This window comes from Aquila chrysaetos, chromosome 5 (assembly GCF_900496995.4).
Source record: "Aquila chrysaetos chrysaetos chromosome 5, bAquChr1.4, whole genome shotgun sequence".
Classification (NCBI taxonomy): domain Eukaryota; kingdom Metazoa; phylum Chordata; class Aves; order Accipitriformes; family Accipitridae; genus Aquila; species Aquila chrysaetos.
In genome coordinates, this window is record NC_044008.1 from 59535600 (window position 1) to 59677959 (window position 142360).

General features: G+C 47.7%; 1 protein-coding gene and 1 long non-coding RNA gene across 3 annotated transcripts; both read left to right on the forward strand.

Moving 5' to 3' along the window:
• Positions 1-62760: 62760 nt before the first annotated feature.
• On the forward strand, positions 62761-69885 carry LOC121233318. Its single transcript, XR_005932428.1, has 2 exons — positions 62761-62819; positions 62914-69885. It is a non-coding gene; the product is annotated as an uncharacterized LOC121233318 (long non-coding RNA).
• A 1046-nt stretch (positions 69886-70931) lies between these two features.
• Positions 70932-115971, forward strand: SMAD6 (SMAD family member 6). 2 transcript variants are annotated; one of them, XM_030015371.2, is made up of 4 exons: positions 70933-72606; positions 74981-75037; positions 76878-76955; positions 115073-115971. In XM_030015371.2, exons 1-4 carry the CDS (start codon positions 71781-71783, stop codon positions 115612-115614), a joined length of 1503 nt encoding a protein of 500 aa, XP_029871231.1. In that variant the 5' UTR covers positions 70933-71780; the 3' UTR covers positions 115615-115971. The 2 variants fall into 2 exon arrangements, with proteins under 2 accessions (XP_040979552.1, XP_029871231.1); XM_041123618.1 differs by lacking the exon at positions 76878-76955 and having other exon boundaries at positions 70932-72606.
• Positions 115972-142360: the final 26389 nt, after the last annotated feature.

Sequence of the window (142360 nt, forward strand, 5' to 3'; positions counted from 1 at the left end):
GGCACTTTGTGGACATTCAGTGTCCTGAGTTCAGGCACATGGTTCTGGTTTCCAAGCTGGGATTCACGACCGAGTTGGATCCATGACAGATTTACAACACATGAAGAACAGCAGATCCACAAGCAGCACAGGACTGGTAAAATGTACATACAGAAGCAGTTGTCTTCTGTGCAGCTCTGCAAAGAATTTTGATATCTTACTGGTCCATCTAGGGAGATTGTGTGCTCCCCGAGTGAAGTGCAGCAGTTCATGTCTCAGTCCTGGGAGTCGACAGTGGCCTTCAGAGAGGCAGCCCTCCCACTTGGCATAATGCAGTGGCAGCCTTCAAATTGCCACTGTGTTGCAGGACTGTACCAAGGGATGCAACTGAAAGAATCCCTTCTAGTGGGAAAGAGAGGCTCAGTGTTGAGCTCGCTTGATTTTTCTTTGCAGGAGAAGGAGTGATGATGCCAATTCTGAACTCAAGCATGGACTTTGCAGAGGTTAATGTACCCCTGGAGACTGTGGAACAAAGCTGTCTGTCAAACAAAACTGTTTTTTGGGGCAGGGAGGTGGAGTGCATAAAAGTACATTATATTCTGTTGACCATTAATTGTATAAATAAAACACCACTAAGAATGTTTTTATATGCCACTCTGTTTTCTTATAAAATATAGGGATTCCTGAAGCTGTGTAGAAATTCCATAGTAAACACAAAATCTGGCAAATTATATCCATCCTGTGGAACATGGACAGATATTCGCAACTCTCTGTGGAGTAACAGTATTGTGCGAGCACGAGAGGCTGCAGATCTTTCCACAAATGATGGGGACAGAACAACAGAATAGAAAATTCCTGCAACTCTGACCCCACATGCCCTTCCTGGGAAAAGGAGCTGTCATTCCCAGGGGGCTAGGGAATCCCTCCTCCCTTTCTAAGACAGCACGGGTGATACTTTGTGAGGATTAGTGATTTGAACATGATGTTCTGGTCTTAAAACCCTTCCAGAGGGCAGGAGTGGTTGCAGTTGTTCCTGCATATTTAGTATGGAGAAATCAGTGCTTTGTTCACATTCATGGTTTCCAGTATTGCCTGGTGCCCAGCAACTAGGATTCATCAATCTGTTTTTTGGAAAACTTTTAGGGCATGTCTGAGTGATTCTGACAGCTGCTGCCTGCTTGTGGCTAATGAAAGGTTTTCACATTCCTTTCCATATGCTTTGGAATGCCAGAGGAAATGTCCCAGTGACTCAAATTATAGGTGTTACTTAGGAGTAACTGCTGCATTATTGTTGAACACCTGGAATTAGCAGCAGGCAGGCTGCATGCTGGAAAAAGAAGGAATTGGACACTCTTAGCTGCCCCTTCCTACCTCCAACAACAGGTCCTTAGGCAGCCCTGCCCCTGGGCTTTGTTCAGCTGAAATAGGTACAGAGGGGCTGGAAATGGTCATTCAGTTGAACCTTGTCCCCTTGCCACCCTCTGGTCTTGTTCTGTCTCTGAAATCTTCCTGTTTCCTGCTAAAGCACAAGAGAATTTAGTTTCAGCGTCAAAGCATTCATTCCATGCAGTTAAGCCATGGATGGATTTGGATAGGTATCTTCACAGATATTACTGGATGTTCACAGAGGATAAAGCGTATCTGCGTTCCATGGAGAAAGACAGCTGAGGATGTTCTGCAGTCCCACTGATATTTACTTTATTTATTTAACATCTTGACAGTAAAACCGTTGGAACCAGGTTTGCCGAAGATACTTCTTTGTCTTCCAGCTTATCATCTCCTCTCAACCTGTCTAAGAAAAGCATTCTTGGCATGGCAGAGGCAGCCCTTTATCCCACTGCTTTGCCTTTGAAGTTGGGTTCTCCAACACAATTGGTACATGGCCAGGAAAGAAAAAACAAGTCTGGTACTGCCAGTTGGCTGCACATTCATTGCACAAAGGTGGTATTGAAGGAAAAACTTCCATTTCACAGAAGAAGTAGTGGGAGGACAGTATTGTTGTTTCTGTTTACATTACCTGATGCAACACGGAAGCTGCATTCAAGATGAAGGCCCAGGTGTGCTCCGTGCAAACTCATATTGGCAGCCAGCTCCTGCACTGACGGATTTAATACAACAAACAAGTCCATACCACAGTCAGAGTTCTGCATTTCTTACCGCAAGGTGAGATCTACCATGAGCGTACCCTGGCAGTGTTGGCTTCATCACAGAAACTACCTGCATCTTGTTTCCTGCCTTAGTCAACCTGCTGAAAAAAATCCCCTGACAGTGATAACATAGTTTGTACATGTCAACTTGCAAAGTACAGGTAGTTTGGAGCTGTTTGCTAATATTTATATACCTATAATTGCCTTATCTACATTGGTTTACTGTGCGTGAATTAACGTCTGGTAAAAATAGTGATTGAAATGGGACTTCAGAAGTACCAATGTGGTCATTTGGAAGCATAGGAAAGAGAAAGTACTAGTGAGCTGGGATCCAGAACCGCTTACCCTGGCGAGAGCTTTGAAACACCTCTCTGCGGTGCCAGTATTGATCCGTCTCAACCACCAGACATAACGCTGGGTGAAATCCTACCAGAGACACCTGGGGAGAACTGTAGGCAGGAAACAACCAGGGGAATGGCTGAAAAATGGAAATTAAAATAAAGCGGGTCGTTCAAGTATAACCTAAAGAGGCACCAGTGATATAGGCCATCAGAGATATTGGTGGCACCGGCATAGCGTTGTCACTGCAAGGAAATTGTGGAGACTTAACTGGTATTGGTTTGACTGGTGTCCTGCTGCTCAGTGGGCGTGTTGAGGGAGAGGGACTGGGGCATATTCTCTCTTCATTGGGTGGTGCAGGAAGGATCTTTTCTGTGTAAGTGCCTTATGATGAGCAAGGTCACATCTACTGCTTGGAAACCACTCTTTAAGTGATCTAGTTAGGCTGGTACAAATATGTTTTCTAGATAAGGCTAAAAATTCCCAATGTTCAGTTAGTACAATCTTAAACAGCCCCTCTGCATTTGGTCTAAGACAAATTTTGGGAAGGGCCTTTTCAGCCACAGGGCTCAAATACTAGCAAGATCAAATGGCATCTTTTTTGTAATGGTGGCAGCCTTTTTGTTCCTTCTCCTGATTTATGACAAGGATTCCTGTGGGCTTCCACAGTTTGATCCAGAAAAGTCTGAGGTAGTATGTAAGCCAGGATGTAGTTAAGCTTCGCTCAGTTCTTGACTGGAATTATCAGGGATTTACTTAAGCTTTGTTTTCTAAATGTTATCTTTACTAACCGCTGTGACGAAGTGGTTCAGTTGCAATATTAAGAGGCTGTGAATCCTTGGTGTCCTAAAGCTACCACTGAAAATTTGTCTTTTGGGGCTTATGATAAAGTACCTAGAGGTTTCTGGGATTTTTTTGGTCTTAATGGCCTTTTTTGTTTCCTCTCTGGCTTGAGTAGGAGGTTCCGAAGTAATTAACCTAGTAGTACCTTAATTAAGGTACATCTGCCACGTGAGATGTTATAGCTGTTGATATCATGCAAAGACACTATGTGAGTAAGTCACCCGAAGTACTATATCTAAAACACAGGCCTTGAGGTCCTGTGTGCTGTCCTTATTGTTTAGGGAATGCTTTGTCTTAGTGATGACCTGAATGTCAAGCTGGTCCTTCAATTGGTATAGCCAAGTTTGGAGGAACAACTTACTTTTCTGCAAGCAAAAAGGACTGTGCCCATTCACACTAAGCTTGCAATGTATACAAGTCTTTTTCCATGAGTATGAAAGTGAGCACTCAAAATATAGGGAAGAACTTGCCAAAAGTATTTACTTGGGTTTGCTGGCCATGGAAATCTGGAGCTAAGATGGACTCCAGCCTGCCAGAGATAGGAAGCTAGAAGGTGGGATACATTCACCCATTGTGTTTCGGTCTTGGTTGTTGAGCTTGGCTGCTGAACTGCTCCTTCCAGCTATGATTTGTCATCAGGCTCCTGAGAACAGGGAACTCAAACAGTGTTGTCCTCAAACATTTTGCAATCTCCTCGTTGTCCATCTTGCAATCCACCCATCGGGAAGCCGATAACCCCTGCTGCTGAGGTTTATTCTCATATTCTGACATGGAGGTCAGCTCCTATGGTGGTGGAGCCCTGTGAAAGCATCTGCGCTGCTTTCAGGAGGAGGAGGGCTGGCTCTGTATGAGGAGTGTGCTGCCAGCATCTTGAGTTTCAACCTTTTTTGTTGCCTTGTTGCACCATTACAGCTGTACTCTACGGAGCTCTATGGATTTCTTTTGGAAATCAGAGATCCACGCTTGAGAGAAACAGGTCTGCCATGTGTCGTGTTATTTAGTGTGCTGAAGACTGCATGATAAAGGAAGTTCACAGGCACAGCAGTGTTGTGGTGCTTGAAAACCCATCTGGGATAAATGCTGCTTTGGATCTGTTGTGAATTCAGACTTCCAACCCGAAATGAAAAATAAGGCCTTGGGGAGAAGTGTCTGGGTGACATTTTGGATTGTGCTTATGAAGTAGTGGGGGTAGAAAATCTGTTAAAGACCCGAGAGGCTTTAATAGCTTGGATGATGATTTACAGCTGTTTTATTCAGTGATTTATAGACTGCTCCTTATCACGGAGGCAGGATACAAATACTGAATTTAATAAAAGCACACAATTCTTGTTTCTTTCTCAGAAACTTATAGACGGAAAAGACATTCCACAGTAAACAGCAGTCTCTTCCCATCATCTAACCACCCCCTCACACAAAGATTTGAGACTACAGAGCACAGCCAGCACTGCCTGGGCATATCTCTTCCCATATAATTTCCATAATACAGCCCTTTCCTCTGACTGCAATGCAGACTCCCTAAATATACAGCCTGTTACCATAATGCTACATTCCCGCTCCCCCTGTCTGTGATAGGCACCTCAAAATAACATACAAAGACTTAGCTCTCAAGAGTCCCAAAAGAAAGGATCGGCGTTTTTTCTGGCAGTGGGTGCTCCAGATCTTCGTGCACGCTCCAGCTGGCTGGAGCAGACCAAGATGGGGTCATCCTCATGTGAGCTCCAAGAGCACTGAGGAACTGATGTCTAACCAGGGCTGCCTGGGTGTTGTACTGATTCAGAGTCCATATCCCAAACAGTTAGCAATTGCCTCAACAAACTTACAAATGGGTGAGGAAAGTGAGCTCTAGATCAGAGGAAGGACATAGCTGAGGTCACCCTGACCTCATGCTCTGCCTGCTAGGCCATGCTGCTTCCTCACAGCTGACCAAAACCCTCCTTAGAAATGTTCCTCCCTAGCCTGGGAACCATAAGAGAAAATCTGAAGTCTCCCAGTTGTGGTGACTGATGCTACCTCCAAGCACGAGCTTGGTTTCTGTGTGGAGGTCCCTCACCGTATTTCCACTGCTGTTGGTGATTAGCTCAAGCACAAGTCGCACAGGAATCAGCACCATCTGCTAATAGAAAAAAAATTGCATTTCCACGTGGTACCTCTCTGCTGGGAAGCTTAAAACAGTGCGTAAACAGGAATTAAGCTTGGATCATCACAGTGTAATGAGTCATTTTTATTAACCCTGTTTTCAGACTAATATATTTAGCTTCAGAGATGTTAGATGAATTCTCCAAACAAAACCATGAGAGGGTCAGGAAGAGACCCCTAAGATCCCGGTGCTCCCATCCGTGCTAGAAGGTGTCGCTGCCTTGGCCCCTGCTCCTGCTGTGATACAATAGCTGTGCTGGGGTAGCCAAGAGGAGTTGGAGGGGTAATGCTATTCCTTTCCTAAATATCATTGTTGCTAAGTATTTCCCAAGTGCTCTAATCTTTCCAGCTATATTGTGATTCTTTGATTTCTCCTCCTGTCCTTAGTAATTGTTTTTTGCAAGTAGAAATAGCCTGAGGCGGAACTGGAAAGCAAACAAGATCACACTGAATAAATCCATCTTCATAGTTCTTTTTTTGTATACGCCTTTGTATCAATTAGGTTCAAAGAAAGTATCTCCTTACTCTGCCTGGACTGTTTAGCATTTTTTATTAACAAAGTCCTCTTTTAGGCTGTAGCCCATTGAGGTTCATTAATCAACAATTGCCATGAAGTGAAAAATTCTCAAACTTCCAAAAATCTTTTTCTTGGAGTGAGTTAATACTAACAATGAAGTTTTCCTTGGCTAACTGTCCCCTGCTTTGATGTGTCTGGGTGAGAAACTAAAAGCCACAAAGGTGTTATAAACTGGGCACCGATCACAGATTTAGACAGGCTGGTATGTGCTTTTAACCAATAAATATATATAGTATTGCGAGAATTAGTATTTGTTTTGTGTGAGAGAGAATTTTTGGCATTTCAGTGATTTTCTTATCAGTTTTCCATTAGTTGAACTATTTTTTTTTTTTTTAGGAGAACAGCAAGTTCCCCTCAATGTCCTGAAAATGGCTCTGAAACTGGTCACCCAAACCCCATTCCTAGAGTAACATTAGTTTACGTTATTTCTGGCAGGAGCAATAATACAGCTCTTCTTAATTTTGGGAGCAGGCTGTTATTCAAACATATGCCTCTGCAGTTTTGAAAGCTTTTGAGTACCTCTGGAAGCCCTGGCGCGGTGAGCTGTATTGGCAACCAGGAGACGTGACCCTGTTCAAAGGTCCATTCCTGGGGCCAGACCTGGCAGCAGAATCTGCTGCTGCCCTTCAAATGGGTGCAGAGCTGACGTGCAGGGCTTTTTCACTGTTATTACTTAGAGTAGGTAATTTTTTATAAAAACACAGGCAGAGAAAAAGCTTGGGGATTACTTTTGAGAGCGTAAAGTCCCTAAACCTGCTCGAGGTTGCCTCCCCAAATAAAGCCTTGCCCCTGAGGCCAGTAAAATAACTAGGAAGACTCCCATGGCTTTCTATGGGCCAGTGAATGGGGACAAAGGACCGAATAGCTCCTGAGAGCAGTCAAGCTGCTTAAGTGCTGTTTCAGGCTGGCCAGATCCATGCTCTGAAGGTCAGGAGGAGGCAGAGCATTCCACAAAACCAAGATTGCAGAAGTATGAGCACTGCCCCTCCAGTGCCGACAAACCACAGACTCCAGCAGTCCTCTGCTCTCCAACTGAAGAGAGTGAGAAGTTTTGTACTTCACCAACATGTTCCTCAGCTTTGCCTTGACTGCTGGTATTGTTCTGATGGTGAGAAGTTATTGCTTGCGTCATCTTTCCATGGCAATATTGTTATTTTTTAACCTACTATAAAAAGCGAGCAGAAATAAGAGGTGCTGCTCTGTCCTGCATAAATAAGATGTAGTGTTTACCATTGATAATAGTTACCAGGGTGATTCTTCCTCCAGTGAGTCTGAAGTGGATAAAATCATCCATCTTTGTTTCTGGTTTTGTGTGTGTCTATTTTTGTTGCTTGCATTTCAAATTACTGTATTTTTCTAACAGTTAAAGACTGCGTTTTGCACGCATAGCACATTCTATAAAACCCTTGGAAAAAAAATTGGCAGTGTGAATTCTCTCTCCAGTGGGGTTGGAAGGATTTTAAAGTCTCATGAAGGAAAGACCATGCCAGCTTCCTGCATACAAATTCTGAAATAAGTAGTGGTGATCAAATAGCTAATGTGCAAGTTTCATATGCACAGACACAGAGGGAGTACCAGCTGTCAGAGAAAAGCTACACTTATGAACAAGCGCTTGTTTCTTATCTTGCATCAGCTCATATTCAAACAGAGTAAGTATTTCACTGCAGTAACAGAGGTCCAAAACTTGTAGGGTTACATGGGTGAGGTCCATACGTTCAGCATACGGTAGGGAGATGGGTAGGGTGCATTGGTGGGATGCGGGTTCTCCCTCCAGCTCTGCTGATTCTTTATTGCATGGAGGTGGGTGAATCTCCATGGGCCTGGTGGTATCCCCTTGGGCATCTGTAGGAATCTATTGGGGAAGCATAAGTAGCTTGTTCCTTTTAGTGTTATGTGCCTTGTTAGGGCCAGTTCAGGGGAAAACAAGATAAAGTGAATGGGAGTGCCACCGACATGTCCCATCACTTGAAAACTTACTGCTGAGATATAAGTAGCAGTTGGTTAGTGATTTGTACTGATTTAATAATTTCAATTCAGTAATATTTAAAATAGATCTAATAGAAAATAGATGGGAATTCTTCCATAGCTGGCAGGGTTGCTCCACCATTGTCCTTATATTTATATAATTTTAATGAGGCTGTTTTTCCACCCAGTTTCCACTCTGTTAGTTTGCTTTCCCTGAAGAGAGTAAACAATTCTACACAGGAAGGTGATCTGAGTTCCACTGTTAATAATTTGGGGCTTGAATAAGTGAGAAATGCTGTTTACAAAGAAAAAAAATAAATAGATAAATATAAAAATCAGAAGCTCTGTTTGGCTTTGCAAACAAAAGTAGCCCAAAAATAAACAGGCCTACCCAGCAGAAAAGAGACTCTGAGGGGAAGTGGATGCCAACTGAAGAGGCAGATGTAAAGAGCATTTCCTATTTGGTTTAGCAACTGCAGACTTTTGTCTCCAGTCTGCATGCACTTCCTCCAATGATTCATCATAAATGTGCATTTATAAATAAACTCCACCTTGGCCTGGCACATTGATTGCAGGCTGGTTACTTAGGGGGAAAAAAAAAAGGCATACTCCCCATTTTTGAATGATACCTGTGTGGCAATATGTTTTTATAGAACTGTTTCCAGGCTGTTTATTTTATTTATGTTGAGGGATTGTGACTCTGAGAGATGGGACCTGTGGTTTTCTCATTTCATCTGAGTAACGATTCATTAAAGAACTTATTTAAGCCAGCCCCATGTTATGCTGTCCGTGTTGGACATGTCCAGGGACTTGGGTTTGGAAGCTGCTCCCAAGCCTTGGGCTGAGATGACGGGAGGCTGGGAGCGGAGAAGCTGGGTATCTTTGGGGGCTGGAGAAAGGTGTCATTTGGAAGACTGTCTCTTTAGCAGCTTCCCCAGGGACGTGGGGTATGACAGTGGCTGTCAGGAAGGCAGAGTGCAAGAGGCTGAGCAAACCCACAGTGTTTATCCCTATGCATTTTTTATGTTTGTTCAAAACAACAGCCCAGGAAGATTCCCATAGCGGTGTCCAAGAGGGACCCTAGTGCAAGGCAGCTTGTAGCAAAGCCAAGTTGTAAGTTATTTCTCTCCCCTTTGAACTCTGGCCTTGAACCTGGCCTTGCAGCCTTACCCGCATGGGAAGCTGCCACAGAATCACCTAGAAAAGTTGTAACAACCATGCTATGTTTCTGTGGTTCATTAGAACTCTAGAAAGCCAGTGCAGTTGCACTTGGGCTGTGCCCTTGATGGTTAGGGACCAGATTGCTGCCAACCCAGCCCAGCTATCTACACCATAGACCCCTCAGACTTGGCTCCTTACCATCTTCTCCCCCTCAGAGCTCTGCACAGCTCCTGCCCTGGAGGCCCTTCCCGTCTCCACTGCCTTCCCAGCCCCACACCGTGCTGGGAGCCAACCCAGCTTGCCCACACCAGTCCTGGAGGACCACCAGCAACCCCACAGTTTTCTTTCCCTGCCTTGTTGCTATAGTACCTATAGCACTCCTATAGTACTTGTCCTATGGGATGAGTTTTGCAGACTGAGTACTGAGGAGGGTCAATTTGCACATAATAACTGTAGCTGAATTGTCTTTGAGGAGAGGAGCAAGGTTCGATACAGCTGGGAGGAGACCACATCAGGTGGCTTAGGCTGAGGTAAGCCAATCTTATGGCCAAGTCTTCATACTACTTCTTGGAGTAGGTGTAGTTTTTCCCAAGGAATGTGCCATTCTTTTACACCAGGTGCTATACCAAATGCTTCTGCATTGAAGTGTATCGTACCGCCAGATGTGTGAGTGGCATTCAGGAAAGAAGGGAACCCTAAAATTCTTCTGATGGTTATACCAGCATGGGCATCGTTCACAAAAAGCTACAGCTTTGCCATTTTGCTATTTGAATCTCTCTCCGTTGGAATGAAGCTGGAGGAGCAGTTAAATAAATTTAAATGTTTTGTAAGAACAAGAGCTAGTCAATAGTAAATGTTCCTAACTTTTTTTTCACAAGTCTAATCCCGAGCATGTTCAGAGCACTCCTGAACTCTTACTGACTCATGGAGCCACAGCAAAATCTGCAAACCAAAGGGCTGCTTTCTCTGCAGACAGTGTAAAGGTGCAACGCAGAGAAAACAAAGGCAAAGCAGTCTCAGACTCTGCACAGCACATGATTCTCTAATAAAAAATGTTTGGCCTCTTCTCAGGAATAACATGGCCATGCTTGTAGCTCCAAAAGAAGCCCTGAATGATATTAATACATTCATTAGAACAAGTTCAAAGAAAATCATCTTAATTAGCTTGCCTGGCTGAAACTGAGGTTCATTAATCTAAAGTAGATTAACCTGATGGTAATGCCATTAAAGCTGGCTGGGATATTAATGAAATATATGCAGTTGCAGGGAGCCCAAATGTCCTCCTGCCAGTCATGGACTGATAAAACTGCCGGTGTTTTCTGCAGTTCAGGCCATTTTAAGGAAGACCTGCCTATTTTACAGCCACCACCCTTGTTCTGTAACTCAGCCATGGCATTGCTTTTGGGACACGTTAAAAGGGGGAGAGCATCCCACAGAGAAACTTGAGAAAACAACTAACTTTAGCCTTTTGTGTGAAAAACTTGCTAGAGCAGAGCGTGCACGCGCACGTTTGAAACAGGTAGGGATTTGCCCATGCAGGGAGCATGCAGGCTTTTTATAAGGCAAACTGTGGTGCAGGACTTCAAAAATTTGACCTGCTTTTCAGATATATGTTGGTGCACAGTATGCAGTAAGGATCTAAAAGCTTCCAGAAACCCAGTGAAGACCCAGAGGGCTTAAAATGGCCTTCTCCTTCTCCCCAGGCTCCAGTATTCTTAATCTCAACTCTTTTTAGTCTTTGACACATCATTAAAGTGACAGTTCAAGAACAGCTCCGAGATCAAAGGCCTGCAGAGCTTCTATCGTGTTGCAATGCTTTCGGCAACTCTTTCTCCAGGCCTGCTTCTTAACTCCCTCCCTCCAGCCAGGAGGTTGAATCTCTCTTGCTGAAGGCCAGCAGCATCTGGCAGTGCTGCCTACATGCCTGCCCTGCCCCTTGGTCTTCTTGAGGCTCTGCCTCTCTGCTGGGTCACTCTGGGTTTCGCTGGACCAAAGCTCAGCCCAGCCACTAAATATGATGTATTCACTAATTTAGGTATATGTGCACTAGCAAAACAACTTCAGGTTTGGGCATGGCCATATACAAATATACACAAATCCAAAATGCAAATAGGGAGGATTTGCAAAATCAGCTCTGATCTGGAGTGCTAAGAGAAGACACGGGATGGAGTATGAGATGAGGAAGTGGGGATATTGGGGTTCCTCTCCCAACTCTTCCCTTGGCGTGTAGTGCTGCTGCAGGGAAACCTGCAAATCTCCTAGAGTAGCTCCCGGGTTTTCCCATGTGTACCTTCGTGGTGCCTACACAAGTGCATCGGAACAGCTGATTTCATGCTGTAATGTGCCCAGTGTCTAGCACGGGATACCAGTGGTGCTGAGCAAAGGAAGCCCAGGCATTGCTAATTTTATATTTACTACCCCCCCGCCTACCTACATGTTGAATAAGTTTTGCAGCTTCACTGACATATATATATATTTGTAGAAAGCTTTGTGATCCAAAAGTGAAAGGAAATATACATGCACACGGTATTGCTCTTAGGACAAGATCTAAGGACCTTCCTTCCTCTGCAGTGGCTCAAACGTGGATTTTCAGATGCGCAGGACTGAGGTCTGCCAACCTTACTGTATTGCCTCTCCCTAATGCTGAATGTTCGGTGACTAAGTGTCTTTCTCTTGTTTCACCGTAAAATGCTGGGTTGGCTCACAGCTTATTTACAAGGTAACGCGGTGTGATGCATCATAAAGACACTTTTGAAGAATTTCTGTTATTAAAAACTGCCCATGGAAAGAATTAGGTCAGGTGTTTACAAGTCAAAGCTTTGGGGATAATTAGGTAGAAGGCAGCAACTTTAGAAAAGAGGGTTATTTTCCAGCCCTCCAAGAAGCATGTAGTAATGCATATGTTAGCAGTAGCCTCTCATCAGTGAGTTTCCCACCTCCTTACTGCAGGATCTGTTACAGCCATTGCTTTCGGGATGGGGAAGAAAGCGGGGCTTAGAAAAGTCTCCAAAAATACAGAACCCCCTGAGCAAACCTGTTGATGTCCGGGCTTTCTATAAACAGCCATCGAAGTCCTGTTAAGGGGGCTTCTTGTAAATACAAGCTCTAGCTTGCTACTGCTGTGCAATGAGGGTGAATTCTATACTACCTTTGAGGGAAGAAAGTTGGTTTTGTTTTTTTTTTTAAAAAAAAAAAGGCCACTTGTTCCTGGTGGCAGAGCATGTGTGTGGAGAGGAGGGACAGGACAGGGCGCTGGCTGTTTGTGCACTTCAAGCAGAGCGACCTCCTTGAACCCCACAGTGCACAATGATGCTTTCCATGGAAAGTCTGGCTGTATTACCTTTGGCAAGGGCTGAGGGAATATTTTTGGAAGCTTTAAAATCCTCTGTGGAACATGCTTCATTTTTGTTCATATACAGTATCTTTATATTTATTCAATAAAGAAAGGTTTCTGTTTTGCTGCAAATGGCTGCCTGACCCTTCCCCTTCAGCTCTTCTCCAGCAGCGCCCAGGGTGTTGGAAAGGCTGGTCCTCCCGGGACAAGAAAAAGATCAGGCCTAAAACATCAGCCCCTGCCATATTGTACTGGTTAAAACTCAGTTGCCCCCCTCTCCTAAAAGTTTGTTTAAAGTGGTAAGAATATAACCTGTTCAAAGTGAGACCTCCAAGGGCCTGGTTCCCATTTGCATTTAAGCCTTTATGCGGTGCTGGAGCAGGGTAAAGGGGCCCTCTGTCCTAAATGGGAATCAGACTCCACATCTGCGTTTTTCAAAGTGTCCTTCCTTTCTGCAAGCAAAGCCAGGAAATGTCTCTTGAATGGGAAAGGGACAATTACAAAAAAAAAATTGCAAATCAAGGTTTGCAGGGCTGGATGGCGCGTGCAGTGTTACCAGGCAGTGGATAACTGTCTGGGCTGCGTCCCTGGGATCTCACCCTGGACCGCCTTGCAGAGAGGTTGAGGTGTAAAACACAGGAGGGCTTAAACCCAGTGTTAGCTTTGGGGTTGCATTTGGTAGCTGGAAGGAACAGGGTACCATCAGGAATGTGGGAAGGCAACTAAGTATTAGGGCATCCTAAGAGGAGTTTTCATAACTTTTAATTTTACTAGATTTAGGAAATAAATGTGACCTGCTGGCTCTTCCTCCCTTGGGTCAGCTGTGATGTCTAAACCAGAGCAGTGCCAGGAGGGGAAGGTACCCAGATGCCACCAGCCTGAGCATCCTGAAGCAGGATGAGAACGGAGCAGGACCCGCGGGGAGGCCATACGCTGGCCGGGCTACGACCTGGCTCACGCTGCTCTGCACTGGGGATTTTTTTGCAGGTCAGGCAAAGACAGGACTTCTAGCAGCTGCTTTAGAATTAGCTATTCTTTTATGTTTTAGGTATATTTGGCAGTGCTTTAGGAAGCAAGGAAAGCTTTTGTGTCCCTGTGATACAGATAGCAACAGCAGGATGGGATCGCAGAGCCGGCTGAGTCACTGTCGGGGCCAGACGCAGAACCCACTGTTTCTGGCTCCCGGGCTGGCAGGGTGCACGGACCTGCATGCGTCCCTTTTCCCGAAGGGTGGGAATTGAGCAAATCACACCCTGTGTGACAGCCACAAACCCTCTGAGCTCAGAGCGGGGTCAGGAGGAGGCTCCTGCCTGCTGAGCCTGCCACCCGTGTGCTTTCCAGCCACGCTCCTGGCTGAGATGGGCCGGAGCTGAGGCTGCCTGCCTTTCCCCGAGCCGCAGCACGCTTTGCACCGCTCTGCCTGATTCGTCTAGACTGAGTGAGAACTTGGCCTCGTGCAGAGAGTTTACAACCTGGATGACGGGCGAGTCTGGTCTTGACTGTGGCTTGTAGCCATACGAGCGAAGGAGACGGGATGTCTCTTCTGCAGAGGCCTGTAATCTTCAGCGGGCTGGTAATCGCCCTTTGCAGATGATAGCACAAACTGAGCTGTGAGGGGTGATCACTGGCATACGCGTGATGTGGCTCTGCTGCTGTCCTCAGGGCAGGATCACAGGGTATGTGGGCTAAAAGGTACCTTGGAAAATCCTCTCAGCCATCCCCATCACAGGGCAGAATTGATGTCTGGAGGATGTGGGTCTGATATTTTCTTGCAAACATCCCGTGATGGAAATTCTACCTGACCCTTATAATCCTTTTTATAATTGTCCTAATACCTATCCTGAATCTTCCTTGCTGTAGCTTTCTTTGTCCTGCCTATCCTGGACATGGAGGAGGGAGTACCCAAATACGACAAGTATAAGCATCTACTCTGTTGCTATGCCAGTTTTGAGTCTGCAGGTTAAAATCACCAGAGTGATGTCTTCATAAAATTTGGTTATAACAGCAGAAATTTCTTCCTCTTCACCAAGTTTCAGCCCCAAAAGAATGTGTGAGGATGAGTTAAACCCCAGAGAATTGGGATCTCTAGTAAAAACAAACATGAACAGCCTCTTAGCTATTGCAACTCCACTATCAAAACCCCTTTTCAGAAAATGTTTAGTTAAAGATTTAGTTTGGAACAAACATTGTTAAAGCATGACCATCGGGCTGCTTATTGGAGCCAGATGTTCATTATAAAGACATTTGGGTCCATTCAGTGATTTTGCATGCCCTGATAGGCTGGGGTGAGCAGAAGGATTTGGAAAGCTCTGACTCAGATCCTCAACTTGCCCAAAAATGCACAACCCCACTGAAAGTGCCTCACCCTGTGCCATTACAGGGAGATATTCCATAATGGCCAGCATCCTTTTTGTCTGTCTTTCATTGTTTTTAAGATTTTAAAATTTTTTTTTAGGAATGACTGGCCTCTCTTGTGTTGTCTTTCTTGATTTTTTTGTTAATCCTGCATACTTCTTGAACGGTCTTTTAGGAATACGTCTCCCTGAGGGCTGACTTTCTTAACAATTAAAAAATGAGTATCTGTTGACCTAATCCTGCAAGCTGTCTGGGTGTGACCATCCCACGTTAGCGAGTGGAATGGTGCCCTCGGAAGACGTGCAGAAATCTGACCCCTATTTCTAAACCAAAGGCCAGCAGAGCCAAGCGCCCTGCAAGTTGCGTGCAGGTTTGGCCAAATCCACGTGCTGAAAAAAATCAAAACCAACACAAGCTTTGCAAGGCTGATTTTATTACTTGTTTTTAGAGCTGCTTCTTCCATTTTTACTGCTTGAACGTTGATTACTGGCTGCTTTGTGGATGGAAAGCTGAACGGAGACACTCAGTGGGAGAAAAACAAATGTGCGGGTGGGCCAAAAGTGTGCTTCATTTCCTCCAGACCAGTCTCGCCTGTGCTTTTGGGGCCTGTTCCTTGATGGAAATGGGGTTTGGAGCAGGTCAGGGCACTGCGGGCTTGGCTGAGGTGTGGGCTGGGAAGTAGCCACTAGATGGCCATGTGGCTTGTCCCTACCTGTCCCCCCCTGCTGCTGTGCAGGGCAGGGATGTGCCAGCCCTCAGCCCCACGCAAGGCAAGCTCAAGGAGCTGCAAGCAGGCTGAAGACACCCCAGGGCTGTTGGACCTTCCCTGGGAACAGATCTTTGCCGGGGGGAGTGCTTGTGTGGAAGGGAGCAGCAGCCCCCGCAGCTGGGGACATGTGTGACACATGGGAGACCCTGGTGATTTCAAGGCTGAAGGATCTGCATCCCTGGGGAGTCGGCCTGACTCTGGCAGGGCTGAGCTGTCTCGAGCTCCATCGGTGCTCTGCAGGGGAGGAGGTTGGCACCAGCAGGTGGTGGAGGTAGGATCAGGCTTCACTGGAGCTGGGTGACAGGGCTCAGCTGGGATCTATTGCAGGAAGGGTTCTGATCTGCAAAACCATGTATTTTTTTCCATCCTGGACTTCCTTGAGATCAGAAGAGGAGAGGAGAATGGGGGGCGGAAATAGAGAATAGCAGGGCAGATCCTCACAGCCTCCTCTTCTACCCAGGGGATGTAGCATTTGGGAGTTGCACCCGTTCACACTTGGAGCACATCTTCTGCAGCCTGCCCTGAGAGGCAAACGAAACGTGGCAATGGGAAAGAATTGGGCGATTTGCTTCAGAAGTGCACTCTGTAAGTAAAACACCATTGCAGGAGATCCCGGCTCTCTCTCCTATCCTGCCTGAGAGGGCACGGGACAGAGGCCACTGTGTCCCCAGAGCCCATAGGTACATGCTGCAGATAGGTCTTGGGCTTAGTGTTACTGGAGGACACAAAAGCACTTGCGGAAAACATCATGGAATGACCAAGGTGAAAAATTAACTCTGTGATATGAAAAGGGAGTATAAATTGTCAGAAAAACATGAGTTTCCTTCTAGTAGCACATCAGCTATTGAAATGTTGCTTTCACGCGTTTACATGTCCTCTTTGCCTGTGATCAGGAGTGTTTCAGAGAGGTGTGTAGCTCCAGCTTATCCAGTGGATAGTCACTAGCGTCCACCCAATGGTCAAATGACTGATGCTGTTTACTGGAAGGTTTGGTTCCTTAGAGCTAAGTTTGACAACACAGCATGCCTAGACAACACAGCAAACTTTGCTCAGTGGGACAATTGTCCAAGGCTCATAAGACTTTCCACTGCCTTGAGATTCTGTGACGTGACTCAGAGTTGTAAACATTGGCACCAGCTGCTCTTCTCACTGAAACCATAAACCCATTAAGGGAAATTTGTTTTCTAAAAATAATCTGATCAATGAAAGGACTCTCTCAGCGTCCCCAGCCTCTCTTCCCCGCCTCCCTCGTAATGACTTCCTCGTAAATACGTTCAGTTAGAGGAGCATGATGCCTCTTACGAGTCTCCCCATTGACCCAGCTTCAGTCCTCCAAGTGAAGATACTTAAGGGGTAGTGTAGGGCCTTATTAAAAGATGTTTAGCTTTTTGGGGTGTAACAGGGAGAACGGAAAGGAAAGGCGTGACTGCAGCACAGTTCTTGTAGGGAGAGGCGAACATGACGCTGGTGTGTGGGAAAATTTATAATTTCTGTGTCATATTTATAATATTGATGCCTACAGATGGTCAGCGCTGTGCAGCTGGTGAAGCCAGGCTGGAGGTTTGGCAGGTGCTTTTAAATGAATCCTGTGGCATTATGTGCCCTGGATCAACTCTGCTTTTCTTTTACTGTATCACAAAAGGGAGTCTCAAGTCATCCTTCATGGTTTAAAGGAATCAAAGGATCGTCTCCGTATTGTTTCAGATGTCAGCACAATCTGGATGAAGGCACGTTGAGCTGGGAGTCAGGCAGCTCTGTTTTCTAATCCAGGCTCTTCACTTTGTACTCTGGTCCTCTGTCTGCTCTCTAGCTGTCAAGTGAGGATCAGGCTAATGCGAGGCCATCTGGCAGGCAAAGGCAGATTGGTCGGCTAATACTGTGGAATGCCAAATATTACTGTGTGCATGCTAGTAATTTTGGAAAGCCAGCAATAGTCAATCTATAATTTGCTCTTTGCTTAAGTAATAATCCACTCTATTAATGCAATGTTGCAGAGGCTCTGTTCAAATACTGCTGTGATTGGATTGTGCAAGAACCTACTAGAAAAAATTAATGCTGAATTCTGCACCAAGGTGCATGGCACAAACAGCTGCAAAAAAGTTGGATGTGATTCTGAATATCCCTCAGCATGGATGCTGGTCTCAGATGCCTCCACCTTTATGACAGCTGATGGGGTGACGGTCTGGAAGAGGAGAGCTTTTCTGGTCTAGAAAGGCTGTGACTTTGTATGTCTGGTGTGAGCAGACGTGGACTAGAGCCCTCAATGTCCATGAGGACTCTCATGGACCACGCAGACCACCCAGCCTCACAGCCCTTCCCAGGCTTGCAGCTGTGCTCTTCCCAAAAAACAGTATTACCAGTTCAATGACTGACCTTATTCCTGGAGTTCTGGGTCACAAATCTTATCTCTTACCTTTTGAATGCACTGATACAGCTACAGAGTAATACATTTATGGTCCAATCTGCTGTAGACAGAAGCAAAGGGCGAGGTGCATTTGGCATCAGAAGGGCTAGTTATAGCAGCATGTTTTGTGTTCAGTGGGAGCTCACGTAAAAGTGACCTGCACTGCTGACCCAACACCTGCCTCAAGAGGTAACACTAGGAGATCCCACCATCCCCTGGATGTCAGCTGGATATGGTCATGCTACTACTTGTGCAGCCCTGATCTGTCTCAACAGCATCTGAGTGGCCTGTCACAGAGAAAAACTAAGGAAAAAAATTAAAGACAAGCTGGTATAAGCCATCCTTACCTTCCTCCTTGCTCCTCCTAATGCCATTTCCTGTCTCTGAATCTGCCCCTAACTTCTTCTGAAGGATCAATATCCTTTTAAATAAATGGAAAGTGATCACCTTGAGCCAGAATCCATGCAGCCATCTGTTGCTGGCTGCAAAGCAGTGCCATGCCATCATTGTTTTCTCCATCATCGAGTACCATCCCATGAAGGTCACTTGGTGCTTTCATTCAGAAAGTACTGAATTTCATTGCTTTTGCTGCTGACCATGTTATTTGCAAACTGCAAGTGTGAACCTGTTTAATCTGGCTATTAAATGGAGATTTTGAAATAACACAGAACAAAACTGCCGACTGGGAGGAGAGGTGCCAGCAGTATATTTGTGACCACAATAGAAAGAAACCTATCACAGGATTAATTCCTGGTGCCGTGGGCTGATCTTTTCATAGGGAGGGTTGCAAGAGGGCTCTGAGACTTCATTTGGCTTGGCACACACGCCTAGTAACTGGACAGATCTTTTCACCTTTTATCTGATCACGCTGCCCTGTACTTTGCTACTTGAGACACTGGGCGTTTATTATTTTAATAAACCTGCTCTGTTTTGCCTAAGGCTAGCTTTGAAGCAAGCCCTACCCCTGTAATTGGGGTCTGTGGTGGTTTGGGAGTTTTTCATGCTATGCTGTTGTTCGACGAATGCCTGCAGCTCACTCACATTATGCTGAAGACCTCAACTGAACTGAGGCGCAGTTTTGTTCCTCCTGTGCAGGGTCAGGTGAGCCTACCTCCAGGCCAGGAAGATGACCACACTTGGGTTGTCAATGTATGCTCCCGTGGGTCCCATCAGCAACCCATGGGTGCCAGCTCCCAGGCGAGCACCCTGGGGCAGACAGGGAGCTGCCACACGGGTGCTGCCCTCTTCAAAGCATGTCCCAGTGTGACTGGGAGAGGTGGGAGGTTGGTGGGCAAGCAAGGGAGGCTGTCCAGGACGGGACAGGGTGGGGAGGAAGAGAGCGTCTATCATTACAGCATGAAGGCTGTGCTCCCACCGTATCCTGCCCCACAGATAAAAGACTGGTACTTTGGGGAAGGGGAACAGTGTCTGCAGCTAAGCAGGAAGGAAGGAAAGACGGAATATGGAAAGAATAGGGTAGTTTCCAAGAGAGAGGTGGGAAAGGAAGGGATGTCTTCAGCAGGGGAGAGGAGGAGCTGGGAGATGAGTGTTTGGAGCAGGATGGCCTTAGGACAGCAGAGATAACCCAGCCTCGGGCATGAAGGGATGATGGGAGGAGTACAGGACCCCTGAAGTGAGTGAGTGGGTGGGTGAAGAGGCCTCAAAGCAGCATCAATGAGGTGCCCTCAAATCCCTGTTTATCTTCCTGGAAGTTTCCATTGAAAATCCTGGCCTAGTCCCTCCATGCCATCTTTTTGCAGTGGAACAAGCATCGTGTGGGGGTGATGTTTGCTCTCCCCAAATCTGTCTCTTGGGAGAGGCAGGGAGCAGGGTGCATCCTGAAAGCCAGACACCCAAGCAGCCAGGAGTGTCGGTGCAGTCCTGGCACTTAAAGGGATCATTTCCATATGAGTTTTACCACTACTGTGGCACTGTCGCTGTCCTGATCCCAAGTCTCACCAAAGATAATTAGTTTATTTTTAATGAGTGCTGAGATTCTTGCACAATCAAACCAAAGGGACTTTAAGATAAAGTAAAAAAAGTTACTAAATTAAGAAACTAGGGCTTGTGATTGGTGGAGACCTTTGGAAAGCTGACATAAATGCATGCTGGGGATTTAAAAACAGAAGAGAAATAAAAAATAACTCTTTTTTTTTTTTTTTTTTTTTTTTTTGCTGCTGCTGCTGTTAGTAATAGTAGAAATCATAGTACTAGCATTTTAACTCATGCTTTTAACACATCCCATGGTTTGGGAACAGCCTCCCATCCGGGAACTGGCAGTGCTGCCCGTGCCGGGACCAGCCTGGCTCCTGGCGAGGCAGCAGGCAGGGTGCAGCTCCCAGACCGTGCCTCTGCCTCTCGTTTGATGCTACTGCGAGATTTCAGTTGTGCTTTGCCATGAACAGCCGCAGCCCTTTCTTTTCTAAACATGTGTGCTTTGAAAGGGAAAAGGTTGTTGCCAGCATGTCTGACTCCTTCGTCCTGACAACATCCGACCATCCATGTTATCAAGCCTTACTGGGACCTATCAAGAGACATAGTTAAACAAGCTCATGTTTATCTGAGGGAAGCTGTATTAATTGCGCAGTGGGATAAAGAACTGGCCGGCACCAGGCAAATCTCTCGCTGGCATGGGAAAGGGACAGCAGGCCTCCGCTTAACAATGGGCTGCAGCAAAAGAAAGTCGCTTAGTGCTGTAGCCTTTTTTTCTTTGCAGACTGCAGTATTTTTTTTTAATAGCTCTTACTCCTGTGTTTTGTTTGTCCATTTTAAAAATAAGAAAACAGTAACGGCTCTGCTGGTTTTCGGCTGAGTGGCTCCCTTAGAAGCGCCGTTGCAGGAAATGCTGTCGCTCCGGCGCACAGCTGCGGAGCTGGGCTGGGGCTCAGGTGCTACGACCCCTCCATCCTGTTCCCCACGCCTGGCGTCTCTCGTTCGCTGCCTCTGCTGCCGTTGGCGGTGATGGCCACGTCTCCCCGTAATCCACCCTGGGGTCACTTTGGATAGCGAGCCGCTGAGTTTCCAGCCAGGTGTCTGCAGAGGCTGTGGCACAGCTCTACTCGGCGAGTCCCTGAGAGCTGATAGGTGTCTGAGGCTCGCTCTTTGCCGGCGGGGCTCAAGGATGGTGTTGGGTGTTGGTTTTCTCATGGGAGTGCATAATGGGCTGGAGAGCAGTGGTTGCTGCTGGCCGTGGGGAAGGCTTAGTGGTCCAAGGAGATCTTCTCAACAGGGACGCCTTGGAGAAGATGCTGGGTTTCCCAAGGGAACAAGACCTGACAGCACTGTTGTTACCCCCATCTTGGAGCAAGTGTAAAAGGAGGCTTTGCAGCTAAAGCCCATTCAAATAATCAAACAGCGAGGAGTGAATAAGAGCGCTACGTTCAGCGTGGTTTGTGGGCTCATGCTATTCATCAGGTACCTAGAAAACTGGGATGGAAATATTTCCAAATTCCCTTGTTTCACAGGTTTAAACTTGAAAATTGGTACTTAAAATATGTGGTTTGCTGTTTTAAAAAAAAAAACAAACCCGCCGTCAGTTGGAGAAGCGCAGCAGCACCGGGTGAGCTCCTTGGGCAGCACTGCCGCACACCAGCCGTACTGCAAGCTCGGAGCTATTGATTAATACTCCAAACAAACCTCTTGCAAATGGCCAAGAGGCATGGAAATGACCCGCCTCGCCCAGCCAAAGGGAGAATTTCTCACTGATGGCAGAAACTGGTTCAGTTTGGGCATGATTCACTTATCTGATAAAGGGAGCTGCATTAGCCTGCAGAGCCCAGCTGGGCTGCTGGATGGAGAGGGAAGGGAAGCCTTGGCCATGCCATGCCACGGAGGCAGGCGAGTGACCACACTGGCACCAGAAAGCAGCACAAACCCTGGATGGTGTCCTCTTGTGAAGAACCAGGCTATCTATCGTTGATTGCCAGCTTTTGTCTGACGATGCTTCACTCAAAGAAAGATGTAAGAAAGGGGAAACTACCAAATGAATCACATCCCTTTTCTAATCTTATTTTCTCTTGGGGGTGGATTTGGGCATGCTCCAAAGCCACAGCCTAATTTAAATCAGGACAAAGGTGGCTGTGAAGAGCAGAGAAGCAAGAAAGCTGGGGAAAATGGATAGAAATATTTGTCCTTCCATGAATGAATATCTGTCCTGATGGGAAACGGCCACATCTGGTGATAGAAAACAGAGGTTTCTTCTAGACGCTAATCACTTGCTTTTTATCTGGGATTCACGAGCCATTTTAAATACTGTGTTGTGATGTGACTGGAGGCTTAAGGGGAATGGTTCCTGGCTTCCCCATGTCTGCTGCCCTTCCTAGGGGATGCTGACAAATGTCTTGGGGAGATAGCGAGCAGCTTGCAGGAAGGAGCCTCTTCAAAGTCTTCTCTCCCTTATCTCCCCGCTGGAGTTGTTTTGACAGCGGCTAGTTAGAGACAGGAGCCCTTGCTGGGATGAAGTCAAGATTGCAAGAAAAAAAACAAACCCAAGAGACTGCATCGGCAGCACACGCTATAACTCTAATTTGGAGTGGGCAGATGGAGACTGTGTGATTGCTGCTAGGCCAGGGAAGCTCAGCCAGTCTAAATAGTACTAGAGGTAACGCGAAAGGTCACTCCTGTTGTAGTTCAGCAGTTTTGTGCTGCTAGCGCTCAAATTTGTGTTTCAGCTCTGAATAGACTCCTAGGTTCATGATGGTTTTTGTGATAGGGACAATAGCAGTCCCCTGCTTTTACTTGCCCTGCTGGCTTGGTGAATGGCTCAGGGATCACATCTGGTTTCCTTGCTCCGTGCTGTTTGCAGACGTGTGTTAGCCAGCCCCCGTGCATGTCCCTGGCTCGCCTCTCTGCACCACTGAGCTCGCTCAGAGGTCTCACACTGGCTTCTTTCCCCACCTCCTCTGCCAAGTGCAATGTGCCTGACCCTCCCAGCTTGCTACTGAAATCACTGACAGTAAGATCCCACGGATGGAGGCTGTCTCAGGGGCAGAGGGGGTCTGTGCTTTTGACAAGCTGCACGGCACTCACCCACAGCCCATCAGTCCCGGGGACAGATGCTGGGACACGTAGCTGCTCATTCATCCTCGCAGCCCATGGACGTGCCCCCCACTTGGCTGTGCAAAGGGTTTGCAGCCATGTAAACATGCCCCCAAATTCTTACTCTGGCTTTCCAATCAAATTTGCTGACCAAAGCCATGTTTGTGAGCAAAGCCAATGCATCCCAGGCCTAAAGAAATCCAGTTTTGATAAATGGTGGCCAAAAAAAGTTTGCTCTGATGGCTCTGCTGCTGCTCCCACCACCATCTCTGCCAGGTGTTCAACATGCAGGTGAAAGGCAACGTGGCAAAAAGGACCTGTGTCAGGCAGGAATGGGGCTTCATCCAGGTTTGCTGTAAACACCTGGGACCTACCCCGACGCCCATATGTCCAGTCATTTCCATTTATCGGTGCAATGAAAAAAAATAAAATGGTGCCTCTCTTTTTAAAGCTTTTGGCAATATTTTTAGCCCCTCAAGCTATGCAATCATGGCTCCATGACACAGAGAGATAAGCTAAGTATTTAGGAACACAGACGGGATCTGGGATGTGGCCCAGCTAGTCCTGTACCCTCTCTCTGACAGTAGTAGGCAGGAAATGAATCAGAAATTTTTGCAAAAATGGCTGGAAAGGTGACAAGTGTCTCTCCCCAGATGCCGTCTTGTGAACCATTTCGCTGTGCGTCCGAGAGCGGCTCCCACCCCTTACCTCTGTGTAAGACAGTGGTCCTGGCTCCCATGGAGCTCTGACCCTATGCAAGAAGTCTTGCCTTTTTATGTTGACTTCTGGAGGCAGCCAGTTCATCTGCCTTGCCAGATCAGCCAAGCCCAGAAGGTTGGTAGGTGTGCAAGCCCCAGCTGTTTGTACCTTGGAAGCTACCCTGGCTCTCACAATGCTATTGCTCACTAAGCTCCATCCTAAGAGGTTTAAAGTGCAAAACTATTAGTGGAAGTAAACCCATTCTGCAGAGGTGGTTGAAGACACTTTGTAATGGACAAAAACCCTACTGTTCCCAAAATCCCTGTGATTTTTTACTTGGTCCCAAAATGTCAGCTGATGGCGCTGAATTTGTTGTTCCTGCTGGAGTATTTCCTATCTATTCATACTTGCAAAAAACTCTTCTCAGATGCAATTACAGACAGAGCTCTTCCTCATGCCTTCTTTGCCCGATTGACTCGGCCTCAGAAATTCTCCAAATAACATAATTTCTACGTTCTTCAGTAAGAGTTACCCCCCTGCAGAACCTCTGGAGCCCCCCCATTTCAGAGCTCTCATCACCTGCTGCCAGGCGAACACCTTGCCTGCACTCTCCCCTTTGCCATGGGAGCGGTGGGATTGGGCAAAGCTGCTGAGGGGCAGGGGGCTTGGATGGTCTGCTGAAAGCCCACACCTTCGGGTTCAAAGCCTCCAGAGTGACTTTCAGGAATTAGCATGCATCAGAAAACTGAGCGTGCAAACACAAGGTTTGCATTCAAAAGGAAAAGGCTATTCAATTTTTGGCCAGTTTAAAGTAGCATTGGAGCATCCTTGATGTGTCTATAAATAACTAATTATTATTTAAGGGACCCTTTGCATTAGTGGTTACTATGGCAATGAATCATTTGGTCTCTGCTGGTACCAGATTGAACATTATTGTCTAACGTTCATCCAAACAATATTCAGTCATGGTGCAGTTAGTTAAAGACTTAGCAGATGTTCCAAAGTAAATTCTATTCAGGGCTGTGCGCACTGGCAAAGTGCCATTTTCTAATATCTATGCTGAATATGTAAAGACTACTGAATTTCTCTGTTTAAAAAAAAGTTTGTTAATTATCTGTACCAAGCCTGTCTAATTAATTGCACATGGATCCACCCTAATGTGCAGAGAGAAATGTAAGTGAATCCATTCTGCCACTATTTCCAAAAGTATAATAAGTGCATGTAAAAGCTGTAATCATTGGCTGTAATGGCTTCCTAGTTGCAGGCTGTTTCGTAGACTATGAAAATATGCTGTGTGGAAATAAACCATTTGTGCATTGGACTGAATTAAAACCAAATGCTTGAACTTCTAATTAAAATTTTTCTTCAAGTCAGGGAAAGGAAAGGCTTAATTACTACCAAAATGCTCTCCTTTTCTTTCTTTCTTTCTTTTCTTTTTTTTTTCATGTTGTTGTTCATAATTTAGCTGTGTCCAACAGTTTTTGGTACATCTTGCATTGCTGCCCAAGCAGTCCCTGAAAGCCAGGTTAGCTTTCCAGGATACCTGCCCATGTGGTCCTCATTGGCTCTGCTTTCAAAGTTTACTGCAAACACATGGATTGCTGCCTACACATTCCAGATGCTAAGTAAGCTTAGGAAAATGAAAAAAAGAGGGAGAAGTGTGCGTGGGGTGGAGGGGAAATAAACAGACTTAGAGAGAGATGCCATTCCTGGTAGAGACAAAGATGCTAACTTCGATCTTGCATAAATGGCAGCGCTGGAATCAGTCGGTATTGTTATTTCTCCCTATCTTGTATGCTGTATAATAGAGGGCTTTTTTTGAACTTTAACATTTGGGCTTCTTAACAGACTGTTCTTTAGTGTGGTTTGGGAAGGACAAAAGAAGACTTTTGTTGATTTGGCATAAATTATACAGTGGGTATTTTTGGCATAAATGTTGGAGTTTGATGCTTTTTGTTGGTTTGGCAAAATATACCTTGAAATCACAAAAATATGCTTCTAATTACAGAATGTATGTTGCAGTGATGTGGGACAGTGAAGTAAGGAACCTTTCAGTATTTATATTAACGGAATCAAAAAATTAACCTCTTCCTGTTGAATGTTTACAGCTGGAACCCAGTCAAAGAATCTGAGGCTGGAGCTAGTAATGCCTAATACGTTTCTGCCTCAACAGCAAAGATAAGTAATTCATTATTCAGATGCTAAGCATTCAGCAGGCCAGTCCCAGCAATTAGGGTTTAGACTTGCTTGAGAGGAGAACTGGCAGGTACCGTGGGCCCCAAATTTAAGCCGTGTGGTGATGTTTTATGAAACCCTACATGAACAGAAATCTTGCAGGGGAATAAAAGGGCAAAAAGGCAATGAAAACAGGTTCTTGTTTAGACTGAAACCTCCTCCTGCCACATTTGTCACTCAAGCATTTCAGCAGCCTGCTAGAGTTTGACAGGCAGAAAGCGAAGCTGTTTTCACTGCCCAGGTAGAGCAGAAAGCAAACAAACAGCTTTCACAGTTCGAGCAAAGCCTGGTTTGGTCAAAGATCTTCTCAGTGCCCTTGGTCCTTCAGCAATAAAAAGCAGGAAAAACTATTTTACCAACTTGAACAGGACCCGGTTTTCCATCCAGCATTGCCCAGCCCAGCTGGATGTCCCTCTGCAAGCCGTCCTGTGCCGGTCCTCTCCTGCACTCTTCCTCTGAGCAGGGTGGCAGAGTGCTGACTCTGCCTTGCTGTCCTTGATAAGGATCGTTCTGCAGAGGAGTCAATGACCCTAATTAACAGTGTATGTAATGTTTTGCCTGAAGAGCTTCCTGTGAGTGGCTCTCCCAACATGTCTGTCTTGTTCAGAGATGCTCTTTCTGGAATTACCATTAAATTGCAGTGCTGCGTAATTGCTCCAAACGGTTGTAAATCTCGTTTAACCCTTCTCACTGCACAGGTTATGGAATGTGAGCGCCGCAGAGCATTTCCAAGGTATTGGACCTGAGTGCGCTCTTTATATAGCAAGAAAGACTTTTCTGTGGGCTTTTTTTTAAATGTACATATATTTCTCCTGAAGGGCTTTTTATTAAGCCAGGCAGAAAGTACTGAGTAGAAGTGCAAGAACAACTAACTAATTTAGTGCACCCTAGACAACTCTGAAGGAGATTGCAAAGGCTTGCTTGACAAAACAGGCACCAAACATGTCAACATTTGGGAATGTTACAGAGAGACTATTATGGTTTCAGGCCCTTCAAACACCAGCAGTAGGAAACTACCTCGCCCTGGAGCGTATAGGCAGCAAAATGCAAAAACAATGAGTGCGAAACCCACTCTGGCTGTATATGTGCAACCTCGACTTCAGCAAATCATATCAGCTCTCACGTCATAAAATATAGAAAGGAATAAATGCTTTCCCCTTCCCGTTTCTTTAGGAATGGTTATACAATTCCTGTGGTAAAATCTGCTTCGCTGTGCTGGTTGCTAAGATAATATGATCGTGTTTTGAACAGGGGGGAAGCAGTCTTTTTATTACTGTATATAATGGCTTTTCCTGTTTCTTGGTCATTATAGTTATTCTTTTTTTTTTCTTTTTTTTTCCCACGTTTCTCAGTCCTTGTGAGAGACATCAAGGAAAGACTAAGTTTTCTAGGGTACTTGATGGCAGTAAGAACAGGAGTCTGTGGAAAATCATCAGGTAAATTATTGCCACCTTGGAAAATTTGCCCCCTCAAAACACCTGAGAAGTTGGTGGGAGTGGTAATTTTTCTGTTATTGTTGTCCTTTTCTTAAAAAAAAACCAAAAAGGAGCGCCATAAGGAGCTATCATATGTGGGCCAAAAACGTGAGTTTTGCTCATGATGTTCACTGGTGATGGTTCAGTCAGAGAGAGGTTGGGTTCTTCCAAAAACACTGGTTCCCCATTCTCAGGCAGCTTTTTGTATGATGGTGGGCAGGGGATGGCATCTCTCCAGGCCTCTCTTTCCCTACCTACAATATGGAGATAAGGAAATGACAGGATACTGAAAGGTGATCTGGTAAAACACCAGATGAGCTGGTGTTTTAAAGTGCTGTGTATGGGGCAGGGACTATTTATTCCTAATAATCAACCAGCATCTTTTCAAAGTCTCAGTTCATTTTCCCCTTGTGGTTCTTCCTGTATATTCTTCATTTTTTCTCAAGTGAATATGAGGAACAGTGTTGCAGGGAAGGCAAAACAATGAAATGGAGAATGTGGCCAGTCAGAGGACTGGGGAGCAGAGGTTTCTGAGGAGACCTTTGCTCAGCTACCATCAGCCAAGCCTTTGCCACACCAGGAATTGGCTGACCACCACTCCCTGTCCCGGTGCACAATATGGCAGCCTACTTTGCTGGCGTGGGATCTCTCTGGGCACACGACAGCAGCTCTCGTGCATGGGTAATGGGGTTCTTGTGTTTGACAGCTGAAATTTCAGGCTTTGGCTTCATGTAATTGCCATCAGCGATTGATGGTGACTCTCTGAGCCCCTTATAAACAAGAGAGGGACCTCAGCTTTCCACTGATTGCTCCACTTGGGATGATTTCTCACGGAGATCTGAAGAGAAAAAAGTGATACGTTTCCCATTCTTTGAAGAGAGACCTTTAACTTCCGCGGATAAAATAATGTGTAAAACAATGTTTGGGAAAACTTCCAGGGGGCTCATTTGGGCTTTACAAAGGAACCCTCTGCATTTGAATCCTGATGGGAAGATAAGATAATTCTCCAGCACTGTTTAGTTATCGCATGTGGTATAAACAGCCATCCTCTCTTCATCTCCTGAGAATGCAGTGCTATTTGGGAAATAGTGTTAGGAACAATTAGAGTAACTGGAATAAACTCCACATTCCTCAAGAGATCATGGACTCTGTCCTCATCTCTGCTTGATGGCTGTCAGTAGGGCTGTGGATCTGAAGGTTCCTATTCATATCTTCAGGGCGATCTGCTGAGGTCTCTAGATGATTTTAGTCTTTTAAAGTAACGCAAACTTCAATTATATGAGCAGTCATTGCCATTAGATCTTTTCTTGGCTTCTGTCAGTTCCCCAGAAGATTTTAAGTGTCATCACTGTGCTGTGCTGGGAGAAGAGCTGGGAGGTCTGCTTTAACATGCCGGGATAATTCACCGCACGCCGGGATGGGGGAGAAGGAGCACTTAGTGGGCAGGAAGAGCCTTAGGGGAGACGGACCCCACACTTGCTGCGCAGTCCACAACAGCAATATAGCTGTGACAGCCACCTCAGCAAAAGCAGTTTAAGCCTGTGCATGGCTCAACTCTTCCAGAGTGTGCTGTCTCAGAAGCTGCTGGTAGGGCAGCATGGCATGGATAATGGGAGGAGCAGGGACATGGCTGTGGCAGTTTTGCCTTCACGGGATTTGGCTTGTCTGGTCCGTAGAGCAGGGTTGGGAGGGGAGGGAGCACTGCTGGTCTTCTGAGCTGCGGCATTTTGCTTTCCTGTAGCACCGAGTCTGGGAGGAATCAGTCATCTCGTTTGTTTGCATCACATATTGGATGTGATTTTAAAGCGAAAACCTTGCTCTGTGGAAGCAGCTGCAGTCAGCAGAACAGTGATATGCCCTACCCCTTATCTAGAACTTTTTACTAATAAGTTTTAAAGTACTTCACAGAGAGGTCAGAGGTATTATCCTCATTTAACGAGAGGGGAACTATTACTCATTTTGCTCTTGACATTTCTCTCTCATTGCTCTTTTGTTACCAAGCCCCTATAACAGCAAAGAGATCCCTTCCACTCAAATTTATCTGCAGGGAAGGATGCTGGAGCAGTGACAAAATGACAGCGTTGGTTGGAGACCTGTGACTGTAGCAGAGCAGTGGTTAAGTCAGCCAGAGGAATGTTTTGCCAGTTTGTCTCTGTTATTTTTTGTTTGTTTGTGTGTTCAGCAGAGCACTCTGTTATCTTCCGCCCGTCCCGACGCCATGCTTTTCCTGTTTAAAATTCCTACTTCTGATTTTCCCTTTGGGTTTTTTTTTTTTTTTCTATTTTGCTTCCCCAATTGTTCTAGTTTTATGTTCCCAGCACCAATCACCAAATGATATCTAATGAAAGCATTTGAGGACATACGCGTTTGGTGCCTCTGCCTGTTTCTGACATGTATTCATTCCCTGTGCAATTCTTGTTTCACCTCTCTTGCTTGCAAGACCGGCTGAATATTTCTCTGTCTCATTAGCTAAATTTTACCTGGTAATCCCTCTTTGCAAAGGGAGCTCATAATGCAAACACACTGAGAGCAAATTGGTGTCACAAATGATATCTTATACTAGACATAAAGCTGAGGGGAAAAACACAAATTTCTTTCTCTGGTGCCTCATGCAACGGACACTTGTCACACCGTGGGTACCGTGCAATCTGCTGCGTGGTGCTTCAAGCAGTCTTGGCTCAGGGATGGATTGTGCATCAGACCGTGGATTTATGTGGGGATGGACCAATGTGCTTCAAAGTGGTCAGGAGGGTCTTCTGATATAGACTCACTCTAAGTTAGGAGGAAACTTGTTTCTGGTACATCACTGCATGCTGGCACAAGGTGATGTGACCCTCTGCCTAGCCTGACAGAGCAAGTACGAGAGTGCAGTAACACTTGGTGACTGGGTTGAGGTGAAGAATTCGTTACCGGACACTCTTGTTGCTGTTGAGTGCATTGAATGGTTTTGAAGGTGCTTTCAATTGTGCTTTCAAACTCTGCTAGTGAAACACAAGAGGCATTGAGACTTGGTGCTATGCAGGTATTAGTTATACAGTTGGTGCTTTTCAGGGCTAATCTTTGTGCCTGTTGTTGCACAGAAAAGTGGAAACTCTGTAAAAGGCCAAAACATCCAAAAATATCCAACGCTGAAGGCTTTGCAGAATCCTGAGACCATGAGAACATCACGTAGAAGGCACATGAGAGACATGGGCAGGGCGGAGAGCTTCTGGGTTGGTGTCACACGAATCTCCAGAATAACTCACCAAAGCTGGGTACCAGAATACCGAGTCCTCCCTCCGTCAGTGCTCAGAGACTGCAGCCTGCAGAAACTGGGCAAAAAAGAGCCAGTAGCTGAGTTTCTAGCCTGCCCTTCAGCCCGGAAGACACAAAAGTGCTGGAGAACCTGCTGTGATTATGGCGCTGTAGATGTTCACTGCAGCCCAGCACGGGAAGGATGTTACTGCGTATGGTGTCTGCACAGATCGTGCAGAGGGAAAGGATCGCCACTTTCAGTATTTTCTTAGTTGATAAATTTTTAATAATCAGCTTATGACTCATTTCACACATAATTTTTGGTTTATATAGAATAAGGTTTCAAAAAGGAAATATTTAGTAAATGTATTTTCTAGTAGAGAGAGGTTGAATTTAGAGGGTTACTCAGAATCTGCAATACCAAATGTGGATACAAAGTTATAATAGTCAGAGGTTTTGTAGAAATGCCTGGCTGTCAGAGGCAGTAATGGGGCACTTTTTATGTAGTTGTGATGATGCCTGTGACAAATTGGGGCTATTTTGTCAGGAATAGTATGACAGAATTACAAGATAGTGTGAAAGAATCAAAAAATCAACTGTCTGCAAATGAGGCAAAGTAGAAGCAATATTGCTTTATTGAGGACTGAAGTAATCTAGGTTCATCAAAAAGATGACTTACCGTGGTTTGGATCTCTGTGCTATGAATACCAGCAGGAATGCTAAGGAAGCAGTTCTGTGCCTCTCTCTCACACGCACACAAATACACTCAGTATTTTCTAAAGATGTTCTTTTGTCCCTCTCTGCATGGGAAAATGTGCTTTCCACCCAAACATAAATTACTGTGCAAACTGCAGCTTACAATTCAGAAGTCTGCATTTTTAGTGGCACACTGTGCAGATCATTTTGGCAACAGCTCTGAGCAAACACACCAGAAAAAAGCACTTTGGGTGAGTGGCGAAGAAGCAAACAACCTGAATTCACTGTAATGAACTTTTTTGGAAGTCCTGAAGAACATTTTCATGGCAGGGACTATTTTAAAATACATTCTGGGAATACAGAACTTGGAGAAACACCCCCCCCACCCCCAGCAAAAACCAAACCCAACCCCCTAGACAACAGCAGAAATCCAGAAGCTACTCGTGCTTGTTCCCAGACCATGAATTAATGCCAGAGAGTAACAACCCAAAGGAATCATCATCCCCTCACCCAGACAATCCCAGATTTTTCAGCTTCCCTTAAAGTCTCCTGTCCCAGTATAGTCCCTGATTTGTGGCGTTCAGCTTTTTATAGTTTTGCTTATCCTAGCATTTAAGGTATTTTCAAACTTTCATACACTTTAATTTGTTACATTTGGAACGAGATGCTGGGTTTAGCACATAAAAAGGCTATTTTCATTGGAGATGTGATGAACAGTTCAGTGAGGAGGAACTTCTGACCGTGGCGACCTGCCATCCCACAGGTAGAACAAAGCACAGCAATGCACGTGGCGCAGCAGTCCCACGAAAAGGCTCACATGGACGCGGAATGCCTGGGACCATCGACAGAGCTGAGCCCTTTGCTGCCGAAAGGCCCCGATCTGCCCAGTCCCTGGGAGCAAGTGGGCTGGGAAGGGTTTCCAGCCAGGTTCAGGAGAGCTCGCTGCTCAGCTGGATCTCATCCCTTCCTCACTGAGCTGCACAGAATGGAGGAGGAAGCCCAAAGACCTTCTTGCAGGACAAATCTAGCAACAGATCAAGTTCAGAGTGCATTTCCTTAGGTGAATAGCTGACCTCAGCCAACGACAGGTACCGACTGAACCAGCAATGGTTGGTAACAAAGGAGAGTGCGGCTGAAATGGTGCAAAGGAAGGTGGGAATGGTGCTTGGTGTCCTGCACCCGTCACCGGAGGATCTGACACTCATGGGCACTGGACCATGGAGTTTGCAGAAAACTTAAACTTATTTTTAAGCGTTTGCCTTTCCCCTGTTTCTAATTGATTCTGTGGCGGCTCAGACCCTGTGCCAGGGAACTGTGTTTGAATTTCCCTCTCTGTATCATCCCAGTACACCTAATGTTGTCTCTGATGGAAAGAATCAATCTGCTGTTTTGGAACAACAGAACTATGTCAGAGGGATAAATCCCAAGTGAATTTGGGAGGTGTTGTGAAGGAGCACCATTTTACCCAATCTGCCATGGAGTGTCATATGCTTCAGTGCTACTCTTCTGAGAGAATTGCCATAGAAAGTTCAACAGTGAGAAGATCATTCGCTGCAGGGAAAGAGTCCAAACTTGGGCAACAAAATTCATTACACAGTTCTGCACTTCTGTGGATACATCCCACACTTATTTAGGCATTTCATTGTATGGGATGCCTGAAGTAGAAGTGTAGTTGCTCTTGGCTTCCTCTGTAGTGGAGGAATGCAGGTGAACACCTCCAGGGATTAATTAAGATCTTAGGGAGTAATTATGGTCTTAGGCAGTGCCCACTAGAGATGCATACAGCTCTCCACTTACTATGGAGGGAGCCTAAGGTGACCAGACTCATAGGCTTGTGAAATATCTCTGTAAGGTGGGTTGAATCTTGACTTGGGACTCATTCACATACCCTTTCTGAGTTGTGCATCATCATAAAAAAGAAGATGCAAGTTTGTGGTTTGTGTATTTCTTGCACTTTGTAGGTTACTGTATAATTCTCCTTTTCAAGCGGATCACAACAAACAAATATACAAACAAATCACTACATTAGAGAGCAAGACCTTTTAATGCTCTCTCAAGGGTTATTCTACAATGACCAGTTTTTTTCCCCTACACTGAAGAAAACTTCCTGTTAAGGTGTAACAGCCAACTTAGAGGAGGCACTTTGCCTGTGTGTCATCAGCCCTTGCGGTGATGCCACAGGGATTTGACAGCAGCAGAGAAGACAGCCCGGGGCTTCCTGGCAGGCTCCTGGATCTTCTGCAAGGTGACAAGGTGACAGCTTCTGTCTGAACTGGAATTGAAGTTGGGCTGCCTACAGGACAGGATGGATGAGAGCTGCTAGCTGTCAGAGAGGTCCTGAGCTCCACAACACCTCCAGCACCTATACCAAGAAGTCAGCATAAGTGTTTGAATCCTCTGGGGTACGATTCCTGCAAATGATCTAGTGCTTGAAACCAAACAGAAGGCAAGCCACGTGTTCGTGCAGAAGGCTGAAACGGTAATGCTTAGATACGTGTTGTCCAGTTAGCTGGGTTTGCTTGCTTGGAGACTTGAGACTGTACAAGTCAGCAAGATGTGATTTGAATAAACCTCTGCTGTACCACAGAGCTCCTAGTCACCAAGTCAAACATCTGGCAAATAATATGAAAGGTTACGCGTGCAATGTGCAATGATCTAACGGGACCTTCGCTGCCTGGAAGGGGGGCAGCACCACCAGCATCGTGCAGACCTATCGCTCTTATGGATTTTTGATATAGTGCAAATGTGCAGCACACCGTGCACAGCTGTTGCGATATGCTAAAAAGAGATTGCTGGTGTTTCAGTGTTACACTTTTTGTTGGGTGAAGCAGCCTGCAGAGATCCAGAGCCAGTCAGCGGTTTGCTTCTTGCCCCATGACTCTCCAAAATTCAATCAATGTGAGATCTTTTCAGGAGAGATCCTGCCATATCTGCATCAGGACGACTTGCACAGAAAGCCATCACACCTTTCCAGTAAAGCATTCATTATCATGCTTGGTGAACACAATGACAGAGATTGCAAAAATAAACAAACAAGAAAATGAACCTTTAAAGTGGGACAGGGAGTGGTGGCTCTTGAGAAATGATCTTTCATAAGATTAAGAGGTTGCCGCATAAAAATGCAGCCTTCCCTATAATACCATTAAAATGCAATGCACCTCAGGCCAAAAAACCAATCTGTGCAGCTATTTTTAGGAAGCATGTTGGTTTGGGAAAGTCTCGGAGGAATTCTCTTGCTCTCTGTCCCATCTGAAAAAAAAAAAAAAAATTGTGGGTCCCAATTCCAGTTCTGTACAACTGTAGCTTTGGGGATGAGGTAAAAATAAGTAATTTCTCATTTCTTGATTTGCATTTTCCAGCTAGAAAACAAGTAAATAAATACAAATATGAATAAGACAACATATATTCATGAAAATTCCTTCTGAAGATTTTGTGGAAGATCAGCCTGTAGATACACAAGGATTTTGGGTGAGGATTTGGATGAGGATCTTGCTGAATGAGCACAGAGCAAGGGGCCACTTCTACCTCTGGTGGAACTTGTTCACTCTCATTTAAAAGGTTTTGGGGACAGGACTGGTTCTACCTCTGGTGGAACTTGTTCACTCTCATTTAAAAGGTTTTGGGGACAGGACTGGGAACAGTTCAGCCCTGTTCATATTAGTGAAAGCTTTGCCACAGGTTAGATGTAACATTAAATCTTGAAGTTTGGTCTTTAAAAAGAATTTTTACTTGAGGAAGAGCTGGCTCCCAAATAGTACCAGGCACCATATCTTTTATCGAAGCGCTGTAGGACTATCCCATTCTGGAACCCTTCAGCAAGTGTGAAAATATGAAACATTACACACGGGTGAACTACCATGCACTTTGTTCCGTCTATCTGCAAAATGTTAGCTAGTGCTTACGGTATCATTTTGGATGAAAAGTTCTCCTTGACATTGAATTATTATCAGAATTAGTCATTAGTACTGTCGTCATCACAAGGAGTTTTGCCACTGATGTACTAGGACCGGACCTTGGAGCCAGAGTTAGGTCAGCACTTCTTACGTGTTTATAGGAAGGTGGTTGTGTTTGGGATGTAGCATGTGAAAAATATTGTGTGGGGAACAGTTTTAACTGAGGAAATTTATCGATACCCAAATTTCTTTTAAGCTCCTTTCAGAGAATTTGTTGACCTTACAGGAGTGTCTGAGAGCCCATCTTTACTGAAGGACTAGAAATGCTACACCCAGGATCCAGTCTTTATGCTTGCTGAGCTATTAGAATGGGAATTTGTTGCCCAACTTTTGGTTGGGAAACATGAAATCCAGAAAAGCACTCACCTTCAATGGAATGCTGAAAAAAAAGTGTTTTTTCCCGGATCTCCACATTTCCACAAATGCTTACTTGCAAGTGATTTCTCCCTTACGAATTTAAGTGTGTTATCATATTGGTAACACACACAGGAGCATCTTAGCCCATAGCTGTGTTCAGCTGGCTGGTTGTAGCAGCGTCCTGTGCTGATGGGTTTGATGCTGAGCACTGTAGAGCCTCTTTTCTTGCTGCGATAGCTGCTTCGCACAGCAGCCTGGGGACGGCGGCTCCTGCTAAGCTTGTGGAGGACCTCACGCAGGGGCACCGTGCTCTACCCATGCAACCAGCCCTCTTCCACACTGGCTGGACACAGCAACGCCTCCAGCCCTGCCAGCCCTGGGGCTCAGCAGGAGATGATGCCCCATGCCAAGGCAAGCATCCAATGTGTCCCTTTGGGAATCGGGTGCTCCTGGCTCCCCCCTCCCCCGATCTCTTTCCGCTGCCCCAGGCGCTGACTTTCCCCGTCTGAGATACCAGAGATTGGATGAATTATCTAATGGCTGTTTCCAGGCCGCTGTTTGTCTGGAGAAATCATACTGGAGATAAGGTGTTAAAATACAGATAATTAAATTTCCTTGATATGAGTGTAATTCTGAATTGAGATTTAAATAGCCTGCTTTGAATTATGCCTTACATGCCTCTCCATGGTTTTGCTTTGGGTGTCTGCTGAAGGAAACGATGGGGAGAGTCCTGCATTGTTGACATTTGCTCTACAAAAATATTTCCAGCTCTTCTTAGGGCCTTTTTCAGAGAAAGAAACCAGTTCAACCACTTCCCCATGAACATTACGTTCTTTACACAGCCGAAGAGCAGACTGTACTGCTGGGCTGGCTGTGATTCATTCCTTTGCATTTCTCTCATTAACACCTCTTCGTCTCACACTGGGGAAATTTAGGAAGTTTCATCTCGAACAGAGGGCAAATTGAACTTCAAGGAGACCCTCCTTAACAATGTGCAAAGCCCTTACACACAAACGTAAAAGAAAATAGAAAAGCCTTCCAAACCTGAGGGCCCTGTTGTCAATTATGGCAGCCGTGAAAATGTAATAAACTTTTTAAACAGCATTGATTGATGTGGGATTCTGTTTACTCTGTTGCTCCAGCAATAAACGCTCTGTCACGCCAGGCCCCCCATCGCGTGCTCCAGGATAATGCGGAGATGCAGAATTTGCAAGCTGAAGGAGGTGCTGGCAATTCAGGACCTGCTCCTTCCCTGTCCAGAATGCGCCATGTTGTAAGCAGGAGACACAGTTTGCGGGAAATGAATATGCAACTGAAAAGTGAGTTCAAAGCAGCAAAGTTTGGAGCATCAACCAGTAGCAATTATGCCCAATCTGCCGGAAACCAAGCTGTCTCAGACTAATTTGAGCTTTCATAAGATATTAGTCTTCTGGTTTGAATCACATTTCTGAAGCTGGGTAAGAGGTAGCTGAATACTGGGTAACTTTTAAATCCAGGGCAAATTAACACCGCAGCCTCTGACAGTCTCAGCTGAGCAGCTCTGCGTGGTTATGGCCTGACCTTCATTCACAAGAGCCGGAGACCGAGGCAAAGGGCTTGCCATCTTTCTAACCTTGGTGCCCGAGTGCAGTTAGCGTCAGTGCAGAGGTCTGGGGCTGCCTGGAGCCTTTGAACATGCCAGGGCTGATGCTGACGGTCAGCAAATGTCTTCATCTGCTCAGAAGGGCAGTGGGTCAGGGAAATTTTTCATAGGGAAAGACGTCGCCCCATGCTCTGTTTTCCACCTCCGTTTCAGGCTGTCCGGCTGATTATGGAGAGATAACTTGGAGAAGAGGCAGACCAGCACTTATCGACTCTGTTTTACTGTCAGGCAGAAGCTTTCTTTTCATTGTCATTAAAAAGTGAGTGTGTGTGTGTGTGCGCGCACGCAAAATACTGTGTGAGGCTGATGGACTGTGCCGTGTAGCTTTGAAATTCGAGTGGGCTCCTCTAGGCTATGTTTACACTACAGCATAATTTGTGTGTGTGAAAAAGCCTCTACTTCTGTTTCAGCAACATTGCAAGGATGGAAGTAATACCCTGTGACAGCCTCTCCCCTGGCTCTGTGGACACATTTCTGGAGTGTTTGTTCAAGAGAGAGTCCTAGCTAAGGAACACGGCGCAAGCATGTCCTCAGTGGATAGGGAAACCATCCAAAAAAGCAGCTCCTGCCCCAAACTCACATGCAAAACCCTTTTGTGGTCATTGCTCTGCCAGAGCCTTGGGTTGCCAAAGGCTCCAGATCCCTTCCTGCTTATTTCTCTCCCCAAAGTGTCATTGTGTCACTTGGCCACTCAAGCCTTGGTCACACCACACCATCACAGACATCGGGGGATCTCAGGGCAGGAATGTCACAGTGATTCTAGGCACCTGCCTGCTTCCATGACATATCTTAATAGGGGGAAGAGAGTTTACTTGATAAAAATAACCTATTATCTCAAGCAGAGCTTTATAGTGCTATAAAGCAATTTCTACACTTTCAAAACTGACGCGTCAGTTGTGAAATGGAAGTACTGTAATAGTGTAAGAGAGACCTGAAAACACAGGTATAACCATCCTGACGCCACCAACAATTTTGCTAATGGTCAGTTGTGCAAGCTTCTGCAGAGAGAGACAAAATTGTATCTGTCTCCAAACAAGAGCTATCTGAAAATCTCTGCCTCCCCCACCTCCCAGAAAAAGCATGGTTAAATATGTATTTAAATAAATCTAAAATTAATTAATTGGAATTATTTGAACTCAATTGAAAAAATCACCATGTGAGAGCTCCAGATCCCATTGAAATTTTATTCTTAACAGAGAAAAAGAACAGAAATTCTGTGAATGCCATTAAAGGTTTGGGCATTGCAAACTATTTGATATGGGGAAGGGATTTGGGCATCGCAGTGATGGGCAATGGTGTAAAAACCTAAGCTGGATGGGCAGCTCGAAATCCTTTTAAATTTGGGAGCAGACATGGAAGTCGGTTCACATTCAACAGTGACTGCCTTCCCATTCTTCTTACATTTACAGTAATGGATTTGAGAGCTTCCAAGTGTCCTGCGCTATTGATTGGAGATTTTAATGAGCTTTAAATTACTGAAGGGGTTTATGGGTCAGGTGCCTTCGGCAGAGGAATTGTTCATAGGCACTGGAACTGGGGTTCAAAAGCTGCTCCTGAAGCCACACAAGCAGGATGCCTGAGTCTCCGGCTGCCAAGCGCCTGAGTGCCCTTGCCTTGCCCTACTTATCTGAAGAGGCTGTCAGCATGTTCTATAACTAGTGGAAACCACTTTAGAGCTGGAGCCAGACACTGAGGTGCCGGGGTCCACATTTCATTTCTGTGCATGGGAAAGTTCGGAAGTAGATACGGCCAGATCCTTCTCCCAGCAACATTTTTCTGCCTATCTAGTTCTCAGCCCTGAGCTGGCATGTCTGAAGATTGACATAGGCCCTGCTCTTTGTAGATTTTTTTTTTCTAGGAAAGAGAAAAACATGGCCATCAAAAATTGTTGCAAAAGGTTAAGCTGTAGCAGTTTTTAGTGCAGTCTGAGAATTTTAATTGTACATTTGCAGAGAATTTAAGCTCCACTGTGGAAAATGTGTCCCAGTGCACTCTATAACCCAAAGTCTAGCTGAACTTCAGTTGCAGGGTGTTTGAAATTCATCCCATTAACAGACCTATTTGGGTGTAATGACATCCAAGAAGCATATTGGAAAGTTGTTCTAAACTGATTCCTTTTCAACTGTGTAATTAAACAAGTTGTTCATTAAGAAGTGACACTAATGAAGCTTCGTTTCATTGGGATTTGTAGTCTCTGTCCCTTGCATACTTCCCTATAATAATCCTATCTGTGCTGGGTGATTTCCCATGGTCTGCCCATCTCAGTCCTTGCCGCTCCCTTGCACACTCCCATGCAAACAGGCAGCGGGAGGTGCTGGTCACTGCCTGCATGCTCCTGGTCCCCCTTCGGGGAACCGAATCTGCCTCTTTCTTGTCTCACACTGCAGGGCAGCTGCTGTGCAACTTGAGGTCTCCAGGTCTCTGTTCCTCTCAGTTATTGGAAACAGGGCTCAGAAGGTGTGCAAGGAGGGACCAAGAGCCTTGCAAATGGACATGCAGGGTGATGCTTTCTTTAGCAGGCAAGGCAAAAGCTTGCGCATTTTTAAGTATGCCCAGTTACGCTGTGGGCTCTGCGGGAAGAGCTTTCCCTTCTCTCTCTGTGCTAAACTGAGAGTGCATTGCTCCCTGAGAGCCAGGCAAAGCCACCCTCCTCCTGCTGCCCCAGGCAGCGAGCAGACAGGTGAAGGTGCCAGTTTTATGGCAGGGACACGTTCCCAGACTGAGTGCTATGTAATTTCTCACATCCTCTGAGCTCTCTCGTCTCGGTGCCCTGAGGTTCCCATGGAAGCCAAGGGCAGTTTGTCATTGACAACACAACAAACAAACCTTGGTCCGTGGGCTCAACACGGCAGGTTATGCTGTCACTTGAATTAACCAAGATGTATGTTTGAAACGGCTGCCCTGCATTAAAGAATCAGAAATGTAGCAGCCTTAGCATCCTAACCTCTTTTGGGATTCACTCGTAGGATAAACCCATCCCTAGGTCTTACTCCTGGGACACTGATGCTCAGTTTCTTCCTCCATTTCCTTAAAACTTTTCCTTCATCACGACCTTGGGCAAGTCAATTGTTTTTGCTTTGTTTCCCAAGTGTAAGCAAGACCAGCAGCACTTCCCGCTTTGGAAGGGTGCTGCTGAGGTGGGCACAGCAGGGCTTCAGAGGTGCACGGGTGGTGCGGTAATGGGAGCCCACTGCGTATGTCTGGTGAGCAAGTGGTCCTACACACAAGTGATCACGAGGTCTCACCTAAAGGTTGAATAAAAGAGCTTTGAGTCATGAACACTTTGCAAGTGCAGACATTTGGAGTTGCTTTGTCAGGCAAAGCAATATTATTTTAAGGGAAGGAGAATGTTTTCCTGGGGACAGGTTATGCTCCTTAAGAAACACTTCAGATATTATTACTTTACACAGATTTCTGGTTGGGGAAAAACAGAGTTTAAAACCAGCCAGAACTGTTAAAATTTATGGTATCAAAATATATTCTGTCAAAATATTTAGACCATAAACTAGCATCGTTAACTGTCCCCTCATACTGCTCTTGGGAAAGGAGAGAGAGGAATCTGAGATGTCTGATGTGTAAATTCCTTCATTTATCGCTGGTTTATTGCCTGGCATAGCAACAAAAAGTGGCTTTAGAGTTTGAATGAATATAGATCTGAAGGAATTCCTGTTGTTGAACAGTGCTTCTGTGGGCTAAGGGGGTGTTTTCTAAGTGACATATTTCCAAAGGCACCTACACACATACTTACTGTCCCAACCCACATGCCAGCACATGTTATTAGCCTACAATTACTCTCCAGGAGTTGAGCAAGCAGATTCTGCTCCCATCGAATTGTGTGGCCACAGAAAGGGACCTGGGGGTTTTGTGTGTGAAAATATGAGGCTGAAATATGTATGCACTGAGACCCTGATGCTCTCATCTTCATGGCTTTGCCTTGCCTTTGATGTAAAGCTGTGCAAAGTTTGTGTAAAGCCGGATACAAATCCTCGATACCAGCTTCCAGCACACCCCTGTGAAATCTCCTCTTCGCCTTTTTTATCCTACACCATTTAATTAGAAGGTCCCAGGGATATGGCCATTATTTTAGAGGCCCCCACAGTGCGATGCTTGTCTGTCCAATGTGAATGGAGTTGCTCTGATGGAGGGACAGGCACCCAGCACCTTGCACCCTTCCTGTGGCCTGCAACAGGTCTGCAACAGAGTGACCACTGATCTTTAATTCCCACCACCATCTACTCCCCCCCCCGCCCCCAGCATCAGCAATGAACTTTTTGCTACCAGATCACTCTAGGGAAAGCAAACAGTACCGCAGTCTTCCATAAAAATGAATTGTTCTGCTTCCTGGAATTATTACTTTCTGTCTTATCACTTATCTATTAATTACCAGTGCTTTTGGATGGAAGGCAGCAGATAGACAGGAGCTCATTACACACATGGTTTAAGATGCAGGGTTACAGTGTCACCTTCTTTTATTATTTCACAGAAGTTTGGGTCTAACGTAGGGATTGTTAATATTTGCATTCATTTGACTGTGAATGCCTGGAAAAAAAGGCATCTATGAGTTTGTTTATCTTGGCAAAGGCAGTCCGATACATACAATGCATCTTTAGTTTTTGTAACAAGTTGAAAAACAGCCTGGAAATGGTGATTTCTGGAGACCATGATGAAGTACTTCCCAGGGTAAGAACCCCAGTAGGGAGTGGGTGTTGCGCTGGACCCTATTTCCAAAGGAGATGCTGGAGCGAGGTCCTGGGCTGTGTTCCCAAGCCTCTGCCAACCCCAACTCACGAGATTCCCTTAAAAATCCAGCAAATGCATATTCTTTTAAATCTTAACAAGGGAGTTCTTTTTCTCTGCTTTCTACCTTTTGCATTATTGGGGTTCCTGGGTTTTCTCTGTAACTGTAACTGTGAAGGTTAGAAAATGACTTCTGAAAAAAATAAAAGTCGAGATTCTGGTATATTCACAGGTCTCCCAGGACCAAGGCCATACAAAAACCATCAGCTATAAGGATATGTTTGTAAGAGTTGGCAATGGCAAGGTTTTTATGTCCAAGTGTTTGTGCAAGTGAAAGCCCAGATTTTCATTTGTCTGAAAATTATATGGTGTGATAAGGAAACAAAGTGCATGAAAAATATGGCCAAGAAAAAGCAGCCTGCAGTTTCAGAGATGGGCTAAAGGCCCTGTAAAAATGTGTTCCATTAAGTAAGTGAAACGACAGTCTTCCATGTAATGCAGGGGGTGATTCAGCCCTTTCTATTTTCTGGGACATAAGCATGAGGAGACAACTCTTCCAGCATGGGGATGTACAGTGAGGGTGTGCAAGAAGCACCTGTCAAAGTAAAATAAAATTTCGCTAAATATCTCAGATCAGTGCCTGCACAAGTGGGTGATCTGGGCAAGTTTGTCCATGTTATTAAATGAAAGAAGAAAAAAAATAATCTGCTGTTTCTTTAAAGGTCAGATGAAATCCTGCAGATTTTAAGGGATTATTGGGCATTTAGGGCTGCAGTCCCACAGCCACTGGGGGTGTGCGGGGACCGTGCCGACAGAGACACCACGCTGCAGCACTGCTGTGTTCCTGCGGGTCGGAGCAAGCCTGTAGCTCATCAGAGGTGACAGCAATGACTACGTGTCTCACCAGAAAATGCCATCACTGGAGTGGTTAACCTCAGAAATACTTGGAGATGGGCTGTTTGTCAAAGGACAAAGGTAGGTCCAGCAATGGGGAGAGACAACTCATAAATAGAGCTGATGGAAAAACGCCCTGATCACTGCTCTCCGGGATTCAGGCCAAGAGGCGGTGGGCCTGGCTCTCTGCTATCTTGTTTGACCATTTACACCAGTCCTGTGGGGATAAATGAAGCCACTGAGGTTTGATAGCATGCTTCAAACATTTTGTTCTTATTTTGCAACGTGTCAGCCTTTAAAGACACCAGTGTGTGGAGTGCAGGGCAGTGGAAATACATCCTCGCAACACACAGAGTCATGGTTCCCAAATGGCAGCTGCTGGTGACCCTGGAGGCCATGGGAAGGAGCCTGCAGCTCATCTGCAAACTGCCGTCAACCATAAAAGTTACCTCTCCATCCCACTGCTCTCCTTTAGGGGCTGGCCAGGGCATGCAGTAGTCTGTGAGAGGCTCCTGGTGCTCCACAGCGCAGGAGGTTTGAGAGCCATCGGGCAAAGCATTGGGCAGGGGGTTTAGGAACCATTGGGAACGAATTGTTCCCTTGGGGTAGCAGCATCTGTGCCGTGAATAGCCCCCAGTGCAAGGGAGATGTTCGGAGGAGTCTCTTCCAGCTCTGCCTCTTCTTTTTTAGCACACTTACTCACCCTGTGGGCATCTCCTTCGCGGTGTGATGGCCCTCCCTACTCCTTTACGATTAGGATAAGCCTGGGACATGCTAGGGACAAGCCTAGGGATGAGCCTAGGATAAGCCTTTGCTATCACAGCACATGAAGATGGGGGCTCACCAAGCTGCTGCCTGCAGTGCCCGTGCCTGCTTCTGCCTTCACACTGTGCTCCCATCGCTCCATCTCCTCTGATACCAGGAGAGGAAATCCTGATGTTTGCTGAGACAGGAGTCCAAGACAGGCTTCAAAACCCAACTCAGCAGCTCGCACCAAGCCCAGCCCTACACGTTGCCAGGCGAGACAGTCACCCAAATACAACCGTCCGCTGGCAGTCATCGCTGCCAGATCCCGGGGCCCCTTTGCAGAGGTATAAGGGAGCAGGTTTGGCTGGCATGGAGGAAAGGAGAGGTGTGACGGGATTTCGCTGTTACTGATATGCAAGGCCAAGCTCTTTTTTTTTTTTTTTCCCCTCAGAAATGTGTATAATGGTTTACACAGGCAGGGTTTGAATGTCCTCAGGCAGCAGTTGTGTCAGTAGTTAGTGATTGCTTGTTACTTTCTGGCACCGTAACAGGAGCGGTGCCAAAGCTTTGGTTGGGAAATCTAAACCCACGTGAACCAAGTGTCACCGACGTGAGAAAGAGGTCAGGTTCAGGAAACCTGCAGAGCACGGGGGCTTGAACCCAAGGACGTCTCAGCCAGCCCCAAGCCGTTCAAGACCAGGTTTCAACTTGCCCACATTTCCGAACTGTTTCTGCTTTCAGCAATTGATATAAGCCTGGTTTTTTTCAGCTGAGACTACGCCTACGTTTTAAGAGGAACCATAAAAAATGTCAAGCATGTGTAAAACAGGGAATCCCAGAGAAGTTGTCTCAGATAACAGAATCATTCCAGGCAGGAGATAAACTCACCTTGCGGAGCATGGCTAGGGCTGCGCTGGGGGTGCAGCATCGCCGTGCCATGACCACGTGCAGCACCCAACCCTCAGAGGCAACCTGCTAGGACCCTCCCAAAATGTGTGGGCAGGTTCCTTTCAGGGTGGACGCAGGTTGTAAGAAGCTTCTCCTGCAACTAGGATGTTTGTCCCTCTGTGCTTGTGGGATGGTGGTGTTAAGAGGAAAGCGAATCTCCTTGAAAAGCTCTGGTTGTGGGCTGAGCTCCCATTTTTCTTATGAAGAGGCTTAGTGGTACCAAGACAGCCCTTTGCAGGCTGATATATTTTCTGAAAGGATGTTTGAGCATAGATAAGAATGTTTCCAAAGCTATTTGTGTCCCAGCCAAAGAGCCCTGGAATGGGAGCAGACCTGCATTTTATCTCCCAGTGGGAAATGAGTAAAATTAGTTTTCTGGAGGGACAGGGTGAGACTGGATGTTTAATAGCCCAACCCCCTGAGTTACAGATAGAGCTAGCTGGAAGTTGGACTTTACTGGCCAGGCTTTGTGTTCCCCCTCTTCTAAACTGTCCCAAAGATGAATCAATAAAGTTTCAAATACAATTGAGGTAAGCAGAGATCATAGACCAAGGTTTGAACAGCTCAGTGTGGTTCTGGGATGCAGCAGGTGTGAACTAAGCCACTGTGATAAAAAAAATCCTCTGAATATTCACCCAGGGTTTTCACTGGATTAAAATCAGATTTTTGTGGAGGATTCATCTCCTTTTGCTGTTATTATTTTCCTTTTTCAGCACAAGAGGAATTGGGAAACCATGTGGCAGTGCAGGACACTGGCAGGGTTTCTAGCTTGCCTGCAGAAGGAGAGGGGTGCGGGAGGAACAAAAGCCTTTATGTACAAGTAGGATGAACCAAGTGACCTCCAAAGGAAAACTTTTATTTTCAGAAGCACTTAAGGCAATTGTGTGTCCAGATCTCCGGTTGGGGGGATTTGAGTATCTGATTCCAGCTTGGAGGGCTGAGTCATGTGAAGGCTGCAAATCTGATTCTCCATCTGTGACCAGACTTCCAGGCTTCAGTGGCAGGCAGGATTTGGCCTTACACAGGCATCCAAAATACATCTGCTTGTCTCAAGTGAAATCTAATTTGGCACTTTTTTGAGACTTGGCCATCGTTAATTATGCCTGCAATTAATGGCATAATGTAGGTTCCGAGAGCTGATGAACCTGACTCTGCTGCCGGGTCAGGGCTTGGCTTTGAAAAATGTTTTGAGATGCCATTCTTACGGAAGATGCTTTACCAGGCTCTTTATTTAGGACAAGTCCTAATGGGCATTTGGCTCAAGAATGAACTAATAGTGGCACAGGCTATTTAAACACGACCTGAGAGATTATAGGTTGGCAATGTGTGTTAAACAAAACTATATACTTCTGCAAAATTGAAATGAAATTTAATCACACAGCCAAACCAATGCACTGAGAAGCAGTGAAACATCAAGCTAGCAGAAAGCTGGTAGCAGTTGTTTGCTGTCCTGTTATTAACTCTGATTTGTTTAAAAAGCTGCCTCTTACTTGATTTTTCTAGTGTGATCTTACAAAGCATAGCCCTCCTACTCCTCTTGGAAAAGCAGGAAAGCATATTAAGAGCACTGATAAAAGGTAAACAAACCAGGAGACACAAAGTTTCTTGATATGCTCTAATTGAGCTAGTTTCCTTACTTCGGCTTTGAAAAGGAACAGCCATAAGGCATTCTTGAGAGAGCCAAGTGAACTGTTGTTATCTCAAAAAAGGTCTCCTCAATGTCTCGCTCGTGGGGGCTCCAAGTCTGCTCCGGCCATTGCCTGGAAGTCTAAGAAAAGAAGTCTGCTGGCCTCTGTGATAAAGCACCCATTTTTAGGCCTTGGGAAGGATGGGGTTGTTGACAGTTCATTCCTGTGAAAATTCAGTGCGGTCCAGTCTCCTGATTGTAAATGGAAGGAATATATGGCAGCACTAATGCAAAAGGTATGTGATTAGATAGTCCCGTCTGCTATCTGCCCCAGCTTTCTGCTGATAGGCAGCTCTCGCTGGTTCTAAATGGGAGCCATCAGAGTTGCCAGACTGACGCCAGGCCCTTCATCAACTGCCTCGCAGATAAGGGGAGAAGGCTGCAATCTCCACGTAACACAATGTTTCCCCAGTGGGTGAACTTGAATATTCCTGGCTGCATCTTTCACAGACATCTTGCGGAGCCAGTGAGGGGGTAATATATAGTTTCATACTGTAAGGAGTCCAAAAGTTCAGTGTAAGCGATCCTGTTGCAGCCACACACGGCTCATGGTTATCTGCCTGGGCTTTAACCTTCTGTTGAATAAGACTAGATATGATGCCAGCAGAAGAAGACATACCCCCTTGCATGGTGCCGGTGCTCCAGGCTCTGAGCTGCCCTGCATTCCTCGGCTGGCGGGAGCCTGCCTGGCCACAGCACACCCCACACGATAACTCGCCTCGAACCTCGTGCTTGCGGTTGAGGCAAAAATAGAAAAAAATTATCTGCTGTAAAGGACCCACTTAGGCTCCATGGGGTTGCTCCAAGAAAGCATTGACAGGGTCCCTATTGGCAGACTGGTGCCGGCTCTGCCCTTGCAGGTAAGCAGCCTCTAGTCACGAATGGTCTGAGCCCTGAAAGGCCACTGTAGGGCAGAGTAAAGATGGCTTCAGCACATACATGGTGAAGTCTCGAGGTTGCATGTTGATCCAGTTTGTTGTCTGAACTCTGTGTATCAGTATATGGTTGGAGTGGAGCAGTTTCTTGCTTACCAGAAACTTTGTGTAGTGGTGGCAGGATTTGGTCCACAAACCTATTGTGCAGACCCAAAGAGATGCTCTTCCGTGGGCCTCCCACCCACATAATATCCAAGGCTTTGGAGATGTGAGCCAGCAAAATCAGCTATCTCAACCTGTGCAGCCACTTCTGGTTTCTGCTACTGCTTGGGAGCTGGAATAAGGGTCTGCCCTTTACGTGGGGCATGGAGCAAGTGGAGGTAGATGCTCCTGGTACCACAGCTCTCTCTGCAGATTTCCAGGGATCTAGGTAGGCACAGCAAAGTTTCTTCCACCATTAGCTTCACTGCATGCAGACAGCTCCAGTGAATAATCCTTCTAAAGGCTTTTCTGTGTGGCCGTTAGGACTTAGGCAGTACATGAAGACCTTCATAAAACCTGTAAACCCTCCACAATGAAATGTATTGCAATTAGGATCTCAGGTACACTAGTTCCAGTTAGGCAGTCCAGAAAATTATTTGAAGGCACCTCTACGTTATACCATCAAATGCCAGCTGTTTCTAGGAATGTGCTGGAAGCACTAGGTAGACCTGAAAGCTACACAGACAATTGCATTTCTTCCTTAAGCCTTATCTTTTTCCACACCCTAGAAAAATCTTAGAGCTTATTCATTCATTAAAACAGAAAGGAACTTTCCTCTAATCTTTTCCTGGTGACTCATACGCTCTGTCAGAGCTGCCATCAGAGGCGTGACCAGAGCATGTGTACATTGACCCAAGTTTTCTCTGGCCTTTTCAGCTTGGGTACCCCAAACAGTGTTGTCATGGCAGAGTGGATTTCCATGCTGGCTACCTGGCCACATGCATGCCAAGCAGTGGGGTAACGCTTGCTGCCGGTCCTGGGGCTAGAATATGAGTTACTCATGTTTAAAGCAAGCATGTGCATGCCTCCCTTTGGTACAAATCATCTCTTGATTAGAAGGTAGCCATCCCCATGGCCAACCGTGGTGTGACACAGCCAGCCGGGCAGCTCACAAGGTGAGCACAGTGGTGTGCTTGATCAGAGCTATGTGTGGGCTCATGTTAGTCATTGTTCGCAAGTATTTGAGTGATGGCCAGGACTGATGTAAAGGTCTTCAGAGCCTTGAAGATTCATAACTGTCGGCACAGAAGAGTCTCCTACCGAAAATCCTTAACCTTAAATCCTTAAATCCAGGAGTCGGGCCTTTATTGCCAGCTGTTTGCTGCAGGCACCCAGGGCAGGGCTGCGAGCAGTTCCCCGTTGGTCTGCTGGGAGGTCCCGCTGCAGCCCAGCCTCTCGGCTGGAAGTTCAGACAAGCCACATAGTTGTACATTACAAGTAATAGGTGTGAAATTCAGTTTAACTGAACAGGTCTGCAAATGGGAAAAAAAATAGGGGTGACATTTGCAGCAAACATTGCACTCGGTAAGTAACATGCCTCAGCTCATTGCACTGCATTTATTTGGTGCTTGTTTTGTTCTTCTCTTGCTATGTGCTTTTCTTCCTCTTTCTCTTTTTAAAACTGCCTTGTACTTGTTTTTATTGTATTTTCCATAGAGTAACTCTACACCAGTAATTTTGCAGTGAGATAACTGTGAGATTTCACATAAGTTTGTTTCTGATTTCTTTTAGCTTGCCAATTTAACAAGTTATGTGAAGCTGGAGATAAGTTTGAGCGGTTTCTTAAAATGTACAACTCAGGTGCAATGCATTGCTGAATATAAAAAAGAAACTAGCATCATTTTGGGGGACTGATGGATGGCACTATCTCTAACATCCAATGCGTGGCTGTCTGGGTCTCGTGCATCACCTCCTCCAGCCAGAGGAGAAGAGCCAAAAGAGTGCCCAGAAAGGAAAAAATAAAAACACACTTCTTGCATGCCTGCTGGGAGCCTGTATTTCTGCATGTGTTAGGCCAGGTTTTAGAAGCAACTTTAGAATTTCGACTTCCATTTTCACACCTGAAAGAAGCAGGGTGACACATGCTTACCAGAGAAAGCTGTCTCATTGGACATTACAACCACCTATATGTTACGGACATCCTGTCCGATGCTGATGCAGTGGAGTGTGGACCATTCAGTTCTGGGAGCAAATTCGAAAGCCAAGTTTAAACACGCAGACCACTGTTTATTTCAGTGAATCATGCATGCTTAGGATCTGATCCTGCTAGCTCCAGAACATCTCCTGGGAGATCTTGAGAGCTCTCACTGATAATGCAATTATCCCTTTTCAGTTGGAAGACTAAGGCGGCAGCTCTGTTGCTTGGAGAATTGCACGAGAGGGCTCAGTGGTTTGGGTTCTGCTTATGAAAACCCATTAGGGGCTAGTTCACCAAGTAGCATCTTGCAATGTGCATAGATGTGCACAAACAAGTGGTTACATGAACAACAGATGCAGTTAAACACATACATAGGTGCACAGCCATGGGTTGTTTCTGCTTGTTTGCTTGCTGCTTATATCACAGTAAGAGTTTAAGGAGCTGACTTCAAGACCATCACCATTTACAGCAGCAGAACCCATCCACGTGGGAGGTGACCACAGCCACAGTGTTACATTTTCTCCCATCACTTTGTCCGTTTCCAGCCTGGTGGAAAGCTCAGAGCTGCCAGTGGCAGGACTCTCAGGGGTTTCTATGGGTTTTGAATCCAGCCCTGATTTACTGTAAATCATTCATCACCTTTTTCTTTTTATTCAGACAGAGCAGATCTTGGTGCTAACCATTGGGCAAGATCTGATAAACCCAGCACAAGCAGGGTTCCTTGTGAAGCAAATGAAGTGCCTACCTGTATTCAGGACGTTTTATCTGTTTCTTTCACTGTATCTCCTGTTAGTTGCTTGGCAACTAGAATAATATTATTGCACACACACACATGTTATAGTAGGTATTACCTGCAGTTAGAATTTATTTATCATTTTCATTTAGCAGATTCAAACCCTGCCATTTTGAATATGGCACTAGTTGCCGTACGGAGCTGCTGCCAAAAAGGAGGTAGTTCACAGCGTTAAAGGAATGAGTCACATTCTTACACACTCGACAGGATTAGACACTTCACTCCTTAATGCTTAAATGGAAGGTCATTAAAACAACCCTGTGGTTTGGGGAGGATAGCAATTCCACAATATGCTTATTTTGGTGGCAAGTGAAAAGCTTGGTTTGAATCTAAATTGGTTCACACTGTATCATCACAGAGCAGAGCAGCGCTCGCTCTCTTTTGTATCGGAGGGTGCAGTCAGTCTTTGCTGACTGTTCTCGCTTCGTTGTGGCCAGCCGTGTCTCAGCAAAGTGGGGACTTCACTGAGACTATTTATGGTTTATATCGTGGTCCTGGCAGGGTCCTCCTGGAGCTCAGAAGCTGGTGGTGCCACAGACAGGCACACAAAAGCCCCTTCTCCAAGAGCACGCAGTCCAGGGGTCAGATGAAACAAGGGATATAGGAAGCTCTGGGGAGAGATCAAGGCTTGAGGGAGACTGTTATGTTTTATGTAGTATCAGTCATCACCACCTTTTCCAGAGAGAGGTTTTAGAAAGCCATTGGTGTTCCCTCACACCTCTGGAGGTAGAGTCTTTTTTTATTTATTATGATAATAAAAATCATTTGCTCCATGAGCAGCAGAAATAATGAAGCTCTGGTTTCCTCCGTATTTTTGCCTTGTGATTGGATTTCTGTTAACAAAGAAAGTGCAGCCTCCAATTCAAGCTTTTTCTGACATAGTATTTCCATCCTGCCAGTGGATTCTTTGGTGTCGCATCTTTTGAGCTCATAGTTTGGTCTTTCCCCAGCAGCAGTGCTCAGAGGCTGTCCTCCTCCCAGCTGCTGCAATGTTCACAGAGCCCGTTACATGTGGTACAGCTGAGCCCGCCACTCTGCTGCTAAATTAGACAGTGATTGAGCCATGACTTTAAAAGTTCCTGCCATGGTTGTGGGGAACATAGGCACACATCCACTGAGAACAACTACATAAGTTTCTGTTTTCTTAGAAGACCAGGTTAGGTTAAAACATGAGAAGTATACTGGGTAAGGCCATGTAAAGTGTTATCTCCCAGTCTCCCAAACTGAGCCTGGAGAAGGGCTTGGGAGGAGGTGGGAGCAGCAGCGATGGGGCTGGCTGGCCAGGACATGGAAAGCGTGTGCTGAAAGCAGCAGCCACTTAGGGCTGGGTGCTGTTACAGGGTACAAAGCATCTGCAGCAGTTTGAGGAAAAGCACCGTGAAAATAATTTTCACAGCTAAACATCCCCATATATATGAAATATGTCAGTCTGTGTCTCTATCATGGACGCTGACTGTTGCTTCAGTCTGATGGAGCTATGAGCAATTCATAAAACCAAATGCCTTTTGCCTTCTAATGGAGTGGTTGAAGCTGAGGGTTAGATGATGAAATGTGTTTCTCTTTAATCTGCCTGGATTAGGTATGTTTCATTGCTCACTGAGAAGAAACTTCAACAGGATAAGTGATGTTAACAGCAACTAATCTGATGGTGCCAAAGCAAGTTCCTACAGATCAGTCACATGAAGCTGGTGGAAGAGGCAAAGCTTTGCTCTGCGGTGAGCAAGAGGAACGTTTTCCCAGTCTGTCAGCTGAAGTACATGAACAATATATTCTGAAGGCCAAGGGCAAGTAAAAATGATCATGGTGAAGGTACCACCCCTGATCTGTGGGCAAACAATGATTTAATTTAAGAATAGGGAAGAGAATAGAGGTGACCTACCACAGTGTCAGTTGGGGGGGAGGGGTTAATACCAAGGAGAGGCAGTTATTATATCAAAATGAAGCTGCTATGCTTTCTTGATGGTGGAGATACTAGAAGAAAGGGAAACCTGTAGTTATTTGGGGATTTTGAGTGAAAGAACTGTGTTGTTTTAAAAATTACTGATTTTTAGGCTCGGGTCTATTTTGGGAGGTGGGGAGGAGGGCAGGTGCTAGTTTAGGGTTTGTGAATGCTTGGAGTTGAAAATTTGGCCTGCGCCATTTCTTATTCCACCAAGATGTCTATTAATTTTATAAGTTTTAAAAAGGAAAAGGACTAAACCCCTCTGTTCTTTCGGAGATCCGTACCAGAATGGCGCATGTACTTGGTGTTCAACCTTTTCTGTTGGTCTTACAACTGTGTGTCATTTTTGCATGCGTCTTATTCCAAAATTGGTGCTAGATTCTGGTTTTAGCTTCTCTAGCACAGATCCAGAGCAACTCCATTGGCTTCAGGTATCACGTGGAGCAAGATCTGGCACACAGTCTTCTTCCTTTTCTGTTTCCTTGGGAGCTCTGGTCCTGTCTGTAGGTTGGATGTTGTACTTGCCTTCATATAGTCTAGGTATCATCTCACCCACTACCAAAGTAGCTCTTAGCCTCTTCCTGTGAGCCCTATATGTTGCCTGATGCTGGACACCCTTGGTCGTATCAGAAGCAGCTTCAGCCTGAGAGTCTGATCCTGTGCCTGGAATAAGATTTAAAGGTGAACGGGCAGCACAGGGTACAACTGTGCTTTCATCCATGTTGGCTGCTTCAGTTGGACCTTAGATTCCCAAATAACTGAACTGTTTTTCTCTTTCAAACCTAAAGCTTATGTTCTGCAGAACTCGATGGGGCCAGCAGAGAAAATGTTGATACCAAAGGACTGTCTCAACCTCCTGCCGAGACTCCTGACTTCCAGCTCTGTGCCTTAACCACAGGGCCACCCCTTGTCTCCTTTGATATGACCATTTATTTGTAGACCAAAAGCAAGCTGTTGAAAGCCACCAAACAGCATCCAACTTCGAGAAAGCATGTGCTGTGCATACAGACCTCCATTCAACCAAGCGCCAGGACGGGCAGACTGGAGTGTTGTGTTAAACAGCTCCTCTGTGCCACCGCAGAGGTGGTGGCGTTTCAGCGGTGGATAATCACTACATGTGCTTTGGAAGGCTCTCGGGGATGAAAAGGCTCTATGCAATTGTAGATTTTTTTTTTCCCCTCTAAGGCCAGCATTTGGCTTGGACTATCCAAAGCAGTTAAGTTTATTAATAGTCTGTTTCTGGAGCCGAACTGACTCCATAGAGGGGAGTTATTCCGTGCAAAACAAAACAGGAAAAGAAAACAATGTCCAGCTCCTCCATTCTGGAGGGGCACTCAGAAAGCAGCATTGTTCCACCTTCTCACGTGAAGCAGAGGAGACCTAAGACAGAGCAGCCTTTGCGGGAGGAGCGTGATGTGGTCCAGCACAGAGACGCTCTGCGGTGGGAGGGACATAGAGAGAGCATTCAGGAATGAAATGTGACTGCCTCTTTTGAAAATGAGTCTGTTCCTGGCCGAGTCACTGGCTTAAGCATTCAGCAAGAGAATCAAAGGGGGGAACTTCACAGGCAGCAGCACAGTCTGTTATTTGATGGGATCCAAGTGCTCGTACCCTTGGAAGGGAGCAGGATACGTGAATTCCCATCATCATTCGCGAGGTGTATGCCAGACAGTGAGACTTGTTCCATCTACAGAAGTGCAGTGCAGCTTTTAGGTGTCTCTCAAACCTGAGGCTTTGTGTGGCTTCTCTATTTGGGAAGCAGTTCACTCTTTTTTCAGCCCTCTGCCATTGGTTTCCATCCTTAATCGGCACCGCTGGTTTCTCCCATACACACAGCTAGCGGCCAGGTACTTGCAGACACAGGGAGAAAGTGCATCAGGATAGCGGAGGAGCTACAGAAGACCCAGGTGAAGACAACAGTCGAGGAACAGGCAGACAGTCAGCTGTTCTTCCAGAGACTGTGAAGATTACAGGAAGCCTCTCAGCTCAGGAGAGCCTGGGAGGATGATGTTTCTTTTCGCAACTGATGTTGTGTTTTTTTGATTATGACTTTCAAGTCTTCTTCCCATCCTGGCTAGTAAAGCTATGTGGGCTGAAAAGGACAAGGAGAGAGAAAGTAGGTTTGCTCCAGCTCTCCATAGTAAGCAACCTGGCATTGTGAAACACTGGAGACAGTTGTTCATTAGAAAAATAGAGCGTGGAACTTTTCCCATGGCAGGGAGCTCTCCCTAGAAATGTTCTTCATCATGAAAAACCCAACATCATCCGGCTCCTGCCTTTCCACTCCTCTGACTAAATATAAAATATTCTTCACATGCCTCGTTCCACTGGGATTCTGCAGCGGTTTGAGCATTGCTGGCTTTTTTCACTGCCATATTTCAACATATGCCCCTTATGACAGACAGCAATGTGCCTTTCATCAGTCTTAGCTCTTGGGTTAATTTTGCCTACCAAGGAAGAATAAGCTGTAAACATCCCTCGGACAGGGGCACTGAAGCCTGAGACGAGTTTGGGGAATTACAGGATTACAAAATAGCATGAATTTTAGTGACAGTGCAAGGTATCCATTTAATGACAACTTCAAGTTCCAGCAGTTCCAGTAAGGAAGTTTTACAACAACATTAAATCTGGGATAAAAATGGATTATTGGCAGTTGCAAAGTTTTGGGGAAAAGGTTTGTTCTCGTTCTGAATAAAACAAATGGTTTTCAATTTTTCTGGGAAGTGAGGATTTGAACAAAAAATGTTGGTTTGGTTGACTGCATGGTTGGATTTGCTCTCAAAACTTTGTAGCATTTTAAAAATAGAATGAAATGTCATTTAGAAATGGAGATGATTTCAACTCAAAGTGTCAAAAAGCTTCATTTTGAAATGCTTTGAATTTTCTTCTAATAGAAATTCAGCATCCATACTGTAAGGAAGTGACCAACCTTGGGCTGGGGCACGTCTGAGATGGCTAATTTTGAATCTTTAACTTAAAATCGCTCATCTGGGTGGAGGAGTGCATGACCCATGACCAGCGATGTCTGAGGGAGGGCGAGCTGGTCCTGGGCACTAGGTAGGCTGCAAGGCAAATTAACTCATTATACCACAGGCTCGTCAGCTTATTTTGCTGCCTTTGAACACCACAAAATTCCTACTTGTTAGTCACTATTTATACAGTTGCACACAGATTCTTTCTTAAGCATTCACATATTTTATGAAGTTAGAAAAGACTTTTAAGATGCAAAACCCCTGATGTTTTTAATGAGCTTAACAATAAACAGGCAGAGACTAAAGCATGCATAGTCCTCGGGTCAAACCCGCACCAAATTTCCACTGGCCTCAGCACAGAGTAGCTTCAAGCCCAGGCTTTCACTTCCAAATCACGCTGGGCTGGTGAAAACAGAGTTTTTACTGATGCTTCACACATAAACAAAGAATTTTGGAGTACTGAGGGTCGCTCAGAGCTTGCAAACAGCTCATCGGCGTGTGCTGGGCGCTGCTTTGGTTTATTTTATGCAGAGGAACTCTTTTGTTTGATGTGTCCTGCTGGTGACCAGCGCGGCGCGGTGCAGAACTGGCAGCAGAAAACTTTCTTCACATGCCTTTACATTTAACTGAGGCAGCTTAATTGTTACTCAATGAAAGCACAAATCTGCAGCAGAGGCATCACACCCGCTCCAGGGAGAGGAGCTCAGATTAAAGAGCTGGCAGGGAAAAACCCTTATGCAAGGGCAGAAAGATCATTCAGAAATATTCATAAAACACAGGACGAATCTTTAAAAATTTATTAAAAACAAAGTTTGAATGTTAATTCCCCCTCACACATCACCCGTGAAAGAGATTCTACAGATGAGGAAATGAAACCGCAAAGCCAGTAAGTGATTTGCCGGAGGCCTCAGCTGTAAATCAGGCTCTGAACTTGAGATCAGCTCTTCCTGCTCCCTCCATCACCTCCCCTGACTCTGTCGGCTCTCCATGATAAGGCGAAGGGCTGAGCTTGTGCCCGTGTTCCCCCAAGTACCACCCGGGAGCGATGCTCATCGAGGTTTCAGACCTTGGTTCTACAGCGAGAGATAAACCCTGCAGCTACAGGGGGAGCACCAAGGAGCAGCTGTGATCTTGTTACTTCTCCCAAATGTTATCGTGCTGAGATGAAATGACTTGCCTTCTCCAGCTTGTGAGTGTTTTCATGGCCTTATCAATGAAAACACACCTGAATTTAGTTCGGTAGGGTATTCTGTGTAATTAGTGGGAAAAATGATTGGTGTTGGCAGTTTTGTGCTGGAAAAGAGTTTTCAAGTCTCTTTTTAGAGTCTTTCAGATTTTGCCCAACTGTTTTGTGATTTCTAACTTGGGTGGCCCAAGTCCTACATGTGCAAGCATGAGGCCACCAATGGACTGGGAGCCCCAGTCCTCCTCCCAGGGACAAAGCCAACTATCTCAATTCTCTTTTGCAAGTTGGTAGAGCCTTGGCCCCAGCCCTGGTGAGCACCCATGAGCAGCTGGGCTCCCCAAAACCGCCTGGGCGCCGGGGCTGGGTCACCATCCCCGCACAGTGCTGTGCCACACGGCGCAGATGTGCCTGCGCAGCCTCGCACCAGATATGCTTCCTCCCGTGGGACTCTCCAGATAACTAGCTTGTGTATTAAAAGTTGTTTACCCCATGCTTAAAGCAGGATGCTTGCCTTATCTGCAAGCAGAGTAAATTCCCCCCAGTGCCTCCGCGCCATCATTCCTGGCCTGCTCCTGAGTCCTGAGCTTGCTCAGCGCTGGTGGTGGCTCTGCGTTATCTCCTGTCTGCAGCGCAGACAGACCCTGCCTGGAGCAGCCTCCAGGCTCTGCAATACCAAGACCAATGTCTTCAAAGACTGAAAATTACTCTGTAATTTGAATCTTTAACAACACATGGAAAAATCTACAGGAACTGGCCTGTATCATGTCTCCAAATGGCTTCATAAATATAACACTGAGGAATTTGGATACTCTTGTGTCTGTCCGTGATGGATGTCTGTATTCTAAGAAATGCATTTTCTGCTTTTCCCTATCTCTGCAAAGCAGCTCAGATCCACCGTGCAGCTCCTTTTCCTGTCCCTTCCTTACCTTCAACCCCTGTCCCATGTCACCGGTGACTGTGTCTGCACCAGAGGGCAGGGTTTAGCCCCTGTCACTAGTTCCTGAGCCAGCGGGCTCCAGCGGCTCCTCCTGGGCCACCGCTATTGTTGTCAAGCCCCCATTCCCATCTGCCTGAGACGCAGAAGCCACATGCAGAAAGTTCAGATACAAAAAAGCTCAATGGAATGTATTTATCGGAAAACAATAGTGTGTCTGGATGGAAAATCAGTGTTTTACACCAATCATGTGGTTGTTATTAATGTTTTCCAAAACACTCAGAGGTACCTTATGTGTTAAGAAAGAGTGGCCTGTACTATCTTGCTTAAAAAGCAAAATGTGCATCTCTGCACCTAAAAATGCTCTTGTATTTCAGCCCTGTATTGACGCCCAGATGGCTGCCAGAGGAATTTCTCGTTCCCCCAGATCTGCAGTCATGGGGCTTGATTTCAGCCCAAGATGCTGCAGCAAATATTTATGCTTGTGTTTCAACGCTTCTTTTCCATTCCCTTCCTTAAAGCAGGAGAGTGTCCTGGAAGTGCAGCTCGAGCCTGAACTGTGGCCCTTGCAGCCCCGCTCTGCTTTCTGCTGCCCTGCGTGGGCTGAGATGCAATCCCCAGAGCTGGGTGCAAGCGTGCCGAAGGCAGTGCCGCGGCAGTGCCGGGGGTACGCCGGGGGTACGCCGGTGGGGAGGATGCTCGCAGGGCGGTACCGTGGGCTCCAGCCGGGTCTTGCACCGCGTGCTTTAACCAGGCAAAGGAGCAAACCCAGCAGAGAGCTGCCGCGAGGAGGAATTGTTTAGAGAGGCTCCGGCAGCAAAGGCCGAGCTGGAGAGTTCATTTCCTTGGCCGTAGTGCTGCCGCAGCCCCAGAAACCCAAGATCCACTGATAGCCATTGAGCAAGGATTTCCATTTTTGGTGTGAGCTCAGACTTAAAATAGACAGTCTTGAGCGAGGAAGAAACTCTGTTGACAGAACATAGGGAACATTCCTCTAGTGTACTTTTGCAAAGGACTATCTCTGTCTTTAATCTCCGCGCCGTTTCCTGCAGGTCTCCCGGGCCCAGCTTCCCTCTCATTGTTAGTGGCACTTTTGGAAATGACCTCAGGCAGTTTGCAGTGACTGGCGACCCACGGTCAGAATGACTAACCCAGTCTGTCTCCATCCCTTGGACATGTCCCATTGACTAAATAAATGACAGGCACTGACATGTGAATAGAAACAAAAACAGCCTGACAAGTGAAATCTTAACTCTTTGGAGCAAAGAAGCGTCTGGCTGCGTGTGTGTTCAGCCTGCCAGTGGAGCAGAGGGGAATCGCTGCAAACAGTCCTGTCGACGGTAAAAATACAGCAAGCCTCTCCGAGCCACTCAGGACACATGCAGATTGGGTAGACAAACACCTCTAATATTATTTTTAATTGTTTGAAATTGTTTTCTGAAGCTTTTTATCTCAGCACATCTTTAATTAAAAGTGTGGCTCTGTATTTATATGGCCATTTGTGTGTCTGGGTTCAGCATGAATAATTCCACTGAACGTTACAAGCAAGAGTTAGCGACGAGAGTGCCTGTCGCAGGATCGAGGCCCTATATTGTACCCATAACAGTGGCTCTATAACTCACCATAGGTGAGCCTATAGGTGCTTCCCTGTAACTCACCATAGGTGAGCCTATAGGTGCTTCCCGACGTTCCTGGTCAGACAGGTGATCCTGATTCCCCCAAGCCTGTATGGAGCCCGCCAGCATCCACTGAAATCAGCTTTAGGGGGATGTAAGCTGTAAGGGGGATGTATGTATTTATGCCTCTCCTAAAGGCCACCGGCACTGGGTGCTGTCAAACTTCAAGGACTGAATTCCTCATCTGAGTCCCCACTAACACATTTTGCCAAGCTCCCTCCAGTCCCCACCGCAGCTAAGCGACACCAGAGTTTGAGAACATGCCACTCCATCCCAGCATGATATATTTTTTTTAGGGCCCAGACTAGCTGCCTTTGAAATCTAACAATAGTTTTACCAATAAGAATAGAATTAGTGTTAATAAGCTACATTTGTGGATTTTTTTGGTTGGAAAAGTAGGAAAGTATTCTCTTTAATATAATCAAAATATATTTTAAGTGTTGTAATTACAATAATTAATAATACTGCTTAGCAGTTATTAGCACTCGGTGTGTTGTTGGGATGTCTGCATTAGCTAAGGTTTAATAATGAGGTTCATATAAATCCAGAAGAAGAAAATAATGATATGGGGAGTGGTTGTAGTGCTGTGGTCTGATGGCTTCTTGCTTTAATGTACATAACAAATAATTCCCTCTGGCTCTCAGCATTTGTGGATAAGGCCATTAAAAAGGAGAGGAAAAAAAAAAAAAAGGAGGAAACCTCAGCTAATAAAAATGCCACCCTTGCTTTATGACTCTGAGAGAAACGTTTGTTGTTTGGCTAATGACGATATTAATAACTTGTGTTGGGTTGGTTGATGTCATTCTTTCGTCCTGCGCATTTAACATTTGCATCGAGGATATGGGGACCATGGGCCCATGTTTGGCAGCGTGCTGGTCCTCGGTGTGAGGCACTGGCGATCTGGTGGGTCATTGTCACAAACGCTGACCGGTGTCACAGCGAGGGGATGCAGGAGCAGGGGTAGCAGCCCCAGCTGGAGGTGGCTTTGGGAGGTGTTGGCAGGTCTTGCAGCTGAGGTGAAAATGATGTCCTAACCTGCCTTTGGGGGTTATTTTTTTTAATGCAACACAATTTATTGCCTTTCCTCCTAAATGACTCTTGTCTTTAGCTGTTGTTAACCAGCTGCGGTCCCCTACCACAGGGCTGGATGAAGCTCAATGAAGAGAGAGCCGATCCCATGAAAAGTGGGACAAAAATTGCTGGGACTTGGTTCCTGCAGATCCGGTGCCTGAGCTCTTGGCCGAGCTCCTCCACACTCACACGCACTCGTCTCTCCGTCTCTCTCAGTTCACCACATCTGATCACCGCGCATTGATCATTATTCACTCACTAGCCGAATAAAAAGAGGCTGAGAGCTAAAACCCACTCACCTTATATAAAATTTGTTTTCTATCAGACATTGTCACCAGGTATCTGCTCCAGTCAGTGCTCCATCCTCTCGTTCTCATCCCAAATAATGCTGGAATAGCCTGACGGGCCATGGGAAGCCTTCTGCGGTTTCCAGACAGCAGGACAGTTTTGCATCCCTGTGCCAGGTCAGCTCTAGCACGGGCTGGACTTTGAGTAGAGTGGGTAAGAGCCAGTGTGCAGGGTCAGGCTGTGTGGTCAGGCATGGTCCCAGGTAATCGCCCATGTAAGAAGGTAAATAAATGGTCAGATTTTGGCTGGGACCTGTCCACTGAAGGTGATAGGAGCTATGCCAGTTTACACTCTCCGAGGGCTTGGCTGCTAGAGATGGCTGGCACCAAAATACCGGTGAAAGAGTTTAGTGTCATAAATGCATGCCAAACTATGGAAAACCCCAGTCGTAGCTCCAAAAGGATAAGGAGTCTGCAGAGGAGACCTGCACCTCCAGAGCTGCCTGACTCAGTAGGTGTTTCAGCCAGGCACAGACCAATGGGTCTGTGCCCACGTGCGGCCGTGCTGGTGGCTGGGACGGCTGCCCAGCGGGGAGGTGTGCTGCTGGCACCCACGGTGCCTTAGGGAAGAACCTGCTGCTTCTGATCATCTCGCAACAGCCTGAGATGTTGGAGCCAGCAGTTTCCTGGACAGAGACGGCTTCTCAGCACAGTTTTAGGTACAGCAGGACCGACCCTGTGTGGTGCCTGCTCAGAGAGGGGTTTTCTCTTTCCATGGTGTGGCAATGGGACAGAGAAGATCCCCTGGAGACCCAACTGGCTTCCAGCCACCGTCTCCTTTCTCAGCAAAGCCTGCTCCATGGGCTGGGTGCCTAAGAAGCAACTGTGCTACTGCTCGGTCAAACTGTATACTTCTGTGTCCTGGTGTATGTTTCAGAATGATTTGCTCTCAGTAACACCCAGCAGTGCCAATGACTTTAGGGTCAGCTCCTTTCCTCCCTAATCCTGCTTTCTATTTTCACATACTTCTGCATGAGCAAGCCCTGGAGATCCTGCACCCAGCTGCCAGCAGAGATACTCAAAATACAATTTCAACACAAAGAGAGATGTAGTTTTGGTACTTCAGCAATGATTGCCCCTGGCTACCTTTGGTCCAGGCTCAAAACAGAGAAGACAATATTCTCTTTTTCCCATAATGATTTTCATATCCCCATTTTGAGGTTGCAAGAAATTTGGGGAAGCGTCAGACCAGTGTGTGCTGGTCCTACAGACGTGTCCCGGGACCGGCTTTTGAAGCCTGGCTTTTTTTTTTTTTGCCCCTGCTGCATTCAGCCTCTCCAGCCAATGACTCAGTCACTATTTCTATTCTCTTCCCACTTCTGTTCCTGCTTCTCTATAAAGTTTTGGTCAGTGGCAGCAGCTTTTGCTAATGTCTTGTGGCTGCTTCTCTCTGAGTTATTATTGGAGATGCCTACGAAATAACAGTGCTGCTCTTTAAGACACTACTGTACCACTGCAGAAAATATTTACCAAAGATGTGGTAAGCAGCTCTTTACTGGAGTGACTGGCGTCTGCTCTGAAGCAGACCAGACGCCAGTCACTTCAGCAAAGAGCTGCTGCTACAGAACAAATTGCCCAGGGCAGCAGATCTTGGGAAGGGAGAAAAGCCAGCAGCCCAGTCTGTCTGTCTTTGTGTTTTCTAAGGGAGAAAAATTATCTTTTTACAAGCCTGCCCTAGTTGGCTCTGACCAGCTCTTCCCAGAAAATACCATCGTAAATAGAAGGGCAAACTATTGCATAAATGGACAGGTTGCCATTTATATCTGACCTTTCTCAGATCTGCTTTGATGTCTTCGTCAACCTATGCTTCCTTCTCGTCCAGCTCCACCGTGTTTTTAGCTCCTGCTTCTAGGAGAGCACCACTGGACACAACAAACCTCAATTAAAATCCATTTTTGACATATATGTATACTCCCTCTGCTCTCTGGACCAGCTCCAAATAGAATAAACCTTTTTTTAATCCTGCCCTCCCAGGGAACTTCCAGGTTTGTGTTTGCAAATTGTATGGATAAATATGGATAGGGGTAGATTTTTTTTTTTTTTTTTTAAAGACACTGGGCTTGGCATATTACGCAGTTTGTTGCTAGATCAGCATGGTGGCAGCATGCAGTGCTGGACTGTTTTTCTTACTCAGATAGACCCTTTCCAGCTCAAAAATGACAATTCACCGAAGCCAAGCCAAAAAAAAGTAAAGGGCAGTTTCAGAACTGGGTGTTATCTGCCTGGAAAAGGCTCCAGAAAGGCAGACTGTCTCCACAAGCTGCTGAATAAATGCTGATAAAAAGGACAAACTCCTGTGTGTTTGTTATGGGTGGTGTGGTTTTTAGATGTATCCTCTGGTGGACACGGGCGGTTGTAATTCCCTTCCTATTTGAACAGAGCATCTGTTTTATGTGATATTACTTGACTCCTATAGCGAGACCAGGATAGGAGGAGTTTAATGGCTGGCCCTGCTGTTCTGCCTGCAACCGGGGAAGTAAAGAATGAGGCTGAGGTAGATGCTAGGAGTTTCTGTGGGCCTAGAAATCCCCAAAGTGCTCTCACGCAGACAGATGGCTGGACTCAGCACGTCCATCTCTCTCCTGCAGGAATCTCGGAGGCTGCACCACCCTTGGCCTGGCTGAATGTGACTTCTCCTCCCCATCCACTTCTCCATCTTGCACTAGTACGTCCTCGTGCGTGTCCTGGGAGCCGATCGCTGTGCTCACACTGCTGCAGGATCCATTGGAGGCTGGTCGCTCATAATTGATCGCGAGGTAGGATGTCCTCCTGGATAAAGCACTAGATTAAGGCTCAGGAGTCAATGTCTTTATCCTCTCCACCCACATGCCTCATTTTATTAGAGCGCCAGTTCAAAAGGTCATACAAAATCACTGTTGATGGCATCAGAAAAGACACAGAAAGGTTTGATAGCAGGTAGATCTTCCCCCGGATCAGCAGCTTCATTCCAGAGCACAGAGTAATGATGCCTGTCATTCACTCCTGTGCCGCACTGGTGGTCAGGAGATCCTGCAGCTGTCTAGTGAATCTGTAAAGTGGAGGTAAGGCCACAAGATCCTGGTGCTTTGAGGAATTGTAGCTTTGCTTTCCAACCCCAAGAAGTCCTCAGAAACCCATGTTCGGATGAGCAGTGGCCTAAACCCCTCCATCTTCCCTACAGCACTCATTGGGTACGTACAGCAGTTTAGGAACTTCTGCCCTCGGTCATTCTGGACAGAAGCACAGGGTCAGACCAGTTTTGGGGCATGGCAGCTGGGGCGCCTCCTCAGAGGACAGTCCTGTCCCCACGGGCCATTTGGCCTCTCCTGGATGCTGACACCAGGGGCCAAACTGGAACTATATCAGCTCTGTTTCACTGAGCATCCAACCAACAAAACCAACTTGTAGCTACTGGGCACAGGACTGGCGAGCCCACTGAAACCTGGGAGTGGTGTTTGCTTGGCTGATACCAACCTCCTGAGCGAGCAGCGGTTTGCAGCAGTTCTCGGTCTGAATCCAGTGTGCTCAGCTGCGGAAAAATGGAAAAGAAAGGAATAGTTTTGGGCAGGGGCTCCCCAGCTGGTGGGTGCACATGGCTGCTTGCAGGTGCTCTGCAAGCAATGGAGACCCAGGGCAGCTCCTGTGTCCCAGCACAGTCCTCTTCAGGCGGAGAAGGTTTCCAGTCCTGGACTTTCACATGAGCTCTGTTCCCTTGTTTAGCACAGATACTCCCCATTACCTTGGGCAAATTGCTTTCCCCTGGACCAGCAAAGGTAATTAGATCTCTGTGTCCCACCGGACTCCATGGGAGCTGGTCACTGACATGTCTCTGAGGGTCCTTCCCACTGCAAGCCCTCCGGATGAATACAAGGGGACGTTAACAGCGGTTCCTTGCCTCCCCAGAGTGTTGTAAGAAAAAAATACAGCATGGGGAAATTAACAGTGCTTGCATGGGATCAAGAGGGAGAGCGTAAGGAGGTGGTACAGAGAAACTGCGGAGGTTTGAGAGTTGGGTTTGATTAGGCAGTGGAACTGACTGATAAATCAGATCTCATTCAATTTGAGAATCTGCCTGGCTGGCCAGAGGATGGGCTCGCGCGGGAGGTGGTGGCGCACATTGCGGGTGCTGCCCGCGCTCAGGAAATGTATTGGCTGCTGGAGGAGGAATAAAAGTTATTGACATGAAATTTGCTGAACCTCAGAAGAAGTTTGACTTGGGTTCAGTTCAAGCCTAACGGCTTCTCCTTTTTCCTTGGCCGGTCTGCAACTGCCCGGTCGGACCTGCCGCACGCCTGAGACGCAGCCATGCGCAGGTGTCCGGCAAAAAGCCGGATGGGCTGCCAGCAGCACACACTCGCCGATCGCCTTCCCCATAATGCTGGCGAAGGGAAGCCTCGGCATGCTTTGTGGAGCTCTTCATCCTTTTCAATGTATGGGTAGCTCTGCTTTGCTGAGGTTATGCTGGATTTTTTGAAGGTGTCTGTTTGAGGCTCCTCGGAGTGGAATGGTCTTCTCGGCCGGGATTTTCAGCACTGTTGGGAAAGACAGGAGATGATGCTCCTCCTGCTTCATGTTTCACCGTGTGCCCTATGACTGACGCAAGAGCCAAGGTGTTCCTTTGGCTTGTTCTCTCACTGGAAAAATCGCAGTTTAGCCTAGAGGAAACAGCAGATGCAAATGGTTTGGAAATTGTAAGAGGTCTGTGTTCATTGCTGTGATATTTGCTGCTGTTTCTTCTGTGTGGATTGGATCCCGTGGGAAGCTGCGCCCTGCAGCTCTTTCTGCTTCAGCATCCTTTGCCATCACTGAGGCCGGCAGTGAGTGACTTCAGGCTGCGAAGCCACTGCCGGTCCAGCCCGGCCAGCTTCTCCCTGGGAGCGAGACGCACCTTCTGCGATACTCCCCAAAATTTCTCTTTTCACTTCTCACTGCCTGGAACATTTAATAACGAAACTTCATAGCAAGGATACATTTCTAGCTGTTCTGTATTTTTCAAATGGAGAAAGTGCATGACTGTTCATCTCTGGCTGAATATGAAATGACACCACATGGCAGTGGGACTGAACAAGGTCCCTCCGGCCGTGTTCGGGGAGAGGGGCAGCTCAAGAGAGATGGAAATACAGCTTTTATTAAGGGGAAAAAACCCACCTTTCTCTGCTGTGGAGGCTGGCATTAGGTTTGGATGAAGGCAGCCTGTCTGTCCTACAAAACCTGAGACACCAGTGCATTCCTTGGATTGCAGCAGGACTTTATTGGGATGGCTCGAGTTTGTTTTCCTACACAATGAAAGCAGCAGCACAGGGGATAATCCTGTCCTCATGGCACTGGCCTGACCTGTGGTTCAATCCCTGTTTGTCCTGACCCGAAACAGGGAACTGAACCTAATATCCCATATCTCAGATGGGTGCTCTCGTCTCCAGCATTAAAGTCGGACTCTTTCTCCCTGAATAACTGCTTAATTATTTGTACAAATTGGCCCAGCTCCACCCAGGAGAGATTTAAAGAAATGGGGCTACAATCACCTGTAGAGCCAGGTCTTCTCGTAGGATGCGAGAGTCCATGTCCCTGTTCCAAGCAAGGGGCCTCTCCTGGGCTGGGGACCACCATGGATGGGTGCCATCGCCCACCGGTGACGACCTGTTGGGAGATGATTTTACCTCTGTGGGTTTGACTAGAAATCCAGGCTTGAGCACAGGCAACTTTTCCAAGCAAGCACTTCATGGAATCTGGTAGTTTGCTACCAAAAAAAAAAAAAGTTTTGGTTTTGCCGAACTGACATTTTCTGACACAAGAAAACATGTTGTCAAAAAACTTCCCAACCGCTCTGCTGGGAATATGCTCTTTGCCATCAGTCCCCAAGGCTGGAACGCTGGGGTGTTGAAATGTTACTACAGCCCTGGAAACTGTGAGTCAGCTTGTCCCCACCCACAGCAGATACTCGTGGGAAGGGCCTTGAAAAGCCTGGAAACTCAGCAGCTCTTGCCTTGTGGAGTTTCCATTAACCCATTAACATTAATTTCAGGTCTGGTGAAATGTGGTATTTGGCAAATTTCTGTCAGATTTTGTCCCTTTTCCCCCCGTCCCCTTCCTAATTGTGATAAATTTTGGAGGATATTTAATTTCAACTCATCCCTAAGCCATTTGGCTGCCGTGGCCCCCAATCACCCCCCGAGCCCTGTGGGACTGGCTGGACCTGGGCAGCGAATGCAGCACCCATCGCGGTGCCACTGGATCCGGTGGGGATTTGGATGGGGTCACGGGGTGGCAAAACTTTCATCCCACTTGGAGAAAAGGTGCCAGTGCAAACTTTACCAGTGCAAAACCCTCCCAGCTGTATCGCTGTGCTGGGATATAAATGCATTGACTTGGGCATCTCCTGGCAGGGAAGAGGGTCGTGCAGCGATGTCCCAGCTTCACCAGGAAAAGACATGCGGCTGCTCTGCTCCCCGTGGGGATGCCGGCAAAAGCCGCATGGGAGCCTGCTGTCCCTGCCAGCAGCTGGGCAGCCTGTCTGCCCACACTGGCGGTGGCCGCGGTGCATCGTCACACATGGCAGGGTTGCCTCGAGCGGGTCGGGGTCGGGGTGCGATGCTGCCGTGTGCATGCATGCTCTGTGCACAATCCCTGCTGCAGTGGGACGTGCAAACCCACTTTCGGGGCGTGAGGTCGGCAGGACGTGAGCTGTGCTTCCCGCAGGCGAATCCACCGTGCTGAAGCTAAGCCCTGTTTTCAGAGCAGTTTGTGCAAACCACTGACCTCAGGCTATCTCAGAGCCATCTGCAAACTGCATTTATTGCCGACTGGGAAACACGTGAAGGTAGCAAATTCCAGGTCTTAACTCAGCGTACAGTGATATGAAACAACCCGTGCGTTCCCCTGAAGCATGCCCTCGCGTATGTCCCAGGAGCGGTGGCAAAGGGCGGCTACAACTTGAGCCCAGAAGAGCCCGGATGGGCTTTGCCGTGGCTGCAGCCCGCCCGGGACGGTGGCACGTGCCGAGGAGGTGGGGTGAGATCACATCCTCTGCATGAAGAGTTTCAAGATGCCCAGGTCTGGGAGCATGGAGTCCAGCGGTTGTGAAATTCTCCATACAGGAAAATTCTTCAGACTTTTTTTTTTTTTATTTAACTTTGGATTTATCAAAATGCCTTGTTCTGATTTTAGCTTTTTCCATTTTGAAGACGGTCCAAAGTCCTATCACAGTGTGTTACCGCACAGAGTATAACATTTGCAAGAGTAAAATGAAAAGTCGGTTTGAACTGGAAAATCACGGCAATGTCATTAAAACAAAGGAAACGGGACATTCTGATGTTGTCAAAACTTTTTTTCTCTGGTTCCTTTCAAAATCAGCTTCCAGCAAAACCAGCCTGATTTTATGAGGCATTTTAGTTTTTGGCAGAGCCCCTCGCTCTGCCGCAGCAGTTTTGTCGTGGTTTCTCTGGCTGGGCTCGTGCGCTCTGTGCCCCCATTCCTGGGCGGTGAAACGGGTGTGCAGTGTGTCCCCCAGCCTTCACTGCCCCTCAGCATCGAGTCAACGGGGTCCCCGTCTCAACCCCATTTCCCAGGCATTAAAATAGTCTACCATTTGGGCTGTTAAAACATTACTTAAATGGCAGTTATTAATTTTGTGTTTTACCTCTGCATCTTTCTCTTTGACCGGAAATGTATGAAATACTAGAGAGAAAAAAAAGCAGAAAATGATGAGATTATTTTTCCTTGCTGAAAACCCTGAGCGTGGCCATCCGTGCTTGCAGGTTTGGGCTCTGCCGATGCCTTTGACCATGCTGGCATGGATGCAATGGCAGCTCTGGCCCCTCTCCCCCCACCCCGGCTGCAGTTTGGCTTTGGGAAGACGTTGGTGCTGGTGCCCTCCCGGCCACCCACGGTCCTCCTGGGCCCAAGAGGATCTGGCTTTATATAGTACCTGGGAGATCCATGTCAGATTACGACTGGCAGGTTTTCAAAAGCTTCTCTCCAGCTTTTGTGCCAAGACCTATAGGATGCGTTCCAGAGCATCTCCCAGGAATGTTTGTTATTATGACAGGCAAGAAAAAAGCGGGGGGGGGGAGAACCGGCAGTGAAAGAGCACATTGCTGTTAATTACTAGAAATCCTTTAATAACCAACATTACTATAAATTATATGTGCATTATGACAAGTACAATTGAGTGCTCTGTTTTTCTTGCCCACGTTAGAACACAGAACAATGTACTCTTGTTGCAAGAGCTGAAATGGATGGCACTCTGGGTGAAATCAGGACTTCTCCATCGCATACCTGTGCCCGCAGAGATGGTCGGCTGCCCCGGGCCCCATGAAAGCTCCATTGTTCTTCATGCCATATTGCACGCACCATGATTATAAAGTGTTGGATAAGCAGTAAGATGTTGCTTGCTGAAATAATAACCTATCCTTAGTTTAAACAGTGCTATATTTAAGATGTATATATATTTAAATGTTGGTAATTGCACATTTGTGACATATTATAATTTGGATGACAGTTTGTAAATACGATATTGGAAAAAAAAGCATCAGCTGCATTTAGGGAGGTAAATCTTGGGGTCATGCAGGACAGGTCGATCGATGTGGATTTTAAACAAGTGCTGGAACCTCTCTGGAGCAGCCTGGGGATGGGCAGGGATCCTGCCTGGGTCCAAGATCCAGGAAATCCCCATTTCTGCTTCCACGTCTGAAGCTGAACCTTTTTTGCAGCCCTTCCCTGCCTTTTAACTTGTCTTTATTCCCTGACGTGAAAAAAGGCTAATAGCATTTTCCTACCACAGTGGGATGTTGGCCGACACTCGTAAATAGCTCTAAAGTGTGACAGAGGTGTAAAATGTCACTGCTCCGCAGGTTGGTGAGAACGCTGGGGTTTAGCGTGGCCATCATGGGACGTTATTTCCACGCAAAGTGAGTCAGTACCCAAATAACATAATTTGTTTTTAATCCCAGTTTGGTTTCTACATAGGGAGGGAGCCCATCAGAGGAGGACAGCACTGCACGGGACCATCAATCCCCTCTCCACAGCAGTTCAGAAAGCCAGTGGCAGAGGGAGCAGGTCCCTTACAGGATTTATATGATTTTTTACATTGCATTTTTAACAAGACAAACGGCATGTTTCCTAAAACCCACCCAAAAAGGGCAGGTAAAAAGGAGCTTTGCCCGTGGTCCTACAGGTCAGTAGGGGCAGAAGTGACCCCAGAATCAAAAGACCTGTTTACACATTATACTTACGATGGTGCAAACCTCCGTGGCACACGCATTGATTTTAAATGGAGTATTTTGGAATCCCTTACTTTCAGATGATGCACACAAATTAAGTTTGTCGTAAAAAAAATTGTACTAACTTAACTGAGTGTATTTAACTTATGTTCTTAGGCGTATTAGCGCAGGTTTGGGGAAATGTGGGCATAAGCCTCCAGTTATGGCAAGAGCTACCCAAAGATGCCAAGAGAAAAACTACCAACATTCAGGTTGTCTACCATCTGTTGGCTGAAATACTTTTATTGTTTTGTTTTGGGGTTGTTATGGCTTTTTTTTTTTCCTAGCTGGTCAACTGCTGGGAAATAAAATTGCCAAGATTTATTTTTGCTCATTAGGAACGTTCCCCAGCGGGTTCTCGGGCTGATCCTGCGGACAAAGCTCCTTCACTTTCTGCTCTCGGCCCCAGGTTCCCACCGACCCATACGAAGCCGCTGCCCACGGGCGAGGGGAAAGGCCCCTCGCCGGCCCGCGGAGCCGATGCCGCGGAGGCTGAGCGGAACCCCCCGCCGCCGCCGCCGCCGCCCGCGCCGCGGCGCTGCTCGGCGCCCGCCCTCCTCCCCCGCGGGGCCGCGGCCGCGGCCGGGGCACGCCGCCCCCCGCCGGCAGGCGCTTCCCGCCGCCCTGGGCCCCCGCCGCGGCGGCGGCGGCGGCGGGCGCTAGGACTCGGCGCGGCGCGGAGCGCGGCGCCCGCGGAATGTCTTTCATTCACGGGCACGCCGCGCCGCGCTGGGGCGGGAGGGAGGAAAGGGGGGGAGGAGGGGCGGGGCCGGCGCCACGTCCGGACCAATAGGCGGCGGCGGGGCCACGCGTCACGCGGCGGCGGGCCAATGGGCGCCCGCCGGGCCTGAACTTTTGCCACGGCGGACAAGTTGATACATCGCGGAGGTGTGTCCCGCCGCGGCGGCTCCGGCGGGGGGAGCGGCCTTAACCCCTGCGCCGCCGCCGCGCCGTCCTGACCTACTTTCCCCCGGGCGGCCGCGGCGGGGCGGGCCCCCCATCCCCGCTCCCCTTCCCGGTGCCCGCGGGGCAGGCCACCTCCACCCGCCCGCTGGAAGCGCGGGGTGGTGGTGGTGCGGGGCGGGGGGGGGAAGGGGGCTCCCCCCGTTGCTGAGGGGCGGCAGCGGGTCGCGTGTCCCTTTAAGAGTTCGGAAACTTGAGCCGGTGTTTGCGCAACACTCGGTGCCGCGCGGAGCCGCCAAAGTGTCTAGACTGGCACATGATGGGCGGCAGCCAATCGCGCCGCCGCTCGCGAGGGGCCCTGCGTGCGCGCCCCAGCCACACAAAAGCCAGCGAGGGCGGGCGGGCGCGAGCGAGCGCGGAGGCGGTAGTGGCGGCCCCGGCAGCAGCAGCAGCAGCAGCAGCAGCGGCGGCGGCGGCGGCAGCGGCAGCGGCAGGCGCCGCGCGCAGGGGAGCGCGAGGACCCGCCGGCCGCGGGAGCGGACCGCGCTGCGCTCCCGACCGCGCCTCTGGGATACGTACAACTCACGTGCTGACACCGGCCTTCGCTCTGGGTTCTGCTGTTGGTTTTTTGATTTTTTCCTTTTTTTTTTTTTAATTTTTGACTTTTTTTTTTTTTTACTTACGGGGTTTTTTGCCTTTTGTTTTGTTTTGTCTTGGGGTTGGTGTTTTTTTTTTTTTTTTTTTGACTATTTTTGGCCGAAGGGAATCGATATCTCCGAGCGCGGACCCGGCGCCGCTTCCCCGCCGGGCGGCACCCCCGCGCCGGGGCACTCCCCTCCACCCCGGCCGCCCCCCCCGTTGTATGGTGGAGCCGCCGAGGGGCGCAGCCGAGCGCTGCCCCGGCCTCTCCCCGGCCCCGTCCCGCACCCCCGCCGGCCGCTCCCCGCCTGGCCCCGCGTTGGCAGCCGATGTAGGGCACGGCGCGGCGCGCCCGAGCCCCAGCGCCGCCACGGGAGCGGCCCCGCACCTCCGCGGGCGTCGGCGCAGCCCCCGCGGCGCCGTCTATGCCCGCGCCGCGCTCCCTCCCCGCCGCCTCCCCCATGGTGCGGCCCCGCCGCGGGCCGTCGGCGTGTTCGCTGGGCAGGGCCGCGGGGAAACCGCCGCGCCGGGTGCTGCGGGCAGCCTGCGAGGGCGGCGGGTCTGAGATGAGATAAAAGCCGGCGGCGGAGCGAGGAGCCCCGCGGAGGGGCCGGGGGGGGGGCGGGGAGGGTGGCGGCGGCGAAGAGCGACGCGACCCCCGGCCGCCCGCCTGTCGTATGTTCAGGTCCAAACGCTCAGGGCTGGTGCGGCGACTTTGGAGGAGCCGCGTCATTCCGGACAGGGACGGCGGAGATGGGAGCGCCAGGAGCGGCCACGACCTCGGAGCCACCGGTAGCTTTAAAATCCCGGAGAAAAACCCTTCGGCGGAGATCCGCGCGGTAGCGCGCAGCTTGCTGCGGGAGGCGGAGGAGCGGCGCGGCGGGGCGGCGGCGGGCGAGGCGGCGCCCGGCGGGGACCCCATGGCGGAGCGGCGAGGGGCCCGGCTCCGCGTCCCGCCGCGGCGGGAGGGCGCCGAGGGGACGAGCCCGCGGCGGGCTCGGGAGAGCGACGGCCGGACGGTGACCTGCTGCCTCTTCAAGGAGCGGGAGCCGGGGGGCCCTCAGCCCGACCCCCCCGCCGCCGCCTCTGCAGCCGCCGCCGCGGGCGTCCTCCTGCCCGGCCCCGACGGTGCGGCCGACGGCGGCTCCCCGGAGCGGCGGGGCCGGGAGGCGCGGTCGCGGCTGCTGCTGCTGGAGCAGGAGCTGAAGGCCGTCACCTACTCGCTGCTGAAGCGGCTGAAGGAACGCTCGCTGGACAGCCTGCTGGAGGCGGTGGAGTCCCGCGGGGGCATGCCCAGCGGCTGCGTGCTGGTGGCCCGCACCGAGGTGCGCCTGGGGGGCCAGGCGGCTCCCCCCCACCTCCTCCTGGGCAAACTCTTCCGTTGGCCCGACCTGCAGCACCCCGCCGAGCTGAAGCCCCTCTGCGAGTGCCAGAGCTTCGGCGTCGCCGACGGACCCACCGTCTGCTGCAACCCCTACCACTTCAGCCGCCTCTGTGGGCCAGGTGAGGAGCGGCGGGGAAGGTGTTGGGGTCGGCGTCCTTCCGCCCCTCCTCGATTTGGGGGCTCGGGGCTTCTGGCCCCTTATTTGAACCCTCGTGGGCAGTCCTGCCCCGGCCCCGCGCAGCGGCGGGGGTGCCCGGCCGGGATGCGCCCGGCCCGGGGTCCCCCGGGGCTGGCATCGCCCACCCCCCGGCAGACAGCGGTTCCCAGTTGTGCTTCAAAAGCCCATTCTCTTTTTTTTTTTTTCCCCTCTTTTTTCTTTTTTCCCCTTCCCGCGGAGGTTCCCCTGCTATTTAGGTGCTGAAGGGGCGATAATACGCAGTTTGCTTACTGCTGGCGCCAGCCTGGCTCGCTGTTGATCGGGGAGCCGGGCAATTACCGCCGCCGGCTTAAAGCCGCAGGGCCCCGCCGGGCGCACCGGGACGGCGGCCGGGAGGGGGCTGCGGGGGATGCCCTGGCCACGAGAGAACCTCGAACCCGCGTGGAAGGGGTGGGGGAGCCGGGGCTTGTGCATTTCTCGGGGTTTTCTTATTTTTAACCGTGGGTAGAGGGGTCCCGGAGGACACCAACCTCCTGCTGCCGGTCCCTTTCTTGGCAAGAGCTTTGAGATTTTTTTTTTTATGATTATTATTTATTTTGCAATCCGGGATCCTGCCTTGCTTTGCATTACTTCTTTGAAAGAAACTGTGCTGGGCATGCTACCCCAGAAGATCACTAGAGGCTGGAAGAAGCTTTTTTTGCTTCAGTTGGGGTAGATGTGCATATGTAGGAACGGTGCATTGATTTTAAAAACAGGCAAAGTTTCCCAGTTGCTTTCCTGCAGCGGCAGTAGTTTTCCCAGTGCTGTGCAGAGAGTAGTAGAGAGTAGAGTTTTTATGGAGTGGCTCCTTATCATTTTGATAGTGGGTGTCTTGTGCCAGGGCCCCACTTGCTCCAACCAGGTGCTGGGAGCCCACGGAAGGCCTTAATGCCCCTTTTCTGCAAGTGTTTGCATGGCTCCCTGCAGAGACCGTCCCTGTCTGTGTTTGTCACCTGTTTTACTGGGGAGTGACGTAGCTGAGCGGTGTGAGAACCTCACACTGCGGTGCTTTGAAGAAGTCCCCTGGGGCAGCAGGTCTGGCTCTAGCATGGGACCAGCCCGCTGTGCACGGTGTGGGTCAGCCGTTATGTCCAGATTGGGACATTGGCTCCATTATTTTTCCTTTGAGGCTCTTAGGTGCCCTGTGAGAAGAGCATCTTGCTGCTGGGCAGCTTGCTCCATTAGGGGGGGATGAGGAACCTTTCCTGAGAAGCAAGAAATGACCACAGGCTATCCTAGAGCCATCACTCGGGGGGGTGCTGAGGTTTTTGATGAAATAGCCCAAGCTGAGCTGCAGTTGTTGGGCTGAGTTCCTTGGTTTTGGATCCCTGGGGGAACTGAGGAGCACACCTTCGCTTCAGTGGTCTGGGGCCAGTGTGATGCCATTGACTTTCCAGGACAATTTCTCACTGAAGTCAGAGTCTGCTCAGTGCTGGTGCCGTGATGGAGCCCAGCTGGCTGCACACTCCTCAGTTTTAGCAAGTTACAATTCTAGAAGAAAAATCACTGCCATAATTCAGAAGAAAAATACCCTCTAACCAATGCAAGAAGTCAATGGTAGGACCTTCTTCAGCCTTTTGCATGGCCTTGACTCTTAGAAGCACAGCAAGAGCCAGTTAGATGACCTGATTCAGCAAAGCACTTCTAAGGACTTGCTTAACTTGAAGTGCATGATTGCTGATGTGCTGCTGCTTAAAGCTGAGCATGTGCTTGGGAGCTTTGCTGGATCGAGGTCAGCAGGAGCGGGGCAGGAGAGGCTGAGCACTGCTGCGGGATCACGGGATGCTTGTTGGAATGGACCAAAGTTACTTTGGTGGCTCGTTGGCTGAAGCCAGCCTGGCCCCTGGTGTCAGGCTTCCTGTGCCAAGAAAGGAGTGACTTTTTGTCACACAACACCCTTTTTCAGTCATAATGCAGTATTTGGGGAGCTTTTGTTAAGTCTGTGTGTGTGTTTGAGCCGTGGTTGTCTTCGGCGCAGATGATAAAAGCATCGTTCTTTGGGAGCAATGTGCCATCTTGTGTGCTTTGGGTCACAGGCGCCCAGGCAGGAATGCAAGGCAGGAGTGTAGGGGAGAACAGCAGTGTTTTTTTTGGTAGTAAAGCCCATTTAGAAAGGTCAAGGTGGAACTCCCCATTCTTCAAAGATTTGGAAAACTCTTGGTCTTGAGTTGCTTCCAAGTGGGTTTTCTTCCAGTGGGTGTTTGTAAGCTTGGAGGAGTTCCTACCCTGAAAAGGAAAGTGTGAGGTTTTTGTTGATAAACTGAACACGGCACTAACATAAAGTTTTGTTTTTCCAGAGTCTCCACCACCTCCCTACTCTCGGCTGTCTCCTAATGATGAGCAAAAGCCACTGGGTATGTGTTTTCTCTCTTTTGATCTCCTGGCAGCTCTTTCATGGTGCAGTCCTGGTGTTGGTTCTAAGACATCCCTACGTGGCATGTCAGGCAAAAGCCAACAAGTTGGGATTTTATGGCTGCTCATTATTTCTGAGCAAGCATCAGCTGAAGGGTTTTAAGAAGTAAATCGATGTCAGTTTATCATACCAAATTATGGTGTAGACACATGCATATTTTCCAAAATAATATGAAGCGCTATTTTTAATGAAGGCGTAATGAAAGGTTACCAGACGTCATGTTTTGTTTGCGTGTGTAATCTGCGGGATGACGGAGCAGAGGGGGAGTGGGAGCTCCTGGGTGCCGTTTCCATAAAGCCCTGGCTGCACTGCGCCACGGAGGAACTGGCTATTACCCTTCTTCTGCTTATTAAAATGAGACGTAAACTCTTTGAAACTTGGCACTGTATAATTTTGGAATGGCGTTTCACTTTTCCTGATGAATTATAAAAGCTTTTTTTTAAAAAAAAAAGCTGGGGAAAGTAGCTTGGGTGGGTAGGCTGGGCACAAAGCGAAGGTTGCTGGAGAGCCTGGCACAACGCAGCCTTGGAACCTGGTCCTGCATGGTGCACACTGGCTTGGAGATGTTTTGAATTGGCATCGCTGCATCCTGACTGATCTTTCTCAGCGCCCGCTTCTTGCTCAAGTAAATGGGAAGCAAAGACATGGGAGGGAAGGGAGGAATCCCACATCCCTCTTGGGTTTCTTGCCGGGATCGGCGCAGCTGTGGCTGCGTCTGGAGCATGGGATTTCTCCCTTCGTCCTGTAGTCGGTGGCTCTGATTTGCGGAGAGGGTAATGACCGAGGCAAGCCGCTTTCGCTCCCTGTCGGGCAGGGACAGGGAGGAGACAGGCAGGGTTTGCCAGGGCGATAGATAGGAGTGGGATGGCGCGCCTGCCTGTCCCACCCAGCCCCGGGGAAGGCGGCAGCTGCCCGGTGCCAAAGGTGAGTCCCTGCCCTGCCAGGCTTGGGAGCTGCCTGCGACCTGCCTGCAATGCAGCCACTTAGCCAGTGCATGCACGCTGGCTGGAGGGACCGGCTCCTTCATCACCACAGCCGGGCTGTGGCACAGGGCAGTGACCAGAGCATCCTGCAAAGCAAAATTTGCTGGTCGTGGAGTGGTTTTGTGTTTTTGGTTTTTTTTTCCTTTTTTTTTTTTTTTTTTGTTAGGTGTGGAGGCACAAAAAAGGAGTTGTCCCTGCCTGCACTCCCCCTTCCAAGTTAATTCCCTTTAGAAACTGCTTGTGCTGCAGGGAGAGATGATAGCAAGTGACATGTGACTTTATTAAAACAACAGCCAGGGATTGAAATTTGCTTCATTGGCTTGTTTGATTGGAAAAATAATAGTTAATCTGTGAGCAAACAGTTGAGCACTTAATTAGAGGGGTGTAAGCAAGAGAGAATAACAAAGACTCTTAACTTGTTAAAACAAAGTTTCCTTTGCTTCAGCAAAGAGGAAGGAAGGAAGGAAGCAAGAATAAACAGCTTCAAGAATTTTAATGGTGATAATTAAGTATAGTAACTATGAGTTGTTTAGAGGCTTAATGTAACTTTATCCAGTAAGCACCAAGTTCCTACTTGTTTGATCAACTTAACTGCAGTTATTTTTGTGGTTGAAGCAATTCAAACTTTGCATTTGCATGGTAGAGGTACAAAGTTAAGCATTGCTTTCTGGCCCAGTGGAGGGAGAGTTTCTCTCGGGGAGGTGACGGGAAGCTGAAGAGCCATGGGTGCTCACGTAGCGCTTGCAAATGCAGGAGGACTAAAAGCGTTGTTGTTGTTTGTTTTTCCCCTCCCCCCAGATCTGTCAGATTCCACGTTGTCTTACACTGAAACAGAGGCTACAAACTCACCCAACGTCACGCCCGGAGACTTCTCAGGTTGGCAGATGTTTGCGCCTTCCCGCACGCGTGGTCTGCACCGGGGAGCTCGTGGCTGGGGCAGGACAGCAGGAGGAGACGGGGGGTTGCGGTGCTGTTGGTTCATATTCTTGGTGTGAAAAGAAGGAAAGAAAGAGCAGCTATTGGGGTCGATTGTTCAGAGGCATCTGCGCTCCGCGTGTCGTGATAAGATGCTGTTTCTGGGGTGAGTGTGCTGCGGCAAGCGGGGACGTTTGGGAGGTGGCCATGAGGCTGCGCATGTCCCCTGTGGAAGCCACCTAGACCTCGTCTGAGCCCCGGGGTCGTGGGCTGGCGTGGAGCTGGCCTGTATGCCGTCACCATTTGCGTGGCAGGAGCAGTGAGACCATTTCAAACGATGCTGCTTTGTGGTGGTTCTTGCTGAGTCCGTCCAGCTTGCGTTACCTGTTGGGTCCTGGCCCTGCAGTGCAAACCCTGCTTTCGTGAGCAGGGCTCCCAGCTATGATGCCATTGAAGCTCCCGAACAAAGCTTTGCTTAATTAGGTCCTGGTTTTTGCTCTGCCCCACCCCGGCAAGCTTTCATTCATTTAATGGTGCTCTGTAAGGCCCCGGGGTGGTTTTACCTGCAAGCAGGCAGAGAGAGAGTTGGGGCTTTCATTTGCTTGGCGCTGGGCTCTGGCTGCGGTGATGGTTTCCTGTCCTTCCCCTCTGGTTTCCCATCTCAGGCTGGGGGCTGGCTGCATGGAGGGAAGGAGGGACCTGTCTGTAGGACCAGGTTTAATTTCTGTGTCAGAAATGACCAGGTTAATGATCTGAGAGCTACGATGAAGACAGACAAACCTTCGTCCCGGTGAAGCCCCTTGTGCCTCCTTCAGCGGTTAGGGTGGGCTTTGCGGTGGTGTGGGACCTGGGCACTTCGGTGCCGGGTTGCTGAGCACATGGACGGGGTTTGCTGCTCTCTCTGGGGGATGCTGTAGGTCGACAGTAGTGGAGGAGACCCTTGGGGTACTGGTCTGTTAGCCACGGCTTTTCTCTTCTCATTTATGGCCGGTTTGGTGAGACCTGAGACTTCCTTGGGATGTTTAAGCCGATCCTGACTCTGCAGTGCTTTAAAGTGCATTTAAACAGCACGGCACCGCAGCGTCGTGGCATGGTGGCACATTTCCCTCTGGGGATTTTCCCTTCTCCTTCTCCTTTAAGGTTCTCCTGCTGCGGTCGGTTTTGCCGCGGTGCTGCCGCGTGCCGAATCCAGCGGCCGGCCCGCCTTGCTTTTGTTGTGCTGCCAAGTGTCCATAGCAGGGGAACAATTGATAGCCAGGAGTTGGATCGTTCAGGGTTGTGCTATAATAAATATGTGTTTGCAATTCCTAACAAACATTCCTCGGGCTGGATACATGTCCGTAAAGCTCCCCATGCCCATGGTTTTTATTGTAACTTGATAATTGCCATTAATTATAGCAGCCGAGTTTGAAAACCGGGGTTCCTAAGGTTGTAATGGTTTAGCTTCTCTCACAGCAGAGTCCTTTATGGGACATCTGGTGGATTTTCTGGAATAGAAGAGAGATTTTAACTTTTACTTGAACAATATAATGATAACACGTGACTGAGATTGTACTGAAATCGGATACCTCCTCTCCCCCTGCGTAGTTTCCAATGGTGTAACTTTTAATAAGAGTCTGGGGCTGCGTGATTTATTTTTCCCCAGTGCTTGTGATTGCTGAAAGAGGATAAGAGCGTCACTGAAGTTAACCCATACTTGTCATCACGGGGAAGTAAAGGGAAAAAAACCACTTAGACTCTAGTCTATCAGCCATATTTCAGTTTGTTTATTCTCCGTTTCAACTTATTTAATAGGTCTGCTTGAAACGCAGGCCTGTGTAAATGATACACAAAGCACGTGGTCTTCCCTGCCTTTTCTTGTGTGTATCGAAGGAGCTCAATGTGCATTTAACTCCCGTTCCAAAAATAAGTACGTTTTGGATCTAGCATCAAGCCACTACTATTTATTGCTTCAGCTTTGATCATCAAAAAGGCTTTTCCTACTAAAACCACAAAATTCAATTTTGGATAACAAAGAGAACCATTCTTCTACTGTTATTCGTTTACTTGATGAACTTCTAAACAGGAAGTTTTAGCATGAAGTCAAAAGATCATCTGTCACCTATATAAATTTTTTAAAAAAACAATTTTTTTGCCTCTTTTTGAAGCAGACCTTTTCATGGCTATAATACCACTCTTAAAAATAGGAAAAAGTCTTCAACGAACTAGCAGGTTTACTATAAAATTCAGAGTAACAGTCAGTGCTAACTAGAAGCACAAGTTGTGAATAGTTGTGCGGATGTGACCACGTGTGTCAGGAGCTGGACTGATGGATGATAGCCCAGAGTCCTGTTCATCTGAGGTTCAAAGCGTTTGGGTCATGAAATGAAGCTGTCTGTCCAAGGATCCAGCCACGGCATTTCCCTCGGATTGGGGATGCTCCTGATTTCTCAGTGAGGTACAGTGGCTTGGGAAGGTCTGGGTTGGTGGAAAAAGGCACTCGGAGGTGTTTGATCCCGAAGTTTCCATCTTCTGAGCTCAAGCAGTGTCATATTCAGGCTTGCAGGAGTATGAAGAGGGCCTCCATCTTTTCCTCATTGTATTTCTGCAGCCATGTACACCTGGGGAACAGAGGTGAAGAAAACCTGCTGCTTTGGGAGTTGGATTTTGATGACACTGTTCCCCTGGCCGGGGTCGTGCCCATCCCCTGGGTGTCAGCAGAGCCTTAGCCAGTGTCGGCGTCCCTGTGGCTCCCCCGGCTGGACCTGGGGAAATACCAGGGAAAGGGCAAAATCCAGCAAGGCAGAAACAAAAGCTCAGCCCTGTGACTCATAATTGGTGGAACATTTGTAGTAATTTTTTTTTTTTCCCTTCCCCTCAGACTTGGCTCCTCTACCGCATGCCAAGAAGCTGCTGTACCCGTTAGACTTGCCAGGCTGCTGCCGCGGGAACTGGTTCAGTACGGTGGGGACGTGCTGGAGCAGATGCTGTGGGCCACGGGCTTTGGGATTCCCTGCCTTCCCCTAAATGCCACAGGGCTATCCCTCACCTTCCCTGTGAAGGACCCTCTCTTAAAAACCATGACATAGCCCTGCTCCTTGGCGCTCCACTTGCACAGCACGCTGCCTCGGTCTGTTTTTCTGGCTAAAAAAGCCCCATGAATTTCTACGAGTAGCAACCAGAGTTCATGAGTGGTGGCATTAAATTCTGGAGGGCTTAAGGACCGTGCAGGAGGGTAAGGGTTGAGCACAAGTAGGAGGGCAAAAGGTGGAGCAGCCTCCCGTAGGTCTCCATGCTGACTTGACCATCACTTGTGGCCACTGCAGGTCTGGAGCAGCTTGTCCATCCTCTTAGAGAGTGCAGAAACGTCAGGGCATTGGTTTTCTTTGGAAAATTAATAAATTATTATCCTTATTAATAAATAAGGATGAGTCATTAGCTGTAGGAGCAGACAGGTGGTGATGGGTGCAACTCATGGCTGCCTTGCAACAAAGTCCCCAGCTGCTGTGCAGAGGTCCTGCGCCTGCTGGGTGTCTCCATTGAAGATATTTAACAAAGACTGTGCCTGCAGCAGTCAGTGCCAAGCTCTTATGATAGCTATTTTTCCTCAAAATGAGCCACTCATCACTAGAGCCTGTCTCATGTGTCCCTACATGCCTGCTCATTACTCCTTGCTTAATCGGGAGTTATACCAGTGTTTGCGCAGAAAATCTCATTGTTCATATGGAAATGCCTTTGTGAACCGATGTTGCCCGCAAGGCTCAAGCCCTGCGTGTGGCAGGGTTTTCCAGAGAGAAAGGGCTTCTTGCCAAGCGTGGGTGTCTGTGTCCAACCCCTTTAGTTCTGCAGCGTGCCGGAGGACCGCATCCTGCATCTGGTTGTCCTGACAGGGACCAGCCAAGCCGGTTCCCGGAGTTAGGGGATGCTCAGCACCGGGTGCGTTCAGATAGGAGAAATGAAGGTGGCTTGGTGCTCGGTAGTGCTCCTGAGCAGAGAGAGGAGGAGAAATAAAAGCTACCAGGGGAGAAGTGAGAGCTGGGAGTGGAGGAGAAGGGCAGGAGGAGAGTGGGGACGGCAGGGGCTGGCGAGAGGGGTTGCACCAGCAGCAAGAAGCCAGGGAAGATGCTGCTTTAGATTTTTCCAAAATTACTAATTTTTTTTTTTAGACTTTGAAATCAATTAACTTCCTGTGTGCTAACAAGTTTCAGCTCTGGTGAACCCATTTGTAGCTGGGAACGCGCATCTGAAAGAAGAAATTATGAGTTGGTGGTTTGCTGGAGGAGTGATTAATTCCTTTCTGCGCTGCAAAGTGGTGGGGAGCCGTACCCGAAAGTGGAAGCACACACGTGAGTCTGCTTCGAGCAGCTCTGCCAAAGTCTAGGAGATGACGGACTCTGTGCAGAGATGAGCTCTGCTCAGTGACATCCTTTGTGTTATACCCTCCCAAGTTGGTGGAGGATAATTGTGAATTAGTGGAGAGAGGAGAAACAAAGAGAGACTGAATGGGCTGGAGCTTATTTAAATTATTTTGGGGGTTTTTTCAAGGCCTGGGAAGGTGGAGAAGTTGTTTGCAGGGCAATGGTGGGACTGGGGGTGTTGGTATTGGGGAGCAGTGTCCCTGTACCCCCAAAGGGAGGAGGAAGGCAGGAACGTGCCCGTCTATCCCGGCTGATGACTCAGCCCCACTGAAGTGATGCCATGGCTCCAAAGTGAGAGCCGGAGGTTTTTTTTTCTGCTTCCAGCAATATTTAGGATGAACTTAAGGAAGCATATTTTAAAACCCACTGAATGGAGAAAGTGAATGTCTCTCTTCCTCTCCCCCCAGAAATAACAGACTGCAAGGATTTATGCTAACAGGGAAATTTATGAAGATCCTGTGTGTTAGGAGTAGGAAAAGAAAAAAAAAAAAAGCCTATTAAATATGTAAGGCGGATATGCGTGGAAACTGGGCAAACATTGCCCTTTCCAGATTGGGGGAGAGATTGTGAAATTACCTGTTAATAGGAAAAAAAAAAAAGATATTTTTCTCATTAATAGGGCAGCAATTTCTTCTCAGGGTGAACTGTTGGTTTTACAACTTTCTGATGATCGCCTCTGGCTTCAGCATGTCTCGGTGCCAGGCTCCCACTGCAGCCCCGGGCATGGGTGCCAGCCTGAGATGGCAGTGCCATGGGCTGGGGGCTGCAGGTTGGGTCTGACCCAGCAGCACCGTGGAGCCTTTTTGTCCTTTCTTCCCCCCGTCCTATTGCAGAAACATAAATCCACTTTAAAAAAAAAAAAAAAAAGCAGAGCATATCTGTGCATCCAGTTTAATCACAGACAGATGTTTATTTGGGCCAGTAATGGTTTTGGTTTCCTTTTTCTTTCATATTTAACTTTAAGTTAGCTGGCGTGTCTAACCCTGTGCAGTCTATAACAATCAGGGTTTGGCTAAAAACTTTTCTTGTCGGAGGAGTGAGCCTGTTGCCAAGAGCTACTTCTTTGATGCAAAAAAATACATCCTGGAGGTGCTTTGTCAGATGTTTTTATATTAAACATTTTTCCTCCATAGTTTTACTTTGCCAACGGGAAATAAAGTGCATCTATTTTCCAGTGTGCTTCAGAGAGGAATTTTTTGCTCGGTGTGAAGGTTTTCCCCACGTGACTGTGGTCAGCCGTGAATGTTGGAATCCCCATCGGAGAGCGTGACCGTGCAGCAGCATCCTTCCCGATGGTTGGGAGAACTTCAAAACAATAGCCTACCTTTGCTTTGGGTTTGTTCACGTGCAGGTTCTGGCCCTGCCTGGGGTTAACATCAAAGGCAACTTTGCAAACTACAGGGTGAATTGTGGAATTAATCCCTGAAAGGGAAGATAGAGAAGCTCTCAGAGATGGCATCCCCAGGCTTTCAGCACCTGTCCCTTTCAGAGAGATGGAGGTGTGGTGTTTTATTCTACAACAAACATCTTTCTGGGTTGATGGTAAATTCACTGGAGCCTGTAAGATTTACAGGAGGGATGCGGGGGTTTTTTGCATTACGTTTATGCTTGCCACAGTGGGTGGCTCAGGTGGCAGCTCCTGGAGTTCAAATGTGGTTTTTTTTTTCTTTGGAGCAGAAGGGAAAGGGAAGGGATCATTGATTCTGCAGCTGGGTGAGCTCCTCATTGTGTCCAAAGCCTGTTGATAGCAGTGCTTCATCCACAAGCAATGTAACCCAGCAGAGTACTCCATTTGGGTTGTTAATATGCAGCTGAAGATGTTGTCCAGAGCATTGAGACTGAGCAAATAGACCTTACTTAGCAATTGAAGAAAAAGCACCTTGGATCAAGCTGGGGAAGGTACTCCCTGCACACGGTTGTTTCTCCATTAAAACCCTGCAGGGCAACTGATGTTGAGCCACCAAACCCAACAGCAGTAGCATTGAGGTCTGCAGGCACTTGCTCTTGTAGAGCTTGTGGATAACCATGCTTTGGTGACGATACACCTTCATGTTGCTGCCTGTACCCAACGTCCCATCTGGAGAGCAGGAGGGGTGCCAGTGACCCCATCCGTGCAGAGCACGGGCCTCCGGAAGGAGGATGAAATTTCGGCAGTGGCCATGCAGCTGTAGAAGGGTTTCTAAAGCAAGTGACGCCTGTTCGTAAAAAATATCCTATGGGTTATGAGTTTGCAATGCAAGCCTTTTGGTCTCGAAATTAATTCAGAGCTGAGCGAGGTTGTTAACGTGGGGAGGGGAAATTAATTTTGTGAAGGGTGAGAGACGACTGGGGAATTTGCTGGAGATGGGAAAAGAGATGGTTTGTGCTGAAGGTCTCCTGAGGAGGGGAATAAAGGTTGTTCTGAGGCTTTGTATCCCATGCAGTGAGAGAGCATCATTACCAGCCTCCAAAAATACTGTCTTCCAGGAGGGAAGGTATCTTCTGGACTGGGAGATGGAGACATGTCCCTTTGTTATTAGCTGCACAAGTGCTTTGTGAGAGCAACGCTGTTCTCCAGCACGTTGATGGTGCCGAGCAGGGAGGACAGGAGGGAGCTCCCACAGCATCCTGCGTTCAACCGGGGCTGCTGTGTCCCAAGGACCTGCCTGCGCTGAGGAGCTTCTTTAGTTGAGGCAGCTCTGGTGACGTTCTTCATCTGAACTGATGAAACAGTGGTGGATTCCCTTCTTCCCATGTGTTTTTCCCTGCCAGGAGCCAGAAAGTCAGTGATTTTCCCAGGGTAGATGGGGCAGCTGTTGCAGAGCTGTGAATCGAGCCAAAATTTCCCCCGTCACCATCCATTGCTTGAGTTGCTTCACATGCAAGAACATCTTTCCTCTTGGATTATTGTCATGGCTGATGCTACTACTTTAAACCCTCCAACACAGACAGCACTTAGAAAAATGTGGACAGTCAGAGCTGTCCCTAGTCCAGAAGGAGGGAAAAAAAAAGCAAAACTAGCTGCCAGAGCCTTAGGATCATCTGTCGGAGTAACAACACAGGCTGCCTGGTGCACAAGGGGTGGAAGGAGGTTGGTCTTATCAATATTTGGCCCCATGCCTAATGCAGGGATTAAAGCTGCTTTGCAGATGATACCGCTGCACTTGTGTGTGTACACACAGCTCCCTGGCTCTGAAGGAGAATTTGCCGTGATGGAGCCAGGCGGGGTGATGCCCTGAAATGGATGTACGACGGGCAGTATTTGCGGAGCACCGTTTCCTTGTAGGCGATACACTGAATTTCTCAGTACGTTTCTGCAGAGAAGGAGAGAGAGTTGCTCTTTCTTTCCCTCTCTTTACCTGGAACTGGGATGGCTTTTCGCAGCTAGCCGGGATGTTTTCAGCCTAGTTCTTGGAGTAAGTACAACACCCAGATAAAATATGTTTTTGTCTGTGGTTCATTGAGTAGTTACGATGTTTGGCCTTGAATCACAGAATAATCACATCCCTCACTTCTCCAAGCACCTAAGCATCACACTTAAAAAAAGAAACATCAGGAAGTAAGCAAGTTACTTAAAAGTAAATTAGTTTAATCTTTGTAGCCAAAACATTACATTCTTGCACCCTATTAGGAGCTGGATATGGCTTCCTAGGTAGTAAAAGTTCTTTTGATGTAACTCCGGTTGTGTCTTTTAAACATTGCGTATCTGATGGCATGTCTTTGTTTGAACTTTACTTTTTTTCTGTGCCTGTGTTTTGCTTTTTAAACAGATTTGCTGAATACTGGACATAGTGTATTTATGACCTTTGAAAACGGTGAATGTTTTGAAGGAGGAATTTTGGCTTCTTATAGGGACCTGTAGAGAGAGGCTTGTATTCACAGTTACAGTAATAGATTTTTTTTGTGGTGCTTTGATGAGTGAGAGGTGTTTATAGGCTTGATTCATAACTGAGTTGCTAAGGTTTTCCACGGAAATAACTTATTAAATCTGTGGCGCTCACCGAAACGATTGAAGTCTGTAGATTTGCTGTTCATCAAAGGCACCTCCTTTCCCGGACTCCAATACCTAACTCAGCATTTTACCTCTGGAGGATGCTCAGACCCGAAAGGGCTGTGCAGTGCAGGAGCTTGAGACGTGTTTTAGTAAGAAATAAAAAAAATAAAAAAAAAAAATCCCAAGACAAACTGGAAAGGAGGAGGAAGGAAAAATAAAATAAAAAAAAAAGCTTCAGGAAAAACATCCCCTGTCGTTTGGAGCTGCTGATGGTTAAACCTGGCTTTCTGGAACACTGCTTATTTGTGTGGATTTTACTTTGCTGCTCGAGAGCTGAAAAGTACATCCCTTTACTGCTGCTGGCCAGGCTGCTGCAGGCTTTGAAGTGCCTCGAGCCCCTGGAACCACAGGTTCAATTTACTGGCAAAGGAGACTCAGCTCTTTGTCCTTCCAAAGTGCTTGGGATCGGAGGGGATTAGGCATGCGGCTGCTGTGATTCCCAATCCCGCCGAGCGCTGCCATGTGTCCTGCTGTGCTGTGGGCTCCGGGAGGGAGGAGAGGAGCATGCTGCCTCCCTGTCTTGTGTGGGGATCGAGGTGTTCGGTGGTGATTGAGGATGAGGAGGGATGTTGGCTCATTGAGGTCCTGCCTTGCTCATGGGGCGTCAGGTTTGGATGGTGCTTGTCCCAGCAGCGGGCTGCGCTCGCTCTCCTGCCTGGTTTATGCCTTTCCTTTGGTTGATTCTCCCAGAAAGTGGGTGTTTAGCCTGGAAAAAAGCATTGCTACAGGGGCTGAGCACTTGGAGATGTTGATGAGAAGTTGTGCAATGCACCACCAGCACTGGGGTCCGGGCTTTGGATGCTGAGAACTGTTGAATTTTTGTTTGGGTTTTTCTTCTGTAAGAACAAAAATATTTCGCATGGAAATGCCTGTCTTGGCTGACCTCTTCCAGAGTTGCTAAACACTGACTTGTAATGGCCTTTGCAGCTCCTGGGGCTGGAGCAGGGATTAAACGGTCTCCAGCGTTGAAGCGCTGGAGCGTGTTGCTGCCCCGCTGCCCTCTTCCTGGAGGTGCTTTTCCTTTGGTGAGAAGCCGAGCATCGCTTTGGTTCATCATCCCCGGCTTCGGATATGGGAAAATACTAGCAGCATCAGAGGATATAAATACAGTTAAAACCAAAGTCCTGTTCCTGCCTGAGCATCTCTTTAATCAGCCTTTTTTCAGCTGTTTCAAGACAAGCAGGTCTTGCCGGTGGTTTGCTTCAACACCCCCATTGCTGGTGCGCAGAGCACTGGGGTTGAGCCTGTATTGGGGTTCAGGTTCTGTCTCATGTTGGATGGCAGCACAGGGAGGCTGAGCCGTGGCCAGTGCTGAGCTGCATCCATCCGGCATCGTGTCCAGGGTACACAGTAACGCCGTCCCACAGTGGTGATGGCGCGGTGCCCCGGTGCCTTGTGCCCCTGTGTCGGGATGCAGCTGGCTGCTCTCAGCCCAGCCAGCCACCCTGAAATAATGCGGTGCAGAGGTCCGGCCACAATCTGGACTCCTTGTTTAGCTGGTGGTAAACAAACATACTCCTTTTTTTTTTTTTTCTTTTTTTCCCCTTTCTTTCTTTCTTTCTGTTTTTTAATGTGTAAGAATTAACTCTGATGACCAGACCTGAATTCCCTCATACAATACAACCTGTTCCTATCTCTCCACGGGGATGCAAACTTTGGCTGGGAACAGACAGGCTGCGATGCTTCTCCGTGCACTTGGCATTTTGTATTTCAGGTTATAAAAGCCCATGTCCGAAACCTGCCAAAAAGTCAAATTCCCAACAGAGCAAGAGAGAGGGATCAGTAGAGAATTTGTTTTTTTCTTCGCAGCAGTTTTCTGTTCCTGGGGGAGCAGGAGGCCTTTCCTGATGGTACAAGGGCCCCTTGCAGCGGAGCCCACGTGGTCCTGCCCTGCAGCATCCCCCAGCCCTCCCCACCCCACTCCAAGTGTGGTTCCCAGGTCAAACCCTGGACCAAAGCCCTCCTCCTCTCCCCAAATGGCAATTCATGCAAGTGCCCTCGTGTCACATTTGCTCTCCCAGCTGGATGCCGATGCTCAGCTGGACCTATTGCAGCTTGGCTGTCTCCCTGCCTGGGGTTTGAAGAGCTGGTTGATGCCCTCCCCTTCCTCTGCCTGTGTTCAGGTTTTATGGGTTTGGAGATGTTCCTCCTCCTCAGTGCTCTTTAGCAGCTGAGGAGGATCAGGCTGCCCTTTCCTCGTGTTGGCTGTGCTTTAGAGGCCGGAGGAGGACTTGGAGGCTTCGTCCTGCTGGGGGGGTATCTTGATGCAAGGCGAACCATGCTGGGGATACCTGGGCTTTATTTCTCGCAGCAGCAGCACTGCGGAAGGGTTTGAGACACAACTGTGTCAGTTTTATCTATGTATTCCATTAGCAGGAGTGAAACGCGCCAGCAGAAAGGCTATTTTTCAGCTCTTTCCATTTATTATAAAGGTTTCATTTGCTAAGATTTTTCCATTCAAGGAGCCAAAGAATGTTAGACTTAAAAAAATGCCAACTACTTTATGCTTTTTCACACATAGTGATGCAAACCACTGTTGTCTATTTAATAAAGAAAAAAAGCATTGACTGAAGGGTTTGCAAAAAAGCCCTGTAGATAGATACCTGCATGGTGGCATAGCATTTGGGTGTCTCGTTGATGGGTGATGATAACACTGCGTTGTCTTTAGATTTATTCCACCTGTCTCTGGAGGCTCCCGGAGGGATGGATGTGCTATTAAGAGCACATCGCTTTTCTTTCCTTTATTTCTTTTTTTTTTTTTTTTTTCCTCCGGCTGTTATAAAGCACAGCCTATTCTGGGGGTGAGTGCCTGGCACCGCGCTCAGACAACAGTCCATTTGTGAGATCCCGTGCCGGCAACATGCAAGTTTGTCCACTTGGAAGAATGAGGCAGTTGATTTGTCTCCCCCCGCGGAGAGGCGGTGGGATCTTGGAGCATCCCTGCCTGTCCTGTCCTGCACAGGTGACAGGGAAGGCAAACGTGGACAGTGGTGGCTGGGAACACTTTCCCTGCTTTCCCTCACTTCTGAATAAATTACGTTGGTGTCGCTGGTCCCCCATGATGCCTTTGCACCATTGCATGTTGCCCCAAGCTCTGTAGCACACACTGTCATTGTGCTCGGAACTCTTCCTGTGGCTTTTATATTTTTTGCTCTTTGAGGTATGTGAAAATGAGCTGTATGTATTTTTTTTTTTCCCCCCATTCTTCTTCTTAAGATCCAGAGAAGCCATGGCATAACCCAACTTTTTGCAAAAAGGGAACAGTGGAATTACACTGAGTAGCCCCTTGCCTTGTGCTCAGTGCTGCAGGTTTCTTTAGGGTCCAACACTTGGAAAAGGGAAACAAATGTGTAGGGAAAGGTCTTTACACTAATTAAGTCTAAGCAAAGCGTATGGGAAGTGCCATACTAAAGTGTTAAAGAGGCTTTGAAACATCACACAGACATAAGTTATGCTGGGGGAGGCGACACTGCATGGGCTTGTTCCTGTAGCATCTTCCTCCTGGGCTTGACTTGGCTGATGGTGCTCTCAGCTTGTGTCCAGGGGCCTGTCTCGGTGCTAAGTGTGTGTGTGCGCGTTGCCTTGTATAGTCTCTGTGTTGGGGTTTTTGATGGAGTAAAACTGTTGTGGCCCTTCTGATGTTGCAGGGTGTATCACTTTGGATGTCCTTGCCTATCCAAAAAGAGGAGCTCTCGTCCATGCCGGCGTTGAGATCAGTGAGCAAAGCTGTGCCATGTCTTTCAGCTAATAGTCACTGGTACTTATAAAAAGCTCAGGCTCCAAGATTAAATCTGGTTGGTTTTGTCTAGTGCAACCGCTTGGTGCATCCAGCTGTGGAGAGAAGGAGCAGATGTGAAAATGGGCAGTTTAATGTCTCGGACCCAAACCATCCCTATAAAATGTGTCTGCAGCTGCCATTGAAGTCTCGAGCTGTTTCTGCCACAGGGCTGATAATGGTAAAACTGAATCCATGAGGTTTTGATTTTGGCCTATTCAAAACTAGCGAACTCTTTCTAATAAGATTTTATGAAGCCCTGAAAACAAGATGCCGTAGTTTTGAGGGGGGCGTAGACGCCTGGGCTAGGGTGCAGGAGCAGCCCTTCGTGGGGAGGCCAGGGCTTGTTTTTCCCCAAGTGTCTCAGGAATTGCTTTCTGAGAACTGCAAAAAACCCAACTGAACAAAAAAAACCAACAAAACTTTATGAATCAACCAGGAAGCCAGTAAAAATTAGTAGTAACAAGCTCATTTCAATAGAAATGGGTTTGCTGCTCTGCTGGCTGCCAACCATTTATGAGACTGGCTGGGTGCCGGCGAGCAGGGTCCAGCACGCTGCATCCTTCCACCCTCCTGCTGCTGGAAATAATTTGTGACTTAAAAAAAATAAATAACACTATTGTGGAGCTTGTTTTATGGTTGGGGCCTGAGTTGGGCAAGGGTGACAGCTCTAGCTAGCTCTGGAGTTTGCAGAACCTGGTTGGGGGCTTTCTCCTCCATCTCAAGTGGGTTCTCTGCTGGGTTTCTCCAGTGCAGGTGAGGACACTGGATGAGTGTTGCATCCACGGCACATTCAGTCTGCTCACCGGATCCAATGCGAGGGGAAGAGCTGGGTTGGGGTGGCTGTGCCAATGCAGGGGTGTTCCTTGGATGCTGTTAGGTGCCACGTTTTGAGTAGCTCAACAGCACTTGGCAAAAGCCTTACCTGGGGCTTTGACATTGATGCCCCAGACATGTCTGCTCGTGTCATGTTTTCTGCCCTTTTTGTTCAGTGTTCCAGTGGGGAGTCTAGGAAAACCCCACATGCAAGGAAGTGAATAGGTCGGTCAGTCCAAATTATAGCTATAACTAACTCACTGACCCGCTGCAATCTATAACCATCAATGGCGATTGATTAACGTGGTATGAATGAGCCCATCAGATCCCTGTGGTGGGACAGCTGATGTGCATCGGTATCTGCCAGCGCGGAGCCGTGGCCTCTGGGGAGGTGGCATTTCCTACAGGCCAACGTGAAGTGATTCAGGCAGCCGCTGAGGGGACCAAGCCACAGGGCTGCTCCGATTCTGGGTCCCCATCACAGGATGGGACCGGTCTGGCTCTTACTCCATCACTCGGTCCCCATCCTCCTAGTTCAGCCAAAGCTGTCCGTGTTCCTGTGGTGTGAGCTCCTGTCCTCATGGGATGGGGTGGTCCTGGGATGAGGGGTGGGCAAGAGGGAATTCTCAGGCTATTTCGTGTCCCTCAATGAGCTGGTGATGCACCATGTGCTTTGCTTCTCGAGCCCAAGTCTCTGGTGGGGACGTCTGTCCCCAACAAAACCCAAAGTTGTTTCCTAGTGAGGCTGGCGATGGCTTGTTTGGAGGACCAGACCCCAGAACAAGCTCTTTTCTGATTTGGCCCTTCTTTAAATATTGTGGGAGGTTCCTGGTGTGGGAATCCACCCGACTTTTCCATTTGCACTGGGCTTTATTTCAACACTTGCACAGAGGGATGGTCTGTGCTGGAAGCTGGTGTCGGTGCCACCCGTCAGCAAAGCCTCTGTCCATCCCTGGCAGGCGTGCAGGCGTCCATCTGACGCCGTGCCAAGCATTGGGGGGGGCGGGAGGGCGGCTGTTTGCACCCCGTTGGCGTCACGTCGCATCTGTCTTCACTGAACGCAGCTGATTTATAGCCAGCCTTGAAAGATTTACGGCTGTCTCCTGGAAAAAGGGAGCGAACCAGGTTCTGGGATGCCACGGGACGCTCTGCTAAAGCCACTCACGTGTGACTGTGGAAACTTCCACCCAGAGGAGAGCAAGGAAATTCCTTTGCGAGTACACAGTAAGGTAAAGATCCTATGTGCATGGTGAGTTGCTCTTCCCCCCATTGTTGAGCTATTTTAATGAAAGGGAAATGTCAGCAAAAGTATGTTTTTAAAAAAAAAAAAAGTCACTTGCACATCACTGATTTTAGAATAGGAGCACTCTGGGCAGCTTCTTCGCTGCTGAAGCAAGAAAATTAGAGTAGGTTTTTTATTTCCAGGTAATTACAGCCACATATTTTGAAATATCCATGGTCTTTTCCATGTCAAATCATCAATATGGACCTTTAGAGCTGGATTTAATTCAGCTGTGCTTGAAAGGGTTGGTCATTTGAGACTTTTAACATTAAAGATCTTTGCAAATCAGTTTTGCTCTTGCCATGTTGAATTTGTTTGTGTAAAAAACCTCGGTGGATTTGGTATGTGTCCGTCTTTGAAGGGCTTTGCTTCAAAGGCTGCTTGCACTTGGTATTTTATATGCTGAGCTCTGCTGTCCGTGAAGCTCCGCTGCTTCGTGGGGAAGCATCAGCTAATGACTTCGTTAAAACCTGCAGGAAGGAAAAGCTGAGCATAGGTTTTTGAAGCCATCAAGGAAACTGGATGCCCAGGGCTCATTCCTGATAGGAAACCCATGCCGGAGCTCCGTTAGGGACTCGCATGTGCTGGTGTACAATCCACCCCCCCAGTCCTGTAATGCACACATGAGGGTGAACTTAAGCCTTCCCATGCACTGGCTGCATGGAGGCAAGCAAATACATATATGTATGTAGAGGCATCAGAGGGTATAACTGACTTTTTAATTATCCTAAACGAAGCTCGCGTGCAAAATCAGGCATGCAGAACTGGGGCAGGTTGGTGTTTGGGGCTGGGGAGATGGGCATTTCGGCACTGGGCAGTTTGGAGGGGTCACTGGTAGCTCGCTTTGCTGCGGCATTTGCTGCAGCCACCAGGCTCACCTCCTCCCAGGGCTTTGCATGGTTGCAGTCACCTTGGGTTTGGTCTCTGTGATTGATACAGTCCTAAAAGAGGTTCTCTGCCCGCCCCTTTCCTGCTTGCTTTGGCTGCAGACGAAAGGAGCCCGCGGGTGACCTGTGTGGCGTTTGGAGATTTAGGGGCAGTTGGTCCCAGAAAATTCAACTGAGATTGCAATTGGAAGCCAACCGCAAGAGATGCGGTCAGACTGTAGCTATTATTTAAAAAAAGGTAAACAGTAAAAATAATATTGCAAAGTTTCCCAATTCTTGGCTTGAAATCTTTTTTTTTCCAAAAGTAATTTAATCTCGAAAGCAAAAATGCGAGAACCTGTCTAACGTTGTGGCGTTTTGCATGTTTGGATCAGATCTGTCACCAAACAGGTTTTGTTCATGGTGAGGCAGGAAGCTCTTTCCCACCTAGCCTGACGTATGCGTGCACATCCCAGCATGCTGCAAATTTTAATTGTTCATTTTAAAATACATATGGAGCAGGAAAAAAAAAAAGTGCTAATGGAAGGGCCATTGCCTCCCAAATTATTGGGCTGCTGAAGAGAGTTGCTTTCAGAGTCCCACACAAAACGGATGAAGGTTTATGTGAGCAGAGAGCGCATTGTCCACGTTAAATGCAGAGGCTTCATTCCCAGTGATGCTTTTGGGCTGCCTTATCTCGCCGACGGGAAGGGGCTGCCCTGGCTGGATGTATGTGATACGATCAATCAGGGTTTAAATGAGGACAAACTAACCAACACCAGAACATTTCTGAGAGCCAGAAGATAATCCCAGATCAGCCATGGCTGGAATCACTGCCGCTCCATCGCTGCCTTGCAGAAAACGTTTGTTTCTCTCCTCTCCCCCGCTTTTCTCCCTCTCATTGAGATTTCTACACAATATTATTTTAATCCCGATACTCTCGCCCCTCCTTTTCCCTCTCTCCTTCCCTGCAGGCTCTCTTCCCCCCATGCAGGCTGCGAGAGGCACACAATGAGAAACAGCTGGCTCGCAAAGCGAATTTCCCCTTGGAGGCAGGAGCAAGCTGCGTGGAGGGGCCGGGCGAGGGCGAAGCTGGCACCGCGTGCTGCCGGGGCGTGCTCAGCCCCTGCTTCTCCCTGCCGCCTGGCTCTCCCTCAGACTCCAAAGTGCTTTTTCTCCTGGCTCTGTCCTCTTTGAAACACATGGTGGTTTTACGCCTGGGGTTTTGGGCTGGCTTCTGAGCCATCCCATGTCGGAGCATCGCCTGGGTGCCCGTTGCGGGCGGTGCGGAGGGAGGACTGGGATGCAGGATGTGCCACATGGCTTTCCGGCTCGCTGCCGTGGCTCAGCCGCCTTCAGCCATCACAACACAAGCTTGCTTTGATTAGAGGTTTGCTAAGACACGGTGCTTACTTGTTTCTCAAGCTCTTCTGCGGGTCGGGCTGGCTCGCTGCAGATCCCTGGGTTTGAGTGCTTGCGGCGTGTTGAGGATGGGAAGCCTCCGTTGGGATTTTGAGCCGTGTTTTCCACCCTGTTCAAACACCCGGGAAGGTCTTAGGCATTCAGAGCGTGCTTCCAAGGCAGGCAAGCAAGTTGAGGATTTAACTGCAAGTGAAATTGGTTAAAGCATGAACAACTTGCACCCATCTGCTTCATTAAGTACCAGAACGCCTGCTCACATTCATCCTTCAGTGTCCAGTTGGTGCAGGCATCACAAACTGGAAGACTGGGAGTTGTCACTAAAACATACATCAGGATTAAATTCTTGGCTTGGGCTCCTCACCAAGGCAGGGATCTCAGCCGGCTGCGCAAGGTCGAGCCCTGCGTTGGCAAAGGGAGCTACAAATGGGAGTAGGGGTGATTTATTGCCCTAACAGAGGGAAAGAGCCTTTCTCCAGTACCTCGATGAGTGCATTCACCTGAAGGAAACAGCATGGGCTTATCTTGGAGCTTTTATCACGTATTTCTTCTTTAAAGTTGCATTTAGTGCTTGTGTTGTGAATAAGCTGAAATACTGTATAAGGCGTGTAACATGCAGGCAGCAGAAATGGTTTTCCAAAGTGCTGTACCTTTATCCCGTCTTAACTGACAGTACAGGGGTGGGACTGCATCTCCTCAGTGTGATCCTCTGATGCCGCTGCTGTGAGTGGTGCGGAGTCGTACACAACTGGAGACCTTTGTGGTCTCCAATCTGACCTGAATTGGTGCTACAAAGGCAAGAGTGAGTGTTAAACGCAGATGCACTCCCAGACTTGAAGTGTCAGGTCACCCTGATACCTTGAATTATTTTCCTCTGGTGCAGACTGTGATGCAGGGAGAAATTCTCAACAATTCAACATTTCAGAGCTTCAGAAACACCATTTTTCCGGCTAGCTCAACCTAGCAGCTCTCTGCAAAAGGGGTGATGAGAAAATGCTTGCCTGTGTGTGCCAGGATGCCTGCGTGACCCTTGGAGTGCTTTGGCCATCACTCCCTTCCCGAGGTACCGTCCAGCCTGGTGGCGTTCCTGCAGCGAGGGGGGAAAATCAAGGCTGGGTTTTTAGAAATACAGTGACTCGAGTGCTCCCAGAGCGGTGCCTCTCTGTTTTGAGTAAGGTTGTGGGTGTTTATTTGAGGGAAGAGCTGCTCAGCCAAACATCCTGCTTTTAAACTTGACTTTGCAGCAGTCGGAAAGATGCCTGCAGCTATATTTGTGTGCAGCCTCTGACTGCCGCTGTTACGAGCGCTTGTCTCTGGGCACGGTTGGGATTTGCAGCGAGGGCTTAGGAATGGGCTGCCATCCTTTTGGGGTTTCTGTAGCATTAAGAGCTGTGATTGCCTCGGAGAAGCGCTGGCTGTTGTAGCACATGTCCATCAAGATGTCCAATGCCAGGCGGGGAGCTGGGTGTCTCACAGGGCTCTGAAAATCCCACCCCTTCCCGAAGGAGGGTATTTGAGCCCTGAGTTTTGAGACAAAATAAAAGGCAGTGGGAACTGCCAAGTTTTGCGGTGGGGGGACATCTTGGTTTTGGGTCAAAACTGCTGTGGGTTTTTTCCCCTTGTTTCAATCCCAGATGCAGCCCTGCCAGAAACTTGGCTCAGCTTCACCAGCAGAATTAGGAATGTATTTATGTTTTGGGGTTTGTAAGGAAACCTGAAACCAGGTGAGTTTGGCCGAGGCCAGGCTCTCACCGGGGAAGGTGCGTGGGGCTGTGCACTGCTCGCCCCATCCTCTAGCACATCTCCGCACTGTGGAGTGGAGCAAGGATGCGCATAACGGAGGGTGAAAGCAAGACTTAATTTTGTAGATGTCTTTCTTAGCAACAGGGCTAAAAGGGAATCGATGCTCTGGCTTTTACATTGCACATGAGAGGATACCCTTTTTCTGCTGATGCAGAGACTCTTTTGTGGCTGAGATGGGTCTCTGTTCAGCAGCAGCCCGTGTTTGGCTGTCACAGGGACCTTCAAGCTGCAAGAGAAGTTAGTGGCAGCTCTTATTTTTAAAAATTGATTCTGAGATAGGGGATGCATGAATATGAGTTGTAACTTCACCATCTCCTGCACACCACAGCATCGTGCTTTTTCAGGCCCTGGCTCCTCTAAATAGCCTATTTAATCTTACATCGGCCATTTGGATTTTTGCAAAGCTGGAGCATGCGGGTTGTAGCTGTAAAAGACTGTTGGGATACCTCGTTTACATTCTTGAAGGCTTGGGAATGTGCTTTGTTTGTAGCAACACTGAAAGTACTGAAGACATCCTTTAGTTACATAGGTGTAGCTAAATGCCACCAATTACACATCAATTTTGTGTCTGCAGGTAGAAGGATCCTCTGATGTATTTATATTTGCAGTCCATTTCCAGCTCAATTTCATATCCAGAGTAATCTAGGAGGATGACACATTACCCATAAGATTTTAATTCTCTTAGTGAGATACTGCTTTGGCATGTAATTAAAGAGCTGATAATTTGGGGGGACCATTTTGATGCTGCCTGGGTAGCAGTCGTCACATTTAGTCTTGCATTAACACAAATGTCCATGTCTGAGCTGTTTTTCTAGATACTTAACTGCAGTCAACAAGGAGAAAAAGCCACTTGTAGGGCACAATTCATCTTCTCTGTGAGGGAGAAGTCTAAAAGTCAGGTGAGTTGTGCCCCAAAAGTGCTTGTTTTTTATCATTCTCTGCTGGGGAGTGCAGCTGTGGAGGTCTGGGCTTGCTCGCATGGACCCAGGATGCCATGATTTATCCTCGTGTCAGCCGAGCCAGCGGAGGGGATTTGGGTGGTTGCGAGGTATGTGAAAGAAAAAAATAATCTATTTTTAAAAGAGGGAAATGTGCTGCGCTAGCCACTGAAACGAACAGCAAAGTTCTCTGCCACTTCAACTAGCGCTGGACTATCTCCATTGTTTAATAGTGGTTGGGAGCATGATGTCATGGACAGAAAATAGCGCCTGTTGTTATCAGAGTAAAAGTTTAATTTCTTGTAATCTTTTCCTGGGCTGCCGCCCCTTCCAGCCTTCCCTGCGGGAACCTGCAAGCAGATCTCCAGCCCCTTCCTGATTGTTTTTCCAGCTCCATTACACAACACGCGTTTGTTTGGTTTTGCAAATTGGTCATGAGCAGTGTCAATAGCTGGAGATACACAGAAAGGGGAATGGACTTTATTTGGGTTTTAGGGCCTTCTAAAGGAATAGTGCCAAAATAAATACGGAGTTTTATACTGGGACATGCTAACTAAACAGCCCTGCGATGTCGTGGGGAGAGGTTCAGTGGAGTACAGCGGGGATGAAACCATCAGGGTACCCTGAGCGTTGAGCGGGACTCGGGATTCATGAAGACTAATGTCCCCTTGGGTCTGGGTTGTTTTTTTTCTTTAATGATGGATTTACAAGGAAGTAAGAACATAAGGGCTGGTAACAGCATGCTGGGTGACTTAGCCCGCTTGGCTTCTGTCTTTGGAAACCACGTTATGTTTATCAAGCTCTGTCTTAAAAGAAATTCAGATTTCCATTCCTCTGCAACTGCTGCATTGCCCTGTGATAAAAACCTTTCCAGCATTTCTCCTCTAAATTGACGCATGTCAAGTTTAATCCCCATTTATTCTGGATCTCTTTGCAGTTACTTGTTCCTTTAAGCTTTTTAGCATAGGCGGGGAGAGGGCAGGTTAGAGCTTCGTTGCTACGCAGGACTTGAGTGCTGTGCTTCATGGTTACATGAGTTGTACCTTCTCAACAAACTCAAGGACTTTAGACGGGCATCTCAGTGAATGAGACATCCCAGGTCTGCGTGGTCTGAGCATGGCTCCATAGTCACATAGGCATTTTAAAGCTTTCCCAGCATCTTATGTGACAGTGGCAGCAAGGCACTGGTTTCTTTGCCATCGCTGTCGTCTGCAAGCATTAAAATGACCTTGGTGAGATGCTATCACTGAGGAGCAGGCAATGGCCAAAATAACCTGTGGCCGGACCCTTCTATTGGATACAATTGCGTCATTAGAAGAAAGAATCACACTCAAAGTTTAAGCTTATTGGAGCTGTTTCATGGTGCTGATGGCAGAGCTGTACTCTGTGTTTGGATGAGTAAGGCTGACTTCATCACTGACGGCAGACTGGAACGGCCCAAGCGTTTCTAAAAAGGACAATTTGAACGCCCAGGCCAACTTCTGCTCTGAGTTACAGCTGTCTAAATACAACCACGGTGAAGTCAGTTGAGTTACTTTGAATTTCTGGTCAATATTTGGAGCAGAACCTGGCCATCCCCACGTGCAGTGTGGAAGAATTTATTTGTTGCAGTGTGGAAGAATTTATTTGTAAGAAAAAGAGGAAAATATGATGGTGGTTGGAGAATAAATGGGGGTTGGAGAATAAGAGTCAGGCTACCCTGCTCATCATGAATTTTTACTGTACTGCAAGAGCTCTCCCTTTAGAAAACTGGTTGCCTAAATAGCCATGGTTGCTTGCTGAGGGCACTGGGTTATGACAATAAATAAAAGTGAACAGCGCTTCTAGAAATGTGAGGAATGTGAAAATGTTTAAATGATTTAGTATGAGAAAACTTTATTTAAACATTTAATCGAAGAGCACGCTTTCATCTTTAAAACATCGGTGTTTGAACTCCCATCCAAGTTTTTTCTGGACTTTCTATGCACTTCATCATATACAACAGAAAGCTGTGCTTTGCAAAGTGAATAAACTTCCAGTTCCCCGTTTCCATTTGTTGTTGCCTCAAACACACCTAAATTACAGTAAAGAAGCAGTTCTGGGGAAAAACTGCTAAACTTGTTATTTCCTGCATTAGATAAGAAGATCTGCACTTATTTGAAGAAGCCAAGCTGGGAAAGACCGTGTCCAAGCAAATCTCATAAAACTGCACGGCTTTCCATATGGAAACCACCCTGAATACAGATGTGTCAGTCAGCACAACATCTTTTTTTTCTAATGCAAGAGAATATTCACCTCTGAGAAGTGCATCTCTCCAAACAGCACCCACGAGAGCAGCTGCGGTGGATGGTTGGTCCTGGTTTGGTTGCAGTCATCTGTACCGGTGAGGGGTGCAGAGGTTGGCTGTAACGAATTAGGCTTTGTTTCAAACCTGCCACATGGCACTAAAAAAAAATCATTTAATTCTTGAAATGGATGCATATTAGTGGATGATTTTGGACTTACATAATTTTTACCTGTATGACATTAAATCTGATGCTGGATTTCAAGGAGAAAAATCTCAGGACTTCTATCCATAATGCCATCCACTACGCGTAACCATAAATAGATTTTTTAAAAAAAAACTGCGGCACTGGAGTTGCACTTATTGCAATGACTCGTTGCACATAACCATGCTCCATTTTGGGGTGAATGAAGGGAATCAGTTTAGTAATTATTTCCGTAAAATTGTGACCTTAGGGCCCCTTGGGTTCAGCATTAGCATTAGAAATGTCCCTGTTTGTGTTCTTAAAACCGTCTAAGCGTGTGCTGCTGTGATGGCCTGCCGTGCTCTGATGGGGAGATTTATGCTTCCTAAGTACATTGTAAAAGTTTTATAAAGTAGCTTAAATATTTACACAATAAGCATTTAAGGAAACAGTTATGTCTCTAAAGGAGCTGCTGATCCTTTGGGTCCATCAGACCATGGACATGGGGTTTTTTTAACTGTCTGACCTCCAGGAATTTCTTTTTTTCACCTAATTGTTTTTAAGCAGACAAACAAATGGAAACTCGTACACAGGAACCTATAAATAATGTTAATGACCTGGCTTGTATCCTCAAAAGCCAGGAAATTTAGGAACATGACGGCGAGCTGGCCCTTCGCTCGTGGAAAAGCATAGCTGGGAGGAGATGGTGGCAAGGACAGCACAGGTCCTGGGGGTGACGTGTGTGTCCCCAAACAGGGAGGCATGATGGTCACAGCCACCCAGCCCTGGCAGCAGGCACCTTGCTGGAGTTGCGGCAATTGCATGTGCAAGGTCTCATCTCCGTGCGGGGTTTGGTTTAGGACTTGCAGCCTTGGGGGCTCCTGTTGCGATGTTTAAGGGTTCAGGTGGTGCGGACGTTGTTGGTTTGTAGGTGGCTGGTTTGACACGGATGCTTTTTCTGATGTGCGGGATGTCCAAGATGCAGGCAGTCATTGCACGGTGGTTTTCGGGGAGGTTGAGCATCTCCAGCACTTTCACCCTGCCCTTGCAATTACTCTGATTATCCAGTCCTGCACCCCTACAACATCCTGCTCGCTGTTGGGTGCCGAGATGGCTCGCGCCGTGTGGCTGGATGTGACTTGGGGTGAGCTTTGGTGGCAAGCAGGGGTTTGCCTGCTTTGCCTTGCACTTGCCCCAGGACAACCACCTTTCTTTTGCTCCCAAATTCGATTTTGCAAGACTCCAGCGATGCTGTATCTCTAGTGTGCCTACGAGGTGCCTGTGCAGCTTTTACTTCTTGCTTCATCTGGCACAGGGCTGTGAGACTGCCTGGTTTTCAGCCTTGGGAGATGCTCAATCCTGCTGTAAGAAAGTGCAGCCAATGGTGGCGGTGAGCTGGGCAGCCTTTGCCTTCATGGACATGTTCAGGAAGATGTGAGGGTCCGGCTGGGGGTCCTTCGTTTGGTCTGCTTCAAGGAAAGCAGCCCATACCCCTTGGGGCAGCCGTTCCCTTTCATTTAGGGCTGGCACGGGATGGGTGCCCCTCGGATGGCAATTGGTGAAAACCTCACTGAGCAGGGAGCAGCAGGGTGGGTGCTTGCCTGCTCTCCTCCCCGCTGGCACCCACCGCCCCTTTCTTTGCACTTCCTGAGGTGCAGAGGGTTTTGTGTTTCTTGGGTTTTTTTTTTTTCCTCCCGCTCGCACGGCAAACGGATGTTTAGATCAGAAAGGAAATAGGATCGCTGTTTTCTCGGCTCCTCATGAAGCAAACAGCCCTTCAAAATAACTCCGGTGTCGTTAAGTGCCAGGAAAAATAGCGAAGCCAAAACGTTGTAAGCAAATAATTGGTCTTTTTGTTAAAGGTCTCCTCTTCATCTCCCAACTTCGCATATTGGAACGGTTGTTTTCAGGTTTTGTTCTGAGGTTTTGCAATTATTTTCAAAGCAAACAGATTCAGTATGTGCTGGATGAGAGGATTTTACTGATCCCAGACTGCTGCTGCCAGGTGATTTCCCTGGGACAGCAGAGCTTTTGGGTGGGAAATTGTAATTCCTGTAATTCTGGAGCTGATATATTTGGACCCCAAGCACCCAGTGCTGGGTGTTACCCTGGAGGAGGTGGCCCCAGAGCACAGCGCCCTCCGGGGTGTCCCCAAAGCAGGAGCCCTCCCCAAAGGCGGTCAGCCCCCGTCCCCTGCGGGGACAGCTCCTGCAGAGGCTTTCGGCCGGCGCTGTGGGAAGAGCCCAGCCTCCCCGCACAGCCCAGCCTAGCCCATCTGAGTCACCCCAGGCAGGAAAGGCGCTCTGCAGGTTTGCAAAACTGGCTGGAAGGGCAGGCGCTACCCTGCCTGCTCCCTGCCTGCCCCAGGCGATGCCGGGGGCGGCCGCACCTCCAGGCTGAGGTTAGCCCTGAAGCTCTGGGGCCGGGGCTGGTGTTGCACCCCGGGTTTGCAGACATGCTGCCACCACCCCCCTAAAACACCGGTCCCAAAGGAAAAACCTCAAAAGCAACTCCCTGCAGGTGAGCACCACCGTCCTGCTCAGTGGCAGGACACACGTCCCGTCCCTTCAGGGACTTCTCTGAGATCCTCAAGCGAGGAGCCCAGCTGCTGCCACCCGTCCCTCCCCGCGGCACCCAGACCTGCTGGGCAGCCGTGCAGGACCACACTGCCCGCACGGGATGGGGTAGGTGCCACCAGCCCTTCCCCAGGCGCCAGCCCCTGGCTGGCTCCTGGTTTTGTGCGGGGGAGCAGGATGCGTTTAAAATGTAGAAAGTGATGAAGTGTCACCTGGACTGTGCTGTTTCTCAGACCCACAGCCATCAAATCCCACCTTTTGGCTGCTCGGCCTCCAGGCAAAGTGCTTGCTCGATGCTGGCTTGGGACTGCAAGGCTGCAGACCCACGGGGGTGTCCCCGAGACCGCTTGGCTCCCAGGGCTCCACGGACCTTGTCACCGATCACCCTTCACCACCATGCAGGCGTCCGGGTGCTCCTGTGGTGGAAAATCCTGGATTTTGCAGGTTTGGTGGGTTTGATATGGAGGATGCGGGGCTGGAAGCGGGTCCCGCTCCCTCTTCATCTCCCTGGGGAAGAGCTCATTAGCGTAATGACTGCAGACACTGTGGTGCACTGAGGTGGGGAACAGGGGGAACAGGTACTTTTTTTTTAAACTTTATTTTACTTTTTCATTTGGAAATGCAGCCTCTCGCAGCCATGCTGTCACAGTTAAAATAAGGTTTAAATTACAGGGCTGGCTGTGGCTTTTTCCCTTTCTTTCAGAATTTTTGCCAACTTGCAATTTACTTAATGAAATCCTGCTATTTCGTTTAACAGGGATATTTTTTGCAGATGTTGATTTAACCCAGCTTTATAAAATATGTGAACTGTGCAGTTTCTTTCCTATTTTTAACAATTTAAGGATTCTCGTGCAGGAGCCTGACAGAGTTTATAACGTTGATAGCATTGGTTTGTTTGTACTGTGCAAATACTGGGTTTGAACGATGGGGCTTCCACATCATCCACAGCCCCATCAGAAATAGTCGGATATGTTGCAGTAATGAGCAAAAGTTGTCCGAAGTGGGAACTGTGTTGCTTGTTGGAGCTTTGTGAAGGTATTTCTGCAAAATATCTGACCCTGATTTTACACTCAGTTATTCTTCAGGTTTTGTGCAACGGGTTCTTTGCATCCATGTGGATATTTTATATATATGATACATATAGAATGGAGAAGAGAAATGGCTCTGGTTTAGGCTGCTGACTGGCTGCCTTTTTAATGTATAATACCAGGCATATTTCACCCCCAATATGCCTTACTTTATTTTTTAAAACCGATTTCCCTTGAGGGGAGGCGAAGAATTTGCTATTTCTCTTTCAGTGCTCGGCTGTGTTGAGGGTGTGCAGTCTTGAACTCATTAGCCATAACGAAGCATTCACATGCTCCGTTAATCTCCCTGTCCTTGATTTACAAAGAGCCTGACCTGCTCTCCTTCCCGTTTTCCTCTCGATGGGAAGGTCGTTTACTTTGGTACTTAATTTGCAGAGTTTGTAACTGCACCCTGTGCATTCCACCCCCAAAATGTCTTGTGGAGGATTTGAAACCACGAACCCTGCATAGGCTGGTCCTGAAAAGGTTATTTTTAGCTTTAAATTTCAGCTGCCCCCGAAGAAAGATGAGAGCTTGTCCAAGAAAGGTGGGAGGGTTTTTAATCTGAACGAAGACCCTTCTTGAGCTCTGCTCATACACCCACAAATTATTTTAGCTGGCTTATATTGAATGAGCATTACTGGAAATCAGGAGACCCGGAGCTAATGCTGGCAGCGTCTCTGCCATGCATCTCAGGCTGTGTCCGTGCTATATATAACTCATTAATCCTTTTCTCTTTGAACATCCCAAGTGAAGCTGGAGTATCGGGGTATTGGGGATTCGTATTAGTGCAGCAGGACAGGATATATCTCATGGAGTTCTGTGTGTATTTTGGTATTTTCCTATTCCCCCCCCCCTTTTTTTAAAAGAAACTGGTTTTTAGAAATGAAAACAAGTCCTTCTTGGCCAGGGAGGGTAATATAGTATGAGTCACCTCCACTCTCCATAGGCAAATACAGGGTTAGGAATTTTGTCATCTGGGAGATGACTGTGAAGATGCTTTCGGGGACTTTCAGGGGCCACACGTTGCTGCCTCGCCAGGCTGCAGTGATGCTTGTGAATGTTGTAGATTTCATGCAAATACATTGGTTTTCATCCCCCATCCTCTGCTTATCCCTTGCACAAATTTTCATGCTGTTTATCTGCACTTTAATAGATTTACAGCACCATTCCAGGGAGTACAAAAACAAGACGAGCTGTGTTTGGTCTTTGGGGTGACCTTATCCCAGGCTAGCAGAAACACATGCCCTGTGCCACATCTGCTCCTCTGGGTTGCTGATTTGTGGATTTTACAGAAAAAAGGCCAGGATACCCCTCCCTGCGCATCCACCATGGCACACCAATAGCACAAGGGTTATTATCCACGGTGTTCACAGTGGTGTAGGTCCTCCTGCAAAGCAGAAACCACCAGCGCAGCATCCTCGCTGCTTCAACTGTGAATGTGAGGGATCAACTATGGGGCTTAAATCCTGAGATGCTTAAGTCATTATTTAGTCTTTGCTTTAAGTGGGAGTAAGAGCCCGTGGATGCTGGCCACGAGCAGTTGTTAGTGGAGCGAGCTGCTTGCTTGGAATAAGGGCTGGCATAGAACCAGAAAATGTTTACACATAAATACATGAACTAGCTATCAGAAAATCTGGCGTGTGTGGGTGCACACGCATGCACGCATCCCTCTGCACGTTCCTGCCGGCCTGGCTGCAGCCATGCAGACGTGTGTGCGTGTTCGAGCAGGAGGGCAGGAGCCGTCCCGTGCTCCCTTCCAGCGCCGCAGGACCCGAGACCTGCCTCTGCCTCGCTGGCCGCCTGCCGCTGGGCTCTTCCCATGGCTGCTCACACCACATACGGACCCCATCCCCATTGCTTTTAATTCCTCTCCAACAGATAGGAGCCCCAAGACCTCCCCATACAGGTTTATCCTTTCTGCGTGACCAAATTGGCTTGCACACCGGAGGGGTTGTTTCCTTGCAAAGGCCACGCTGACACCCCAAATCCTTTAATTCCCTGTAAAACTTTGGCAAATCCTCCACAAGCGAGGCCTTGAAGCAGCCGCAGGCAGCATGACATGCAGTGGCAGCCATGGAGCCGTGGCTCCCTGTCTTGCGGTGCTTGCTCAGACAGCAAGGCTCGGGGAGAGCTTTATCAGGAGAAGGATCTTGGGCTTTGGCCAGCGAGAACAAAGCCTGAATTTCCATTTCGCTCTCAACCCCTTTCTGCTTCCCATATATGTGAGGGCACTGATACCGTGCTGGAAAAAAAAGCCTTTTTTAAGGATGCTGGGGGAGAATTATCAGGCAAGGGGAGGCATCCGCTGGAGCCCTTTTGCGGGGTGGAGGATGGGTTGCGATGGGGAACCCGCAACCAGTCTGGGTACCAGCAGGGGTTTGGGATGAAAGCCCAAGATTTTTATTCTCCCAGAGGTCCCAGACTGGGGTCTCATGGCTGCCCGGGGCTGGACTCTGCACTCAGCCAGCCAGGGAGGAGCAAAGCGGCTCATTCTCAGCCCGTATGGAGAAAAATGTTTGATGGGCTCCTGCTTGTGGCCTCCGGGGAGCCTCCCCAGCCCGGCACTCCTCCGTCACAGCTTGTTTTCCAGGTCAGTGATAGTTTCCTAAAGCTTTCACAGTCCTTGATATTTGCAGTGGTCTTGGCATCAAGCCGACAGACATCTGTCTCCAGTGCCTCAGTCTTCTCTCGAGGATGCTGCTTGTGGCTGCGTGGCATCCTCGCTTCAGAGAAATCAGGGTGGCCTTGGGTTTCTTCATCCCGCTCACTGCTTCTCACGTCTTCTGCCTCTGCTCTGAAACCCCGCGGCTTGTTCTCAGGAGTAAATCTGATAGAGGTGTGATAGCAGGGCGAGCCTGGCTTCGGTCTCGCTCCGGAGGGAACAGCTCAGGCTGGAGTGCAATTGCAGGCTCTCAAAATACATCCGATGGTGATGTTTGATTTGGTACTGCTTTGATTTTCCTCCCAGGGAAGCATCTTCGTTCATTTTCTGGTTCGTAAAAATAGAAAAGCGTGACAAAGCCGCTGCAGTCGCAGCCTGCTTCATTTCCCATGTCCTGTGTGAGCTCTTAAGCCCAAAGTTTCCAGCTTTGCTGGTGTTTTGGGGAGCGGGTTTTGCATGACCAGCCTAGGACATCTGAAGCGTCCTTGCATGGGGGACCAGCTGAGCATCTGTCTTCTGGAAATGGCAAATTCTGTTTATTACCTGAGGGAGCTGAGCTGTAATTTGGGGTTGGGGCTGTGCTGAGAGCAGTGTGAGTAGGTAACGGTGTGCTGCCTGGCTGTGTGGCCTTTGCAGGACAGCCCTCTTTGTCTGGAGGAGCTCAGTGCCCTTTGATTATCTAACAACTGGAGGAAAAAAAGGCCTTTTTTTTTTTTTTTTTTTAAATCTGCTGCTTTTCTGCAGAGGAGGTGTGTGTGTCAGGCATCCTGTGCTGGGTTAGTGGTCCTGCTGCTGCTGGGGATGCTCCAATGCTCTCAGCAAGCACGGCAGCGGGAGGTGGGGAGGCTTGACCATCTCCAGGGGCATCTCTGCAGCCACCTCAGTGACATTCTCACCACCTTGGCATCTGGCTTCTTAAAATAGCTCCGTCACCTCAGTACCCCCTTCACCCCGGCAGAAGCCCCTTCATTTAATGCCAGTGTGAACCAGGCAGGGCTTTGGTTTGGTTGCAGCCCAAGCCTTGCACGTCTGAACCACCACCCTCCGGTAAGGTGATTCCCAGGCTCAGCCGGGAGCCAAGTCCGGCACCCAACATGCCCGAGAGGCGTGATGGAGGCGGAAAGTGGTGTTATTCCTGTTTCTCTTCAGAGGGACCTACTAATTAGTTTCTGCTTTTAAAATGCTTTGAAGCGCTCAGCCGAAACTCCTCTATGAGCGAAAACTATTATTATTTATTCATACCATTTTGCAGAGTCTCTGCTCCACTGTGGGATGCTCCAATTTGCCACAGCTCTGGTCATTGAACAGATTATTTCCCTCCCCGAGGGCATCAGTCAGGATTTCTAAGAGCACCTAAAATTGTTCCGCAAAGCCGAAAGGGGTTTGAAAGGCAGAAGAGACCTCAGGAGGTCCCTTGGGATTTGGCTGGCCCAACTTCTGCCCACCAGCCCAGCCCAAGTCGGATGCGGTTGGCGTAGCCAGGATTGTAGGAGGCGGCCCCCAGATTAATTAATAGCGAGGGCTGGCGTGGCGCCAGGCGGGGGCGGCGCGGGGAAGGGGGAGCGTTGGACGTTGCGGCGGCGGCTAAAAAGGGAAATCTGCCATCGGGTGATTTATGGGGTGATTTCTCCTGGATTCTCAACGTTTTTCAGGCTCTGTGAAAAAAAATAAAGGGATTGCCTACACGGTTGTTTGGAGGAGCGGAAAACGTGCGAGTTCTCAACCTAAAAATGAAAAAAAAGGGGATCCCTCCCCCCCCTCCTCCTCATTATTTTTGTCCCAGCATCCCCCACCCTTGCAGTCCTGCCCTGCAGAGGGCACTCGGGGAATGAGCCTTCTCCCCTCCAAGCGTTGTTGGTGCCTTGCCCAGCTGGCAGCAGGAGGCAAAGAGAAAAGCCAACCTCAACTAGACGATGCTCGGAAGATTTTCAGCAAACCTCCCAATTTTACAGCAAACCACTTAGCAGAGACCTTCCCCCCACCTTATCCCCCATGTCTTTCACCAGCTCGTTTCTCTCCCCATTTTTTTGGCTGGTTGGGCACCCATGGCCGGGCAGCAGGGATGCTACAGATACTCACGGAGGTGCCAAGCATGACCCCGGGATTTTGCCAGGCTTGGACTTACTCAGGGCTGGTTTCCAACAGTGGAGAAGTCTCTGCCAAATTCTGGTTGATGACGGGTCTGGTGCTTTCGTAATTCGCAGCCCATGTAAGTGATTACGTTTTGGGCTCCTTTTGAAGATGTATTTACATTGTTGTGTTAACTTTTACATGCCAGGTATAAAGCGGTTACATGCACAGCCCAGGAACTTAAATGCAATGAATGTGCCTGCGAAAGCTGTGAGCAAGGGAAGCTGAGATTATATGGAGACTGTTCAACTCAAAAAAAAAAAAAAAAAAATCACCTAAATCTCTGAAAACATTGGCCTTTAGAAGTAACACATAAAAACGTCAGTGAAAAATACCTGAGTTGGGCTTTCCAGTTTTCTTGTTTTCTAGGACTTCTCACCCTTGGCTGAAAAGACCTTTGTAAACCATGCAGGGGAGCTGGAAAAAAAACCCTACTAAAATACCTTAAAAATCATGTTCTGGACTGCATATTTAATGGCTAGAGAAGGTATGTTAGAAACAAACTCCTTGAATTTAGCTTGAAAAGAAGCTAACTGATGATGACTTACAAATTTCCAGGCAGAACTAAACATGGCATGTGTTTTTCTTTGAAGGATATAAAAAAATTAGCATGAGCTGATGATTTTGCAGAGTGGTTTCTTTTATGCAGAGAAAATTGTTTTCATCCTAATTCTTGGCATTGGCTCCTGTCCTGTGTTGCTTTTGTTTCTTGGGCTACCATGGAAATGTCCCCCTGTCCCCCCAGGCCTCTCCACGCGCCTCTTCTACTGGCTCTGTTGCCCGTCAGACCCTTTTTTGAACTAATTTAATTAATTAACCCAGTGCAAATGTTCTTCTGGGTTAATCATCTACTGGGTTAACAAATTAAATCGGCTCACGGAGGAGGCTGGGGAGCACCAGAGCACTGCTCTCCAAGGTAAACCCTGGAGGAGGAGGAAGAGGAAGATGCCTCCTCCATGGTGGGTACAGTGGCAGCGAGGGCTCCTTTCAGCTGTCTGTGGTGCTTTCTTTGGTATTGGTTTTTGCTGGATGAGTGAGCTGAACTGGTCTCCATGGCTGCACGACATGACAGCCACATCCAACGTGAGGAATGTGCCAGGAGCTGTGCTGGGGTTGGAGGAGTTGGGACCCCACCACAACAGCGGTGACACTAGATTAATTGTAATACGAAATCACACTCTTATTTTGTAATTGAGGTATAAGCTGGGCTGAATCTTTATGTCTCTCTCAGCAGAGCAAAACTGAAGTCTGGGAGAGAGTTCGATGCTCTGCAGCATAGGGGGAAGGTCTAGACTGCTGTCCCTATGGCTGACCTCGGTCATCAGCTGGGGAGCTGGTGACAGCTTTTCAGGGCCTCTATGAATCAGGGAGCAAGTTTGTCTTGGTGAAAGCTGGGACATTAAAGGATCCCGAATTGATTCTGGGCCTTAGGGAAGAGGTCCAGGAAGAAGCCTGGGGCTGTCCAGCCTCCTGCTTGCACCCAACTGCCATCTCCTTGCACGAGCCTGTTGTCCTGCCGTAACACACAGCTGCTTGCTTCATCGGAGAAACCAAGAAGTAATTAGAAAAGGGGACCAAACTGTCCTTGTCCTCATCAGGGCTTTCCCTGACTTTTGCATGGAGGACCTCCTGCTGCCTCTACTCCTCTGTTGTCCCCAGGACCACCGCAGGATGGCAGCCCAGGTCCTGCCCAGCGTTCGTTTGCTGGTGGGCTTGGGATATTGCCTTACATATATATATATGGTGGAGTTAACGTTGGAGCGCTCCCATGGGCTGGCGAAGCGGCTGCTGGCCAAGTCATGGCTCACCAAGAGCTGCAGCTCCTCCAAGGGTGGGAAGGTGCCTTCAAAGTCCCACCCCACATTCCCAATGGGGATGGACAGACGGCTGGTGGCTGGTTTGTGGCCCTGCATCCCCAGGGCATCTGCACAGGGGAGCACAGCACAACGCTCAGCTTCTTCCCCAGCCGGACGGACAGGGTCTCGTGCCGGGCATAGATACCATGGTGCTGGTTGCAGCACAGGGACTCTGGGGGGCCGCAGTGATGCATTCCAGCTGAAACTTGTAAGGCAGAGGTATTTTAAGTATATTGGCTTAAGAAAATGGTTGTGAGCTTTGCTGGGGCAGATTGACAATTAATTTTTTTTTTTTTTCGGGGCCATAAAAATTCCATTTCTGCTGTGGAAAGTTTTAACCCCTTCTTTACCCTGGTGCTTGTTTCTAAGGGTATTAATGGGGGATTATTTTAACCAATGGCTCCCTGGTGAACTGTTAAAAGATTTGGGGGAAATGTGCATGTTCTTTGTGTCGGGCTTTTTATCTGGACCTTGTTCACAGTGACCTGTGTATGGCTATAACCATCCTTCTTCCATGCTCCTGTGTGTTGGGTAGTATAAGCATGCATCTGTGCTACGGCAGAGGGGAGAAAAAAGACTGAGCATGTATCTAATAGAGTCCAAAGTGGAATAAAACTGAATGGAAAGACATTGGCTGTTGAGAAAGGATGTAGCTGGGCTCCACGGCCAGAGGAGCATTAGGCTGCCCCATGACACAGGAGTATGGGAGGGTGGGACATGAAAATGGCATGTGGGCTGAGTCGTGGGGACACTTTTGAATATCCCACTTCATCTCTTCAGGTGCCTAGATGTGTATTTGAGAGTCCCCGTCACATTTGGAGAGTGCAGTGATTTTTTTTTTTATTATTATTTTTTTTTACATGCATGGTCTTCCCTATGGGCGCCTCTTTAAATGTGTTTTGAAAACCCATGAGAGTGGTTTGGGTTTAGATGGGGAAGGAGGGGCTGGCATCACCCGTTCCTCATGGGGGGCTCTGCTTGGAAAAACAACATGGTGCCACTTCTGACTGTTTCCTCAGGAGTCTGTGCAAAAATGGGAATAATATTCAAAGCACTGGAGCAAACTTCCCTTCTCACCCCTGTTTCCTTACGCAGCAAGATCTTACTTGCAGCCATATATTGTGGGGGCCATTTGACCTGCTGAGAAGAGGTTTGATGGCTTCAGAAGAGCCGAAGCATGAATCAGAGATATTTCATGTGTTTTGTGATCTGCCCGTGTTTTCCATCCTGCTTTTAAGTGCAACTTCAAGCAGTAGGACTGTGCAGCATTTTGTTTTGGAAAAAAGCATCTTTCTTTTCTCTTTTAATGCACTGCTTTGAACTTTACTGGCATAAAACACTGTCAAATCACAAATAATCTAAAACCTCAAGTTATTTTCTTTACCTCCACACTCTGCAGGGGGCAAAAGCAGCAGTGCTGCTAATGCCATGACGATTTACAGTATTTGCTCTTTGCATTTATGCCCATACCCAGATTCCTTTTGCCTGAACCATGCAAGACTCTTTTCCCGTTAAGTTCTGGTTTTGATTCTCTATCTAGCTTCCTATCTTGGTTTTTTATCTTAAATTGTTTGAATTTCCTTTTGGATGTGTCTGCTGCAAGGCATTGGTGCAACGGAGGAAATGGCAACTTGGAGGAACGAGTAAACAAGAGCCAGAGTTTCAGCCTGTCTATCTGATCGATAAAGGTGGCTTTGATGGAAGAGATAGCCCTGACGCCAGCCTAAATGTAGCTGTTAGAAGTTGTAGCTGCCTACAATGATAGTTGTTAAAAACGCGTGGTATACCATCGAGGGAGGCACTGCAGGACTAAAATATTTTTCTTTCTTCAAAAGAAAGCTAACAAGCCTGCCTCTGTTCCAGCAGAAAGGGAAAAAAAGTGGATTTTCTTGTCTGTGCATAAAGGGCAGCGTGGAAAAGAGGAGGAAAAAATGGAATATTTATTTAAAAGGCAGAGGACATGTTTTTCTGCTGGCCGCCCCTGCTGTCTGCTGAGTGGTAGTGGCTAATAGCTGGAGGCGAAACTAATACTTGGCAGGGGATAAGACACAGCGCAGGCCCCCTTGTATTAGGGGCTTGCTAAAGTGCTTGCTTTATGTCAGGGCTGCGAGATGAGTTCATCTTTTCAGGATTTGGTTGAGTGCACTGGGAGATAAAAGGAGGCAAAGGAACCCGCCACGGCATGGGGAGTGGGGCAGCCGGCAAGGGTGGCGATGGATGGGACTGGGGGAGAAGAGGGACCCTGCTGGAATCTGGAGGCAGAGGCTTTTCAGATGAGCCCTTTAACCGTCTCCTTTGGGAGTGTTCTGTTTGCCTGGGGGCCACAGGCAGGTTGCTTTTGCAGTTGGTGCATGGCCTTGAAAGCCTTTTCTTCGTGCCTGGCCAGGAAAGGTGTGGTGGAAAGGAAACTTTTAGCTGCTTGACGTGCAGTTACCTAAAACTCACATCTCCAGGAGTGCTTCGAGCTGGCAGAGCTGGCAGTGTAGCGCAGGAGCTGTGACGGAGTGACAGAGATGAGAAGCTCGTTGGCAGGAGGGATTTCACCCCCCGAGATGCATGCACGTATGGATGGACTGAAGCTCATGCCATAAATTGCATGGAAGTGATTTTAAGAAGGCTATTTCAGATGCACGAAAGCAGGAGGTGTAAAAAAACCTTCCCCTGTTTTCAGTATGTGTATAGATAGATGATTTTGCCAAAATACTTGCCAGTTCCTGGAAAGCAGAGATGGCAGCAGGGATGGTGGCACCTACAGCAAGATGTTCTTGTAGAATGGACACTGGTTTCTTCCTGCTTTGCTTTTCCCCACTAGGTATGTTAATTTGCAGTAAACCATGGGAAACACCTATTTAAATGTTTATTGCTGACTGTTCCCCTAATTAATTCAGCTGATGAGGAAACTTTAGTTTTTAAGTTGTCCAATTCTTAGTCTGTATGGGAAATCTGGGGGCCAAGTGGTAGTTTCTAAAAAATGTAATAACAAAACCAACTTGCCTAATGGGCATGCAGGGCTTTGTGGAGGTTGGGAGGTTAAACAGATGCAGATCGCTGGTAATCACTACCAGCCTCTGGGCCTGGCAGATGAAAAGCTCTGAGCTTGTCTGTAGCCCCCCAGCATCACTTGAGTGGGACAGCAGCAAAAATTAGCATTTGAGAAGAGTTTTGGAAAGGCACTGGGAGCATCTCAACTGTATGATGTCCCAGGGGAAAGATGATTGTAGAAACTGGATGCTGTGGAATATGTACCTGCAGATGAAGCTCAGTTGCTCAGTACCTCTTCTTTTTCTGCTGTTGTGTCATTTATGAACTACATCTTATTTCACCTCGTAAAAGAAAATCTGGAACAATTTGCCATAGTGCATTTTAAAGAGCAAAATGCACTGATGGTCTGCATGGTGGTAGACCAAGGGATGTTATCGGAGCAGGTCAAAAGATTTTTGTCCTTGCCAAGTTGTTGATTTCAGGGCTTTGTACAGATGTAGCTAAAGATGGTCTTGCTTCAGTAACGTTCAATTAGATAAGACTGTTTGGGTCAGATTTGTGTTAATGCCATAAACTTGGTTAATGTCATTTTTGCAACTACTGCAGAAATACTGCATACAGGTTCTGAAACTTTTTATCGCCAATTTCATCAAAGTTTCTGTTCTTGGTGGAGATCTTAGTGCACCATATTAGCACTAGGCAGCTGGGGGTGTTTCTAACTCAGAATTACATTTGAATCTTCTCTTCCTTCCCTAAAACTTCACGTTCGCATGGCTGATGCTTTGCAAGGCATCGTGAGATACTTCAGGAAGAGTCAAGTCCAGTCGTCAGTATTTAATGACGTGCTTGGGTACAACATATCCATCATGCACTTGCCGATGAAGTCATTAGGCTTTCGGAGCAAGTTGGGTTGTTCATTTAACTCCTGGCGATCCGGATGCAGAAGGGTCATTTGAGATGGCAAAGGAAGTACAGTTACTGGCCAAAGAGTAAGAATGGGGAAAAACCTTCGGTTTTGCTGATTTTTGTTGTTAGCAGAGTGCAGCATTAGGATGGGCTTATTACCGAGTGACTCTGAGTGGTTTCCACTGAGGATGGCTCAAGAAGCACAGAGATAGAAAGACCCATCGGTGCCACTGGGCCATGGTGGAGTGTCTCAGCCCACTGTAGCTGGGCTGTAGCTGGGGGACAGGACCTGGTCCTTGGGGGAAAGAAACCCAAGTTTGCCTCACCCAGCTCCGGGATGCTGCCATTGCTTTGACCAAGGGTCTTCACCCATTTCCCTGCTGTACAGAGCCACTAACTCTGAATTTAAGGGGCACATCTCACCCAGTTGTGTTCAGCAGGGCTTTTCCCATGCCTTTTAGGAGGCCCAGGACATCACCTCCGGTATTAGGGGGCACAAAGCTGTTGGCTCGCTCCTCCATGGAGGATTGCCATAAATGCAGGGAAATGGTGTTTCTTTTCCCCAGTGGGGTTGAAGTGTCCGATTGCTGCGAGGTTTCCTTCCCAGTTCTGGATAAAACGCACATCAAACCGAAAAGGGGCTATTAGCAGCTGTGCTGGGTCCTAAAAATTATTTAAATGGATGATGGGGGAGAAGGGGGCCAATCTGGCATTTTTGGGGTTGTTTAGACCTGTGATGGGTGAAGGGGTTGGTGCAAGATGATGAGCATTGCCCGTGGCAAAGGGCATCCCACCGACCCTGCTGCCTCCCTGCTTGTCCAATTACCCCCCTTCCCCCCATCTCCCTCCCCTTAAATTTGTATAGTTACAACTCAAGTTAAACTCTAACAAAGCTGCTTAATTCAAAGATCGTTAATGGGGAGGAGAGCCCATTCCCCTCTGGGGTAATTTGAGCCTGAAAAGAAACGGGGCTGTAGGGCAGCGCTTGAAATCCGGTGCGTCAATAGGGTCTCTGAAGCAAAATAATGGCATCATCCCGCGTGCAAGTTAATCGGACATGATGGCACGAAGGCAGAGGGGTCAGCAGGCCGCAGGCGCGTGATATATTGTCAGGGAGCTTAATGCTGGGCATGGAACAGGGCTGGCTTGAAGCAAAGCTCCTTGCTTGAAATCCCAGGGTGGTTTTCTGTTAACCGGTATGGTAGGAGCAGGAATGATGTTGAGGAAGAGGTTAATTCACCCTCTTCAGGGCTCTTTCAGGGCTGAGAGTTCCCATCTTCCTTCTGGAGGCATCATAAATTCTGGAGGCATCATAAATTCTGGAGGCATCATAAATTAAACAGATTTCTGGCAGCCTGCGTCAATCCTGTCTTCCTTGAATGTAATTCCTAGAAAGAAGAGACATTTCTCATTGTTCTGGAGAGAGTTCCAATGGTTTTGTAGGAGGACATGTATAGTTCATAGCAACTACTCCCCCTTGGCACGAAATGCCTCCTCAGATTTCATGTTCCCCGTGGGAACATCAGCATCGCTGTCAAAGAATATTACATAGCAGAGATAACTGTCAGGTCAGTCATCCAGGCACTTCATGGACATCCCCTGTCTTTCAGATCAACACAAGTTGGCCTTTGAAAATGGGGGTACACCACCACAGCAATGGTGCAGGCTCTTGGGGACCTGCCAAGCTCAGGGGTGGCTGAGTTGCAGTGGTAGAGTATCCGTGCCGGCTCTTGGTGTAGAAATGCACATATCTTGAGTACACAGGATGCCGGCTGCTGGACGCAGGATTGAATATTAAATCAGAGAGAGGAAGAGGTGTTGAGCTGCATGGGAACTGGTGGGTGGCCCGTTGGGTCACCAGCCTTTGCTTGAGCCTTCTTTCTTGGTGGCATTTGACATAATTGAAGATGAGCTTTGGGTTGGACATGGGCTTTGGGTTGGACATGGGCTTTGAGCTGAGCACTAGCTTTGAGTTGAAGACGGGCTTTGGGTTGAACACAAGTTCAGTTCCCATGTGAGCAAAGCCGATGGGTGGGAAGAGCCATTTGCTCACCCTCCATACCTGTCTTTTCCCAGGCGGTCACAGCAAACCCTTACTCTTCCTCTGCTTTCCCCCACAGATGCCAGTACGTCGCCTGATGCCGTGAAGAGGAGCCATTGGTGTAACGTGGCCTATTGGGAGCACCGGACGCGTGTCGGCCGCCTCTACACAGTGTACGAACAGTCTGTCAGTATATTTTATGACCTACCTCAAGGAAACGGCTTCTGCCTTGGACAGCTAAACCTAGAAAACAGGAGCGAGACTGTGAGAAGGACTCGAAGTAAAATCGGCTACGGGATTTTACTTAGCAAAGAACCGGACGGTGTGTGGGCTTACAACCGCAGCGAGCATCCCATCTTCGTCAACTCCCCGACACTGGACATCCCCAACTGTAGGACTCTGATAGTGCGCAAGGTGATGCCAGGCTATTCCATCAAGGTGTTTGACTACGAGAAGTCCTGCCTCTTGCAGCACACGGCCGATCTGGATTACGCGGATGGGCCCTACGACCCGAACAGCGTGCGGATTAGCTTCGCCAAAGGCTGGGGGCCATGTTACTCGAGACAGTTTATCACGTCATGTCCTTGTTGGCTGGAGATTTTACTCAGTAACAATCGATAACGGTCAGCCTCTGACAAAAGGAAAAAGAAAAAAAGACACAGACTATCCCAAATATCATCTACCTAGATTTAATATAAAGTTTTATATATTATATGAAAATATATATTATACTTGTAATTATGGAGTCATTTTTACAATGTAATTATTTATGTATGGTGCAATGTGTATATGGACAAAAACCAGAAAATGCACTTTGGCTTATATAATTCTTTCAATACAGATTTTTTTTAAAAAGAAAAATTATACAGCAAAAATAGGAGAAAGCCCTAATTTTGATGTATGGTTTTTTGAAATATTATTAATACCCAGACAAAAAGCTAATACCAGTCACTCATTGATAATAAAGTATTCGCATTATAGGGGGGGGGGTTAAATTGTCTTTTTTTCTCCCCCCCCCCCCCCCTCCCCCCCCCGCCCCCGACTGAAGTCTGCAGCAGTGTCTGCTCAGGCGCTCTGCAGTCAGCGGGCGTTTCCACAGGGGTGACCGCTGTCTCCCATCTCAGCCAGGACCCTTAGAAAAACAATAAATGGGTTGCTGGAAGGCTGCAGTTGTCTCCAAGAGGAGGGTAAGTGAGGACAGTTTGCGAGCCAGGGAGCAAACAGAGAAGGTGAGAGGAAAGTTGCCCGTACCTGTTCTTGCTCAGGGCTCTGTGATCTCTCTGATAACACAAAACATGATAGGGACGTCCTGAAGATGAGCGTGCATGTTTGTCTTTGTGCAAATTAATGGTTATCAGTGCAAATCAATGGGTATCAGTGCTGGCGGGAAGAGCGGAATAGACCATGGCCTAGTAGGACCAGTTTGCATTATCAGCCTTGAATGGGGGTTGTCTGTGAGTCCGGTATCTCCTGGACACGTTTGACAGTTGAGAAACAAATGGTGGTTTTGGACAACTCATGGTTGGGTGGATCCACAGTTGGGCACACCGTAGCATGGCGTGAATTTTGGGAACCTCTCCAGTAACTGGAAATAAGGCGGAGGTGAGTTGGATGAGTTGCGTGCAGATTTGTCCTGTAGATCTCCCAGTCTGTCATCCAGGCAATAAAACTGATACAGAATTGTTTGGGAAGAATATATTTGCTCTGAGGAGCAATCGCAGCCAAAAGAAGTCCTGGTCAAATGAGCTTGTCTCGGCTGATTTACTCTCTCTGGAAATCCTGGATAAAATTAGGCACTTTGCTGACTTCTGTGTGAGCTTCATTACTGTCAGCGTTGTAGCACCCATGCACTTGCATGAGCAGGTTGGACGTTGTCTGGCTTCGCTTGGTTAGTAATTAGTTATTGCCAGTGACTAGTGTTGCCAAGTCTTGGACTTGTATTACAAATCCCTGTACATCTGATTTTCATAAAGTCCCAGCCTCTGGAGTCCGGTGGCTGCAGAAGCACCTCAGCTTTCAATGTTACAGAATGATGTTTTTGTAGCCCTCATAGCTGCAGAGAAAAACATGCAATGAGACCTCTTCCATGGCTCAAAACTCAGAGACAGAGTAAAATAGGATGTAAACTTATTATTAAAAAGCCCTCCTGATACATGTCAGGGTCATGCATTTTGGCAGATAGATTGGTGTTTCTACAGCAGCCACAAGCGAGGATGAGGAAGGTGAGGACCACGTCCCTCCAGGGAAAGGAACTGCATCCCACCAGGGAAACGCACAGACCTGGGGTGGATGTCGGGGAGAGATGTGAGCAGGGAATGTCGCAGTGACATTTCCACAGTCATTTTTCAAATTATAACCATATTTGATATTTAATTGGGACCACATTGGTTGAGTTCATGCAGCATCAGTATTAATACTTGACATCATTAATTTTTGTTTGTGTTACAGCCATTGTTGTCAGGGAATGGTGTCAAAACATGTCACTATTGTTTAAAGCCAGCTTTCAAGAGCTTTGCAGGGTTTTTTTTATCCCCTTTGGCTTAGATTTGGTGTGTCCTGCCGTACCACCTACATCACTTGCTGTATCACTTTCATGCGGTCGGTCAAGAGGCTGTTTTTATGTTTGGGGTTTTTTTAAGAGGTTTTTGTTAATACTGTTCTCATTTTAACTGGGAAGAACCAGCCAAAAGCTGAGTTGCTTCTCCCTGTTTTCTTTCCTCTTCTCTTTCACGGTACTTCCCACCACCACCCAGAAGGTTTTGCATTCACATCCGAGCTGGCTGCTGCCTTCCTCCCTCTCCTCCTCCTCACATGCACTCACGGTTGCAGCAGTGCCCTCATTTTCCACTTTCTACTGGCTTCTTCCATATTTTGGACAAAATAGCACCAAGAATGGACACTGTTGTTTGCTTTTATACCACCCACAAAAGACCTCATCGCAGTGCATACAGAAGCTGTCATTCACATGCCATCAATTTTCCCTGACTTAACTCTGCATTTGCAGTGTGGCTGGGCTGGTCGGGTGCCTTTCAGCTCCATTCTGGGTTTGCATCAGCGAAAGCATTTTTGTGGGTTGAAATTTGAGGGTTAACTTTGGGGTTTCCCTTGTGCAATCCACTGGTTGTGTTTAATTTTTCTTTTTTTACTCCTCCTCATGCACTTCCCCAGGAATAAATCTGGAGTTTTATTTCACTTGACAGCAAGGCTTTAAAGGGAATAAAAAAGGATTTTATGGCGAGGCAATGCAATCAGACATCAAGTATTCTTTTCTGTCCCATCTCTTCCCTTTAATACCTTCCTGTAATCATTCAAACTTGGGACCCTTTAAAGATGCTTTAGGACTTCTAAGCCATTGAAATCCATGCTGGACCCTCGCAAATCTCGGCTGAAGCCTCCCCCATGCAATCCCCCACACTAGGCTTGAACCTGGGGGCTGTTGGGTGACTGTAAGTTGGCACTTGGAGCAGCCCTCAGGGTGGCTGTAGAAGGAGCGTGCTTACAGCAGGGAAGAACAATTCTTTCCCTGCCAGGGTTTGCCAGAGCAGCTGGGCATCGTTGGGTTTTGCTAACGACCCAATGGGTCTCTCGTGCCTACACGCACAGCTGTGGGTGTTTGCTCATCTGCCCCAGCCCCTATAAAACCAGGATGGCACACTCCTTTACCCTTTGGGGAGTTTCCTGTGTCTTCTGGATGTGGTTTTCTCCATCCTAGAACAGTTATGGTCTCCCACCACCAGAGGTAAGTGGCATGTTCTCTACTCTCATTCTTTTAAGGTCTGTATGGGGTGACACCATTTTAATGGCGGAAATGAAAGCAGTCCCTTGGCAGGAGGGTGCTGGAGTCTTTCCGCTTGGACTGAGCTCTTGATGCTGCTCTGGGTGCCCTGATATTGGAGTGCTGTGGGGTTTCGTGTGATGGCTTTTGAGCTGGAGCTGGTTTTGCTTTGTCCTGGGAAGGTTGTTGGGTCATGCGTGTGGCTATGTTATCACTGAGTGCTTTTTTGGGGGGGGGGGGGGGGGGGGGGCAGGGGGATATATTGGGCAGTACAGCAGGGCAGGTTTTTTTGTTTTGTGTTTTTGTTGTTGTTGGGGTTTGGTTTTTTTTTTTTTAGTAGTGCTGGGATGCCCATTATGCTGTTACAGGGGGTCAAACTGAGCCAAAGGAGCTGGGTGTGCTACCACTTAGTAGTACGGCAGGATCCCCGTAGTACCCCCAGCCCTGCATGGTCAGAGGAGACCCCTGGGCAGCAAATCCCTGAGCAAACACACCTTCCCACCTACGCTGAAGGGCTTCAGCAATGCACTGACCTTGGAGTTTGTTCCAACTCAGCAGTTATTTGTCTGGAGAGGTTGTGGGTTTGTTGTAGGGCGGGGGTGTTGCATGGGTTTGGTGCCTCAGCTGATCTTAAGCTGGTGAGTCTTGCCCCTCCAAGGCAGTGACTCCTTTTCAGGTGGAGCTTCCCCAGACCACAGCCCTCAAATTTCCTTGTCAATGAGGAGTCAGATCTTGATCCTGTAGAAGAGCCTGAGATGAATGGTCTGACTCACCCTGGCTGCTTTATGGATCATCTGCGGAGGTGGTGGGACATGGAGATGTTCTAAGGTATTACTCAGGCAGTGAAACTGGCTGGATACCTTTATCTGTGAGTGCCAAAGCATTGACAGAGGAGCATTGGCTGGTTCCTTGTGGTGTTATGGGTCCAGCCAGGAGGTTGAAGGCTGCAGTCTGTTTCTGGCTTCCCTGTGCCAAATACACCCAAAGTCTACTCAAGTGGAAATCCTGAATTAGTAATTCTTGTAGTATTGGGCTAGTTATAATGGGCTCTGATTTGTGGAGTGTGTTTATTTGACAAGATCCTCTTAATTTGAGTAATACTGCATTTTAAAACTGTGCAATAGGCGGATGAGAAGCAGCCAGTTGCTGCTGGTAGGTTCCAGAGGCTGCTGCTCCTCCTGTAAGAAGACATTCATCATCCCTGTCCTTGATGTTCATTGCTAGTATGACTGAGAAATACCTTTTACTAGCCAGAATGGAAAAGAAATGAATGCTGAAAGGAACCACTCTCAGCTCTTTTTAAGAAGAGAGGCTAAGATCCTTTTGCAGCACAGGTTTTGCCACAGTTCTGCAGGGTCTGTCAGTCTTTAGACTATAATCCTGCTTCTCAGGATTTTATCTCTGCAGTAAAAGTGTGGGGGACTTAGTGCAAAATTAAAAGCTGAATATTGCCTCCTGTGCATGAGCTAGCAAGGAAAGAGAAAAGAAAGAAAAAAAAAAAAATCACTGTTGGTGCAGAGGAAGGAGCTGGAGGTTTATCTCGGGGTGTGATGCTGCTTGGCTTAATGGTCTTTGTAAGTGATGGAACATCTCCAGCTCTTTCTTTGGGATGTGAATTGATGTTTTTAACAGAGCAACAGAGTTGCAGTCCTGGTACGTGTACCTGCACTTCCCAAAACTTCAATAGGTCCTATAGGCTCAGGCTTTCTGCCTGCTCTGGTGGTGTAGCTCTGTGTAGCTTCAAGCTAGTGGCTGGGATTGAAGTGGAGGAAGAGCTTTAACAGCTGCCCAGGACATGGTGTGGTCCTGGGTCAGAGGATGAAGCAGCTGTGTGGTCGGAGCTGCTGCTCTCCTGGTGCTGCTGAGGGGTGTGAAATGAGCCTCAGGAGCCAGAGTGGGTTTTTTCTGACAAATGCCAGGACCAAAAATCAAATGTCTCATCCAGGTAAATGGCCCTGTGGAGGGAACCAGCTGTGGGGATTAGGCTGTGCAAAACTGCTGCTGGTGCTGTCTGGTGCCTTAGGGTTTGAACTGTTGAATTTGAGTGGGGCTGGTGGTAAATCCACTGCTGCTTGGTTGCCCTGGCTGGTTTTTAAGCTCAGTGTTCTGAGAAACTGGGTGTGGGGTGGCTGCAGAGCTGTGCTGGGGGACGAGAGAGATCCTGGTGCTTTCACCCCATCGTGTCCCTCCCTCCTGTCCCTTGTCCAAGCTATTTGGAAGCAGGAGCCTCGTGGGTGAACATGGATCTGGTCTGATGGATGGCCAACATGGACCACAGCTTTCCTAGAAAGCAAAAATAAAGATTCATCTCCATTTCCCCTCACTTGAGGTGGACTAAGTTGCTGAATCTGGCAAGCCCCCGGGAAGGGAGGTGTGCTGGGGGTAACATGGCATTGCAATGGGGTCTGCAGCATCACTTGGTGCTGGGTGGCATCCCAGGACTGGTCCCTGCAGCCACTGTCCCAGCGCTGGCACTTCAAGACTGGGTCCAGGAGTCTGAGACACAGTGGTTAACTGCGGAGCATCCAGAGTTATTTCCTGTAAATAAGTTCTTTTGCTTTCCTCAAAGGTCTTATTTTCCATTTGGTGTGCGATGAAGCATTGCTTGCTGCTTTGTGGATAATCCTTTCTATATTCCTGATTTATGTATGTGCTGGTGCGATGCACAAAGTAGCATCTGTACTATATACACTGTGGGAACAACCCAAAATTGCTCTGAAACTCGACTGGCTTACAATTATATTGGATTCTATTAAATTAAAACACATAGCACATATATTACACAATAAACCACAGCTATTTCATGGATCAAATTAAGTTTTATTTGGGCAAATTACAACCTTTCTTACAGTTGGGCCTTTGTGAAACCATTCCTTTTTAATAAAAGCAGGCATTTTTGGCAAATGCTCTTAAAGTGTGCATTCCCAATAATTGCATATACTGTTGCTATTCTTTCTGGGATATATGTGGCTAATTATCTTCTCCTATTTAGGATAGGTTCAAATGAGTGGTATCTTCCCTTTCCTCCTCCCCCACACCTCCCTTCTGCTGGAATTTCTTATTGCTTTCCATTTTTATTAGCTTGGCTATGGAAGTTGGCAGGGAAAAAAAAAAATCTTCTCGTTAAAAGCAGGAGTGCCTTTCCCGGAATTTCTTGGGGAAATGTGACTCTTGCAGCTGCCCTCCGGCCCTGGCTTGGGGGGATGCAGGGTTTGGGGGATGAAGCTGAAAACAAACCTCTGAGAAGTGAGGTGAAACCTGGGGTGTGCATGAGGGAAGTCTGGGAGGGGGCTGTAAAAATGCATCCCACTTGTGTAGGCTCCTTATTAAGTATTTTGTTTTTGCTACAGCGTTTTCCTGCACAGGGACAGGAAGGGGCATGTGAGATAGCATGCCAGACCCTGTGAAATGTCTTTTGTGATTGCTCATCCTCACACAGGTTTTGCTAAAATCAAATACATGGTTCAAAAACTGTGGGGATGGACAGACAAGGTGGTTTTCTCCCATGTTTCCTTAGGAAACTGGGTTAAAAAATAAACCCCATCAGCTATGCTCTAGTTTTGAGAAGTGCTCCTCTGCTGTTTTTCCTGCCTCTTGCTTTCCACTTGCTGTCGGACCAGGCTTAGAGCTACCGATATTTTTCTGGGCATAATTTTTCCCACAGTATTTTCAGCCTGGACCAGGAAACAGAGGAAATGTCCTAAGTGCATTCTTCCTTGGGTAACATCAGTGTGATTTCTAGACCCCCGAGACAGAGATAAACAGCAGAGCAGCATCCAAGCTTCCCAATTCCTGAACACACAGCGCAAGACCTGCACGTTTTAGGCTTTTATTTCTTGACACAGCAGCACCTCTGGGTGTGGGAAGGGTGCTCAGCCCCTTAGCTGGGTGGGACAGGGATGATGGAGCTGTCACTGTAGAAGTCCTAGCGCATTCCATAAAACTTCAAAGCTTTTTGTCAGTTTTCCAAATCCTTCTGGGCACTATTGTCAGAAGATCAAGAACTGTTATTTAGCCTCCCAAATCACATCTGGATGCTGTTTATGGGATTGTGTTTGGCATGATCGCATCTGTGGGAAGGGGTTAGTGCTGGCAGTGGGAATTGGTCTCAGGGATGCCAGACTGTCTGCTGCCAGGGCCCATGGACCGGTGGCATCTCCTTCTCTCAGCCTGTGGTCCTGATAAAGGATCCTCAGAGCTAGTGGTTTCCCTATTGCTTTACAACTGCTGCCAAGTGTTTGCTCAGAGGTTCCTCATCTGCGTGTTGGTGCTTCCCAGCTCCTTCCCTCCACAACTCCCTGGTGTGGGACAGCCCTGGGGGTGGAGGCAACCTCAGCAACCTCAGCACCCTCCAGCTGCCAATTTGAGTTGGGTGGCAAGCAGATGGCCCTGTGGCATATGTGATGGGACTGTCTGGGTGCTCCACAGTTCCTGTGGGGAAAGAGGAATTGGGATTATTCTGTCCATATAAAAGACTCCCAGAAATGTCTTTATTGATTTATTTTTTTCAAATAATAAATTGAAAGCATCTCTGACCTGTTGCCTGCTTCCCAGCATGGCCAGGGTGGGGTTGGCAATGGCTGCTGCTGTGTAATATGTGATAGTGGTGCAGGAGACATTGGCACTTCCTCAGTCCCCAATGCCTCTGCACTGGGGACCCACGGTGGGGCAGGAACCAAATGAAATGGCCACAAAACATTTTTTGATGTCCTGCCTGTGTGACCGCAGTGAGGATTGTGTGGCTGTGTCACTCAGTTGCAGTGGCAGGAGGTTGCAGCCTGGCTCTGTCCCCAGAGCATGCCCTCCAGCCTGGCATCACAGGGAAGAGCATGTGCAATGGGAGAGAAAGGGAAGAGTCCCCATAGCATCCCTTGCAGCCTGGTGGTGGGTTTTGGAGCGAGAAGGTTCTGCACCTTGTCCCTGGTTGTCTCTTCTATCCAACACCCATGCCTTCTGTCATCTTCCAGCTTGGGTTGTATTTTTTCAGTTGGATGATGCTCTCTGTCTCAGCACTGGTCTGAGTCAGGTCGTGGTGCCATGCAGTGGGATGGCATTTGGGGCAGGAGGCTTTACGGGCAGGTGGTACAAACTGCTCTGAGGAGCTAACAGAAACCCTGACTGCAGTTAAACACCACCATCTGAAGGGCTTTGTGCAGAGCATGCGCTGTGCCTCTTCCCGTGGCAGCAGGGATGTCTGACATGCCGCTGTGTTCACTTTTGGGATGCAGAATTGAAACCACAACCCATTTCTGGGGAAGATGTATGATGAGCATGAAGTGCCTTCTCCTGGAGGATGCCGGGGGGGGGGTGTGAGAAGAAAACCCCCACTAGTCTCTGGAAATTGCTTTCCTTCCTCTTCTCCTTCCAAAATAGCATAATTAACAGAAATAAGCTTTGCAATGCTGTTAATTTTGAAGGTCTCGTATGCCAAGCTTGAACATGCAGAGCTCAACTGAGCAGGCGCTGAGCGCTGGGAATGGTTAATTATTACCCAAATGGTGTCTGAGTTAGTCTGAAAGGATTGAAGAATTATGAAACTGTAACAAGGGAGGCCTGTTCTTGGCAAATGCTTATGTGATTCAAATGCTGGGGAATTCAGCATGTTTTTCTTCTGAGGACTTTAAGCCAGCCGATGGTCCAGATCGCATGGTGGGGACTGAGTGGGGACCATCAGTCCAGGGGAGCTGATGCTGTAACAGCTTCTGCAGTTCTTCTGTCACAGCAGTGGTTTAAAAATAGCTTTGATGAGTCAATAATTAACCCATTGTTACTTCTTAAAACTCCTAAGCATGTGAATTTCTGGATATGATGGCTTGGTGCTGGATCTGTAGGAGAAGCTCTCTCTATGATGTGTTTGGCACTGCGGCAGCTGGGACCTCGCAGTGGCCCTTCTCTCTGCTCACATCTGCAGAGGTCTTTGTATACTCTTTGGGCTCACATACGGACAGTGGTCATAGGGAAGGGGGTTGTGTTCCTATGGCAGAGCTGTTCTTTGGCCCTGGAAGACCAAGAGAAGTTAAAACACATTAGAGGTTTTGGCAGAAGTTTCTTGGGTTTTCTGCTGAATATCTGAATTCTACAGAATCTTCCTTTCTCTCATCTTCAGACCACGTGGTCCATGTCCAGTCTCTTGGATCTTGACCTGTCTGTGCCTCCCTGGAAAAACAGAAGTCATGGAGCCTCAAGAGCTTCTATTCCACCCCTCCAGACACCATGGTCCATGCATGTGTGGTTGGGGTTCAGTCTCTTTCAAGCAGGATTTCAGTCCCAAGTCTCATGGCAAAGGTGGTAGAAGTGACATATCAATGGAAAAGAAGTCATATCAATGGAAAGCAGTCTATAACACTGGTCTCTAAATGTGATTTGTCTTGAACAGTTTCATTTGAACAGCCCCTGTTTTGGACTGCTGTGGTCTCTTTGTCTTGAGCTTGGTTCGCTTTTCTCCAGTTCAAATCTTTGAAGTATCATAAATAGATAAAGCTGGAAACTGAAGCATATGAATGTTTAGAAATCCTTTGGTGACCCATGTCCTGATGCTCTTCTTCAAGCTGCCCCACAGAGCCCAGGGCTCCCCCAGTCCTGACTGTGCTGTGGAGTGGAGGAGGCTCCCTGCAAAGTGACACTCTTTGGGAGTTGAGCCCTTGGCATGGGAAACTTTAAAAAGCTTTTTTCCTCCTACAGATGTTTTTCTTCAGTTCTAGTGAAACAAGTTAAGCATGTGGGAATGCCTTCAGTGCTCTAACCTTTAGGGGTTTGATGCCTTTCTTTCTAAAATATGTCTCGTGCTGCTTTTCCTGTGCTCATCTGGTTTTTTAGCTGCTTTACTTGTAGCTTTTCAAGGAACAGTTGTGTGTTAGATGATAAATACGGCTGTTCTGCTTTGCTCAAAATGTCTCCCACCAGGAAAGTCCCTGCTGAGTTGTCTTTCTGCTGCATGCAGTGAACTGCAGATTCCCCTCTGGTCATTGCTTCTGGTATTTCACAAGGGCTAATCCTCCCTCCTCCTCCAGTTGGTTGTGTGTTTGCAGAGTAATCCCCTATAGGACCTACGCTCTGCTCCAGAAAGTGGCTGGAAGGAACCTTTGACATGGCAGATCCAATGTCCTTATAAAACTCTGCTGCTTCCTTGTGGGTCTGTGTAGTCCCAGTGACAGACTGCTTGGGTGCCTGGTTGGAGCCTCTTGGACAAGCCAAAGAACGAGTTGCGTGGAAAAACACAGCTTTGACATCTGGACTCTTGCCTCCATGGGTTATGATACTTGGCAAGGGGTAGTAGGAGGGGGTTCAGCTGCCCAAGACATTGCTGTAGTTCATTGGCAAGGCTTTCCTTCTCTTTAGATTGGAGGCGAACACTGTGAACTGATAAAGTTGAAGGCATGGGTTAGAGCAGGAGACAAGTCCACCTGTATCTTCTGGGATCAGTGGTGTTGGGAGCAGGATGTCTGGCTGAGGTGCAGCTTGCTGTGTCACCTGTCGCTAGACTCTGACACGTACATGGCGATGAGCTAATGAGTTGGATCAACAAGCTGTTAGCACCACCAAAACAGGATCTGGAGGGTTTCATGTGTGAACTGGAGGACGAACTCTTAAAGAAGCATCCAAATTACTTCTCCAGAGAAAGGATGCCCAGAATGCTCTTATGAACCACGACCTCCTTTTTCCTGTAGCACTGCAGTTCTTGTCTGTCCTTCCTGCTCTAAAAAGCATGAAGAAACTAAGTCAGAACCTGAATGGTTTGAAGAATTCTCAGCTTTGGAGTTTTCACCTACAGCTTAGTCCAAAAGGCTGCAGTCTTGCAAATTGTTCCAGTTCCATCAGATCAGAATTTTCTGATAAAGTATTCTCAAGTTTTTTAAGAATTCCTGGGATTTTCTTTTAGTTCAGCTGATTGTTTTAGTGTTCTCTGCTTTTTGCTGTTTCATCCCCTTGTGTCTCTGGGGAGAGATCTGTGCATAGTTAGTTGCCACTTGTAGTTTCTCCTGTCTTGCATGTGAAGTAATTGCAAATGGCAAGAAGCAGGATAACAGATAGCAAAATGGAGATTCCACTTCTAGTGGACTCTGTGTTTAATAAAATGAGTATATTTGTTTCTATTATGGGCAGCCAGTGCCTACTAACCTTACTTTAGAAGTAACTTTTTCCAGCTTTATGCTGTGGCATACTCCTTGTGTCCAGGTCCTTCACTCAGTGCAAGACACTGCTGGAGCTGGGCTCTGCTCCTTTGGGGCTGGGCAGTGTCCTCCTCTGCACCTGGGGTTTGGGGATTGAGGTGTTATATCCTTGCATGGGTTCTGTCTCCCCACACTCACCCACAGTATTATGGGCACAAAGTGCAAAGGCCCCACTGGTGTCCTGTATATAAACCTCCAGCAGCTTCTGTAGGGAGAATTTCTCTGCAGGTCCATGGGAAAATGATGGGAGACCTTTTTCTTCCTCTCTGCTTCCCAGTTTTATCAGTCCCTGAAATCTGACACATCACCCACCTGGGTCAAACCTGTGCTGGGTTCAGTAGGCAGTCCTTAAATAAGCAGGACTTATGCTGCTGTTGGTATAAGTAACCTATTAAATTGCAGTGCATGTGTGGTAATGTGGGCAGGAAGCCTCTCAACATCTGAGGTGATTTCAAGTGTGTGGTGTCCTGATAGGAACTGACCTCAGTATTACTTGTCCTTTAAAAACTTGATAGCCATGCCCTTGAATTCTTGCATTAGTAAACATCTCACAAAAATGTGTATTTGAGCTGGTATCAAGCAAGATGAAAGGGGCTGTGCAATGATATTGGGGTTGGCCAAGATGGTTGTGACTTTTTACTCTGAAACTAGGCAAACTGAGATGAAATTTCCAGGTTTTTGATATCGGCTTAGCATTCATAAACTTCAGTTGTTAAATGTAAAAGAAAGCTGAGGTAATTTTTTAATGTGATGTTGTGAAACATTTCCTTCAAGACAAGTGGTGGTGTGTGGTGGGGCGGGTGGGAGGTCAGAGCTCCTCCTTGAGTAAGACTTGGGCAATCTTCCCTCTTGCCACTCCCCCCCCCCCCCCCAAAAAAAAAAAAAAACCACTTCTGTGTGTCTGAGCTGATTAAGTACAATGTGCCAGAGAAAGGGAAACAAAGTAAAGGCTCATAAAGCCTCTGGACATCACCTCTTGGAGCAGTGGTCCTTGAGTCAACAGAAAACATCTGTAAAACAGTCCTCCATGTGGGCAGGAAAATGGTACAGGGGAATGTAGCAGATGAATTTATGAAGCTCAGCCTACCTTTTACATGGTTGTGAATGATAACTACTGGAGCAATGCTGAACAAGATGTTCCCTTGTTTTAAAAACATCTCTGGGATTATTGTTTTGAGACGAGCTGGGAAATGTTCTGTTCCCTCCTTTTCTAGACCTGCTGTTGGTAATGTACCCCTCAGGTGGATTGAGGAGAGGGAAGGACACAGAGGCTGATATTTATTTAAAGCTCTGTATGGTGCTGCAAGACATCATGTGTACACAAGTTCACTGCACCACAGGCCCCATGGTCAGGTGTGGGTTTGGGCTGCAGTTTGGATGGACTTGGGTTGTTACCGATCCACTGCTGCTTTGCTGTGCAGCCTCATGTTGCTCCATCCTGACTCGTCCCCAGGCTGGGCTGATGTCCCCACATGTGGTGGGGGGGTGACACCACCAAACTGGGAAGCACCAGGGCACCCAAGGAGGGCCCTGAGCTCACCATGGAGTTGTACCACTGTTGAGGGACTGGGTGAACCCAAGGTGCTCTGTGATCCTGCTGTCCCTTTGTGGCATTGCTCTTCCGCCATGGAGGATGTTTCTGAGCACTGGGAAGCTCTTCCGGGAAGGCTGGTGGTGCTGAGCCCCCTCCCTGCCTGGCCCCAACATCCACCCTGGCTGAGCAATGCAGGTCCAAGGTCAGCATCCCCCTTCAGGGCTGTGGCTGGGTGTTTCCACTCCTAAGAAGACACTTGTGCCGAAGCAAGCAGAAAAATAAGGCAGTAAAGCAGAATTGCTGCTTGAGTTGCTTTTCTCATTAAAAAGAGAGGGAGGAAGAAACATCAAAATCAATCCCCTGCCCCCACAAATCCTGCCCTTGTCTTGGAGTACTAAAAACATCCTGGGGCTGAGACCATGCTTATGCTCCTGAATGTTGAAGGAGGATTTCTGCCAAGACACTGACCCCTTGTGGATTTCACAAATGTCTTTGCATCTCTTTCTCTTCAAAAGGCAAAAAAACCCCAAATCCTCTTTCAGACTTTCACTTGGTCCCTTGCAATCCAGATCTATCAGAAGATTTATTCTTAAACAGGGGCTTCAGGGTGATTTATGAAATTACAGCTGAGCCGTATTGTGTTCTGGTTACAAATTGCAAAGATATTCCATGGGACGTAAGCTCCAATGAGCATGGGATATATTACACTACGGGGAAAAGGGGAGCTTAAAACCAGCTGGCCGACTGTAACAACTACAGCCACTTCTCTTTGATGAGAAGATGATATACATCTGGGTTTAATACAATACATGATGGACTGACACTGGGTTTTGGAATATCTTATACAAACTGGATAATTTTTGCTTGTTTTTTTTCCCAGACCTGTTGTACCACTTTATTCAAAGTTATATTCCTTTTTTCTGTTGTTTCTTCATGTGTTAGTGACTCCTTGTTCAACTTTATAAAGTACTGGGGATAGCTTCTCACTGCTTTCCAGAAGAAGGGTTTCTCTGCACTCTGAGTGCACACAGTGAGTGCTAGGGCTTGAGAAAGGCGATGCTGCAGTACCATATGTGGAATCACTGAGCTAAATTGGCTACCTATAAATATAACCCAGATGTTAATAGGAAAAAGGAAACTGGAACACATTATCAGGAAGGATGTGTCTTCTTTGGAGTAAATCCCTCCCATGGAGACCCCTCCTCTAGCTGTTAATGACTGCACTTCTCCAGGAGAAGTCATCTGTGAGCCCTGTTGTGGGGGGTGTGATATATATTAAGACACCTCTTACAACCTTCCGGTCAGTAGGGAGTCCCGGTGAGCCAGATGCTATGGGTTGTAAAGCTGTGTTGTTGCTCTGAAGATGAACCTATGCTGGTTGACAGCATCTGGTCTAAAATCTTCTGCCACCCACAAAGGCATGTACTGGTCAGGTCTTGGTAGCCCATGAGTGGAAGGAATTGGTGAGATTCCTTTCAAGTGTTTTGATCCAAGAGAACAGCAAGGTTTCTGCATGAGAATCTCGTATTTTGGCTTGTTAGTAAGTCGTGGCATTTTTATGTAATTCTCTTGATTGGGTAACAGATCATTTAGCACTGATTTTGTTCCCTGGCCTGGTTGAGTGTAGCTCTTAGATCTGACTTCTGTTGTGAATATTTAATGGCAAGTCCAGAATTTCTTACCTTTTTGGTTTAAATTGGCTGTTATGAATAACTAATCCTGACACACCCCTTTCCAGTAAATAGTCCTGAAAGTCTGACTGCAACTGAACTTGCTTCAGCCTTCCCCAAACTTTACAGACTTGTCTGTGGTTCCTTGCCACAGCACTCCTGGGAAGCACCTATAAATATCCACTCTGAGTAGAAATCCTGCTTTCTAGTAGTTGATGGCAGAAGTACTTGCATTCCCTGAGGCTGACTGCTAGCCCTGCAGTTTTGGGAGTGAGAGTGGGTTGCATCCTTCCTGCTCCACCTCAGTCTTGTGCATCTCTAGGAGCTGTGCCTTGGGTGAATGCAGCCTCCCAAGCTGAGCTCCTCCCCCTTGAGCTTAAATGGACAAAACTTTGGAGAATTGTCCCCACCGGGAGCTGCAAGCAGTAGTTGTACTTTATTTCCTTTGTGGGCCAACCTTTGGATGGCAAAGTTGTTACACCTCCATGGCTGGTATGATCCAGCATGCTCCCAGCCCTGGCTTCAGGCCAGGGTGCTCCAGTTCCCAGAAGATCCTGTTTCAGTCACCTTTTTAGGGCTCTTTGGGCCAAAGTGTGCTTTGATGTCTGGTAGTTTGGCCCCTGGCACACCCCGTGGTCTGGCCTGGAAGAAGTGCTAGGAGGACGAAGCACAAACTATAAATTTCTGCAATACCAGCAATCCTGGCTGAGCCTCCCCATTCTAGCGGGGTTACGAAATACTGACATGGCTTTCTCTGAGATACTAATTAGGGATGGACAAACCAGAGGGAAGAAAATAAGAAATCCCTTTGCACTCTTTCTGGGGTTAAAGAAAGTTCAGCTAACTTTCTTCCTCCCCCATGTTATTTTTCCCTTCAGTGCGGGCTCTTCTCATCCAGGTTCCAGCAGGGTTGGGATGTGGAGCTGCTGAAGTGCTGGGGGAGGCTGTAGCTGTTGCTGCAGGATTTCCAAACCAGGCTGAAACAAGCCAGTAACCTAAACCTGACAGTGCCTGTGTGACTTAGAGCAATCCTGATGTTGTAGTTGTCATGGCTCTCCAAACAGAATGAACTGATGTGTTGTGTATCCAGGAAAGATCTGGATGTTGCTCAGGGTAGCAGATCACCTTTATTCCTCCTTTTACAGGTGGGGATGGTGCTTGGAAGGGTAGGGCTGTGCTTGGCTGGTGCTGCAGGATTGCTGTGCTCACCCAGGGTGCTGTGGCCGTGGGCTGGAGGCAGCTGCACCTGGGACACCCAGCCCAGGTTTGCTGATTCCTTCTGCAGCTGGTCTTGTTGCCAAAGTGGTGGACTTGGTAGTGTTAGGTTAATGGTTGGACTCAATGATCTTAAGGGTTTTTTCCAACCTAAATGATTCTATGATTCTATAAATCCTTCACATGGCATAATGAATGCTTACAAATCCTTTCTGTGCTGCTGATGTTCCCTCTTTGCAGCTCACTGAATGTAGAAAGCAAGCTTTCTAAATAATAATAAAAAGCAGCGTGAGTAAATTAACACGCATCAGTGCATGGGTCTTTGGCTGAGCTCTGCTCATCTCATTTTCAACAGGAGCCTCTTTCTGCAGACCTCCCTGCCACAACGTGCTCTCGCAGTGCCGGCTTAGACCCAGCATAGATTAAAACCATGCGATCACAATGGATTTGTCTCTGGCTAATGAAGCTCAGCATCTAGTGCAAAATTCCTCTAATGCATTAGGAAATAGTTATCATTTTTCTTTGGCACTGCATTTGATAAGCAATTGCCTTTGGCCAAAAGCAATGCCAAGATTTTACTGCTTGTTACAGAGCTAAATATGTGACATTGCAACACATGTAATTGGGATAATTTAACACCCCATTAACAGAGTGCAGGAATGGCCTCTTCTCTTACCGTTGTTTGGGTCCACTTTTTATAAATCTTGAAGTCTTTTGAGAGAGAAATTTTTTTTTTTCAGTGGAAAAATGGACATGTTCCTCATTAAAGTGACTCATTTTGAAACATTGAGCAGAAGCTTTCTTGCAGCACAGATGGGGAGAGCTGCTGATTTGTGATAGGAAACCTGGAGTCAGCCATGTCCCAGTTTGGTAAACTGGGAACTAATGGGTTATGGTCCATAATTCTACTTCTGGTTTCAGGCAAGTCACTTCTTTTCAAGGAACTGTAAAATGAAGACGATACTTTGAATTTTATGATCCCTGTATGGTTTCTGTGACATCCTTGTCACAAGGCACGAGATATCTGGAAGTGACCCTTGCTTGGGAAGGGAAGTTGGTGTTGGGACTGTCACCACCTCCTGTCCTGTGACCTTCAGTGGAGATGTGTGTGCAGAGCAGTGGAGTAGTCTAACAACAGGTCTTCTAACTATCTTCAGAAAGGCTCTTTCGGGGCAATTCCAGATCTTATTAGAAGCAGGAAAGACTGGATGTTGCAAGGGATCCCAGTCTGAAGAAGCTGTATTTCTGGTTGTGTCTTTCTTTTGAGCTCTGGGTAATGGGGCTGGATGTATTTGCATCAGAATACTTGGCTTCCTGATCCTGGCATCTCCAAGCCTTTTGATGTTCATAAGCATATGTGTGTTTGGAGATGGACTTCTGTATGTGGTATTGCACTGAGGAGTTGGCAGCAACAGCTGAATCCAGGAGCCAGTAATTAAACCTGTTAATCTTCTTGTCATGATTGTAGTGGGTTTGGGTGAAATCTTGATGAATTTTGGGGTGAGAGCATCCCTCCTTTGGCTTAAAGTATGCTGGCTGGTAGGTTCCTTTAATGGGGTAAGGCAGAAGAGGTTAGTTTGGGTCCAGGCTGGCCTTTCTCCCTTCATGTTTGGTGGAACTTCAGGACACTGGGGAGCACTGGCATAGCCAGCAATGTGGTTTTACCTGTCCCCCTTCCTTCTCCATCTCTTGGATAAGGAGCAGCTCTGGCTTGAGGGCAGTGACTGCTGTACTAGTCAGCCTGTCCCCACTCATGCATTTTCCAGAAAGTTGCCTATTTTGTAGCTGAAACCCTGATTTAATTAAATTAACGCCCAACTACCAAGTGGGGTTTGAAGGCAGGGGAGTGCCTGGTGCTCCTGGAGAGCCAAGCCAAAGACACAGACAGCAAACCAGCAGCCCAGAGATCCTGCTTTCCTGCCAGCCATGTTTCACTTATTGAAGGGACAGTTTAATTGTAGCCTTTCTGGTGGTGCTGTTCCTTTCCTAATTAGATCCAGCCTGATAGAAAAGAAGAAAAATTCACTTGAAACCTGCTGATGGATTTTGCTCATTCAGCAAAGCAGCAATGGGGACTGGTTTTAGCCTCCAAGTTGGATAGGGCTGTTTCTGATTAGTGCGGGGAAGGTTGCTGGGAAGGGCTGGTGGGTTGTCTGTGAGCCCTGCTCTGCCTGAGCCATCTTTAACTAGAGCAGCAAGTCCCAGAGAGCTGTTTTATGGCTCTGTGGTGTGAAATGACCTGATTTGCCATGATCTTGCTCATGTTTTCAGCAACACATAGATAAAAGACAGCGCAGATGACTTGAAAATTCATGGGTATTGCTCTTTTAACTTGCATCTCCTTCAATAGGCTCCTTCCCCTATAAAACACAGGTGGGCCTGTCTTTGCAACTGGGAAAAGCCTGATGAAATGAGTTAGATTGACTTTGTTATGGCTTCAGTGAAAACTTCTAGACACTTATTCAGAAGTCATTGCACTTACAAAACTGGTCCAAAGTGCTAATCCAAGCAAGCATGGTTTTACTGTTTTGAGGCCATCGGGCTGCTCTTGTTACATGGTCTGGTTTGCACCATGCTCGGCAGGGTGGCATCCCATGGCTCTAGACCCTCCCTTCTGAGGCTTGGTGACTACGCTGTAAACATGAGCTCTGAGCTGAAATCAGATTTCCCTGGTCTGTGCCACAGAACAAACAGTGCAGGTTTTTAAAAAAAAAAAAAAAAAAAAAAAATTATTTGGCACAAACCAGTCTAGTTATATTTGCATTTGAAAAAAATTTCTTCTCCCCCTCAAGCAGTAACTTTTCCATAGTGTCAGATTCTGTTTAATCAATTGCCTCTATAAGTTGTAACAAGATGTTTTCTTAAATTCAGCAGCTCCTAAAAGCTTTGTTTTGAATGTTGAGCCAATTGTCTGCCTGGCATGAGTGTTGCAGGTTACTTCCCCCACCCCATCAAAATGCTTTTTTGAATAATCCTCCCCAGTTGGTTTTTTTTTTCCTAAATGCTTTTTGATCCCCAGTGGAAAATTTAGAACTACTCGACATTCGGAAGTCTTGGATTTTTCAGGGCAAAAGGCAGAGAAGCAAGTTTATAAGAGTTGAAAACACCTGTTCAGAGCCACTGGTGTGCTTTGCAGGGAGCTCCTATCCTGCAGCCCAATGCCATGCTCGTATGTGTACGACCAGTTCCTCGTTGAGGGTTTTGTTTTTGTGTCTGCTTCTGGTGCATTGAAGTCCCGAGCATTCTGGTGTCCTGGGTGGTACTGGTGCCCAAGTGGCATTAGTGCAACTTCCTCTAATCTAATTGCTCTTTGTGGTTGATGGGAGACAGAAATAGTTGGGGGCTTTGCTTTGTAGGGCTTCCTACGATGCCCACAGCACTGCCTTGCCCCTTGTATCGTGGGTCCCAGGATGCGGGCAATGCTGCTGCTGGTGTTTGCGCTGGTTCCCGAAGCATCCCACCCTCGTGAGGAGCAGGAGCCTTCCTCCAGCAAAGCCCCAGTGGGTTTCGTCGCAGTCTGGAGCACCTGTCAGACAGGTCCCGTGCCCTGGGGTAGCTAATGATAATGCACAATGTTGCGGTCTGGCCATAAACAGGTTTAAAACGAGCTGAGCTAATTCAGTCAAAGGTGTGGGAGCGATCCAAAGGTGCAGTGAGTATTGCCAGCTCCTCGCTTTCTCCTCAGGGCACTGTCCCGCTCATTAACAGGAGGCTGTTCAATCAAGAGCACTGTGGCTTGTTTGAACTGCAGGGCTGCTCTGCTTACACACGTCTTCTCTGCTTTGAAGGCTCTGTCACTCTTCAGTTTGCATCAGAAACGTAGGCTCTCCCCATCTGCAAAGCCTACTGAGGTCTCCTCTCCCTGTCATGAAAAAGACCTTTCAAACAGCTCCTGAGGTCTCTGAGGGCTTCTCTTCTCCTGAAAGCTGAATTGCCTGTTGCTTTTGGAGGCCTGTGTTTCCCCCTGGCAGCTTTCCATGAGTATATTTAGAAAGGAAGATCATACCTTCCATCTCAAAAATAACCAAACCTGATGACTTAATTTAGAGCATGAAAATTAAAAGTGCTCTCTTGAACTGCTGAGCAGTTCAGGCTCCTGCAGCCCCTTGCTTGCTTGTCAGCTGTGGATTTTCCCCACTTGACTGTAGGTTTCTCTCGGTCAGCTTTGGGCATCTCGTGAGTTATTTGGGAGCAGGATTGTGAACCATAGACCCATGTCTCCTCTCTGCCGGCACTTGCTTCTGCTGATGTCTGGCTGTGTAATTGGGCATCGGTGTCAGAGCCGGACACTAGCCTCAGGGGAGACTCTTTGCTATTACTAGCAGACAGAGGGTTGTGTTTAAAAAAAAAAAAAAAATCTTTTTTGATTACTAATATAACTTTACACTTTCTGTAGGCTTTTCTGGGGCACCATCAGATACTTGTGTCTGTACACTGCCTAAAAAATGGGCTGGAAACCTGTGTAACCCGCATCCCAGCAGAGAAACCCCATCTCTCCAGGCAGCGATGGTGTCCTTTACACAGGCTGGATTTTGGTCCTTTGCTCACACAAATGGTTGTGTCTCCTTTGGCAGTTTCTGCTCATGTGGAGTAAGACCCAAGCCAGCTCTGCACTGTGCCAGGGGCAGAATGCCTGGTTCCCTCCTTACCTCTCATTGTGACTTGCTGGGCAAGCCTAGCCCAGCTGCTCAGTTCCTTTACACCTGTTTTTATTTGTAAATCTGGGATAAGCTGAAACCTTAGCACTGAAATTGGGTTCCTCAATTTCTTTCCTGCTGCTTGGGCTTTGCCTCTTGTACATATAAAGCGTAATATTTAATAACAGCGTGGGGGTGTTTGAGCTGGGTTAGTTATTGATAAAGCCCTGGAGATGTGCAGAACAAAGATGCTGTGTGCTGCTGTGATAAGTGCTTTCATTTCACTCATTGAAGCTCAGCTGTACCTATAGCTGCTGATCACACTGCTTTTTTTTTTTTCTTCTACTTTATCAGCTGTATTATCTGAAGTGTGCTCTGAGTGATTGCAATGTTGAAAGGCCCCAGAGTTAATTGGCATTAAGAATGGTGTAGTATTATTAGGTGTGCCTTAATGTAACAATCTCCATTTTTGTGTATTTACTCTGTACTACTGAGTAAACGTGGAGATAAAAGAAGGTGGAATTAGCACTTCTCTTGCTTGCACTAAAGCCAAGTTGCATTATTTTCTTTTCTGTGGGTTTAGGCCTAAAAGTAGCTCAGGTATGTGCAAGTTTAAACAAGACGAACCAGGGCCCCATTAAAAATTACTCTCTCCTGGATAATATTCAACACAGGATTAATAGTAAAGAGGCTGATGTCATCTCAAAGCTGCTGTGACCCTTTGCACTTCTTTAGCACGTTGCTGAAATAAAATGTTTGTTACAAAGGAGACTTTTCGTGCTGGAAAATGTGATGCTGCCGTCTTTCCAAAAGCAGAGGGAGAGTCATTTGGAGCAATGTGCAAAAAAATTAATTGGGTATTAAGAGCTTAACCTGAGAAACCACCTTCTCCTAAGAATAACCTTGCTGCTGCTGCGTGGCATGCCATGTGCCACGTCTTAGTCATGGATTAATGCTTTCCAGGGTGTCCAGCTCTCGTGGTCCCCCAATGCAGAGCAGACCAATAGCGCATGTGTGGTTTTACCCATGCAGGTGGGAAGGCTCCTGTTCACTGCCCTCCCCGGCTTAGTGAGCGGTTCAGCAGATGCCAAGCAAGGATGTGCTTTCTTCCCTGCTGTAACACTATGGTGCTGAGTTGCTCCAGTCTCTGCTGCAGTCAGCATGGCTGGGATCAGCATTGTACGGGTCTTCTGGGGTGCCATTGCAGACATTGTCATGGAATTGCTCCCAATTCATGCCAGGCTTGTCTTGGCTGGGACTAAAAAGACTTTGCAAGAGTTTGGTGGTTTTTAGATGGTATCAGTGATGTTACAGTTCCCAGTGTGATTCATGCAGGATCTCTTGCATTTTAACATTAGTTTTATCTTCCTGGCTAGGCTGGGCTCTTAAACCCCAACTTGTCCTTCAAGGGCTTGAATGAGTCATGTTCTGCACTGCACCAGCCTGGCTACTGCCGAAAAGGGCTGGATTAAACCGTGGCATTGTTCTAGGCTGTGAGGTTATGAACAGGTCTCTTGATAAGGAATTGGGCGTGCTATAAAATAATTATATAGCAACTCTCATCTCTGAATCTTTACAAACATTAATTAGCAGATTTCATAAGATCAGTTAACTCATTTTCCCTGTGCCCGTAGGGACAGGTAAATATTACAGCTCTGCCCTGGTGTGCAGTTTGTGGCATCAGGAGGGCAGGCACCTTGTGATGATGTTAGTGTCAGAGCCTGCATTTCTTTGTGACCTTGCTCATACCAACTTTAACTCCAAAAAACATTGAGTTATATTCAAGTTTGCCAGGTTTGTCTCACAGGTATAAATATATACTCCCATGCTGGGTATAAGAGAGCCTGCCTTGAGGATCTGCTTATCAGTCCTGGGTCCAGCCTCTGCTCATGGCTTTTTCTTTCCTCCCCGCAAGGTTCTCCTTTTTCTTAGTTTTATCTTGGGAGACCATTGAGTAGCTTTTGCTCCTTTAGGGATGCTCAAGGTCACCCTTGGAGCAAAGGTTTGCACAGGAAAGCAATGCAGCACCTGACAGCAGCCTGGAGGAGGGCGTGTGGAAGGGGGTGGTTTTATGGAACAGGTCCAACATCTCGAGGAGACTGCAGTGCTTTGTTAAACCCTAAATAACAGCCACTGACTGGAGTCAGTAGGGCAAATTTTCCATAGCTTTAACCCTTCTTACCTCCAGCTGAGGTGGCTTTCCCCTCTACTCTACCAGGCTGCCCTTGTCTCTTGGCATTGGTCTTGTTGCTGCAGCCAGAATAGGTGGAGGAGAGGGAAGGGCGGGAATCTGTTCCATAGCAGGTCATGATGGCTTGTCCTCAAGAAGGTTACAAGCTGTTCCCTGCAGATGCTGGAGGAAGCAGGGTTTGTGAGAAGGAGCTGGATGCTCCCCAGTACCCTCAAGGGAGTGGTGTGATGGTTGCCAGCATCCTGAGAATGACCTTAGAGAAACCAACTTCCCAGCCATGCTGTGCAGGAGCATGGGCCTCAGCCATGGGCTTGCGAGGAGGGTCTGGCCCCAAGCTTTAAGGAGAAGTCTGGGGCTGTTCTAGCTCTCTAAGGACACTGCTCCCATGGTATTTATATACCAAAGACCTAGAGGCTGAGAGGGTGAGATAGTCCCCAAACCCCTGTCCCACTTGTGGGGAGGCTGTAGGGGAGGTGAGAGGAAGCTCTGGCTGGCAAGGTTTGCTGCAGGAGCGATAGCCCTGTTGTCCTTTGGGTTGTGTCTTGGGAGGGTGGCTTGTTGTGTGTGGCTTTTGGAGGGGATGGTCCATCAGTCTGCAGTCTGCGTGTGTCTTTAATGGCCCGTTCAGCAGTAATTCTGCCAGATGTCTCTGTTGCATCTAAGCACATGGCACAGGAAACCCCAGAGGCCTCATTGCTGGAGGCCTTTGAACGCAGCCCATGCAGCAGCCCAGAGCATCTGTGTCCTGGTTCCATGTCCCCACCTGCAGTACCCAGGCTCTCCTGCGCTGTGGTGGCTGGAGAGGTGGCCGAGGTTCTGGCATCTTTGCTCTGCCAAACAGCAGGTCAGCATGTCTGGGGGATGGAGCTGGGTGGCAGGAACACCACGGTCCTCTTGCCCTGCCCAAACAGGTCCCATAAGGGATGTCACCACAATGAACATATCCACTGTGTAGCTGCTGCTGCAGCTGTTCATCACCTGCAAAAGCTCATCAGTGAGGACAAGTGATGGTCCTTCCTCTAGGTAGCATTTCTGGTGGTGTTAAGCTCCTCTTCATGTAACTTTTTTTTTAATTGCTCTTGTTTGCATATCCTGAAGTCCCTGAGGAGCATAAGAAGTGACTGGAAACACCCAGAGCACAACTGGCACAACTGTCTCCTGCAGGAGGGTCGATCCTGCAGCTCGGGTGTTAGGAGCCTGGACAAGGCAGGGGAGGGAAAGCAGATGGGTCTGAGCTGCTGAGCTAAGAGCTGCTTCGCTGGGGCACAGGCTCCCTGGGCACCCTTCCCTGGCCCCAGCCGGACTTGTGCCGGGATTTTCTGGAGACATGCCCAACAGAAAAATGTCACGGGACAAGTTGTGCCTGTTTTCCCAAAGATTAGCTTTCAAACAGCATGGAGAGAGCAGAGCAACTTCTTTCAGTAAGCGCCATCAGCGCTGGGCTCCTGGTGCCACAGCCCCTGCCAGGACAGAGTGAAGGGTGGCCTGGAAGGGGCAAAATGCCCCTTTTCTGTGCACCCATCTGCTCTGTAAATCAAAGGCTGACTTGTCTTTTCCATGTTCTATTGTATTTGATGAGAAGGTTTTGCAACTCAGTCTATCTTCTGCAGCACTACTCGGGATTTTTGTATGTGGCTTTCTGCAAGGTGCATTATCTTACCCAAACTTTGCTTTGTTTAATATGGCCCTATGTGAAGGTTAATCCATTTTAAATGTATCCTAAAAGAGCTGGTTTTGCATTTGCAATGATGTACTATTTTAAGTATTTAAAACATCACATAAGGCTCCTGGAGGAGTCAGTCTTGGTGTGACATTCATTTAGGTACTATTCTGCAGGAAATGCTGAGAAAACTACTGCTAATGATTAATGAGCTCCAAAGCCTCTGTCTTAACCTCCTCAGGTGTGTGAGCAACAAATATTGTAACCCTTAAATAGCACAAGTGCCTAAAGATAATGTTTCCTTGAAGAGGGAGATATAAAATAAATGGGACTGAAGATAACAGGATAATGGGATGCCAGATGGATGCAGTTTAGTGTAACATTGGTGAAAAGCACTGTCACTAATGCCGATCAGCTCTGCTGTGTGATGGAGTGCTGGGGCACTTGAGTGTGCAAAGGAGAGGCGGGATCATGGCTCCTGAGCTGTGGCAGTGCTGGACTTAATCCTGCTGCTGCTTTTCTTTACAAACAGGATATGGTGGTTTAGCTCACTAGGTAAATACAGACAGCTTGGAAATGGGAAAGCCTTCCCATGTCACAAGGGCTTTCAAAGCCTTGCTTGAAAGGTTGCTTATCTGGCCCATCCTTAGCTGTGGGTTTGACCTTCTGTGCTCATTACTGCAATTTCCTCTCAACAGCTGACACGCAGGGAGAAAGTTGCGTTGTTTCTACTGAAAAATCCTCCTCATTACAGAAAAAATATCCTTAATTTCTAATGCAGGCTTTGGCAGGTTAGCTAGAAAGGCAGAGGATGGGGCAGAGCTTGTCCATTGTGGGAAGCAGGGAGGGATACTTGGGAAGCTGCTGTGTGTAACATGCTGTAGAGCTGTTGTCTCAAGGGAAGGGGAGGCTGTGATGGACCTAGCAGGGGTGATTTATACTTGAAACAACTCCTCTCCAGCTATGTTTTGGAAAAGGATCCCTGAAAAGTTGCTCTTCCCCTGATCAGGGTGATGTTGGTGTCCCGTGGGTGGCAAGGACGATACCCTGCCCTGGGGAGGGTACCTGCCTGGTTTTTAGAGCATGCTGTATGTCACCTTTGCTTTAGAGCTCCTTGCTTGGAGGATGCTACGTGGTTAGCAAATATGTGGGACAAACCTTACTGTGTTTTTCTTTGGTTATATTTTTTCAGTTATGGGTTTGTCACAGATTACAGGACTTGCCTTTGCCATGGTGGGGGACAGACAGGGACACTTGCGCTTGTACCAAAGGTGACTCCTGCAGCTCAGGATTCATGTTGGGATCTGTGTGATAAAAATGAGGTTCCACAGATAATGCTGTGTTTCCAAAATGGATCTAAACTGGCCCAATTTGAGCCATGAACTGCTCGGCAAATGTGAATTAGGCTAAAACTTCAGTGTCTTGGCTTTTGTGGCTCGGGTCGAAATCTCAATATGCCGACAGTGATTGTTCACAACTTTGCTTGTCCCTATAGGTATTTTTAAAGCCTAACATGCCTTCATAAATTAGGCAGCAAATGTGTCTTACAGGCTCCCTCATATGATATTTTTGGTGAACTCATGCAAGATAAAAGTATTACTTGTAATGAGCCCCAGTGTTATCTGAGAGCATCTGGTAAGCATAACGCTCTGCTTTGTAAATGCAGATACGCTGCTGGGTTGTACAACAAGACAGAGATGGTTGGGATGGTGGTAAAGTGAAAACCCAAACCCTGCTTCCCTGGGCAGCCTTTGCCCTTGGACAATATGGAAACCCATTGTGGGGCTGAGCAGCAGCGATGCCTTAAGGGACTGGATTTCCTATGGGAAATGTGAATTAATCTCTGATGTTGGCCATGATAGGAAATTATTTGTCTCCTTTTTTGCCTATATGTATTAGAAAGAGCTGTGGACCATTCAGGAGAGCTGCTGTGGTAGTACCAGGGTGAGAAAGAGCTGATTTTGCCCATCTTTCCCCATCCTGGAAAGGTCCCTGATGTGCTGGATGTGCACCCTGGTAGGACGAGTGTTCCTTCCTCCAGCTGGTGAAGCTCAGCCTGTCAAGGTTTCCCCATCACTGTAGATAGGCATGGAGTTGCACCTCAAAAGCAAACAAAGCATCAGGTTTGAGTCCTGTCCCTCTTGTCTTTTGCCATGAGAAAGTAGAGGCACTTGGAGAAGTGGTCCAAGTTAAAATAAATCAGAAGTTTGAGTCAAAACCACCCTTTTTGATCCTTTTGGTATGACAGGGACTTTCTTAAGCAGATGCACAAATATTCTGGAACCAGCCCACCGGCAGGATGGTGAAGTTTCCCTGCCGAAACCATTTTGCTGACCACAAACTTGTGAATAACTGCACACATTTTCCCCTTATTTATGTTTGCCTCTTGGCAGGTTCAGGCTTGTGCCGCATCTGGCGTGGAGAATTTTGGCAGTAACAGGGTTTTATAAAGGCACAGAAAGGCAGCGTGGCCAGGCAGCCTGGGCAGATCTTGCTGCTCTGGGGTGCAGCTAT

What these genes read in the sequence shown, in the direction of transcription:
- SMAD6 (XM_030015371.2), top strand. Translation starts at nt 71,781, where the DNA reads ATGTTCAGGTCCAAACGCTCAGGGCTGGTGCGGCGACTTTGGAGGAGC. An exon ending in TGATGAGCAAAAGCCACTGG is followed by an intron (nt 75,038 to 76,877) that starts GTATGTGTTTTC and finishes CCCTCCCCCCAG; the next exon opens with ATCTGTCAGATTCCACGTTG. An exon ending in CACGCCCGGAGACTTCTCAG is followed by an intron (nt 76,956 to 115,072) that starts GTTGGCAGATGT and finishes TTTCCCCCACAG; the next exon opens with ATGCCAGTACGTCGCCTGAT.